Source organism: Macaca fascicularis, chromosome 4 (assembly GCF_037993035.2).
Source record: "Macaca fascicularis isolate 582-1 chromosome 4, T2T-MFA8v1.1".
NCBI classification, from domain to species: domain Eukaryota; kingdom Metazoa; phylum Chordata; class Mammalia; order Primates; family Cercopithecidae; genus Macaca; species Macaca fascicularis.
Genome location: NC_088378.1, coordinates 145,357,744 through 145,501,492, shown reverse-complemented (window position 1 = coordinate 145,501,492; position 143,749 = coordinate 145,357,744). Strand labels below are relative to the sequence as shown.

Sequence of the window (143,749 nt, the reverse complement as noted above, 5' to 3'; positions counted from 1 at the left end):
ATACAAAGGTCCTATCTAGTTCAAATGGAGACTCTCAGGAACAAAACGTAAGAAAGGGGACCACTTGTTTCCGCCTGGTTTCGAACCAGGGACCTTTCGCGTGTTAGGCGAACGTGATAACCACTACACTACGGAAACAACCCTGCCGGGAGATACTGCAATTGAGGCACCTAGGGCGAGACAATCCAGGTTTGGCTTTAGAAAATCTCTATGTTCTACTCAGATTTTTTTTTCCTGGTAGTTTTTTCCATATATTTCAGACTTTCTACTTATTAAAATCAAAGATATCACATCCTGACCGTTGTTATTTGCCTACCACAAATTGGTACATATATTCACCAAATATATTTACCAGAATGCCCAGTAAACTATTCAGAATAATAAAAACTACTGGAAACTTCGCAAGTGCCCTTCAGCAGATGCATGAATTAATTCACATGAAATAATCTATTGCAACAATAATGAACAATCTACAACTATGTGGATGAATCTCACGGAGATGTTGACTAAAATAAACCAGACAGAAAAGGACAGTACTCTGTGGCTCCACTGATTTAAATTATAAAGCAGGTAACATTCCGCTGTCCAGCCAGAAGTCACAATAGTGCTTCCCTCTGGGAAGAGTGGGTAGTAACTGAAAAGGAACTGGAAATGCTCTGGTTTCCCAGGTGTGTTCATTTTATGTGTACTCATCAAGGGGTGTGTGTGTGTGTGTGTGTGTGCGTGTGTAAGAGGTGGGGAAGGTGGGAGAGAGAGGCGGAGAAGGAGGCAGGGAGAGGGAGAGAGAGGGAGAGATTGGGAGAGAGGTGCACAGGGAGAGACTGATAAATTGAAGAAGTAATAGGGTTATGCAGTTGAGTTGTAGAGACTGGTTAGAAAGTGTTAAATCCATAGGGCAGGCTGTAATAAAAGACAGGCCATCAGAAAAGGCAAGCTGAAAACAATACAGACAATTCAATAAAACCAGAAGTTCTTGGAAAAGTTGTCTACATTGTCAGCAAACTTGACATTTAGCTAGATTGACTAAGTAAAAACAAAAAAAAAGAAAAGAAAAGAAAAGAGACTCAAAGTATTAAAATTGGAAGTGAAAGCAGGGATATTATTACTAAATTTACAAAAATAAAAAGAGTTATAAGAGTACACTATGAAAATTGTATGCCAGCAAATTGGATGACCTAGATTAAATGAGCAAACTCCTAGAAACACACAATCTACAAAGATTGAATCATAAAGAATTAGAAATCTGAAAAGACCTATAACTAGTAAGGATATTGAAACAGTAATCAAAAACCTACCATGAAAAAAAGCCCTGGACCAGCTGGCTTAACTGATGAATTCTATCAAACATTTAAATAATTAAGCGGTCCTTCTCACACTTTTCCACAAAACTGAAGAGTAGGAAACACTTCCTAATTCATTTTTTTAAGCTAGCATTACTCTGGTACCAAAGGCAGACAAAGCGATTACAAAAAGAAAGCTACAGGCTAATATTTTTTTATCAATGCTAAATTCCTCAACAAAATACTGGCAAACTGAATTCAACAATATATTAAAAGGATTTTACACCATAGCAAAGTAGGATTTATTCCTGAAATGGAAAGATTCAGCATACAAAACAAGTAATTAACATAATGTATACATAAACAGAATGAAAGAAAAAAGTCTTTTGAATTAATACAAAAAAAAAAGCATTTGACAAACTTTAAACACTTTCATGATAAGAAAAAAAATTCAATAAAGTACACATGGAAGGAAATTCCCTCAATATGATAAAGGCTTTTTATGAACATTATTCTCAATAATGAAAGACTGAAAGTTTTCTTCTGTAAGATCAGGAACAAGACAGGAATGCCTACTTTTACTACTGTATTTAGCTGGTATCGGCAGTTCTAGATAGAGGGGAAAAAAAAAAAACCAAACAAGAAAAAGAAATAAAAGGCATCCAAACTGGAAAAAAAGGTAAAAGTATTTCTGTCACAGATGATGATTTTATATATAAAAAACTTCGATGTTTTTTATATATATAAACACAAAAAAGTTACAGCCAGTAAACAAATTCGATAAAATTGAAGGATATAAAACTCAGTTGCATTTTTATACACTATTAATGAACAATCTGAAAAGACAATTAAGAAAACATTTCCCCACTGGGCACGGTGGCTCACTCCTGTAATCCTTCCAGCACTTTGGGAGGCCGAGACGGGCGGATCACGAGGTCAGGAGTTCAAGACCAACTTGGCCAATATGGTCAAACCCCGTCTCTACTAAAAATACAAACAAAACGAAACAATTAGCCAGGCATGGTGGCGCGCGCCTGTAGTCCCAGCTACTCAGGAGGCTGAGGCAGGAGAAGCAGAGGCTGCAGTGAGCTGAGATTGCACCACTGCACTCCATCCTGGGCAATAGAAGGAGACTCCATCTCCAAAAAAGAAAAGAAAAACATTTCCAATTACAATAGGATCAACAAGAATAAAATACTTAGGATTAAAATTAATCAAGGAGGAAGAAGACTTGTATGCTGGAGACTACAAAACATAGCTGAAAGGAATGAAAGAAGACAGCAATGAAAGGAAGGACATTGTTGTTCAATTAGTTAACACTAAGAGCTATCTATGATTCAACATAAACTCTATCAAAATCCCAATAATGTTTTTTTACAGAAATAAGCAAATCCATTCTAAAGCTCGTATTGAATCTCAAGGGATCCTAAATAGCCAAATTAATCTTGAAAAAGAAGAACAGCTCTTTCGGCCACGCTCATGACCAGGACCCGTCGCCATGGGCCGCGTGATCAAAGGGCAGAGGAAGGGCGCCGGGTCTGTGTTCCCCGCGCAAGTGAAGCACCTTTAGGGCTCCGCGTGCCTGCACGCCGTAGATTTCGCGGAGCGGCACGGCTACATCAAGGGCATTCTGAAGTATGTCATCCACTACCCGGGCCGCAGCGCGCCCCTCGCCAAGGTAGTTTTCCGAGATCCGTACCGGTTTAAGAAGCAAACGGAGCTATTCATTGCCGCCGAGGGCATTCACACAGGCCAGTTTGTGTATTGCGGCAAGACGGCTCAGCTCAACATTGACAATATGCTCCCTGTGGGCCCCATGACCGAGGGTACAATCGTGTGCTGCCTGAAGGAGAAACCTGGAGACCGTGGCAAGCTGGCCCGGGCATCAGGGAACTATGTCACCGTTATCTCCTACAACCCTGAGACCAAGAAGACCCGTGTGAAGCTGCCCTCTGGTTCCAAGAAGGTTATCTCCTCAGCCAACAGAGCTGTGGTTGGTGTGGTGGCTGGAGGTGGCCGAACTGACAAACCCATCTTGAAGGCTGGTGGGGCCTACTACAAATATAAGGCAAAGAGGAATTGCTGGCCACGAGTAGTGGAACCCTGTGGAGCATCCTTTTGAAGGTGGTAACCCCCAGCACATTGGCAAGCCCTCCATCATCCACAGAGATGCCCCTGCTGGCTGCAAAGTGGGTCTCACTGCTGCCCACCGGACTGGACTTCTCCGAGGAACAAAGACTGTGCAGGAGAAAGAGAGCTAGTGCTCAATAAAGAGAGCTAGGGGCTCAATAAAGTTTGTCTTTATGCAAAAAGAAAAAAAAGAAAAAGAAAAAGAACAAAATTGGAGGCTTTATACTTCCTGATCTCAACATTTACTTTAAAGCTACAGTAATCAAAACAGTATGGTACTGGCATAAGGAGAGACATACAGACACAAGCGAATAGAGGGCCCAGAAATAAACTGTGGCTTGTATGGGCAACTGAATTGTGACAAGGGTGCCAGGACCATTTAATGGAGAAAGAACAGACTTTTCGACAAATGGTGCTAGGAAAACTGAATATCTACATGCAAAAGAATGAAGTTGGATGTTCACCTTATAATACATGTAAAAACTAACTTAAAACAGATCAAAGACCTAAACATAGGTGCTAAAACTTTAAAATTCTTAGATGAAAACCTTGGGGAAAATCTTCATGACATTTGGCAATGATTTCTTGGATATCATACCAAAAGCACAGAGAACAATAACAAAAATAGATAAATTAGACTTCATCGAATTAGTTACATTTGTAGGCTGGGCATGGTGGCTCACGTCTGTAATCCCAGCACTTTGGGAGGCCGAAGCGGGTGGATCACCTGAGGTCAGGCATTCGAGACCAGCCTGACCAATATGGTGAAACCCCATCTCTACTAAAATTACAAAAATTAGCTGGGCGTGGTGTCCTGCGCCTGTAGTCTCAGCTACTTGGGAGGCCGAGGCAGGAGAATCACTTGAACTTGAGAGGTGGAAATTCAAGTGAGCCAAGATTGTGCCACTACACTCTAGCCTGGGCAACAGAGCGAGACTCTGTCTCAAACAATAAATAAATAAATATTTAAAAATAAAAATAAAATAAAATAAAAACATTTATAGTCTGGGCACTGTTTAATCAGATTTTATTGAATTATTTATTGAATTAGTCAGGACACAATCAAAAGAGTGAAAAGACAATTCATGGAATGGAAGAAAATATTTGCGCAGCATATGTCTGACAAAGGATTAATATCCAGAATATGTAAAGAACTACTACAACTCAACAGTAACAACAACAACACAACCCAGTTCAAATTGGGCAAAGGACTTGGATCATTTCTCCAAAGACGATAGAAGCACAAATAGCCAATAAGCACATCAAGAAATGTTCAACTTCACTAACCATTAGGAAAATGCAAATCAAAACCACAGTGAGATAGCATCTGAGCTCCCTTAGGATGGCTATTAGAAAAAGAGAAAAAGAAAACAAAAAGCAAAATAAATACCAGGAAGGATATAGAAAATTATTATTCTGGTGCATTGCTGGTGGGAATGTAAAATAGTATAGCCACTGTAGAAAACAGTATGGTGGTTTCTAAAAAAATTAAACATATTATTACTATATGGTCCAGCAATTCCACTTCTAGGTGTTTATCTAAACGAATTGAAAGCAGAAGCTCGGCTGGGCGCGGTGGCTCACGCCTGTAATCCCAGCACTTTGGGAGGCTGAGGCAGGGAGATCACGAGGTCAGGAGATTGAGACCATCCTGGCTAACACAGTGAAACCCTGTCTCTACTAAAAATACAAGTCGGGCATGGTGGTGGGTGCCGGCAGTCCCAGTTACTAGGGAGGCTGAGGCAGGAGAATGACTTGAACCCGGGAGGCAGAGCTTGCAGTGAGCCAAGGTCGAGTCACTGCATTCCAGCCTGGGCGACAGAGCGAGACTCCGTCTCAAAAAAAAAAAAAAAAAAAACAGAAAGCAGAAGCTCAGATACTTGCACACCAATTGTTCCCAGCAGCATTATTCACAACAGTCAAAAGATGGGGCTGGGCATGGTGGGTCACATCTGCTGGGTCACACCCAGCAGTTTGGGAGGCTGAGGCTGAAGGACCCCTTGAGGCAAGGAGTTCAAGACTGGACTGAGCAAAATGCAACCACTACTTCTACAAAAAAATTTTAAAATTAGCTGCCACTGCACTCCAGCCTCACTGCACTCCAGCCTGGTGACAGTGTGAGACCTTGTCATCCTCTTCCCCCCAAAAAAGATATATTTAACCCAATGTCCACTGACAGATAAATAATGTGCGATATATACAAGCAATGGGATATACTTTAGCCTTAGAAAAAATGAAATTCTCATAAATACCATGACGTGAATGAACTTTGAGGACATTAAGCTAAGTGAAAAAAGCCAAACAGGACAAATATTGTGTAATCTACTTCTATTAGATACATAAAAACACAAGCAAAATGTATAGAGACAGACAATGGGTACCAAGGGCTGAAGGGGAGCAGATGGGGAGTTTTTGTTTAATGGTTATAGAGTTTCAGTTTGGGATGCTAAAAAAGTTCTGGAGATGGATGATGGTGATGGTTCCACCACACTGAATGTATTTAATTTTACCAAAATGTACTCTTAAAATGATAAAAATGGCAAATTTTATATTATGTATGTTTTACCACAATTTAAAAAATGCCATGGGGGAAAGTATGCATAAGGATATAAAGTAAGGGATCTAGAAGAGAAATGTTAAAAATATACAAAACAAAAGCTAACTCTATTTTTAGTTGGTTTTTTTTTTTACCTGGCATGGCTATATTAACTTTATTTATGTATGTATTTATTTATTTTTTTGAGATGGAGTCTCACACTCTCACTCAGGCTGGAGTGCAGTTGCGTGATCTCAGCTCACTATAACTTCCATCTCCCGGGTTCAAGCGATTCTCCTGCCTCAGCCTCCAAAGTAGCTGGGATTCCAGGTGTGCACCACCATGCCCAGCTAATTTTTGTATTTTTAGTAGAGACAGAGTTTCACCATATTGGCCAGCTTGGTTTCAAATTCCTGACCTCCTGTGGTCCTCTCGCCCCAACCTCCCAAAGTGCTGGGATTATAGTGTGAGCCACCACATCCGGCCAATATTTTTTAAAATGTAGAATTTAAGACAAGAAGCATTACCACAAGATATTTCATAACAATAAGAGATGCATTTTATAGTAATGGAAGAGACATTTTATAAAAGAGAAACATAAACATTCTAAATGTGTATGCATTCAATAACATAGTTTCAAAATATATAGACCAAAAATGATGTGAAAACTTATATCCACACAAAAATTTGTATAAAATGGTTCATAGCAGCTTTATTTGTAATAGCAAAACACTAGAAAGCATCAAAATGTCTTTCAATATATGAATGGTTAAATAAACGGTTGTCCATCCATACCATGGAATACTCAACAATAACAAGTCAGGAGCTATTGATATCACGAGTTGGATGGATCTTGAGGAAACTAGGCTGTGGAAAAGGCCAATCTTTAAAGGTCATCTATTATATGATTCTATATCTATAACATTCTCAAAATGAAAAAGAATTGTAGAATTTTTGTCAAGGCTGGGCACAGTGGCTCATGCCTGTAATCCAAGCACTGTGGGAGGCCAAGGCAAGAGGAGCACTTGAAGTCAGGAGTTTGAGACCAGCCTAGCCAACATGGTGAAACTTCATCTCTACTGAGAATAGAAAAAGTAGCCAGGCCTGGCAGCTGACACCTGTAATCCCAGCTACTTGGGAGGCAGAGGCAGAGGCAGGAGAATCACTTGAATGGGGAAGCAGAGGTTGCAGTGAGCCAAGATTGGCCTGGGCAACAGAGCGAGACTCTATCTCAAAAAAAGATAATAAATAAATAAAGAATTTTTGTCAAGAGGAGAGGTAAGTGGGTATGACTAATTAAGGGGTGGCATTCACAGTGAGATCTTTGTGGTGCTGGAATTGTTTCGTGTCTGGTTTCCAGTGTTAGCTACACAAATCTACACGTGATAAAAATTATCTAGAACCATACACACATGTCATACCAATGTCAAATTCCTGTGTTTGATATTGTGTTATATAAGAAGTAACCATTGGGCCAGCACATTGGGTGACTCACCCCTGTAATCCCAGCACTTTGGGAGGCTGAGATGGGTGGATCATCTGAGGTCAGGAATTCAAGACTAGCTAGGCTGACATGGTGAAACCTTGTCTCTACTAAAAATACAAAAATTAGCCGCGCATGGTGGTGGGTGACCATAATCCCAGCTACTCTGGATCCTGAGGCAGGAGAATCGTTTGAACTCAAGAGGCGGAGGTTGCAGTGAGCCAAGATCACGCCACTGGACTCCCTCCTGGGCGACAGAGCGAGACTTCATCTCAAAAAAAAAAAAAAAAAAAAAAGAAGTAATCTTTGTAGGAAACTGGGTTAAGGGTACAGGGGAGTTCTCTACTTTCTTTGTAACTTCTTGTTAACCTATTATAATTTCAAAATTACAGCTTAAGAAGACCTGATGGTTCACAGGAACTAAATAGTGAAAGAAAAACAACAACAAAACCACACTGGAACTAAAAACAGGAAAATCCACACTCACGGCTTAAGGTTTTCCATACGTCGTGTGAGGTCACAGGGCAAACCACTGCCCCAAAACTGGAGAGACAGAAAGGCAAATACAGAGTACCACAACTTACCAGACCAGAAACCCAAAGAGCAAAATCCTCCATGTGAATCAGTGCTGGAGCAGGGACACCTGAGCTGTAATTAAGAAACTGCTCGAGGCTTTCTGTGGACAAATCTCAAGGAAAAATCTCCAGCTATAAATCTGTGAACTTTATGTCAGGAGCTCAACCAGGTTCTCACAATGAGAGAGAAAAATCCCCTCTGGTAGCGGGTGGGGCAAGAACCAGTTTGCAACAGGCCAGAGCATTCTGTTCTTTTTTTTTTTTGAGACGGAGTCTCGCTCTATCACCCAGGCTGGTGTGCAGCGGCACGATCTCAGCTCACTGCAACCTCCACCTCCTGGGTTTTAAGCAGTTCTTTCTGCATCAGCCTCCTGAGCAGCTGGGATGACAGGCACCTGCCACCACGCCCGGATAATTTTTGTATTTTTAGTAGAGACGGGGTTCCGCCATGTTGGCCAAGCTGGTCTTGAACTCCTAATCTCAGGTGATCCACCTGCCTGGCCTCCCAAAGTGCTGGGATTACAGGCATGAGCCACTGCGCTGGGCCCATTCTGTTATTCTTAACAAGGTCTGCCCTCAGGAGAAACCATTTAATCTCAATCTAACCTGCTGGGGTTTTATCAAGAGCCCGATGGATCTATGGGAAGGGAAATAACTCCAGCCCACTCTAGCCATCCAGTACCACCGAAAGTGGGGAAAAACCTAAAAAGCATGTTTAAAGCTCACAGTCCAGAGACACAGGCTCACTAATAGACTGAGACCTACTTGTGAGACTACAGAATGCTTTTCTCCCTCCACACTTTGTCACCACATTACTAAAGGCCTGCGTGCAGCAGCTCATTTTACCCAGTACAGCATGTCCTGCTATCAAGAAAAAAATAACAAGACATTAAAAAAAAAAAAAAAAGACAAAATACACAGTTTAAAGAGAGAGAGCAAGCGTCAGAACCAGACTCAAATATGACAGGGATGTTGGAATTCTCAGACCAGGAATTTGAAACAACTGATTAAGATACTAAGAATAAGATGACAGCATACAAGAACACATGGGCAATGTAAGCGGAGAGATGGAAATTCTTAGAAAGAACCAAAAAGACCTGCTAGTGATCAAAAACACTATAACACCAAGACAATGAAAATACAAGCCGCAGACTGGGAGAAAATACATGCAAAAGACATATCAGATAAAGTACTGTTATTCAAAATACACAAAGAGATCTTAAAACTCATCAGTAAGAACACAATCCCATGAAAATATGGCCAAAGACCTTAACAGTCACTTCACCAAAGAAGATATATAGGTGATTAATATACATATGAAAAGATGCTCCACAGTATATGTTCAGGGAGATTCAAGTTTTAAAAAATGAGATAACACAACATACCTATTAAAATGGCCAAAATCCAGAACACTGACAACACCAAATGCTGGTGAGGATGTGGAGCGACACCAGCTCTCATTCATTGCTGGTGGAAATGCAAAATGGTACCACCTCTTTGAAAGACAATTTGGCAGTTTCTTAAAAAGCTAAATATACTTTTACCATAAAATTCAGCAATTGCACTCCTTAATACTTACCCAAAGAATTAAAGAACTTAAGTCCACAAAAAACCTGCACATGAGTGTTTATAACAACTTTATTCATAATTTTCAAAACTTGGAAGCAACCAAGCTGTCCTTCAATAGGTGAATAGATGAACAAGCTGTGGTATATCTATACAATGAAATATTGTTCAGTGACAAAAAGAAATCAGCTATAAAGTCATTAAAAGACATAGAGGAACTTTACATGCATATTTTGTTTGTTTGTTTTTTGTCTTTTAGTTTCAAGACAGAGTCTTGCTCTGTTGCCCAGGCTGGAGTGCAGTGGCATGATCTCAGCTCACTGCAACCTCTGCCTCCCAGGTCGAAGCAATTCTCCTGCCTCAGCCTCCTGAGTAGCTGGGATTATAGGCACCGGCCACCACACCCAGCTAATTTTTGTATTTTTAATAGAGACAGGGTTCCTCCATGTTGGCCAGGCTGGTCTCAAACTCGTCCACCTAGGCCTCCCAATGTGCTGGGATTATAGGAATGAGCCACTGCGCCTGGTTGATATTGTATTAATGTTGATTCATTAATTGCAACCAACGTACCACATTAATGCAAGATGTTAATGTTAATAACACATCTGTAGTCCCAGCCACTCAAGAGATTGAGGTGGGAGGATTCCTTGACCCAAGAGTTCAAAGTTGCAGTGAGCTACACTTCAGCTCGGGCAACAGAGAGACACCCTGTCTCAAGAAAGGAAAAGAATAATAAGAATAATAAAGTAAACACAATTTCTTTTTTTTCTTTTTTTTTTTTTGAGACGGAGTCTCACTCTGTCACCCAGGCTGGAGTGCAGTGGCCAGATCTCAGCTCACTGCAAGCTCCGCCTCCCGGGTTTACGCCATTCTCCTGCCTCAGCCTCCCGAGTAGCTGGGACTACAGGCGCCTGCCACCTTGCCCGGCTAAGTTTTTGTATTTTTAGTAGAGACGGGGTTTCACTGTGTTAGCCAGGATGGTCTCGATCTCCTGACCTCGTGATCCGCCCGTCTCGGCCTCCCAAAGTGCTGGGATTACAGGCTTGAGCCACCGCGCCCGGCCTACATGTGAACTTCGAAGGTCTATAAACACCAGTCGGAATGTGCAAGAGGGATCCTCGAAAGCCAGAATGTAATTCTTTGGGACGGGTGAAGAGGATGTGTGACTGCAGGAACTGTATCAGAGAGTTTCCTTTCAGGTTATTTTTGAGCAAGTAGAAGCCTCAGTTCTTGACACCTAGGATAAAAGCTCTTGAGGACTAGAAGAATAAAACATCGAAGCTCCTGGTGGTACTTCGGTCTGTAACCGTTGAATACATTAAGAGTAACACTAGAATTCCAACACTTCTTCCTCGCGCCAGCGTCAGTTTTAGAATCAACAAAATCGTTACTTATTGATTCATTTAACTGCTAATATATTCGTTAAAAGTTTGTTAGGAGTCAGTGATCTTGAAAGTTCCAAAAACACAAAGGAAACTCCAGGACATGCAGAGAGAGAGTTCCTGACGCTGCAAGAGGTTTCTTTCAACTTGTATCCAGGTGGTAAAACCAGTAGCGTGACCAAGGATGAAAGAGCGCATGTCACTTATTCTGGCCTCTCCAACTCCGGCTGAAATCCTTCGGTTCCCAAGTTGGAATTTGAGTGACACACAAGTGCTGTTAAATGAGACTTAATACCTAGCGGAGTGCCACCACAATCTTGCCCTTCTGCAAACCTCTGTAGCCCTTTTCTACCACCCTCAAAAAACGTACCAGGTTTACTATGGGATTCCGGTACTGCTGGGCTACCTCAGTTTCCACCCCTGGATATCTTCGCCAATGACATCAATGCTTACGTTTGTGACTTCAGAGACACCGAGAAGGCGCGGCTCCTTCCCTCAACCCCATTCACCTTCCTTTCAGCGGCGTTTTCTTGAACCAACTTGAAAATAATAGGTCCTTAAGTTACAAGTCACTAAAGGAAAGTTTGCAACTTGCGATCCAGTACGCTGACGTGCCTCTGAAAAGAGACAGCTGCCTACTCTGGGCGTACTGCCTTTGAATTAGCCATACCCCGCAAGGAGAAGCGCTGTTTAAAAAAAAAAAAAATTGCTGCCTAACAACAACAAAAATAAAATAAAAAGAGGAGGTTACCTTCACTCACCATTGAAAATCCTATTATAGTGCTTTTTCCACATCGTCTGTCAAAAATTTCTCCGTGGATTCTCCGCAGATTTTCTGGTCTGGCTCAGAGTTAAAATAGTTTGGACTTCCTTGCTAAAGTCTGTGAATATAGTCTTAAAGGTCTCTTTTGAAAGGAGTAAGAAAGAAAAAAGAAAGAAAAAAGAAGCTGTTTTATTTAGAAAAACAAAAATGTCAATCAAGTTATATGTCTTCCCTCAAAACCCACCAATATCCGTGTGGCCGGTTAGCTCAGTTGGTTAGAGCGTGGTGCTAATAACGCCAAGGTCGCGGGTTCGATCCCCGTACGGGCCACTGGATTACCGTAATGACGACCTTTTAACTCAAGCCTGTCGAATAACCGCTTCCCTGAATCCAAAATTAAGACGCTGCGTTATTCATCCAGCGAGAAGGCTATTTTTCGTTTCCCTTTATTGTAAAAAGTAAAAAGAACAGGCCCGTCGCAGGGGCTGGTACCTATAATCCCAGTACTTTGGGAGACCGAGGCGGGGGGATCATTTGAGGTTAGGAGTTGGAGACCAGCCTGACCAACATGGTCTCTATTAAAAATACAAAATAAGCTGGGCTCATGCCTGTAATCCCAGCTACTCGGGAGGCTGAGGCAGGAGAATCACTTGAGCCCGGGAGGCGTAGGTTGCGGTGAGATGAGACCGCGCCATAGTTCTCCAGCCTGGGCAACAGGAGCGAAACTCCGTCCCAAAACAAAGAACAACAGAAAAGATGCAAGCATTAGGAAGAATGTATTGAAGAAAATAGTGGAGTAGTGTGGCAGCTAGATGGGTGTGTTTTAGGGAATGGGAAATTAAGAAGAGGTATGACAATTGCCTGCTTAGTTTTTAGTGAAACGTTAGGAAGCAATATACACTTTTTTCAATTTTTTTTCATTCTCAATATTCAAAGGGAGACGATATTATTTTGACGCTTTAAATGAGTTTCGGTAGGGAAAGGGAAGCAGGTTCGGAGTGGCCAGTGACTTGGTGAGAGTGTGGTACTAATAGTATAGCAAGATGCGAGGTTTTGTTTCCCGTAACAGCTGTGCTTCATTCTTTTTTTCTGACCCCAGGCAGTTTCCAAGGCAAATAAATGTCCACTCCACGTGAGGCTGCCACTGGCTTTCACGAAAAATTTCCCCCCTTTAGCTTAAAGAGCATGGAAGTGAATGCGGTGTTTTAAGAATCGCCAATTCTCCGTTCGACCCGTCCACAGCCCAACACACCTGGACTACCAGGTTTGTGGTTTCATTTGTTTACCCGCAATGCCGCTGACAGTGCACACTGGTAAGTAACTTTAGTAAACTCACCTGAGATGCAGAGCGAAGATCCAAGCTATACGTTCGGAAACCGAGCCACATATTAAGATGCTCTTTTGGTTTAGTTTGAGGAATTTTCCCCCGCTTGACTCTGGTTGCCTCCCAGCCTCTCTCTCCTCCACCATCTTCCTCGTCGCTGAGAAAGGAGGTCCATCTGTTCAGACACCGCCCCAAAGCTGCCACCTTCCACACTCATCTTCTTCTGGGATGTCTGTCTGTCTATCTATCTATCTATCTATCTATCTATCTATCTATCTATCTATCTATTTATTTATCTATCAATCAATCATCTGTCTGTCTATCTATCTTTGTCCCTGCCGATTCTCCTGTCTTCTATTTCTTGAGGATCTCAGGGCGGAGGAAAAGTGGTGGGGACCTGGAAGGCGGGTTAGAGGCCCGTGGCGGGAGTGGTGGATGCGGGCCATGTTGAGGCTGAGTTGGGTCCACCGACTTCACAGTTGAGCTCTGTGTAGGGGGCCCAACTGACGCAAGGAGCAGCTTGCATCCCGCATCCGCCACAGCCCTGCCTTTATGATTCAACGTTTCTTCAGATGTCCCCTTTCTTTTTGACAACAGTCATGCCCAGGGAAAGAGCTGTGCCTCAGAGACGCCAGGAGTGTGGACCTCTCCCAATGGAAAAAAAAAAACACTGATGAAGAAGATTTACGTGGAAAAAAAATTTTTTTAAGTTTCTTTGATTTTTAAGCTTTCTAATGGTCTTTTTCTCCTTTCTCCCTTCTCAAGTTGAGAAAGAGATGAAAGGTAGCAACAAAATCTTGTAGGTTGGCTTCTTCGACTCTTGTCTCTTTCACATTCAAGTAACAGCACCACTCTGGACAAGGACATTCACGGGATTGTTAATACGGCTTTGAAGAAGGAAAATGGTGAGCACAAGCGAGCCAGCCAGGAGTCGAACCTAGAATCTTCTGATCCGTAGTCAGACGCGTTATCCATTGCGCCACTGGCCCGTGCCCGTAAGTCATTTTTACTGTTACTCTTTTCATAATTATGTTGTATTATACTATTGGGGCCATGGAAAAAAAAAAAAAGATTGTATCTTTATTTAGGTAGCGATTAAAACCCCAAAACCGCACTGATTCTAGGAAACCATGTTTTCTTTTGTAGTTTGTTGGCATAATAGACATTCACATAAAGTGTCTTTATTGAAAATAATGACCAATTTTCATATTTGAAACACTATATATGTGCTAAGATGAATGTCTTCAAAGCAATATTAGTGTTTCTATCTTCCCTTTTATGTGTGTGCCTACTTTTGAGCTTTTTGTAACTTATTTTTCAGGCCAATCAGCTGCTTTTACCTGAATTTTTTTTTTTTTTTTTTTTTTTTTTTTTTTTTTTTGAGTCGGAGTTTGGCTCTTGTTGCCCAGGCTGGAGTGCAGTGGCGCGATCTCGGCTCACCGCAACCTCTGCCTCCTGGGTTCAAGCGATTCCCCTGCCTCAGCCTCCCAGGTAGCTGGGATTACAGGCATGTGCCGCCATGCCCGGCTAATTTTGTATTTTTTGTAGAGACGGGGTTTCTCCATGTTGGTCAGGCTGATCTTGAACTTCCTACCTCAGGTGATCCGCCCGCCTCGGCCTCCCAAAGTGCTGGGATTACAGGCGTGAGCCCCTGCGCCTGGCCTGAACTTCATTTTTAATATACTTACATAGGGCACTAACGATGTATGTGGATCAGTAATGAGCAATCTGTATTATTTTAAATTTAGATATTGCAAAAAGTAAAGTGCTTTGTAATACATTTCTGGAGGCATTAGTCATAGTTTTTTCCTCTTATCCAAAAGGAAAAAACAAGTACTCACTCACTAGGGAGAAGTTTATTGTAAAACGGTATTACAACTCAAAGTAGCAGATGAAGACACTCAAATTTAACAAGGAGGCAAGAATTCAGGAAAGTACACTTTTTTCAGAATCACATTTGACATGGAAACTTAGAAACAAGGAACTTTACTTGCATAGCTGTTCAAAGTAGGCAAAGTAGGCAAAGTAGTGGAAAATGACGAAGCGCTTTTATAAGGAGACGAAGTTTCGTATGGGTTTAAGAAGGTAGTCAGAAACCAAAATGTATCCTCTTTGTGCCTCCGTTTCCTCGTTGATACAAAACGCTTTGAAGAGCAGCTAATACATATGATGGATTGTTATCATCCTAAATTTTTTGGCTCCCACCAGCTGTGAGATCAGGACAAATACGAAGTAAAGATTGCTGCCTGAGAGTGCTTTAAGAAAGCTGTCATACTATTAATCTAAAAGGGAAATTGTATTCCTTATATTTTCAACATTGCACCTGTCTCGTCTGTGCCATTATGATTAGACGTAAGATAACCAATATTTTATTTTTCTTTGAGACAGTCTCACTCTGTCGCCCAGGCTGGAGTGCAGTGGCGCGACCTCAGCTCACTACAACCTTCGCCTCCCAGGTTCAAGCGATTCTCTTGCCTCAGGCTTCCGAGTAACGTTACTTCTTGATGTACATTTTCACGAGTGTGCGCGCTGTAAAAGCCACAGCGATAGCACTCACAGCTTTCCGTCCTCAGGAACGCTAACTCCTGGGGGGCGGGGAATGATGAAAGCAAATTGGAAACCCAACCAGAAAACAGCAACGCTGTGAGCAGGATTTGAACCTGCGCGGGGAATCCCCATTGGATTTCGAGTCCAACGCCTTAACCACTCGGCCATCACAGCCTCGGGAACCCGCCTTGTCTCTTAGTAAGTCGTGTTAGGCTCTTTGACTCTCTCACGCTTTAAGGTTCCCACAGCAGGTTAAGGCCTCCATGTTTGTGTTTGTCACTTTTTATATATTTGTCTCTCTCTTTCAACAAGAAGCTCCTGGGAGACATAATAGTGTCTTAATCTTTACCTATTATCTGACTCTCTATGCATCGAAAATTTGTTTGGTGTTTAGTGGCTGCTTTTGTTGCTGGAACAAATCCCCAGAGACTCAATTGTCTGTTCCCTGTTCCTCCCTCCGGTTCATGCTTTTTCTTCTCTCCTTACCCAGCACATATTAAAGTCACTCACATTGTTTCAATAAAATTTTCTGAGTAATAAAATAAAATATCATTGCCATATCCATTTTCATCTAGGCTTTCTCCTGTTATATTTTAGTTTAGCAGTTTTGCATTTTACATTTAGGGCTATGATCCATTTTGAGTTAATACTTGTGAAGGGTGTAAAGTCTGTGTCTAGGTTCACTGTTTTGCATGTGGAAGTTCAGTTGTTGGATTGCTACACTGTCAATTTCCCTGCCTCTCCCACTTTGTACTCCTTTGGCAAAGCCACAACCAGGGCAGCTAAACATGGCGGAAGAAAAACATAAAATCAGTTGACAGATTTCACTTTAAATTCATGACAATAAATCTCAAGTAGGTCCTCAAGGCTACCAGGCAAATTGTACCATACGCAATTGGATTAGTCCACTCCCAATCCTCTTGTTCTAAGTCACTATTTCAGCCAGATGCAGTGGCCCAAGCCTGTAATCCCAGCATTTTGGAGGCCGAGCCGGGGGCGGTGGGGGGGGGGGGGGGGGATCACCTGAGGTCAGGAGTTCGAGACCAGCCTGGCCAACATGTCGAAACCCCGTGTCTACTAAAAATACAAAAAAATTAGCTAGGTGTGATGGTGCGTGCCTGTAATCCCAGCTACTCGGGAGGCTGAGGCAGGAGAATCACTTGAACCCGGGAGATGGAGGTTGCAGTGAGCTGAGATGGTGCCACTACCCTCCAGCCTGGGCGACAGACAGTGAGACTCCATCTAAAAAAAAAAAAAAATTGTCACTATTTCATATCTCTCATCCCAGTGCTCCAGCACCTCCTCTCCCATCCTTGTGGTCAACTGATGACTTTACTTCCTACTTCACAATCAGGAGAGACCTTCCACGCACATCTATCACCACATTCATCCACCTACCAGCCTCTGAAGGACTGTCAGTGATCCTATTATCCCTTGACAAGGTCGCCAATTATCTCCACATGGCTAAAATAATTTCCCAGTCCTCACCTTACTTGGGATAGCTGCAGCTTTTAATACATTCTCCTTCTTACAACACTTTTTTCAATTGACTTTAGGGTAACAATTTTCCTGTTTGTCTTCCACTTAGTAATAAGCATTCCTCCACGTCTTTTCATGCTTTAATAACTCATTTATTTTTAGGGCTGAATAATATTCCATTATCTAATGTACCATAGTATATTTATTCATTTACCTACTGAAAGACATATTGGTTACTTCCAACTTTTGGCAATTATGAATAAAACTTCTATAAACATTTATGTGCAGGTTTTTGTGTAGACATGTTTTCAGCTCCTTTGGATAGTTGCCAAGGAGTATGATTGCTGGATCATATAATAAAAATATGTCTAGTGTTGTAAGAAACCACCAAACTGTCTTCCAAAGTAGCTGTACAATTTTGCATTCCCACCAGCGATGAATGAGAGTTCCTGTTGCTCCATATCCTCACCAGCATAGGTGTGGTCAGTGTTCCAGATTTTGGCCATTCTAATAGGTGGGTAGTAAATGGTATAATATGATTAAAACAATATTGCATTTCTCTGTTTACATATAATGTGGAGCATCTTTTCTTATGCTCATTGGCCATCTGCATATCTTCTTTAGCAAAGTATATGTTAGGGTCTTTAGCCCATTTTTTGATTGGGTTGTGTTCCTGCTGTTTAGTTTTAAGAGTCCTTTGCATATTTTGAATAAGTTGTTCATTACATATGCTTTTTGCAAATATTTTCTTTAATCTGTGGTTTGTCTTCTTACTCTTTTGATATTGTCTCTAGCAGAGTAGAATTTTAAATTTTAATGAAGTTTATTACTTCTTTCATGGGATATACCTTTGCTGTTTTATCTAAAAAGTGATTGCTTAGCCATGTGTGGTGGAACACACCTGTAGCCCCAGCTACTTGGGAGGCTGATGTGGAAGGATGGCTAGAGCCTGGGAGGCAGAGGTTTCAGTGAGCCCTAATCACACCACTGCACTAGGATGACAGAATGAAACCTTGTCTTTAAACAAAACAAAAAACCAGAGCTGACAATGACACTCTCTGGAACATTGCATACCTTCTGTACATTCTGGAGCACATAGATTTCTATCGAATTGTATGATATGCATTTGTAGTAAATTTCTATCGGGTTGGATAATATGCATTTGTAGTAAACTATGAACTATAACTGTCTTTTCCTCCAAAACTGTGTATGTGTGCATGTTTGTATGCACACAAGAAAAAGGTTAATAAAGTAAAAATATCAATTATTCTCTAGAATAATATCACATCATAATTATTATAGTTCTTTTCTGAAAGATTGCATATAAAAATAAGAATTATTCGAGTCACCCAGCAGAACATCTGTTTATATTGTTCTGCCAACTGGGACCCAAGCTAGGTTCCATGGGAGTCCTCCTTTTGGCCTGCCCCCAACGAGAGGACTACTGCCCACTCTCTGAGTGGGAGTCTTAGCTTTGTTGCTTTCTTTATGAGCAACTGTCTTAGGTTTTGTTTTTTGTTTTGTTTTGTTTTTTTGAGACGGAGTCTCGCTCTGTCTCCCAGGCTGGAGTGCAGTGGCGAGATCTCAGCTCACTGCAACATCCACCCCCCCCAGATAAAGCAATTCTCCTGCCTCAGCCTCCCGAGTAGCTGAGACTACAGGCATATGCCACCACGACCGGCTAATTCTTCGTATTTTTAGTAGAGACGGGGTTTCACCGTGTTAGCCAGGATGGTCTTGATCTCCTGAACTCGTGATCCGCCTGCCTCAGCCTCCCAAGTGCTGAGATTACAGGCGTGAACCACCACGCCCGGCCTTTTGTAGGTCTTTTGTCTTATTTCTTCCTCCATATATTACTTCTGACAATTGTAAGATTATTAGAATCGTAAGAATCCTTTCATGGGTGCCCATGAAGTTAATAACAAAAACAAAATAGATATGCGTCACTTTAATTATTTCTGATTTTAAAAATATATTTTATTGATACTGAGGTAGTTTATGCTCACTAAACTACCTCATAAAATGAATGCCTGACCCTTCATTTTATGTTTAAAAAATGGGTTGGTCTCTAATGACAAACCCATTCATTAGTGATCAACCCATTTTCATAATCATATCTTAATAGTTGTAAACTTGCAGCAAAATTTATTAGTTGTAAATAGTTGTAAACTTGCAGCAAAAATTATTCACTCACATTGTTTCAATAAAATTTCCTAATTGAGTAATAAAATAACATAAAATATCATTGCCATACCCATTTTCATCTAGGCTTTCTCCTGTTACATTTTAGTTTAACAGTTTTGCATTTTACATTTAGGGCTATGATCCATTTTGAGTTAATATTTGTGAAGGGTGTAAAGTCTGTGTCTAGGTTCACTGTTTTGCATGTGGAAGTTCAGTTGTTCGATTGTTTCCATTTGTTGAAAAGACTATCTTTGCTCTATTGTGTTGACTTTGCTTCTTTGTCAAAGATTGACTACTTGACTACTATATTTGTGCGGGTCTATTTCTGGTCTCTCTAGATCTATTTGTCATTATTATTTGTCATTGATCTATTTGTCTATTTTTTCACCACTTATTGTCTCCTTCAACTTCTCTTTTGCTGGTTCTTCCTGCTCTCCTTCATCGTTCTATGAGGATATCTCAGGGTTCAGTTTTTGTTGTTGTTTTTTTTGGTTTTTTGGGGTTTTTTTTGACAGTCTTGCTCTGTCTGCCAGGCTGGAATGCAGTGGCATGATCTCGGCTCACTGCAACCTCTGTCTCCTGAGCTCAAGCAAGCATCCTGCCTCAGCCTCCTGCGTTGCTGAGATTACAGGCGTTTGCCACCACGCCCTGTTAATTTTTGTATTTTTAGTAGAGACAGGGTTTCAACATGTTGGGCCAGGCTCATCTTGAACTCCTGATCTCAGATGATCCACCCACCTCCGCTTCCCAAAGTACTGGGATTACAGGCATGAGCCACTATGCCCAGCCCACTTATGATCATTTTAAAAACACACTATATAACTTATTTATTTTGTGTATTGTCTGTCTTCCCTATGAGAATGCAAACTCCATGAGGGCAAGATATTTGTTTACTGTCAGATTACTAATACCTAGAAGAGATATGGGTGACATTCAATAAATATTTGCTGAAAATACATTAGAATACAGATTTCATTATCCCATTTCACAGATTAGAAAATAAAATTCGGAGAGGTCATTGAGTTTCCCAGGGACACAACACAATAAACACCAAGAGTGAAGCTCAGATATTCAGATTTCCTGCCTAGATCTTCCAGGGAGACTTAGAGGAAGACAGTGTAGTTGAGGAGGGCAAGGAGGCAAATTAGGCTGAAATGTGTAAAGGGAAAGGACTCTAAGTGAAGTGGAATGGTTCTTGCTACCAAAACAAACAGCTTTCACCAAAAGAACCATGTATCTGACTAGAATTTCTTTCTTTTTTTCTTTTTTCTTTTTTCTTTTTTGAGACAGCGTCTCACCCTGTTGCCCAGGCTGGAGTGCAGTGGTGTGATCTCCGTTCATTTCAACCTCTGCCTCTTGGGTTCAAGCAATTCTCCTGCCTCAGCCTCCTGAGTAGCTGGAATTAGTGCCACCAAGCCCGGCTAAATTTTTTTGTATTTTTAATAGAGACCCGGTTTTGCCATGTTTGCCAGGTTGATCGCAAACTCCTGACCTCAGATGATCTGCCCAACTCAGCCTCCCAAATTGCTGGGATTATAGGTGTGAGCCACTGCGCCTGGCAGACTAGAATTTCTCTAATACCCACATCCAAGGGTAGCAATACATTTAATTTGCATTAGGGAATATTTCCTGGGCATTGGTACCATTGTTCATACAAATTCTTTTAAATGAAAAACATCCTCCTTTTACTCTGAAATATGCACTTCCCATTTTCTCCAGGAAGTAGTACCAATTACAAGCATAATATTTGTAACAGTTATCTCTGGCAACTCCCCATGTCCTCAGAGTATCTCTATACTGAGTTTTTTCTGCCTCTCCCTATACTGTAAAACTCACTTTCATATTATATGCTCAGTTTCACCCTATTAATACCCATGTATTTTCATAGACCCTTCCTTTTTCCAGAAAACTGAAATAATGAGGAATACTTTTTTTTTTTTTTTTTTGAGATGGAGTCTCACTCTGTCATCCAAGCTGGAGTGCAGTGGCATGATCTTGGCTCACTGCAACCTCCGCCTCCCGGGTTCAAGCTACTCTCCTGCCTCAGCCTCCCGAGTAGCTGGAATAACAGGCGCCCGCCACTACGCGCAGTTAATTTTTTGTATTTTTAGTAGAGACGGGGTTTCATCATGTTGGCCAGGCGGGTCTCGAACTCCTGACCTCGTGATTCACCAGCCTTGGCCTCCCAAAGTGCTGGGATTACAGGTGTGAGCCAGAGCGACCGACCGTGAGGAATACTTTGACCTCAGACACACATGGATAGAAATACTGGTTCCAAGTTCTATAACTTGTGTGAGCTTGAGGAAGTTATTTATATTATTTAACCTCCCCACTCCTCAACCTCTGCATCTATAAGAAAGGCAAATGATTGTAAGTAACAATTACACCTACACCTGAGGCTTGCTTTGTTCGTTTACGTAGGAAAAATCATTAAATACTTGATTTAATGGCTGGTAATAAATTGTAGATATTACTATTGTTCTAGTGATTTCCATTATTAGTTTCTAGGGAATTACAAAGATCAGAACTTTGGAGATTTGTTGAAAATATACCCACATCCAATGGTACATTAAGGAATGTACCATCGTACATTGTCTTGCCTTCACTCTTAGGCAAGACAGATGGTCGCTGCAAGCCTCGGTGCTTCAACTTAAAATTAGGAAAAGAATACTCAGAGAATCGTGGTAAGGGCTCAGGCTTACATTTAAAGGTATTCATTGAGGGCAAAGCAGTATGGATTCACTGACGAGCAAGAACAGACACTGTTCCTGTCCAAATGTAACTTACATTCCAGGGAGACCGACATCAATTTAGTTATTACACTTACAAATGTAAAATTGGCAAGGGAAGAAAGCTCATGGTACTATGAGGAATATAGGACTTTCATTAATGCAGTTTAAGGAAGTCTTTCCTAAAGAAAAAATAGTTTCCCTGAGATCCAATCACCAGCTAAAGATAACTAACTAGGCAAAGCCAAGCGCAAAGCTTTTCAGCTAGAGGGAACCTCAGGAGCAAAGTCCAGTAGTGAGAGAGACTGATTGCATGGAGTTCACGGAGTATGAGGCATAGACTGCAGGAGACAGCAAACCATGATTTGCAGATGAAGAAGCATTTAAAAGTTAGACACGCAGGGCATTTCAGGAATTTATATATAAGAAGTGTTATAGAAGATAACACCTGTAAAATGTGTAGTATATATATCAGGTTCTTTTTTTTTTTTTTTTTTTTTTTTTTTGAGACAGAGTTTTGCTCTTGTTGCCTAGGCTGGAGTGCAATGGCGTGATCTCGGCTCACTGCAAACCGCCTCCCGGGTTCAAGCAATTCTCCTGCCTTAGCCCCCCCAAGTAGCTGGAACTGCAGGAGTGTGCCACCACGCCCCGCTATTTTTTATATTTTTAGTAGAGATGGCGTTTCGCCATGCTGGCCAGGCTGGTCTTAAACTCCTGACCTCAGGTGATCAGCCTGCCTCGGCCTCCCAAAGTGCTGGGATTACAGACGTGAGCCACCACGCCCGGCTAATTTTTGTATTTTTAGTAGAGACAGGGTTTCGCCCTGTTCGAACTTCTGACCTCAGATGATCTGTCTACCTCGGTCTTCCAAAGTGCTGGGATTACAGGTGTAAGCCACCACGCCTTGCCCAGATTCTTAAAATGTTAGTTTCTGCTTCCTCTTTCCTTTATCTTGTCAAAATAACCAGAATCTGGGCGCGGTGGTTCGCGCCTGTAATACCAGCATTTTGGGAGGCTGAGGCGGGTGGATCACCTGAGGTCAGGAGTTCGAGACCAGCCTAACATAGTGAAACCTCGTCTCTACTAAAAATTAGTAGGGCGTGGTGGCACATTCCTGTAATCCCAGGATTACTTGGGATTACTTGGGAGGCTAAGCCAGAAGAATCGCTTGAACCTGAGAGGCGGACCGAGAGGCAGAAGTTGCAATGAGCCAAGAACGTGCCATTGCACACCAGCATGGGCAACAAGAGTGAAATTCCGACTCAAAATATAAAATAACCAGAATCTGAGATCTGGTGTGAGTTAACCTCTAAGGAAGTCAATTAAATTTCCTTCAATAAGTTTGAAATAATTCATGTATCAGCATGATCATGAGAGTTCTCTTAGTGCACTGGGGGTAGGGGGTTGGCGATCGACCATCAGGAGAGCCCAGTCTTTGCCACTTGCGGGGACTCACTTATTGCAGGCAGGGTGTTAACTGAGTTTAACACTAGAAGACAAAATGAGGACATAATCTCTCTGAACGTAGGTTAGGAAAGTAGAAACGCCCTTCGAGTGTATGTCTTTCCCAGAAGAAAAACTGTCCTAAAGTTCGCGAATTTTACTAAAATAGGCGACGAAACACACAAAGTCGCTAAACTTTTTAACCCTTTCGTTTTTCTTTCTTATTTCAGAGAAATCTCGCAAACGGCGTGAACACTAAGCTGATTCCAGAAACGGTCGGGTTCTCTTCCTTCACTCACGATGGTTGCCTGCTGGGAGCTCGCTTCGAACCCAGCTGAACGCTCATTGCTGAGTCCTCGAAGAAGGTCGCGTTTGTACAGAAGGCTCCTGGCAGCGAGCCGGGCCGGGAGTCCCCCCAGTGCGCACGAAGCCGGGCCCCGAATTCCCACTGGGAGGAACGCACTGGAATTGAAATGTGTAAGGTCAAGCCTCGCTGAGAATCAAGTCCCAGAGGATCTTCTCGGGTGGTGGAAACTTGAGGGGAAAAGGCGGTCACGAAAATTCAAGTCTGTTAGTCCAATACAGATTATCCAGGCCGCTGAGGGCAGGAATATCTTCTTATTTATTCCTTTACCCTTCTCTCCTCACAAGTCTTCCTCCTGTGCACACTTGATGGGTTTTAGAAATACTGTGTGGCACTGACAGTACCGATAGTACTACTACTACTAATTGCCCGATACGTCTGTTATCCGTTAACAGACACTCGGTGGCGGCCGCTGCGGAATTTCGAATTACGGGAACCCCCGAAATTTAGTGAGGTAAGCACTAACTAACGCCGGGTTCCCGTAGTGTAGTGGTTATCACGTTCGCCTAACACGCGAAAGGTCCCCGGTTCGAAACCGGGCGGGAACACGTGGACTGGGATTAACTTTTGTTGCTGCTTGGTTTCTATTCCCTCTTACACGTACAAACCCGTTTGGGCTTCTGGACTTTAAAAATACACAATTCTGAGTTCGATTTGTTTGTGGTCCAGAGGTCTAAAATGGGATTCCAAGGAAGCCAATCTTACCTAAGTGGCGTGGGCCAAGTCCTGGACTGTGGGCGTCTCCTGGCATTGACACCTCCTAGGGTTCTGAAGCCCAGAAGAGGAAGGAAAGGGACGGGAAACCTACTGGGGCGAGAGGAGGTGGGGAGACACGGGCTTCAGTGCCCGTGGCTTTCATTTTAGACTTCTGGACCACAAATCGAGCTCAGAATTGTGTATTTTTAAAGTCCAGAACCGCAAACGGGTTCGTGGGTAGAAGGCATCCACGGAACCCTATTCTAGCCCACGTGTTTCTGCCCGGTTTTGAATAGTTGACCTTTGAACCGTTGACCTCTCGCGCGTTAGGCGAACGTGATAACCACTACACTACGGAAACCTCGTATAACTGCCATCTTACCTTGAAACGTAAAAGTATATAATTCCCTGATTGCCCCAAGTTGAGAAATTTTGGATTTGTTCTTTCTTTGTAGAAAAGTTTTCGATTGTAGTATTGCTCTCACTCTCACTTTTCTCATTAATTGGAATCACCAATGTCACATACCGATGACAGATACGAGCAGAAATGCGTTCGCCAAATATGTCGACTATATTGTTTGGAGTGTTCAGCGCAGCGTGTTGTCAAAAAACTGCGGGCCGGGCACTGTGGCTCACGCCGGCAATCCCAGCACTTTGGGAGGCCAAGGCGGGCGGATTAGCTGAGGTCAGGAGTTCGAGATCAGCCTGACCAACATGGAGAAACCTCGTCTCTACCTTAAAAAAAAAAAAAAAAAAAAAATTAACCAGGCGTGGTGGCGCATGCCTGTAATCCCAGCTGCTCGGGAGTCTGAGACAGGAGAATCGCTTGAACCCGGGAGGCGGAGGCGGAGGTTGCGGTGAGCCTAGATCGCGCCATTGCACTCCAGCCTGGGCAACAAGGAACCAAACTCCGTCTCAAAAAAACAAACAAACAAAAAACTAAAAACTGCACCAGTGCCCATCAAGGAAGACCTCCTAGAGAAAACGACGCCAGATCCGAGACTTGATAGATAAAAAGAAGAATGATGGTTGTAGATAGGTTGGAAATGAGCTTTTTTTTTTTTTTTTTCCTCCCTCTGTAGCTCTTAGACGAAGAACGCGATTTTTTGTCATTAGGAACTGAATGGAGTGGTCATAATCTTAGGGAGGAAATCCAAGGATTTGAAGCAGGGCTTGGAAAGAAATTAGACTAAATGGGAATATATGGGCTGGATCAGGGAAGAAGGGAGGTGGCTCCAAAAGAGGAAGATATGTTTTAATCTGAAAATGATGAGAGAAATTGGAGAGGCTGGGAACTAATCTTTAATTCTTGGCTTGTAGATGTCGTCCAGTGAAGAGTTTTGGTTTCTTGGTTTTCTAAAAAATTTATTAAGGTGTACTAGTCAATGAACACATTTGACATCAACTCACAAATTTAATTCCATCAACAAATGCCAAGAAAGATAAACATAAAGAAAACTATAACTGCTCAAATTATATAAAAATGATTGAAACCAAAGATTTAAAAAATCTTAGGGAGGCAGAGGCAGGCGGAACACTCCAGGTCAGGAGTTGGAGACCAGCCTGGCCAGCAGGGTGAAATCCTGTCTCTACTAAATTAAAATGACTGACTCCACAATCCAGTCAAGATGTCAATGTCAGTCCTGAAAAGTGGCAAGATTCTTGAGATTTTTTCATGTGTGATCATGGTTTAGATTTTAGTCAAGGTTCAGAAAACTTAAAACAATCTGTGAGTGTTGGACATTCCTAAGTGGTGTGCTGCTTATGTGGAATTGTGGACACAGCGTTAGCATTAAACAGTCTTAACAAAGAGAAGAAAGTACTATAGAAGGTAATAAGAACAGTGGACTCTAGAAAAATCTCTGCCGAGTCTGTCGAATAACAATGTTAGGAAGTTGTTTTCTGTATGTAGTTGTTAACACGTTCGCCTTACACGCTGAAAGTTCTCTGGATGGATACCAGATGGAAATGCCTCCTAAGACTATTTCTCCTTCCCAACATTTTCCATTATCGCCATGCCATACCTTTCACCTTTTCAGGAATATTCAAATGAATTTATTAAAGTTTATTCAGTGCCCCGCCGGGCGCAGTGATTCACGCCTGTAATCCCAGCACTTTGGGAGGCTGAGGAGGGCGGATCACATGAGGACAGGAGTTTGAGACCAGCCTGGCCAACGTGGTGAAACCCCTTCCCTACTGAAAAATACAAAAATTAGCCTGGCGTGGTGGCGGGCGCCTGTAATCCCAGCTATTGAGGAGGCTGAGGCAGGAGAACCGGGGAGGTGGATTTTGCAGTGAGCCGAGACCGCCACTGCATTCCAGCCTGGGCGACAGAGAGACTCCGTCTCAAAACACACACACACACACACACACACACACATAAAATAAAGTAAAGTTTATTTAGTGCTCAATATCAGGATTTAGCACCTGGATATGAAGAAGAAAGAACCACATAGTTAGCTTAAGGCAACACAAGGCTTACGTTAAGAGAGAGCGCGCGCACATACACACACACACACACACACACACACACACACACACACACACACACACAGAGCTGTCCATTTGAGGATCCTAGGAAAAGTGGCATTTTGCCCCTGAAGAAGGAAAGTCTTTTTGAGTAAAGAATATGTACCTATGTGAGTAAAGATAGACATATAATTAATATGTCTTAGAATACCCAAAGAAACAGAGCAGATAAGACAGAAACACCTTACTCTTTAGGGTTTGGTGTTTTTCTCAGATCTTTTATGTGAAAATCTGCCTAGAAAAGACTTCAGATATTAAAATGCATTTTTCATTCGCCTCTAGTCTATTATTAATAGTTTATCAGTTTTGTCATTAATAATTATTTAAGATGATATCACAGTCTCTTCAGAAACTTTGGTGTTATCCTAAGTCCAGAATCATTCAAAGAGGAATAGCTATTATGGTAATCAATTTAAAGTCTAAGGCCGGGCGCAGCGGCTCATGCCTGTAATCCCAGCACTTTGGGAGGCCGAGGTGGGCGGATCACCCGACGTCGGGAGTTCGAGACTAGCCATGACCAACATGGAGAAACCCCACCAAATTAGCCGGGCGTGGTGGTGCATGCGTGTAATCTCAGTTACTCAGGAGGCTGAGGCAGGAGAATCGCCTTAACCCGGGAGGCAGAAGTTGTGATGAGCCGAGATGGCGCCATTGCACTCCAGCCTGGGCAACCAGAGCTAAATTCCGTCTCAAAAAAAAAATTAGAAAAGTCATTAGTGGTCTATTGTAAAAACGTTTTGAGTGCCATCTCTATTCCAATAGCGTTGAGGATTTTTGTTTTTTGTTTTGTTTTGTTTTGTTTTTTGAGACGGGGGTCTCTCTGTCGCCCAAGCTGGAGTGCAGTGGCGCCATCTCGTCACCCTGCAAGCTTCGCCTCCCGGATTCAAGCGATTCTCCTGCGTCAATCTCCGGAGTAGCTGGGATTACAGCTACGGCTGGGATTACGCCCGGCTAACTGTTGTGTTTTGGGTAGAGGCGGGGTTTCGCCATATTGGCCAGGCTGGTCTCGAACTTCTGACCTCAGGTAATTCGCCCTCCTCGGCCTCCCAAAGTGCTGGGATTACAAACGAGAGCCACCTCGCCCGGCCAAAAGTGCCTATTTCTAAAGCTGTTGAATCTGCATCATTTGATCTCAAACGGTAGGGCAAAGGAGCTAACCTCAGATATGTTAGGCTACCTAGCCTTACAATAGGACAAATACTGTATCTTAAAGATAACATGAAAGCTTGTCATGAAACTGTTGCACTTTACACTTCTCGCCTAATGTATCTCCACTGTTTTCTGGCAAAGTTTTTAAAAGCCTGAATATTACAAGATTTATTGGTGGTAAATTCAGTTGCACCAGGTGAAATTACAAAACGTGGAACGTACAGAAAGCCAGGCCCCGCTGGGATTCGAACCCAGGATCTCCTGTTTACTAGACAGGCGCTTTAACCAGCTAAGCCACGGAGCCGCAGCTGAACAAAACCTGAATTATATATTATTTGAAAACTATTTCACACTTCTATAATTAGAAAAAACCCCAGCAACTCGTTGGTTAGACGGCTTCAAAACAAAAATAGACATCCAGGTCTCAATGAAAACCAAATAACTTTATTTTGAAAGGATTAACAAGTGGGCTGGATTGAAATGACTATTTCCCCTTGAAAAGTCGTCCCGGCCGGGCGCGGTGGCTCACACCTGTAATCCCAGCACTTTGGGAGGTCGAGGCGGGCGGATCACCTGAGGTCCGGAGTTCCAGAACAGACTGGCCAACATGGCGAAACCCCGTCTCTACTAAAAGTACAAAAATTCGCCGGCGTGGTGGCGGGTGCCTGTAATCCCAGCTACTCAGGAGGCTGAGGCAGGAGAAACGCTTGAACCCGGGAGGCGGAGGTTGCAGTGAACCGAGATCTTGCCACTGCACTCCAGGCTGGGCGACAAGAGCGAGACTCCGTCTCAAAGAAAGAAAGAAAAGGAAGGAAGGAAAGGAAGGAAAGGAAGAAAGGGAGGAAGGGAGGGAGGGAGGGAGGGAGGGAGGGAGGGAAGGGAAGGGAAGGGAAGGGAGGGGAAGGGAAGGGAAGGGAAGGGAAGGGAAGGGAGGAAGGAAGGAAGGAAGGAAGGAAGGAAGGAAGGAAGGAAGGAAGGAAGGAAGGAAGGAAGGAAGGAAGGAAGGAAGGAAGGAAGGAAGGAAGGAAGGAAGGAAGGAAGGAAGGAAGGAAGGGGAAGGAAGGAAGGAAGGAAGGAAGGAAGGAAGGAAGGAAGGAAGGAAGGAAGGAAGGAAGGAAGGAAGGAAGGAAGGAAAAAGTTGTCCCAACATGGAGACCGCTAGACTCACTATAGGCTCTGGTGGCCAGGTAGGGAATTTTGCTGAATCTCAAAGGAAAAATGAATTGGCTTTTTATTAACCATCATTTTGTTTTAACCACACCTGTTCTCTTCTCTGTTAGTGTGGAGAAGCAGAGGTTATTGGTGGAAGGTTAACACATATCTGACACATGGTTGCTGTAGGAAAAGAACTATGAGGATATGTGCTGCATCTATCAGATCCCCCCCTCCTATCGCTTCTCGGCCTTTTGACTAAGATCAAGTGTAGATTCCCCCCTCCCCCGGGTGGTGGCACTCATTCCTCGACGACAGGAATATTAACTACTGATGGCTCATATCTGGGTCCGACTCTGGGACCTACCTTCAGTGGAAGGGAAGTCACTTGCTCCAAGTCACACTCCACCACTGGAGCAGCTCAAATCCAATGACTGTTGATGGAGGAATTCATAGGTCTGCCCTTCCCGCCTCCCCACTATAATTAAGGACATTTGTGAAGAACCATTCCAGATTTATACACACTTGTGAGATGGGCCGGACGTATGTTGCACCTGTATTGAATTCAGCTTCTGCCTTTTCTCAATCCTGCTCACCTCACCCTCTCACAGATGCTGATTTTGAGAGCGTTTCCAATAAACTTCCCGCACACAAATCTCCATCTCAGTGTCTGTTTCCTAGGGAACTGACCGATGACAAAAAGCAAGCGACTGATGCCTACGGTGGTCTCTTGAGGTCAAAGTAAGTCTAAATGTGGCCCAGTCTTTCAGGAATCATTTACCATAACAAGTGTCCTAGTAAAACAATAATGATAATAATAATCTGTGCCACAAACTTTGAGCATTTCACTACAGAACAAAACAAAGGAAGACACCTGCTAGTTGATTAAAATGATGTACAGGCCGGGCACGGTGGCTCACGCCTGTAATCGCGGCACTTCGAGAGGCCGAGGCGGGCGGGTCATTTGAGGACAAGAGTTCAAGACCAGTCTGGCCAATATGAAACCCCGTCTCTACTAAAAATACAAAAATCAGCCGGGCGTGGTGGCGTGCACTTGTAATCCTAGCTACTCGGGAGGCTGAGTAACGAGAATCGCTTGACCCGGGAGGCGGAGGTTGCAGTGAGCCAAGATCACGCCACTGCACTCTCGCCTGGGCAACAGAGCGACACCCTGTCAAAAAAAAAAAAAAAAAAAAAAAAAGTACAAAGTTAGTGAAAGGAGCTGAAGGACAGGAAGGTGATTTATTATTGATGATGTTAAACTAATTTTAATTTTTCCTAATCAAAGAGTTGAAATGTAAAGTTAGAAAATAAATGGCAAATTTGGCTAGTCAAAGGATATGATTCTCATTTCCAAGGCAAAGACATGAATATAAAGCATTAAACGCATTATATACTAATAGTGCATATCCAAGATAAGACTTTACAATTTACATATATATAAATACGTATATGCATATACGTGTAAATAGAGGGGGAGGGCATAAGGAGAGCATTAAAATGTACATAGGCCAATTAACTTTTGAAAATATTATTACCCTTAACTAACAGAAACAGTCATGGTAGGAAGAGGGTAAAAGTAGAATCTTGTCAAGAAAACAGACAGTAAATCATGATTAGCTCCCTCCCTGGGTTGTCACCTGCCAGCAGGAGGATCAGGCTCCGTCTGGAAGCGGGGCACCTCGCAGGGGGCAAATGTTTCACGCCTGCTTCCTCTGAGTTGTCGAATCCCGGCCTCGCCTCCTTCTCCCTTTTCAGATCGCAGGATTTCTCTCCCCTGCAGATAACGGCCCTTACTCCGGAAACGCCCTGGCTCCGTAATCCCTATTATTGTTTGGGGGGTTTGGTTCTGCCAGGGACGAGGCCAGGTCAGATGCTCAAGAGAAGCTGTCTCCACCGTCCTTTTGCCTCAGGGGATCCCAGTTCGCTCTCGAGCGCCACTAGCTGTCCTGTAACGGGAACTGCAACGGCAAATGTGTGACTTTCTTGAGCGCAGCGTCACAGGCCTGGGAAGCGCCGCTGAGACCTCAGGGTCGTAGTGACAGAGGAACCACCCAAGGCTAGGAGGGGAGAGGGTGCAGTTCCCGGATCCCTAAACCTTCGGGAAGAGCCGACCTGTCCTGAAGGGTCTCCAAGAACAGAGAGGACACTGCGCCACTCACTCGGGAGCCGCGTCCTTTCAACCATGAGACGGCTCCGTGGGCCAACGGTTCCCTGATCCGCTGGCCGAGATATCAAGCTTGGATGCAACTTCGGATTCACCCCAGGCAAAAGGAAGGAAGCCCGGATTGGGAACCTTGTCCTGAATCTTCTCGGATCAGAATTAGCAGGATAAGAAAAGCTGTTTCCCCGTAAGAAACAGGGTTCTTCGGTGTTCAATGTGGAGCTCCGCCACTCCCAGCCCGGGTGAAGGAAAAGTGGAAAACAAAATGAATGTAATTATCTATTCGAAGATAAATTTCAATAAAACAGGCCGTTTGATAGTAATTTATAATGTGGAAGTACGGTATCCTGTCATCTGGCCGGTTAGCTCAGTTGGTTAGAGCGTGGTGCTAATAACGCCAAGGTCGCGGGTTCGATCCCCGTACGGGCCAATTATTCACTGTGGTTTTACCGCTGGTATCCCAGACGTCTAACAAACGTATAACTGTGTGTTCCTCCAGGCTTAACTTTGTGCCAGCAAAACGAGTTTGTGAATTTGGTGCGCCCTCCCTTACTCAAGAGCAGGTAATTTGGTCTGGGAAGCTTCTCTCCCTCCCCTCCAAGGCATACCTACAAAACAAAAGGGCTTACAAGGCACCTTACAGTGGCAGAGGTACGATTGGAGGCTCTTGTGATTCTTGTCCTCCTCTGCCGGGGGAAGTTGAATTATTTGATTACCTAAAAAAAAAAAAAAACACACACATGTAAAACCACCTACCATTTATATCATTCATGCTGGGTCATTCCGTTTTCTTCTTTTCAGTCTAAGAGAAAACAAGATTATAAAGTGAGATAGAAAAAATTTCCAAAACTTCAATAATAACAATGACAAAGATCTTTGTTTTATATACTCTGAACACTTATTCCAACAAGAACAGGATACACACCTTTAAAAATATTTTTCTAATTTAAGAGTTTTGTAAAAAATAAAAACACCTTATTATTATACAAAGCAGAAACATTTTAAAAAAAACTTTAAAAAGACATATTAAAAAGTTATCTTTTTTTTTTTTTTTTTGAAACAGAGTCTTGTTCTGTAGGCCAGGCTGGAGTGCAGTGGCCCAATCTCGGCTCACTGCAATCCCTGTCTTCCAGGTTCAAGCGATTCTCCTGCCTCAGCCTCCCGAGTAGCTGGGATTATAGGCGTGCAGCACCACGCCTGGCTAATTTTTGTATTTTTAGTAGAGACGGGGTTTGGCCATGTTGGCCAGACTGGTCTCGAACTCCCAACCTCAGGAGATCCACCCGCCTAGGCCTCACAAAGTGCTGGGATTACAGGCGTGAGCTACGGAGCCCAGCCTTTCCTTCCATTTTTATTCTTCATCAGCTCAATTCTTACCACCACCTTCTATAGGTAAATTCTGTCCTTAATTTTTCGTATATCCGTACTGGGTTTCTTTATTTAAATACTGCATTTATATTGATTATTTGTTCCTCTTTTTCACACAAAAGAGAGCTTAGTTATTTACTCATTGTTTTGCGTTTATGCTTTTTCTTAATGTATTTCAGATGTGTTAAATTGCACTTTTCAACTTTGTACACTGTTAAAATCAGAGCTTGTTTGGGAGGACGAGGTGGGCAGATCACGAGATCAGGAGATCAAGACCATCCTAGCCAACATGGTGAAACACTGTCTCTACTAAAAACACAAAAATTAGCCGGTGTGGCGGCAGGTGCCTGTAGTCCCAGCTACTTGGGAGGCTGAGGCAGGAGAATTGCTTGAACCCAGGAGGCCGAGGCTCCAGTGAGCCAAGATCGTGCCACTGCATTCCAGCCTAGGTGACAGAGCAAGACTCTGTCTGAAAAAAAAAAAAAAAAAAATTAGAGCTTATTTTCAAATGAGTTGATCCTACTAGCCAGGAGTTGAATCTAGATTCTTCTTGTACACTGTACAAAATGCAGGCTTTTTCATCCTAGGAAAGAGAATGGTGAAGATGCTATCCTTAATTTTATCTCGTAACGTAAACAAAGCACTTTCTTTCCTAGACCATATGATCATCAAAGAGGTTTGAATATGGGCTCCCAAGCTGTACAATGATCAAAGGACATTACATATAATTTCAATAAATATTTATTCATCTCTCACTCTTCACTATGGCAATCTGCTGTCTCTGGTGAAAAAATATGAAGGAAATAATACTAAGTAACAGAGTACAAAAAGATGTGCATGCATGAATATTATATATATGTATATATGTGTGTGTGCTAGCTAGCAGTCTAGCTCTATTGCCCAGGCTGGAGTGCAGTGTCATGATCTTGGCCAACCGCAACCATGCCCGGCTGAAAGCCACTCCATCTTGGATGTTAATCCACCATGTTGACTTCTGATTAACCCCAGTTCTGGGAATGCCTCTAAGAGTTCTACTTTGAGATAAAATAAATCCTGCAATTAGGTGAAAACCTTGATGTTACTGTAATCACATACTTACTATACGTAAATCCTGCCCTTAGGCTGGACGAGGTATGTCACACCTGTAATCTCAACCCTTTGGGAGGCTGAGGTGGGCGGATCAGTTGAGGTCCGGAGTTTGAGACCTGCCTGGCCAACACGGTGAAACCCCCATCTCTACCCAAAACACAAAAATTGGTTTTGGCATGGTGGGGCGCGCCTGTAGTCTCAGCTACTCCAGAGGCTGAGGAATGACAATCGCTTGACCTGGGAGGGCAGAGGTTGCAGTGAGCCAAGATCTGGCCACTCCAGCCTGGGTGACAGAAAGAGATCCTGTCTCAAAAAAAAAACAAAACAAAACAAAACAAAAATCCTGCCCTTAGGCAAATCCCCATGTGGTTCATAAGCCCTGGGTTTGGCCCGTGACAATGTGGAGATCCATCATCTTGTCTAGCTGCCACTCAAGACATGGCTTCTGTTATTAAATGTTTCTTTCTGACAAACTGAGTTGTCAGCCTCTTTCTTTGGCCTCTCACTTTCCTCAGTCTTCAAGAGTAGACTTTTATAGACCTGCTCACGGTGGCATAAGACTGATAGCAAACTACATCAGATTATAACAGCTTTCAGAGGTAGTGGTGGTGGGCAAGTTATTAGTCTACAAGAGAAAGATACTCTTTCTGCATCAGACGTCTCATCAGCAACCTTGAATGAATGTTAGGAGAAAACAAAATAATGTCTCAAAATCTGGAGGAAAAATGTTTTAACACAGAATTCCATAGCTATGCATAACATCAAATGTGAAGTTGGAATAAAGACATTTATAAACCTATGACGACTCAAAAAGCTGACCTACATTTTAAGAAGCAAACTGAATATCTATACTACAGGGAGAATAGGGAGGAAGAAAGAGAAAGACATGGAACTCAGGAAATGATGGATCCAATCTAGGAGCTCAAAAATGAAAAACCACAGGATGACAGCTATTCAAGAAACCTAGAATGCAACTAATCCATACGGGAGCAGGAAGCTAAAGGACTCAGAGAAGGAGATTTATTAGAGAGGAGGGGATCATGCAGAATAGATTTGAGAACTTGGTAAGTGGTAAGACTGTTAATCATTCTGGAAGAAATGTGGCTTGACATATCTGCATGCATGGTAAAGGAGGATTAATATTCCTTCAACATGGAAATAAGTGAGGAGCTGTAGTTAAGAATGTTAAGTTAGAATGCATTATTCAGCTGCAAAATAAAAAATAAAAATGGGAAAAAGGAAGAATAATCCAATTGGCTTAGGACAGAAATACATCTCATGTGACAGGGAGTACAGAGGTTGGTACTCTGTTTCTCTATGATTAGCACTGTTCTACCACATGCACTGTACTATTCTGTATACCTTTGTATATATACTTTGAAACTTTTTCCGCACAATTTCTCTGGGAAACCTGGACCTTTCTTCTCCCCCTGTTTAGAAGGGAAGCTGAGCAGAGTCAAAGACACATGGATCATTAACAGTCGGAATAAACCACAGAGACGCGGAAACTTCCGAGGTTTCTAGAGCGGACCCGGAAATGACGCCAGGGGATGCAAACCCTTCTTCCCCTTTTTGCTGCCCATGAAGCTTACCGTTAGTGGTCAGGTTTTTCTGGAAGTGGGCTTTCGCGATCGCGGGGACCAACGCCCTGAGCTTTTGTGCCCAAACGGGATCGCCAGGTTCTTTGATGCGGATCGAAAGGGGCCGGGCCCCGGAGCCTACAACCTGACCCAGGTAGGACTTGGAGAAATGTCGAGAAACCTAGGTCTGGGACTTGAGTTGGCTTCCAGGGCACACAATCTTGTTCAGAAGAAACACATTGCAAAAATCGGGAGGTGACGGGCAGATGAAGGCACCCATGTGTCGGCGCTTCGCCTCCGGACTCCAATGCAACCTACGGGGCTTTTGGAAAGGAGGAAGTCGATGACTCTGCAGGGACTCCTCTGGTCCAGGAGCAGATGCCTTTTGTCTGGGCACTCCCCAGCAGAAAAGGTGCATCGGGAAGCAGCCTGGCTTGTGGATGGTAGTAAGTCACTGTTGATGGGTTGGGTACAGGGAGGGATTTAAGTTCTTGAGCGACAGGTGCTAGGGAGTTTACCTGCTCTGGATAACACTATCTTGTGGAAGACAGTCACCTGGAAAACAGAAATGGCGGGACTGTGTTGAATACACTGATGATTCTGGGCTTCAGGTGAATAGGAAATGTATAAGGTTATAGATGAGTGTGTGCTCATCGGACAGTAGCAGTGCATCTCAACAGTCGGCCTCTCAGTCCTCCTCTTCCTTAGAATCACCTATAGAGCTTTAAAATTTCCTGGATAATGTTAATGTGCAGCCAGGGATGATGACCATTGGGCTACAGTCAAATCTAAGAGGCGCATCTCACCCTTTGTTCTGATGGACAGAAACCATTATTCTGACACCGTGCCTGTTGGAGGCATTGTACCTTAAGTAGCACTTAATTCATGTATGCTGGATTCGCTGACTGAAACTTACCAGCAGAGTACTGAATCTTGAATAATACAAGGAACGAGTAGAGTAAGGTAGTTCTCATTTTATCCTTATCTAATATAAGAAATCCAGCACTGGCCCGGCACGGTGGCTCACGCCTGTAATCCCAGCACTTTGGGAGGCCGAGGCGGGCGGATCACGAGATCAGAAGATCGAGACCATCCTGCCTAACACGGTGAAACCCCCTCTCTACTAAAAATACAAAAAATTAGCCGGGCGTGGTGGTGGGCCCCTGTAGTACCAGCTACTCCGGAGGCTGAGGCAGGAGAATGGCGTGAACCCGGGAGGCGGAGCTTGCAGTGAGCCGAGATGGCGCCACTGCAATCCAGCCTGGGCGACAGAGCGAGACTCCGCCTCAAAATAAATAAATAAATAAATACATACATACATACATAAATACATAAAAAAGAAAGAAATCCAGCACTATTTCTCTGTTTAAGAAGTTTTTTCTTCAACAAAAAACAAAATCCATATAAAAGGATTTTCTGACACTGCTGGGGGCTCATAGAATTCCAATGTCTGTGTCTTTTCTGTCAGGAGTTAATGTTACAAAGTTCAGTGCTGCTCTTTTTTTGAGATGGTATCTAGCTCTGTCACTCAGGCTGGAGTGCAGTGGTGCCAGCTCGGCTCACTGCATCCTCTGCTTCCCCGGTTCAAGAGATTTCCCTGCCTCGGCCTCCCAAGTAGTTGGGATTACAGGTTTGTGCCTCCACACCCAGCTACTTAGTAGAACCGAGGTTTCACCATGTTGGCCAGGCTGATCTTGAACTCCTGACCTCAAGTGATCCGCCCACCTCAGCCTCCCATATGCTGGGATTACAGTTGTGATCTTAAAACCTCTAATGATTTGGAAATATCCCTCCAGTGATCTTTGTTCTGTCACAGTGATTGTAATAACATTTATTGAGGAGTTATATGCCCAGTACTATTAAATGGTTTACAGATTTTGTTATTGAATCCTCACAACTCTGTTAGAGAGATTGGATATTGTTATATCCATTTTACCACAGTAAAGCTGAGGCTCAGAGGGTTTAACCTGGTAATAAGTCCAGTATCCCACAACTAGTAAGTGGCAGAACCAAGGATTTGCATTCATGTCTGTATAACATCAAAGCCTGTTTTTCACTTTTTTTTTTTTTTTGAGACAAAGTCTTACTCTTGTCCCCCAGTCTGGAGTACAACGACGTGATCTCGGTTCACTGCAACCTCTACCTCCCGGGTTCCAGCAATTATCCAGCCTCAGCCTCCCTAGTAGCTGGGATTACAGGTGTGTACCACTATGCCCAGCTAATTTTTTGTATTTTAAGTAGAGATGGGGTTTCACCATGTTGGCCAGGCTGGTCTCAAACTCCTGACTTCAGGTGATCCACCCACCTCAGCCTCCCAAAGTGCTGGGATTACAGGCATGAGCCACTGCACCCAGCCACGTGTTTTTTACTTTTAAGTCAGTGGGACACTTCAGATTACAAGATCTGTGACCCCACACAACCATTCCATGAATTATTGATTCACCATATAAGAGGACCCATTTTCTGCCATTTCCTGCATGATGCCTCTAGCAAGCATTGCAATCACAAAGACCTGGGTTTTTTTTTTTTTTTTTTTGAGACGGAGTCTCGCTCTGTTGCCCAGGCTGGAGTGCAGTGGCCAGATCTCAGCTCACTGCAAGCTCCGCCTCCCGGGTTCACACCATTCTCCTGCCTCAGCCTCCGGAGTAGCTGGGACTACAGGCGCCCGCCACCTCGCCCGGCTAGTTTTTTGTATTTTTTAGTAGAGCCAGGGTTTCACTGTGTTAGCCAGGATAGTCTCGATCTCCTGACCTCGTGATCCACCCGTCTCGGCCTCCCAAAGTGCTGGGATTACAGGCTTGAGCCACCGCGCCCGGCCTAAGACCTGGGTTTTTTAAATTATTACAAAGAAAAGGAAAGCTTCCGTAGTATGTTGATTAAAGAAATGTCTCGAAAAGGGGAATGGGATATGAGAACCAGATTGCACCAAATTGACAGTTTATGAAAAAATAGTAACTAAGAATATGATACTAATTTTGACTAATTGGTTTTGAATAGACATGGCTTTATTCATTTAAGACAAACATCTCCATCTTTGTGGAGTTTATTCTAGAGGAAAATACAGTTTCTCAGGTGGTGGTATTGTGGAGAAAAAGAAATCAGAGAAGGGCAATATAGTGTAGGGTAGAGTGAGGGATGGGTGTTAGTTTTAAATAGGATGAATGTGGAAGGCTTTACCATTATTTAAGCAAAGACTAAGGAATGAGGAGTGAATCACGAGGATTCTGGGGAAGGAACATTCTAGGCAGGAAATATGCCTCGTTTTGGAAGCTATCAAGAGCCCTATACTGTTGACCAGAAATTTGTATTTTGGTATGTGACAAATACACCAGGATGATCGGAATCTAGCCAGGAAGGGGTAGAGTTCATGACAGGAAGGAAGTTGTCATTGGCTGGTAAAAACAGACTCTTAAAAGAAACCTCTTTCAGGTGGTGGCTCATGCTTGTAATCCCAGCACTTTGGGAGGCCAAGGAGGGTAGATCGTCAGGAGTTCAAGACCATCCTGGTTAACATGGTGAAACCCCATCTCTACTAAAAACAAAAATTAGCCAGGCATGGTGGCCCGTACCCTCCACTGCACTCCAGCCTGGGTGACAGAGACCCTGTCTCAGAGAAAAAAAAAGAAAAAAGAAAAAAAGAAACCTCTTTCAAAGTAGGCTTTTAAAAGAATATTTTTAGTGACATTGAAAGTAATCTTGTATGTATGTGCTCATGGTAGAGGGAAGGAGAAGAGAAAAGCTAGTGAAAGGAGAAGAAAGCTGACTTCCGGGAATCTGCTGCAAAAAAAAGAATGATAGAATAATTTTTTTTTTTTTTTTTTTTTTGAGAGGGAGTCTGGCTCTGTCACTCAGTCTGGAGTGCAGTTGTGTGATCTCGGCTCACTGCAACCTCTATCTCCAGAGATCAAACAATTCTCCTGCCTCAGCCTCTTGAGTAGCTGGGATTACAGGCGTGTGCCACTGGGCCTGGCTAATTTTTTATTTTTAGTAGAGACTGGGTTTCGCCATGTTGGCCAGGCTGGTCTTGAACTCCTGACCTCAGGTGATCTGCCCACCTTGGCCTCCCAAAGTGCTGGGATTACAGGTGTGAGCCACCACGCCCGGCTATTTTCACTCTTACTTATTTGTTAGGTGGCATACTTTCCATCTTTTTTTCACTTAACACTATATCTTAAGAGATTTCTATATTAATAGACGGTGTCTTCATTTGTATATGGATATACCATAATATATTTAAGCCATTTCCTGGTGATGAACACTTGGGCTTTACTCATTTCCTGGTGATAGACATTAGGTTGTTTCTAATCTTTCGCCATTACAAACAATGCTATGAATAACTGTGTGTATGTATCTCATATATATATACCCATATATACAATTATATATGTATATATGTACAGTTAACTATATATAGCTTTATATATAAATATATACACACATAATTATATATATATACAGTTAAACATGTAACTGAAGAAACATATTTTTCCTTCATTCCCTGTATATAACACTATTACACAGAAAAATTTTGTTTTATTAAATAGCTAATGTCTGTTTTTTCCTAAAGTGTCACATTTCTTTAGGACAGACGAACATAGATTAACAATCTATGTTCCCATTTTAGCTGGGCGCCATGGCTTACACTTGTAATCCGAATGCTGGAAGGCCAAGGCAGGTGGATTACTTGAGCTCAGGAATTTGATACCAGCCTGGGCAATGGGGCGAAACCCTGTCTCTACAAAAGAATTTAAAAATTAGCTGGGCATGGTGGTGTGTGCCTGTAGTCTCAGCTACACAGGAGGCTGAAGTGGGAGGATTGCTAGAGCCCAGGAGGTTGAGGCTGCAGTGAGCTGTGACTGCAACAGAGCCTAGACTGGGTGACAGAGCAAGGCCTTGTCTCAGAAAAAAAAAAAAAAATTGTATTGTATGATGAGCTAACATATTGTAAACATATCTGCTCTTCCATTCATGTTTAAATTTATATTGGTCCTGCCACCTTGTTGAGCATTTTGCATTTACTTTGTATTGGGTGGTGGATTTGGATGGTGCTAATATATTGAGAGAAGGTTTATTTGCAGCTGAATTGTGCAGAAAGGACTTTTATGGGAGTTGGCCTGGGTGAGCAGAACTAGCACTAGGTTATTCCTGACAACTTCTTTCTCTTTTTATAGACCTGCTTTGCTCAGAAAGGGAGATCAGGAGACCAGGTGATGCTGCAGCAAATGTCAGAGTTGAGTCCTAGGTAATGTCCTGCCTTTCGAAGATCTGCGTGCTTCATGGCAGCTGCCCCAATCTCCTTCACTTGGGCTAGAGCCTGCCTAGCACACCACTAGTCACATGCATCCACTCAGGAATTGCAAGACCCTTCTATAAATGAATGAGATGTTTCTTGCCCAGCAGATTTTTCTCTTAACTGCCACTTTACACTTACCCTTCTTTCCATTCCTCTCCAACCTTATTTAAACAAGCGTAACCATCTTTTTATGAATCTTCTCACGCTTTTGTTTGTTTGTTTGTTTGTTTGAGACAAAGTCTTGCTCTGTCACCGAGGCTGGAGTGCAGTGTTGCTCACTACAACCTCTGCCTCCTGGGTTTAAGTGATTCTCTTGCCTCAGCCTGGTGAGTAGCTGGGACTATAGGCGCATGCCACCAGACTCAGCTAATTTTTGTATTTTTAGTAGGGATGGAGTTTTGCCATGTTGTCCAGGCTGGTCATACATTCCTTGTATGCATTTTTGTGCATGTGTGCTCTTCTCTTTGGAAAAGCAGGATCATGGGGTATGTTTTAAGAATATGGGATAGGTCAGGCTTGGTGGCTTATGCCTGTAATTCCAGCACTTCGGTGGAGGTTGAGGTGGGAGGATCACTTGAAGCCAGGAGTTGAAGACCAGCCAGGGCAACAAAGCAAGAATACCCAGCCCATCCCTCTTTCCCCCAACTACAAAAAATAAAAAAAATTAGTGGAGTGTGATGGCCTGCACCTCCATAGTCCTAGCTACTCCAGAGGCTGAGGTGGAAGGTTGCTTGAGCCCAGGAGTTTGAGGTTACAGTGAGCTATGATTGTGCCACTATGCTCCAGCCGGAGTGACAGAGCAAGACTCTGTCTCTTAAAAAAAAAAAAAAAAAAGAGAATGTGGGATGTTTGAAGATATGGTTGTGAACTGGGTAGAGTCAGGGCTTGCTCAAAACTTACCTTTTTAGGAATGAGATTTAAATATGGATATTTTTAAAACAATTGTAATAAAATACACATAAAATTTAGCATCTTAATGGTTTTTGTTTGTTTGTTTGTTTGTTTGTGTTTTTGAGACGGAGTCTTGCTGTGTTGCCAGACTGGAGTACAGTGGCACAATCTAGGCTCACTGCAACCTCTGCCTCCTGGGTTCAATCGATTCTCCTGCCTCGGCCTCCCGAGTAGCTGGGATTACAGGCACGCCCAGCTAATTTTTTTTGTATTTTTAGTAGAGACAGGCTTTCACCATGTTGGCCAGGATGGTCTCAATCTCTTGACCTTGGGATCCGCCCCCCTCGGCCTCCCAAAGTGTTGGGGTGTTGGGATTACAGGTGTGAGCCACCGCGCCCAGCCTATCTTTTTTTCTTTTTTGAGAGGGAGTCTTGCTCTGTCGCCCAGGCTGGAGTGCAGTGGCATCACCTCGGCTCACTACAAGCTCTGCCTCCTGGGTTCACGCCATTCTTCTGCCTCAGCCTCCTGAGTAACTGGGACTACAGGCGCCCGCCACCACGTCTGGCTAATTTTTTGTATTTTTAGTCGAGACGGGGTTTCACCATGTTAGCCAGGATGGTCTCGATCTCCTGATCTCATGATCCACCCACCTCGGCCTCCCAAAGTGCTGGGATTACAGGCATGAGCCACCGCACCCGGCCCTATCTTAATTGTTTTTAAGTGTTCAGTTCAGTGGTATTAGGTACATTCACATTGTTGTGCGACCATCGCTACCATCTATCTGCAAAACTCTTTTCATCTTATAAAATGGAAACTGTACCTATTAAGCAATAACTCCCCATTCCCCTCTCCCTTCAGCCCCTGGACATCACCATTCTGCTTTTTGTCTCTATGAATTTGACTACTCTAGGTACCTCAGATAAATGGAATCATACAGTATTCGTCTTTTTGTGACAGGCTTGTTTCACTTAGCATAATGCTGTCAAGTTTCATTCATGTTGTAGCATGTCAGTTCCCTTACTTTTTAGAGTTGAACAATATTTCACTATATGTATATACCACATTTTTTTTATCCATTCATCTGTCAATAGTCACTTGGTTTGCTTTCACCTTCTGGCTATTGTGAATAATGCTGCTACGGACATGGGGTTTATAAATATCTCTTTGAGATCCTGCCTTTAATTCTTCAGAGTATACCCAAAAAAGGAATTACTGGGTTATATGGTAATTCTATTTTTCATTTTTTGAAGAATTGCCATACTGTTTTCCATAGCAGCTATATTATTTTACATTCTCACCAACAGTGTGCAAGGATTCCAATTCTCTTCATCCTTGCCAACATTCATTATTTTCTGCTTGTTTTTTTTTTTTTTTTTTTTAAGGTAGGTGGCCTAGTGAGTGTGAAGTGGTATCTCTTTGTGGTTTTTATTTACATTTCCCTAGTGATTAGTGATGTTGTGCATCTCTTTGCATTTGCATATCTTCGGAGAAATGCCTATTCAAGTTTTTTGTCTAGTTTTTAATTGGATTATGTTTTTTTGTTAAGTTATAAATCTGTTATTTTTAAAATGAAGACCCTTCTCTGGATCTGCTAATCTTTGTAGGGATAGTAGATAAAAGGGAAGATGTATTCAAATTTAATTCTTGAACTACTCAATGCTTCTGGGGTTTTTTGGGTGTGTGTGTAAATAAGGTAATACTTAAAAAAAAATTGTTTTCTAGGTGGACAAGGTGGAGGAGAGAGAATTCCTTGGCAGCAGCATTACGAACAAGTGCAAGGCTAAGAAATAGCATGGTGGCCTTGACTAAGTGTAAAGTGACAGCAGGTAAGTCTGGAGAGAAAGTTTTACAGGACGTGTGGGGGACTTGGACATGCATCTCCTAGCCCAATACTGTCCAACCAATAGAACTTTATCCTGTATCTGTGTTGTCCAACACAGTAATCGCTAGCTACATGTGACTATTAAACTCTTGAGGCTGGGCACGGTGGCTCATGCCTGTAATTCCAGCACTTTTGGAGGCTGAGGTGGGCATATCCCTTGAGCTTAGGAGTTTGAGACCAGCTTGGGCAAAATGATGAAACCCTGTCTTCACAAAAAATACAAAAACTTGTCAGGCATGGTGGTATGCCCCTATAGTCCCAGCTACTTGGGAGGCTAAGGTGGGAGGATCACTTGAGCCTGGGAAGTCGAGGCATCAGTGAGCTATATTTGCACCACTGCACTCCAGTCTGGGTGACAGAGAGAGACCCTGCCTCAAAAAAAAAAAAACAAGCAAGCAAACAAAAAACAACAACAAAAACACTTGAAATGTGGCTAGTACTACTGAATTTTTATTGAATTTTAGTGGCTACTGTATAAGACAATACTAATCAACTCTAGGCAGTGGTTTCTTAACAAGCAGGTAGCATAACCAGATTATGTCTTAGATTATAGTTATAATGTGGAGAATGCATTGAACAGGGACAAGACCAAAAACAGTAAAATCAGTCAAGAGACTCTCGGAATAATCTAGGTAGGTGTGTGTAAACTTTGGTCCCTCTTTAGTTATCAGTCCTTAATTCTATTCTATTTTCTTTCAGTTAGGATGTTTATTTGATTAGTACCATAAAGACCAAGTAACAACGATTTAAGCAAGATAAAAAATTTTCTATGTCATATAAATGTGCTGTTGAAGGGCAAACCGGAGACTTCTAGAAGCCTTTCTTCACAAAGTTCTCCAGGGGTCTGTGTTCTTCTTGCTGCTTTTGGACCTCCTGGGGATTGCCTTGTTCACGTGGGTGAAAGAGAATCACAGCCTGCAGGAAGGGGAAAGAAAATATTGTGACCCGGCAGCTTCCTTTTAAGCAATGACAGAATGAAAGTTGCATGCAACACTTTGGCTCACATTCTATGTTAAGCTAAAACTTGGGAGATTCTGACATCAAAGATGCCACATATTTAGGAAAGAGTTTATAAGCATTAAGAGTGGGAAATTTTTCAGCTAAAGCTCAGCCTTTCCTGTACATCAGTGTCCTTCCATGGGGAAGGAAGAGAGCGGTGTTTGAATGGGAGGAGTGAAAGAAAACTTGTACGACATCAGAGAATCCCTGCTGTACTAGTTTGTTAATGCTGCCATAACAAAATATCATAACCGAGTGACTTAAACAACAAAAATTTGTCTCACAGTTCTGGAGGCTAGAAATCCAAAATCAAGGTTTCAGTAGAGTTGATTCCTTCTGAAGGCAATGAGGGAAAGATCTGTTCCAGCCTCTCTCCTTGGCTTGTAGATAGCCATTCTTTCCTATGTCCCTTCACATTGTCTTCTCTCTGTGTATGTCTGTATCCAAATTTTCCCTTTTTAAAAGGACACTGGCCATATTAGGATGGGTTCGATCACATCCTAATGACCTACTTTCAGTTGGCCTCGCAGTAACTCTCTAAAGGCACTGTCTCCAAATAAGGGTCACATTCTGAGGTGCCAAGTTTTAGGACTGCAACATATGAATTTTGGTGGAACACAGTTCAACCCATGATATCTGCTAATAAGGGAGCTTGCAAATATGACTAATTTCTAACCAGTTTCTAACATCCCATTTGACACCAGGGAAGTTTTTTCCATATTTAAGGAAACCATTCATATTAACATTTAACATGGTTTTATGGCCGCCCAAAATCAATTTGTCACTCTTCTCTTTTTTGATGTTTAAAGAGCAGAGACACCAAAAGCTGAGACTCTGAACTGGATCAGTGTATTTTCAAATTTCAGGAATTCTTCTCATCAGAGAGCCTAACTTGGAAATGACCATTTACCTTTTCCAAATTTTCTTAACCCATAAATAGGTTAAGGCCAACATAAGGGAGCTAATACATCTACTGATTGAAAGTCAGGTTATCTGAACTGCAAAAAAAATTGGGGCTTGAGTTAGATGTAAAAAAAAATAAAAATGATTCACTGTGAAAAGTGGTACAAAATTACGTTAAATATAACATTGTTGGGACAAAACAAAAATTAATTTTATTGAAATACTGACTTTCATAAGGTTTTTAGCTTGTTATTTTATTTTTTTGTTGTTGTTTCTTTGAGACAGTGTCTCGGTCTGTCCCACAGGCTGGAGTGCAGTGGAACGATCTTGGCTTACTGCAACCTCTACTTCCTGGGTTCAAGTGATTCTTGTACCTCAGCCTCCCAAGGAGCTGGGATTACAGATGTGCACTACCACACCCTGCTCCTTTTTTTTTTTTTTTTTCCTTTTTTTGTATTTTTAGTAGAGATGGAGTTTTACCATGTTGCCCAGGCTGGTCTTGAACTCCTGGGCTCAAGCGATCCTCCCGCCTCAGCCTCCCAAAGTGCTGGGATTACAGGCTTAAGCCACTGCGCCCAGCCTGGCTTGTTCTTTTAAAAAGTATTCCCCATTTCTTGTAAATCGCTTCTTCTCTGCACAGTGGAACATTCTCTTGGCTGGTTTGTAAATGGGAAGGCTCTTTCTACCAAACTCAGACCCATTACTGTCAGGAGTAGCAAATGTTAACTTTCTAAATGCATTTTACCCAGGATATAAACCTATGTGCTATTCTTAAATATATTTAAACTTTCTCAATTCTACCATTTTAATAATTTTAGAACTTATTTCCAACCTGTTTTATACACTGTTCAGCTGATACTTCACAATTAGTACTTTTGATCTCAGTGTTTTCAGGGTGAGATTCCAGATGATCCCAGTAAAGATTTTTGTTGATAAGTCTTCCCATTATGTGAAAGTCATATGTTGAAGAATGCAAATCCTTCAGTGTTTAGGTTTTACTCCTGAATTAGGCAGTCTTTCAGACACCCCAGAAATAAATCCGGTTACTGCCTCTCATCTTTAAAAACCCTTCTGCTTTCTTCAGTCAGAGAACACAAATCTCCAAGTATTATTACCAGGCTGAAATTCAGGACACAGTAACTTATTTCGGATGTTAATGCTCCTTGCTTCCCAACTTTATGCAAACAACAAAGGAAGAAAATATACAAGGACATGCTTTGGAAGTCCAAGGTGGGAGGATCGCTTGAGCCCAGGAGTTCAAGACCAGCCTGGTCAACATAGTGAAACCTCATCTCTACAAAAAAATTGAACTTAGCTATGCATAGTGGCACATGCCTGTCGTCCCAGCTACTCAGGTTACTGAGGTGGGAGATTGGCTCGAGCCTAGGAGTTTGAGGCTGCAGCGATCCATTATGGTGCAACTGCATTCCAGCCTGGGTTGACAGAGCAAGAGTCTGTCTCACAAAAAAAAAAAAAAAAAAAAGTATATTATCTATTTGGGAAATCACATTAAGAACATACACACACCAAAGAATATACTTAAGGACAAATTATAGACAAATATGTAATAGTATAAGCAGCATTTACAACGATTTCAGAAACTTTTTTTAGAAAAAAGGAAAGGATACAGCAATTAAGAGAGTTCCATGCCCTCAGGTTTTATGATTTAATGTGATGGCAGACAGAGGGGATGAAGAGGAATGGACATCCTTTTTGTGAAAATACTTAGGCCTTCAAGTCAAGAAACTAGGGCTTGAAAGCCCTTGTTTTTGGACTCTTAAGAATCTCATGAAAGCTGTGGACTGACTCTTCAGAAAAATATACATACACTTGATATTTTGCATGAGTTTCTTGGTGTTCATGGGTACCCTTCAGGCAAGTGAAATATATTGTCTGTCTCAAACTGCATTCTCCTTTGATTTCCTCCACCATAGTGGCTGGAGAACTAAAAATTCTTTCTTTCTCTGATTTCTTTGTAGTTGGGGTAGCATGTGACCTGGATCTGATCATTGTGATTCAAGTCAGTGTCACTGTGGGGGCTTCGGGAAACATTTTTTAAAAGGGAGCAGCTTGGCTGGAACACTCCATCAATTCTTTGCCCTGTGCATTTTTGCCCTTTTTTCTGCCTCCCAGGAATGCAGACAGAATTCCTGGAGGAACAGCAGCTATCATACATTTGTGATGATAAAAGCCATGGAACAAAGGCAACTGAGCAAGAAGACAGAAGGAACTGGGGACGTTCTTGACAGTAGTGCCACCACTGGATGATTTACCTTGGGACCTCTTATTAAATGAGATAGTACTCTTTCCTGTTTAATCCACTGGAGTAGAATTTTCTGTTACAGTGAATCCAGTCCTAATTGATGATATTGGCTAATAAATATCAGCACCTGCTATGTCCCAGTACAGTTTAAGCATTTTATCTACTAATGTTTTAAATTTTCTCAATGACCTTATGAGATAGGCCATAGGTTCTCAGAGTGTGGTCCCTGGACCAGCAGCATGAGCATCACCTGGAAACTTGTTAGAAATATAAATTTTAGGGCCCGGCCCTAGACATACTGAATCAGAAACTCTAGGGGTGAGGACCTAGCAGTCTGTTTAAAAAGCCCTCCATGCTATTTTGATGAATACTAAAGTTGGACAGCTACTGAGATAGGGTATTGTTACTATCCCCATTTTACAGATAAGGAGACAGCTGAATTTATGTCACTTGCCAGTGTCACACAGCTAGCAAAACTGACTCCTTGAAGCCCATCACATGTAAGAACTACTTTAGAGCAGTGGTCTTCAAACTTTGAAAGCATATCCTGTTGAAAAATTTTGTATCCACTTCTACATTTTTAAGTTGACATCTAAAAATTTCACATCATAAGTTTAAACAGTTGTAAAGAATGTGATTTCCAGTATATTGTGAATTATGACATTTTAAAATGTGTTCCATCACTCCTCTAGATATATCCAGTGGTTTCTAAAGTGTTTAGGTTTTACTCCTGAACTAGGCAGTCTTTCAGACACCCCAGAAATAAATCCAGTTACTGCCTCTCATCTTTAAAAACCCTTCTGGTTTCTTCGGTCACAGAACACAAATCTCCAAGTATTATTGCTAGGCTGAAATTCAGGACACAGCAACTTGTGTGTCCTGAATTTGATATGATGATAGTGATTTAAACCTATCATCAAAAAAAAAAAAATTTAAAAAAAGCTTTTTTAAAAAAAATTTTTTTTAACATTAGATATTTTACATCTTTTTCTCTTTTTTTTTTTTTTTGAGACAGAGTCTCGCTCTGTCACCCAGTCTGGAGCACAGTGGCACGATCTCAGCTCATTGCAACTTCCACATCCCAGGTTCAAGCGATTCTCCTGCTTCAGCTTCCTGAGTAGCTGGGATTACAGGCATACACCACCATGCCCAGTTAATTTTTGTATTTTTAGTAGAGACAGGGTTTCATCATGTTGGCTAGGCTGGTCTTGAACTCCTGACCTCAAGTGATCTGCCCACCTTGGCATTCCAAAGTACAAGGATTACAGGCATGAGACACTGAGCCCGGCCATCTTTCTCTTTTTTACTTGAACTCAGATTTTTATTCCTCCGTTCCTTTCTCTCTCTCTCTTTTTCTTTTTTTGAGACAGTCTCACTCTGTCACCCAGGCTGGAGTGCAGTGGCGCGATCTTGGCTCACTGCAGCCTCCACCTCCCAGATTCCAGCGATTCTCCTACCTCAGCCTCCTGAGCAGCTGGGACTACAGGCGCGTGCCACCATTCCCTGCTAATTTTTTTGTATTTTTAGTAGAGATGGGGTTTCACCATGTTGGCCAGGATGGTCTCGATCTCCTGACCTAGTGATCCGCCCACCTTTGCCTCCCAAAGTGCTGGGATTACAGGCATGAACCACCGCTCCTAGCCTCTTTCTTTTCTATTCTTTTCCATCTGCCCTCCCCAAACATCTCCCTCCTTCCTTCCCTCCCTCCTTTCCTTCCTTCGTCTCTTTCTCTCTCTCTCTTTTTCTTTTTTCCTTCTTTTTTGAGACCATCTCACTCTGTTGCCCAGGATGGAATGCAGTGGCACAATCTTAGCTCACTACAACCTCTGCCTCCCAGGTTCAAGCAATTCTCCTGCCTCAGCCTCCCAAGTAACTGGGACCACAGGCAGATGCCACCACACCCAGCTAAAGTTTTTTTTTAAATTTTTTGTAGACAGGGGATCTCACTATGTTGCCCAAACTGGTCGTAAACTCCTGGGCTCAAGCGCTCTGCCTGCCTCGGCCTCCCAAAGTGTTGGCATTACAGGCGTGAGCTACTGGGCACGTTGGGACTAATATTTTCTTTTTCTTTTTTTTCTTTTTTTTTTTTTTCTGAGACGGAGTCTCGCTCTGTAGCCCAGGCTGGAGTGCAGTGGCCGGATCTCAGCTCACTGCAAGCTCCGCCTCCCGGGTTCACGCCATTCTCCGGCCTCAGCCTCCCGAGTAGCTGGGACTACAGGCGCCCGCCACCTCGCCCGGCTAGTTTTTTGTATTTCTTAGTAGAGACGGGGTTTCACCGTGTTATCCAGGATGGTCTCGATCTCCTGACCTCGTGATCCACCCGTCTCGGCCTCCCAAAGTGCTGGGATTACAGGCTTGAGCCACCGCGCCCGGCCGGGACTAATATTTTCTAAGTCATGTTTCCATGGCAGAATATTCCTCACTGCTAGAATGAGACCAGAGGTCAAAATCAGCTCTATGTCTGTTTGTCATTCTTATGGATATGAGAAATTGTGTTCACACAAGTAGATAGGGATGAAAGGAATTTTGAAATAGAAATGCAGTTCTAATTTTTCTAGCTTCCATATTGTGTGCCAAAAATCATAAGATTCTCTAGTCTTCTCTCATCTGGTGATCTTCTTTTCCACGCTTTCTTTGCAACCCCTTCATGTGACCAACATTTAGAGCAATGTTTTCCAACTTCTTTTTCTTCAGCTCACAGTAATAAATACAGTTTACATCTTGACTCCTGACTGTATACGAATTTATAACTGAAGGTTTCATAATCCACTCCTTTCCCTTGCTACTTATAAGTACAAGTATAAAGTTAGTATTAAATATGCATTTAATCATATTTAAATAGTCATGCATTGTTTAATGACAGGGATACATTCTGAGCAATGTGTTGTTAGGTGATTTCATCCTTGTGCAGACTCACAGAGTGCACTTATACAAACCTAGATGGTACAGCCTACTACACACCTAGGCTGTTTGCTATAGCATATTGCTCCTAGGCTATAAACCTGTGCAGCCTGTTACTGTGCTGAGTGGTATAGGCAATTGTAACACAATGATAAGTATTTGTGTACCTAAACATATCTAAACATAGAAAAGGCACAGTAAAAATACGATATAAAAGATTTTTAAAAATGGTACACCTGGCCGGGTGCAGTGGCTCACACCTGTAATACTAACACTTTGAGGCCAAGGCAGGTGGATCACTTGAGGTCAGGAGTTTGAAACCAGCCTGGCCAACATGGTGAAACTCCGTCTCTACTAAAATACAAAAAAATTAGCCACTGTGGTGGTGGGTGCCTGTAATCCCAGATACTTGGGAGATTGAGGCAGGAGAATCACTTGAACCTGGGAGGTGGAGGTTGCAGTGAGCCAAGATCATGCCACTGCACTCCAGCCTGGGCAATAGAGCGAGACTCCATCTCCAAACAAACAAACAAAAAAGTACACTTGTATAGGACACTTACCATGAATGGAGCTTGCAGGACTGGAAGTTGCTCTGGGTGAGTCAGTGAGTGGTGAATGAATGTGAAAGCCTAGGACAATACTGTACACTACTGTAGACTTTATAAACACTATACTTAGGCTACAGTAAATTTGTAAAAAATGTTTTTCTTCAATAGTAAATTAACTTTAGCTTACTATAACTTTTATTTTACAAACTTTTTCATTATTTATTTATTTTATTTTTATTTATTTATTTTTTTGAGATGGAGTCTTGCTCTGTCGCCCAGGCTAGAGTGCAGTGGCACGATCTCAGCTCACTGCAACCTCTGCCTCCTGGATTCAAGTGATTGTCCTGCCTCCGCCACGTGAGTAGCTGAGATTACAGGCATGTACCACCATGCTCAGTTAATTTTTGTATTTTTGGTTTCACCATGTTGGCCAGGCTGGTCTCGAACTCCTAACATCAAGTGATCCGCCTATGTTGGCCTCCCAAAGTGCTGGGATTACAGGCATGAGCCACCAAGCCTGGCAATTTTTTAAAACTTTCTGACTTTTTTGTAATCCCAGCACTTTGGGAGGCTGAGGTAGGCAGATCAAGAGGTCAGGAGATCGAGACCATACTGGCTAACACATGAAACCCTGTCTCTACTAAAAATACAAAAAAAAAAAAAAATTAGCTGGGTGTGGTGGCAGGCACCTGTAGTCCCAGCTACTCGGGAGGCTGAGGCAGGAGAATGGCGTGAACCCGGTAGTCGGAGCTTGCAGTGAGCCGAGATTGCACCGCTGCACTCCAGCCTGGGCGACCTAGTGAGACTCTGTCTCAAAAAAAAAAAAACACACAAACTTTTTGACTTTTTTTGGAATAACAGCTTAAAACACAAACAATGGATAGCTGTACAAAACTATATTCATTCTGTGTATCCTTATTCTATAAGTGATATGGTTTGGCTGTGTCCCCACCCAAATCTCATCTTGAACTGTAGCTCCCATAATCCCCCACATGTCATGGGAGGGACCGGGTGTGAGGTAACTGAATCATGGGGGTGAGTTTTTCCCATGCTGTTCTCACGACAGTGAATAAGTCTCAGGAGATTTGATGGTTTTACAAAAGGGCAGTTCCCCTGCACATGCTCTCTTGCCTGCCGCCATGTAAGATATGCCTTTGCTCCTCCTTTGCCTTCTGCGACGATTGTGAGGCCTCCCCAACCATGTGTAACTGTGAGTCCATCAAACCTCTTTTTCTTTATAAATTACCCAGTCTTGGGCATTTCTTCCTAGCGGTATGAAAATGGACTAATAAAATAAGCTTTTTTCTATTTTTAAAATATTTTGTTTTTCAAAACTTTTTTGTTAAAGACTAAGATTCACTGGGCGGGGTGACCCATGCCTGCAATCCCAGCACTTTAAGAAGCCAAGACAGATGGATTGCTTAACTCAGGAGTTGGAGACAAGACTAGGCAACATGATGAAACCCCATCTGTACCAAAAATACAAAAAAATTACCTGGACGTGGTGGTGTGCACCTGTGGTCTCAGTCACTCAGGAGCCTGAAGCGGGAGGATCATTTGAGCCCTAGAGGCAGAGGTTGTGGTGAACTGTGATCACACCACTGCCCTCCAGCCTAGATGACAGAGTGAGACACAATCTCAAACAAATAAAAAAAATAAATAAAGATTAAGACACACACATTAGCCTAGGCCTACACAGCGTCATCAATATCACTGTGTGCCACCTCAACATCTTATCCCACTGAAACATCTTCATGGGCAATAACACATGGAGCTGTCATCTCTTCTTCTGGTATACCTTCTGAAGGACCTGTCTGAGACTGTTTTATAGCTAACTCTTTTTATAAGTAGGAGTATACTCTAACAATAATAAGTATATAATGAATGTTAGGCAATAGGAATAATCAGCTTCATTATAATCTTATGGGACCACCGTCATAAATGTGGTCCATTGTTGATTGAAATGTCATCATATGGCACATGATAGTACTTTTTTTTTTTTTTTGAGACCAAGTTTTGCTCTTGTTGCACAGGCTGGAGTGCGATGGTGTGATCTCGGCTCACCACAACCTCCGCTTCCCAGGTTCAAGCCATTCACGTGCCTCAGCCTCCTGAGTAGCTGGAATTACAGGCATGCACCACCATGCCCGGCTAATTTTGCATTTTCAGTAGAGACCGGGTTTCACTGTGTTGGTCAGGCTGGTCTTGAACTCCTGACCTCAGGTGATATACCCGCCTTGGCCTCCCCAAATGCTGAGATTACAGGCGTGAGCCACCACGCCCAGCCATGACTATATTTTTTAAAAACCTAAAATAGGCCAGGCGCGGTGGCTCACACCTGTAACCCCAGCACTTTGGGAGGCTGAGATGAGTGAATCACAAGGTCAAGAGTTCAAGACCAGCCTGGCCCACATGGTGAAAACCCGTCTCTACTAAAAATACAAAAAATTAGCCGGGCCTGGTGTCAGGCATCTGTAATCCCAGCTCCTCGGGAGCCTGAGGCAGGAGAATCACTTCAACCCAGGAGGCAGAGGTTGCAGTGAGCAGAGATTGCGCCATAGCACTCCAGCCTGTGCAACAAAGTGAGACTCCGTCTCAAAACAAAAACAAAAGCACCTAAAAGAATAGAAAAACAACAAAAATAAATTGGTTCTTATCTCCAAAGCTGATTTCTCAATCCACTAATGTTTTTCTGCTCTGAGAATTGCAGGTTTAAAAACTGCCTTAGACTTTATCAGACCCACTCCGCAATTCAACCTTAAGCATCTTGCTCTGCCTCTTACCTCCTGTCCCTCAGCTTACTCCCTGTAGGGCCTCAGCTCCAACACTTTGACCCCACCGTGTTTACAGTCTATTACACCTGTGTCTTGTCCACCACCCTTCTCATGTCTTCACTTTCCTCCTTTCCCAAACTGGATTCCATGGTCTGTGACTACAGTCATTCTTGCTTACATTGTCATCCCACTTGCTTCATCATACTTGTCTTATGAAATTCTAATCCTGACTGGGCACAGTGGCTCACGCCTGTAATCCTAACACTTTGGGAGGCCGAGGCAGGCAGATCACCTGAGGTCAGGAGTTTGAGACCAGCCTGGCCAACATGGTGAAACCCCATCTCTACTAAAAATACCAAAAAATAGCTAGGCATGGTGGCGCACACCTGTAATTCCAGCTGCTTGGGAGGCTGAGGCAGGAGAATGGCTTGAACCTGGGAGGCAGAGGTTGCAGTGAGCCAAGATTGCACCACTCCAGCCTAAGCAAAAGAGCGAGACTCCATCTCAAAAAAAAAAAAAGAAAAAGAAAAAGAAATTCTAATCCTTGTAAAAATCCACATTTCAGGCCTGGCACGGTGGTCACGCCTGTAATCCCAGCACTTTGGGAGGCTGAGGCAGGTGGATCACAAGATCAGGAGATTGAGACCATCTTGGCCAACATGGTGAAACCTTGTCTCTACTGAAAATACAACAAAAATTAACTGGGCATGTTGGCATGTGCCTATAATCCCAGCTACTAGGGAGGCTGAGGCAGGAGAATCACTTGAACCAGGGAGTCGAGGTTGCAGTGAGCTGAGATTGTGCCAGTGTCCTCCAGCCTGGCGACAAAGTGAGACTCCGTCTCAAAAAAATAAATAAATAAATCCACATGTCTATTTATTCATTGGTCATACCTATCTAGGTGAACATAATTGGAGAAAAACACCACACTGATGCAACTGTAATTTCATGACCACTAACCTTGAGTGAGTCCTTAGTGTTCACTGTAATCCCATACAGTGACCTAGCCCCTTCACTTCTCCACTCTGGTAGATAACATTTTCTCACTTATCTTTTCACAAACTTCCAATACCTCCTCTCCTATGCTCACCTCAGCTATGACCTTGCTTTCTTTCTTCCTTTTTTTTTTTTTTTTTTTTTTGAGATGGAGTCTTGCTCTGTCGCCCAGGCTGGAGTGCAGTTGCGCGATCTTGGCTCACTGCAGCCTCCCTCCTGGGTTCAAGCAAATCTTCTGCCTCAGCCTCCTGAGTAGCTAGGGTTACAAGCATGCGCCACCACACCCGGCTAATTTTTGTTTTTTGCTTTCTTTTTTTTTGAGACGGAGTCTCACTCTGTCGCCCAGGCTGGAGTTCAGTGGCCGGATCTCAGCTCACTGCAAGCTCTGCCTCCCTGGTTTACGCCATTCTCCTGCCTAAGCCTCCCGAGTAGCTGGGATTACAGGTGCCCGCCACCTCGTCCGGCTAGTTTTTTGTAATTTTTAGTAGAGACAGGGTTTCACCGTGTTAGCCAGGATGGTCTCGATCTCCTGACCTCGTGATCCACCCGTCTCGGCCTCCCACAGTGCTGGGATTACAGGCTTGAGCCACCGCGCCCGGCCTAATTTTTGTATTTTTAGTAGAGACGGGGTTTCACCATGTTGGTCAGGCTGGTCTCGAACTCCTGACCTCGTGATCTGCCTGCCTTAGCCTCCCAAAGTGCTGGGATTACAGGCATGACCCACTGTGCCCAGCCAAACTTGCTTTCTATTTGAGGAAATAGAAGCAATCAGAAGACATTTTTCACACATTCTCAATACCTCATCCATGTACTTAAACATGCATATATTCTGCTTTGCTTTGCTTTTCTTTTTTGAGATGGAATTTTGCTCCTGTTGCCCAGGCTGGAGTGCAATAGCATGATCTCCGCTCACTGCAACCTTCGCCTCCCAGATTCTCCTGCCTCAGCCTCCTGAGTAGCTGGGATTACAGGGATGCGCTACCATGCCCAGCTAATTTTTTTTGTATTATTAGTGGAGACAGGGTTTCATCACGTTGACCAGGCTGGTCTTGAACTTTTGACCTCAGGTGATCTGCCTGCCTCAAACTCCCAAAGTGCAGGGATTACAGGCATGAGCCACTGCGCCTGGGCTTCCATCCATTCTTTCTTGAACCTTCCTCTCCAGTCAGGCTTTTTGTCCCTAGCACTCCTCTAAAAAAGATTTTATCAAGGTCATAGTGACCTTCGCTTTGCTGAACCAGTGATAGATTTTCACGTCTCACCTTTTTTTATTATTATTTTTATTATGTAGAGATGGAGTCTTATATTGCTCAGGTTTCGAACTCCTAACCTCAAGCCATCCTCTCACCTTGGCCTCTCAAAGTGCTGGGATCACAGGTGTGAACCACAACACCTGGTCATGTCTTATCTTAACCTGCCCGATTGATAACCTTTGACACAGTTAGACATTTTCTCCTTGAAATATTTTCTTCTCTTGGCTTCTGCTATACCACTCTCTTTAAAAAAAAATTCTTTTCTTGTATCTTCAAGAAAATCAGAGAAACCAAGGTACACCACTCTCATTTGAGCTCTTCCTGCTTCACTGGCTAATCCTTCCTAGTCCTCTTTGCTGGGTACTTTTCATCTCTGGACCTCTAAATAATGGAAAGCCTTAGAGTTAAGTCCTAGAATCACTTCTCTCCTTGGTTTACACTTATGCCCTGGGTGATCCCATTCACTCTTATGGTTTTAATTCTCATGTATTATGGATATTTCCCAAATTTTTACTCCTTTTACTCGTAGCCTGGACCTCTTCCCTGATGACCATGCTATTTTGTATAGTTACTAACATCTTTAGATATCTGATCAGCATGTCAGATGTAATATGTGTAAAATCAAACTTCTCTAACTCCCTTCTTGTACATTCTATTTGCCTCTCTTATGGTCTTACCCGTATTAGTAAACAGCAACTCAGTCTTTACAGATTTGGATCCAAAATCCTTGAGGCCATTCTTGACTCTTGTCTCTCATATCCCATGTCTAATCCATCATTAAGTCCAATAGCTCTCCCTGCAAAGTAAACCCACAGGGTGAGACTCCTCTTGCCTTTCACTGTTAAGAACATATTCCAGGCCAGGTGCGGTGGCTTACACCTGTAATCCCAGCACTGTAGGAGGGTGAGGCAGGAGGATCACTTGGGCTAACAGGGTGAAACCCCGTCTCTACTAAGTATAAAAATTAGCTGGGCATAATGGCACATTCCTGTGATCCCAGTTACTTGGGAGTCTGAGGCAGGAGAATTGCTCGAACCCGTGAGGCAGAGGTTGCAGTGAGCCAAGATCACGCCACTGTACTCCAGCCTGGGCAACAGAGCCAGACTCTGTCTCAAGGGGGAAAAAAAAAAAAAAAAAAAAGGCATGTTCCAAACCACCATTGTCTCATATTACAGCATTATGGTAAAATTTTACTGAGTTTCCTGCTTAAATTAATCCTAGGTTCGTAGTCCAATCCTAACATGGCAACTGAGTGAATCCATAAAAATGTAAATTAGATAATGTCATTCCTCTGCTCAAACCCTCCAAAGTCTTTTCAAAATAAAATATTCCTTAGCGCAGGCTGGGCGTGGTGGCTTATGCCTGTAATCCCAGCACTTTGGGAGGCCAAGGCAGGCAGATCACAAGGTCAGGAGATCGAGACCATCCTGGCTAACATGGTGAAACCCTGTCTCTACTAAAAATACAAAAAAAATTAGCCAGGCGTGGTGGCAGGTGCTTGTTGTCCCAGCTACTCAGGAGGCTGAGGCAGGAGAATGGCGTGAACCCGGGAGGTGGAGCTTGCAGTGAGCCCAGATTACGCCACTGCACTCCAGCCTGGGCAACACCGCGAGACTCCGTCTAAAAAAAAAAATTAAATAGATAAATAAAATAAATAAATAAGTAAATAAAATATTCCTTAGCGCTGCTTACAGGGTCCTACACAATCTGGTTCCTGCCAGCTTCTTTACTCTAGCACCCTCCTTCAGTCCACTCCAGCTGTAATGCAGGCCTTCCTGCTTGCTTCTGCCTCTAGGTCTTTGGATGAGGTTTTCCCAGATATCTGCTCAGTTCAGTCTCCTACTTTCTTAGGTCTCTGCTCAAATGTGGCATTATAAGATCATTCCTGACCATCTTATATTAAATAGTTAACACTATGGCTACTTTCTGGTCCCACCTCCAGCCTGTTCCATTGTTCTCTATTTGTCTGTTTACTGTCTACATCCATAAGAATGCAAGTACTACGAGAATGGGGACTGTCTCTGATTTAGTTAGGAAGTCAAAACATTCACAGAGGAAAAGATAAATATATGAAGTGATACATGATTGACTGTGAAATTGGGCAGTCAATCACGGTCATATGTGTTCACACAAAGTGAACTGTTTGGACACTGTGGTTGAGTAAGCTTCTAGTCCAAGCTTGGGCCTTGAAGGGTAAATTTATACTGGCCATTGGAGAGACTGAAGAGGAAGGAGCTAGTAGATGGACATGTGCTCTGGCAAAGGTTTGTGCCACTCTGGGGATGTGTCTAAATGGTAACCATATTTCTTTTGCAAACCAGCATCAGGTACTTAGAACAATGTAAGCACTGTGGACACATAGTAGGTGCTCAAAACATGTTCATTTACTGTATGAATGAAGGATATTTGGATGGTACTTAGTGGGCAGTGGAATAGAAGGTTTAAAATGGAGCCCATTCCAGAAAATCTTGCCTATATGGATTTGGGAAGCAATGTGATGACCTTTTTTGGCAAAGAGGTTGAATTATAGGAAGGAAGTAGACAAATAAAATTGGAAAGATAGACTGAGGCTAGAATAAGGAAGGGCTTGGATATTACCCCAAGGATTATATTTAGAGGTAATCAAAAGGAGTTAGGGGAGTTTCAAGCTGGGGAAGGGCCTGATAAACTTATTTGGGGGAGGTGCTGTTAATCTGGAGTCTAGAATTGTGGGGATAATTACTAGGGTCAGTTAAAAGACAATATAACAGAACTTAAGGCGTGACACATTATCGGCATGCAGTAAGTATTTGTTAAATGGGTAAGGAGTTAAACTGTAGAGAGGATATTGGGGCTTGAATGGAAGACTTAAGAGAGTTTTAGAAATGAGGGATCATTAGGAATTGTTTTTGAAGGGTGAGAAGTAAATGTGGAGAATTTAAAGAAACTCCTCCCTTTTCCCCAACTTTCTTCTTAGGCGATGCTTCTTCATGAGTGGTGTAGGATGAAGAAACTGAACAGTGCCATGATCCTTATCTGTAATTTCCTGGCTGCCACTCTGCTTTGGTGGTCTTCCTTCATCTCTTCCTGGGTAGAAACAGAACTGCCTGGAGATCCCAATGTTCTTGTCAGTGCACTTTTCATGGACTGCAGTGGTAAGATGATGTGTTGGATGCCCAAACACAAGTCAAGTAAGTCCTGGATTAAAAAAGGGAGGGCTAAATGTCATTACTAACCTTAGCCTCGTTACTCCTTCCCCTCATTTCCCTCACAACTACTTCTTCCTGCTGACATCCACCAAACTTCACTATGTGACCTTTAGAACTGGGGAACTCCGAAAACCAGAGATAGCCCTGAAAAGAACTTACACCCCTCTCTCTCTGTCTTTAGCCAACTTCATACTGGGTGGAATTTCTATGATTAGTGCCCTTCTCCTCTCATTCTGCTTGAAATTTTTGTTGCTGACCTTCCCTCAGTTATTCCCTGAGACCCAGAAAGGGTATATTTTCTGTGCATCCATCTGCATTGTCACAGGTAAACAGAGGCAGGAATAATTCCGAATGTCTTAGCCTTGGGGTGAGGGTGGAAGAGGCTTAATTAGCCTCTTAAAAAATTTTCAGGAGGGTACAAGGGAAAAGGAAAAGCTAGGAGAAAAAATGGTCTGAAAGGAGGGAGAAGAAGAATGAGGGGAGGTGATGAAATAATTTGGTTCTCTGATCATAATACTACAGTTAAATCTTTTAAGTATTGATAAGCTAATTAGCAGATTGATCTCTCCCTCCTTTTTTTGGGTTGACAGGTACTTTTGTGTTCTTCTCCTTACTTATGCACTATATACAAATTTTGGAAGTAAGTTGGGGACCTGACCCAACAAAAGTCACTTCTAAGTTTCCTTACTTCATAAATTCATTCAGCTATGCTCTATTTCTGCTATCTGGTGAGTGATCATTGGATTCTGTGAGGCCGAAGAGGGAGAGTTAACCTCCCAGGAAGTGGATAAAGCTACTTTCTCTGGTTTTTTTTTTCTTTTTCTGTAAAGTTCTCAAATATGTGGAAGCTATAGCAACACCCAGTCATGCAACCTACCCCTTTTTGTCTTTGATTTCTGATCATGAATGCTCATTCATGACTTCTTTGTTTGTGTTGTTTTGTTTTGTTTTGAGACAGGGTGTTGCTCTGTTGCCCAAGCTGGGAGCTGGGATGCAGTGGCACTGTCTCAGCTCACTGCAAACTTTGCCTCCTGGGTTCAAGTGATTCTCCTGCCTCAGCCTCCTGAGTAGCTAGAATTACAGGCAGCGCCAACAAGCCTGGCTAATTTTTTTTGTATTTTTAGTAGAGACGAGGTTTCAGCATATTGGTCAGGCTGGTCTTGAACTCCTGACCTCAGGTGATCTGCCCACCTTGGCCTCTCAGAGTGTTGGGATTACAGGGGTGAGCCACCATGTCCAGCCATACATGACTTCTTATTGTTCAGTGATCTATTTTTAAAAATATATCCTTCTCCAAAAAAAAAAAGGCAAAAAAAAAAAAAAATCCTTTCTTGATTTTTTTCCCTGCACTTCACTTTTACCACCTAAACACCAGAAGAGGGATTGGAAAGCAATCCCTGTGCACCAAACATACCTTGAACAAGGGATAGAATCCAGAGTATGGGAAAGAATTGTTTCCTTTTCTTGACTACAGAAAAAGTCTGAAGACATTCTATCAGACCAACTGCATGATGCGTGAGGCCAGTGCAAAATGAAAATACAGAGTCTCTTGTTCAAAAATTATTAACAATCTCCAGATGGTGATAGCAGAGCATTGAACCAAGTGTGGGGCTCTTCTGGGTGCAGGGCCATTTGCAACTGTAGAAGTTAACATGCCCATGAAGCCAGTTTGGACAACATCTTTAGATTGGTGGTAAGAATTTACATGAGTAACTCACACTTTAGTGCCTGAACTCTTAAGCTATTTGAAAATTAGCGATTGCCATCATGAATCATCAATATAATTACTGTTTTCTAGGAGCCCTCTGCCTTTGCAATTACTGGTGCTGTGGAGCTCTCAGAGTTTTAACATCTCAACCAAGCCACATGGATACTATTTCCTCAGAAAAGACAAAATTGATTCAAGCAGAAGAGTGAACTCACTGAAGAGGACTCTCCACCCATAACTGGGGATGCCTCAGCCACTCACACTTACTCCAAGATTAGTGTCATTGATTATGGAAAGAATTGACTTCTTCCCCTGGTCCTGCTCATTTTTCTAGAGCCAGGACCATAAATGTGTTTTATGGCAGAGAAAAGTGAAGAGGGGTGGGATAGTGTGTGTTGAGAGAGAAGCAGATAGGCAATCTTATGCTTTGGCTCCTAGATTATGCAGGTGCCTATTTTCTATCATCTCCATAAATCTACCCTTACTGCACTTCCTATTTGGCAGGGATATTTTGTTGTCTATAACAGAACTCCTCCTCTGTCTGTAAAGTTTAGGTTTTGATAAAAATCCTTTTCCCTCCAGAAATGTTGTGATTGGTAGTTTTTTTCCCCAGTGTTACTGCAGCAAGTGGTGGTGGTGGGCGCAGAATCTCTCTTTGGTGAAGAGGTCTTCCTTACTGTGGTATCTGGTCATCTGATGTTAGCAGAAGGGCAATAATCATTTGGTTCTACTACATATGGACACCATTGCTGTGGAAAAGTACAGCATGGGAATCCTAGAGACCAAATTTAAACAGCTTGTCTGGAAGTTTTATGCTCAAGACTAGAATGAAATATTGCCTGTACCACTGAGAATAGCTAACAGGTGTTTGATTGATTAAAGTGTTGATCAGATGATGTGGTTTCTTAGATACTTGAGAAATGAATGCTGGCTGGGTGCGGTGGCTTATGCCTGTAATCCCAGCACTTTGGGAGGCAAAGGTGGGCGGATCACCTGAGGTTAGGAGTTCAAGGTTATCCTGGGCAACATGGTGAAATCTCATCTCTACTAAAAATACAAAAAAATTAGCCAGGCATGGTGGCATGCACCTGTAGTCCCAGCTACTCAGGAGGCTGAGGCAGGAGAATAGCTTGAACCTGGGAGGTAGAGATTGCAGTGAGCCGAGATCATGCCACTCTGCACTCCAGCCAGGGCAACAGAGTGATATCCATCTCAAAAAACAAACGAACAATAAAAAACAAACAAAAAAGAAATGAATGTCTAGGGTTAGGTGCTATGGCTCATGCCTGTAATCCCAGCACTTAAGGAGACATCGCTGGGCAGATCACTTGAGGTTAGGAGTTGGAGACCAGCTGGACAACATGGCGAAACCCTGTCTCTACTAAAAATACAAAAATTAGCCAGGTTTGGTGGCCCACACCCATTGGGAGGTTGAGGCATGAGAGTCACTTGAACCTGTTGAACCTGGGAGGTGGAGGTTGCAGTGAGCCAAGATCATGCCACTATAGGTGAGCCTGGGTGACAGAGCAAGACTCTGTCTCAATAAAAAAGAGAGAGCGAGAGAGAAAGAAATAAGTGTCTAGAATATTTTAAAGGCTATGGAAATAAAGCAGGAACATTTTCATGGAAGGCAGCTTATAAAGGATGAGGATGGTTTTCTCTTTAGGGGTAAAGGAACTAATATTTATTAAGCACTTACTATTTATCAGGCACTATGTGACATACAGTGTGTGTGTGTGTGTGTGTGTGTGTGCGCGCGCGTGTGTATGTATGTCTTTCCTCACAATTCTTTTATAGGGTGAGGGTTAGTACAATGAAGATGTTGTAGCTTAGAGAGAGGAAATGGCAAAACCAGAATTGGAAGACAAGACTGTTGGGCTCCAAGGTCCATGCACTTTTCCCTTTTGAAGGTCTTAGGTAAGGAGTAGACCCATTTGGATAGGCCCAAACTAACAGTCTATCTCCAGAGTCCTTGTCCTAAATTCTTTACCCCATTGCCTTCTAAGAGCAAGTTCATCTTTTTACCAGGGAGTAGCCACCTTCAGAAGAATTCTCCTGGCTACATAACCAAATTAATAGAATCCTGGTAAATCAACTGGAATGTTAACTGTTCTGATTTTCATCTGTTTTTACCTTCATCATTAATACTGAATATGGACTGTATGTTGGATAACTGCTGTTCTGGGTAAAGAACTCTGAGCAGCAGCCTTGAGCTACCAAGGCAAGAAATTTGTTCTAAAGGTTTACTTTAAGTATGTTAACTATTTCATAATTTATTCATTTTTCTACCAATTGTGCCAAATATATCTTTGGCATAAATATCTGAAGGATTAATTGTTTTTCTTTTCACTAGTTATGAATTTACTTTTTTGTTTTACAAGCATTATATAGGATTTTTGCTTAATAATATTAAAAATATGACTGAGTATATGTATATATTCCCCCCCACATTCCAAAGATAAACACTGTTAAGCATGTTAAGCACATTTTACTGTATATATATATGGGTGGCATATGTGTGTGTGTATACATACATGTATACACATACACTTCTAGACATTTATATACATGTGTTGTGTGTATGTGTTGTGTATGTTTTTAAAAAGGGATTGTCTTTGGCTGGGCACAGTGGCTCATGCCTATAATCCCAGCACTCTGGGAGGCTGAGGTAGGAGGATTCCTTGAACTCAGGAGTTCTAGAGCAGCCTGGCCAACATGGCAAAAACCCATCTCTACTAAAAATACAAAAATTTAAAAACAAAATTTATCAGGACTTGGTGGCGCCGCCTGTAATCTCAGCTACTTGGGAGGTTGAGGCAGGAGAATTGCTTGAACCCAGGAGGCAGAGGTTGCAGTGAGCTGAGATTGTTCCATTGCACTCCAGCCTGGGTGACAGAGTGAGAATCCATCTCAAAAAAAAAAAAAGTTGGGCGGTGGGTGGGGGGGAATTGTTATCCTATTAAAACTATTTTGTATCTTTTTTTAAAAAAAAAAAAACAATGCTATATCTTGAACATCTTTACTTAAAAAAAATAAATAGCTAAATATTACATTATGAAGAAAAAGGTCAATAAATATTTGTTGAATTAATGTAACGTTTCCTTTGATCACCAGCTGCTTCTAATTCCCTACTTCAGGTATTGTTGAATACTACATCACTTTAGGCAAAAAGTGTTTTATTTCTCATTGCATCAAAAACAATTAAGGATGTCATTTTCTCTTCTTCCATTGAGTTCCAATAAATCTACATTTGTTCTCATTCCCTTCTTTAAAGGTGCAATGGAAAAGAAGTTTGCAGATTCCACTCCTTCCTGGTTGGATAAACTCATTTGAAAATAAGCTCCTATTTTGTGCAGATGCAAATTTAAATGTGCTATTTGTAACTAAGCACTGATAAAATAGAGATTTCTAAAATATATTAAGTGAGAAAAGGAGCTGCAGAATAATAAGTAAATATTTTTACCTTTTATGTAAAAAGTTAGATAAAATAAGAGTGTGTTCATATTTGCAAGTATCATAAAATCAGGAGGAATGCATTTAAAAACTAAAGTAAGCCAGGAGGGATGGCTCATGCCAGTAAATCCTAGTACTTTTGGAGACTGAGATGGGAGGATCACTTGAGTCCAGGAGTTTAAGGCCAGCCTATGCAACATAGACCTCATCTCTACAAAAAAATTTAAAAATTAGCTAGATGTGATGGCATACACCTATAGTTCCAGCTACTCAGGACGCTGAGATGGGAGGATCACTTGAGCCCAGGAGGCTGAGCCTGCAGTGAGTCATGATTGTACCACTGAATTCTGGCTTGGGCGACACAGTGAGACCCTGTCTCAAAATAAACAAAACACAACAAAAAAGAAAAGAAAAACTATGGTAGAGGTGGTAGGGGGAATTGAGGAAATGGGGGAAAGGAGAGGCCAAAGACTTTTTCTATGCCTTTTAATACTTTCTCATTTTTGAACCATCTGAATATATGACTTGTGCAAAAAAATTTGTAACAAAAAATATTGCATCTGTTTCTTTCATCGTAACTATGCTGTTTGGTGCAAATTGTTCTTTATTTTTAAATTTTGTTTTCTCTTACACTAAACTGTTGTGATGGTTAATTTTATGTGTCAATTTGACTGGGCCATGATATGCCCAGATATTTGGTCAATCATTATTCTGGGTGTTCTGTGAGTGTATTTTGGGATGAGTTTAACTTATTATTATTATTATTATTATTATTATTATTATTATCATTATTATTGTTGTTGTTGTTGAGACAGGGTCTCTCTCTCTCTATCACCCAGGCTGGAGTGCAGTGGCACAGTCTTGGCTCACTGCAGCCTCGACCTCCTGGGCTCAAGTGATCCTCTCACCTCAGCCTCCTGAGTAGCTGGGACTACATGCATGTGCCACCACACTGCCAATTTTTCTATCTTTTGTAGAGACAGGGTTTCACCACGTTGCCCAAGCAGGTCTTGAACTCCTGGTCTCAAGAAATCCCCCTACCTCTACCTCCCAAAGTGCTGGAATTACAGGTGTGAGCCACCATGCCTGGCTGAGTTTAACGTTTTTTAATTTTAATTTTAATTTTAATTTTTTTGAGATGGAGTTTCACTCTTTTCACCCTGGCTGGAGTACAATGGTGCAATCTCGGCTCACCACAACCTCTGCCTCCTGGGTTCAAGCGATTCTCCTGCCTCAGCCTCCCAAGTAGCTGAGATTACAGGCACCTGCCACCAAGCCCAGTTAATTTTTGTATTTTTAGTGGAGATTGGGTTTCACCATGTTGGCTAGGCGGGTCTCGAACTCCTGACCTCAGGTGATCTGCCTACCTCGGCCTCCCAAGGTGTTGGGATTACAGACATGAGCCACCACGCCTGGCCTTAAATTTTTATTTATGTTTTGAGGGGGTCTCATTGTGTTGCCCAGACCGGAGTGCAATGGCACAATCGTGGCTCACTGCAATTGCCACCTCCTAAGCTCGATTCTCCTGCCTTAGCCTCCCAAGTAGCTGGAACCACAAGTCTGCACCACCATACCAGGCTAATTTTTTGTATTTTTGGTAGAGATGAGGTTTCACCATGGTGCTCAGGCTGGTTTCAAACTTGTGAGCTCAAGTGATCCACCCACCTCGGCCTCCCAAAGTGCTGAGATTACGGGTATGACCCATGGCACCCAGCCGAGTTTAACTCTTAAATAAATAAACTGTGCCAGGCATGGTGGCTTGCACCTGTAATCCCAGCAATTCAGGACATAGAGGTGGGAGGATTGCTTGAACCCAGGAGTTTGAGACCAGCATGGACAACATAGTGAGACCTTGTCTCTAAAACTATAAAATTAAAAAAAAAAAACCAAACAAAAAACAAATAAAGTAGATTACCCCCCGCAATGTGGGTGGGCCTCATCCCATCAGTTGCAAGCCTGACTAGAACAAAAGACTGGCCTCCCAGGAAGAAGAGGGAATTCCTCCTGCCCGACTGCCTTTTAGGTGGGACATTGGTTTTATTTCTGCCTTTGAACTCAACCTGAAACATTGGCTGTTTCTGGATTTTGAGCCTGCTGGCCTTCAAACTGGAGCTATATCACTGGCTTTCCTGGGTCTCCAGTTTCCTAACTGCAGATCTTGGGATTTGTTGGTGTCATAAATATTATATATGCATATGTAAAATATTGATTCCGTTTCTCTTTAAAAAGAAAAGACACCTGGCCAGGCACAGTGGCTCACGCCTGTAATCCCAGCACTTTGGGAGGCTGAGGTGGGTGGATCACTTGAGCTCACAAGTTTGACTTGAGGTCAGGAGTTCGAGACCAGACGGACCAACATGGCGAAACCCCATCTCCACTAAAAATACAAAATTAGCCAAGTATGGTGGCACACACCTGTAATCCCAGCAATTGGAGAGGCTGAGGCAGGAGAATGGCTTGAACCCAGGAGGTGGAGCTTACAGTGATGGCGCCATTGTACTCCAGCCTGGGCAACAAGAGCAAATCTCCATCTCAAAGAACACCTTTGAGGTCCCCTTCTGGTCCTCTGCACCAGAAAGCTTGGGAGAGTGGGGACTTATTTTTCCGCCATTGCTGCATTCCTAGTAACTAGATGTGTGCTCCAAAAAAAAAAAAATTGTTTAAGGAATGAATTGGTAGCTATTGTTATATTATGTGTTAAATGTGAAATTAATATCTACAAATACACATCTGTATTTATAAATTGTACTTATATAAAGAAACAAAAAAATCATACTTACATACTTAGGTAATATATGCTTCTATTAATCTAAAATTTAATTATTAGCTTCTTTTTTTTTTTGAGACAGAGTTTCGCTCTTGTTGCCCAGGCTGGAGTGCAATGGCGTGATTTCAGCTTACCACAACCTCCACTTCCTGGATTCAAGCGATTCTCCTGCCTCAGCCTCCCGAGTAGCTAGGATTACAGGCATGTGCCACCATGCCCAGCTAATTTTGTATTTTTAGTAGAAACAGGGTTTCTCCGTGTTGGTCAGGCTGGTCTCGAACTCCTGACCTCAGGTGATCCGTCCGCCTTGGCCTCCCAAAGTGCTGGGAATACAGGCGTGAGCCACTGCGCCCAGCCCAATTATTAGCTTCTAAGTATCCATTGAAAGGAAATGTGTAAGGGTCCCTCAGAGAGTCAGTTTCAGGACCCCAAGAAAGGGACAGAGAGAGCAAGGTGCTTAGATGGAGAGTGGCTCCTAGAGGCACTTGACACCCTATCCTATACAACCCAATTTTCTGCTGTAACATTTCCATCTTAGCATTCTGTTATTTGCTTTAACAAACAACCAAATAGGAATCTATTAGTTTTATGTTGCTGTGTAACACATTATCACACTTAGCAGCTTATAACAATGCCCATTTATCCACTCACAGTTCTGTAGGTAAGAAGTCTGGGCACTGGGTATCTGGGTTCTCTGCTCAGGATCTAACAAGACTAACTTCATTGGCTGGCTGGATTTTTTTTTTTTTCTTTGTGACGGAGTTTCACTCTTGTTGCCCAGGCTGGAGTGCAATGGTGTGATCTTCGCTCACCACAACCTCCAACTCCCGGTTCAAGTGATTCTCCTGCTTCAGCCTCCCGAGTAGCTGGGATTATAGGCATGCACCACCGTGCCCGGCTAATTTTGTAGTTTAGTAGAGACAGGGTTTCTCCATGTTGATCAGGCTGGTCTCGAACTCCCAACCTCAGGTGATCTGCCTGCCTTGGCCTCCCAAAGTGCTGGGATTACAGGCATGAGCCACAGCACCCAGCCGGCCAGATACTTATTTGGATCTTGCGATCCTCTTCCAAGCTCTCATGGTTATACGAGAATCCCTATTTCCTTGCTGTCAGCTGGGTGCCCTCAGCAGCTAGAGGCCATCTTCACGCGGGTGGCCCTTTCATCTTCAAAGCCAGCCCCACTTCAAACTCTTCAATTTCTCTCAAATTTCTAATCTCTGACTCTGGGAAGAGCCCATTCTTTTTTTTTTTTTTTCCCCAAGAGGTAGAGTCTCACTCTCACCTAGACTGGACTGCAGTGGTACAGTCATAGCTCACTATGATCTCAAGCCTCTGGGCTCAAGCAATCCTCCCATCTCGACAAGCTGGGACTACAGGATGCCCAGTTTATTTTAAGGACTTACCTGATTAAGCCAGGCTCATCCCTGATGATTTCCCTTGCTTAAAGTCAACTGTGCTACATAACATACCGTAATCATATTCACAGTTCAGCGTATTATGCAGGTTTGTAATATCCAGGTGGAGGGGGAGTTCTTGGGGGCCATCTTAGAATTCTGCCTATCTCAAGAAACAACAACTGGCCAGGCAGGGTGGCTCATGCCTGTAATCCCAGCACTTTGGGAGGCCATGGTGGGTGAATCACTTGACGCCAGGAGTTCCAGACCAGCCTGGCCAACGTGGCGAAACCTTATATCTACTACAAATACAAAAATTAGCTGGGCGTGGTAACAGATGCCTGTAGTCCTAGCTACTCAGGAGACTCAGGCACGAGAGTGGCTTGAACCCAGGAGGTAGAGGTTGTAGTGAGCTGAGATTGCATCACCCACTGCCAGCCTGGGCGACTGAGCAAGACTGTCTAAAGACAACAACAACAAAAACCAACAGAAATTAGAGTTGAGTAGAAAGTTTCAGCATCGCTAATGATCAGGCAAATATAAAACCAAGTGACAGATACAACAGTTTCAAATCTGTTGTGGCAGAGGTATGCATTGGGTGGTGACTTTAGGTTGCAGTTGGCCCTCCTATTAGGAAAAGTTACATAAATTAACTTCTGTAGGGATCTTTCCCTAATATTAATGTCATCAACGCTACACTCTAAACAACTGAGCTAAGTGACCACACAGAAAACAGACTACTGCATTTTCAGAAAGATCTGATTCAGGTAAAATCTATGTCATCTGGTTTATTAGTCCATTTTCATGCTGCTGATAAAGACATACCCAAGACTGGGTAATTCATAAAGAAAAAGAGGTTTAATGGACTCACAGTTCCACGTGGCTGGGGAGGCCTCACAATCACAGTGGAAAGCAAAAGGCACGTCTTACTTGGTAGCAGACAAGAGAGCATGAGAGCCAAGTGAAAGGGAAAACCCCTTATGAAATCATCAGATCTCATGAGACTTATTCACTACCACAAGAATAGATTGGGGGAAACTGCCCCCGTGATTCAATTATCTCCCACAACACATGGGAATTACGGGAGCTACAATTCAAGATGAGATTGAGGTGGGGACACAGCCAAACCGTATCATCTGCAGTTTCACTTCGAAACATAACGAAACCACTCACTCATCATCTTTCTTCCTACCCTACCCACGTGACAAAACAAAAGAAAGAAAACCGACCTTTGTTAGGGATGATTTATTCTCCTCTATGAGAACTCAGTCTTGGCCGGGTGCGGTGGCTCAAGCCTGTAATCCCAGCACTTTGGGAGGCCAAGACGGGTGGATCACGAGGTCAGGAGATCGAGACCATACTGGCTAACACAGTGAAACCCCGTCTCTACTAAAAAATACAAAAAACTACCCGGGCGAGGTGGCGGGCGCCTGTAGTCCCAGCTACTTGGGAGGCTGAGCCAGGAGAATGGCGTGAACCCGGGAGGCGGAGCTTGCAGTGAGCTGAGATCTGGCCACTGCACTCCAGCCTGGGCGACAGAGCGAGACTCCGTCTCAAAAAAAAAAAAGAGAACTCGGTCTTTCTCAAACCTGAGTATTCTGGCTGTGAGGTTGCAAATAAACATTCTCAGAAGGTGCTTCCTTCCCTGCACCCTCACAACCCCAACCCTCTCAAGGCCAGGAACAAATTCAAAGCACTAAGGCAGCTCATGAAAATAACCCACTTTGTGCTACCACCTGGATCAGAGAAATTTCAAGTGTGGAATCTTGGTGTTTGATTTCAACATAGAAGCATAACTATCAGGACAATACTTATCCAACATAGAAACAAATTAACTACCAGAACAATATCTAATTTCTGGGTTTCTCTGAAGGATGGCTCTAAAAGAAAGTGTGAGTTTCTTCTAAGGGAAAAGGGTACTAACCTATATAGTGGAAAAGGGCACTTTTAAATTTGCCAGACACTTTCTTAGATACTATATATATACAATATATTAATTATATATATTATATATTAATTATATATATTATATAATATATTAATTATATATATTATATGATATATTAATTATATATTATATATAATATATTAATTATATATTATATATTAATTATATATATTATATATATATATTTTAATCCTTACAACTGCCTTCCATGAATTAGAATCTCTATTTAACAAATGAGGAAATCGAGATTCAGAGATTCAATGGGAAAGCCAGAATTAGGACATCTGATTGCTGAGTTCCAAAGTCCACTCTTTCAAATTCTCTCAGAGACACAAGGTCCTATGAATTCTAAAGGGAACCGAATTTAGCATGCTGTCATTTCAATCACTCTGGGAAATACGAGTATTCAGTAATGGTGTTGGGATTAGTGGTAGTCTGATGGAACTAATGCAGAATTGGATCTATACCTCACATATTACACCAAGGGGAAAATGAGGTCAAATAATTAAATATAAAAAAGAATATTCTAGAAGATATAGTTATTTTGTGAAGTGACCTCGTAATGGGGAAAGGCATATCTAAGTTAAACATAAAACTTGAAGAAAAGACTGATAACTTTGGTGGTTGCAAAGATACCCATTTTCACACATCCCAAGCCACCCCAAAGTTCAAAGACAACAAACTAGACTACTTGTGATTCATGTCAAAACAAAGTTTAATCAAGCCGTATTTAAAGAGTTCCTACAAATCATAAGAAAAAGACCTAACAACTAAGTAGAAAAATTAACACAGAATGGTATGCATGTAACAGAAAAGGAAATACAGATGGCTTTTAAACACATAAAAAGGTGCTCAAGGACAATATAACCAGTTAAATGCAAAATAAAACTCCCTGAGGGATCATTTTCACATTTCAAACTGGAAAAAACAAGATAAACTCTGTTGAGAAGGACTCAACCATGCTCTCCAGAGTGTATGAGAGACAGCCCTAGCTAAGAATTACGCTTTTCTTGTACAATCATTTGGAAACTATGAGAATCCTGGGGAGTGGCTCTTATTTCCTGGGAGGTACTGAGAACCTAGAGTTTCTTACCTGTGGCCTTAGGGTCAAATAGCCTCAGAGGTTCAATTCCTGGTGGAATTGAAAGTCCTGGAGCAGACCATGGATGTGAGTGGTGGATATGAGTGGTTTTTCCTTCTATTGGCAATCCCATAGGTTGTGGTAGAAAATCATTCACACACTACTGCCTATTCAGGCGATTTCTTTAGATTTGAAGACAAAAAGGGTTAGTGTTAACGCAAAGGGGTAGAAAAACAATGAAGTCACCTTCACATACTTTTTAAATGCCGGTATTGAAAGAAGTCTGGAGATGAAAACTTAACCTACCGAGAGTGGGGTTCGAACCCACGCGGGCACTAGCCCATTGGATCTTAAGTCCAACGCCTTAACCACTCGGCCATCCCGGTGATTGGGGCTGGACGTAAGGCAATCATTTTTTATAACAACAAAGGCATTTGTTCTGAACGTTAAGGAAGTACTGAATTATTCCTGTTTTTACTGAATTGTATTAAAATATGAGGATATAATAGGAAAATAAGGCATTTGTTCATCAAGCACTTCTCCTGAGTCTCCTCACTTGGTCAAAATTTTCCAGAGAAATTTTTTTTTTTTTTTTTTTTTTTGAGACGGAGTCTCGCTCTGTCGCCCAGGCTGGAGTGCAGTGGCCAGATCTCAGCTCACTGCAAGCTCCGCCTCCCGGGTTCCCGCCATTCTCCTGCCTCAGCCTCCCAAGTAGCTGGGACCACAGGCGCCGCCACCTCGCCCGGCTAATTTTTTGTGTGTTTTTAGTAGAGACGGGGTTTCGCCGTGTTAGCCAGGATGGTCTCGATCTCCTGACCTTGTGATCCGCCCGTCTCGGCCTCCCAAAGTGCTGGGATTACAGGCTTGAGCCACCGCGCCCGGCCCCAGAGAAATTTTTGTTTTTAGTTTGTTTGAAAAGAAAAACAAAGGAGCAGGGGGAGGGATGGAGAGATGAGGGGAGGGAGTGCCCTATGGAAACCACAGCATTAACACCACCTACTACTTCTACTTCACTAAAGGCACTGTCCCGATTTTTTCTCCAGAGATCACCGTTTTGCCTGCTGAATTCAAACTTCTACTCCAGACACACTGATGTCATTGGAGGCATCAGGATTGGGGGCCCAAGGTTTATTATTAAAACGAGTTCATCTTGGGGTAAATTTTAAGATGTTTAGTGGACACAAAGGCAGTTCAAATTCTTTGATTTTAATGACAAAATGCTTTAAACTGACAATGCAACCTATCTACAAAAGGAACATATTGAGCTGTGTGTGGGCTGCACAGAAATACACCACGCCAGAACTCAAAGTGTTCCCAGAAAAGCTCGCAATCGTTACAGCAGAGAATCCAATCCTTGTGGCTAAAGTATCTCCTGGGAGACTTATTACAAATGTGGATTCTAGAACCCCTCGTGCAATTGTCCTGACTAAAGCGATTTACGATGGGTCCCAAGAATCTCAGTCTTACCAAGCACCCTCAAGTAACTGTAACTTCAAAAGTCTGCTAAACGGGACTCAGTGAAGGGTGCTAAAGCTGTCATGGGGAATTTAAGAACTCATTAAAGAAGCTCGTAGAATGGAAGTTTAGGGTCTGGAGGACACAGAGCTGAAATGAAATCCTGAAGTAGGGTTGGAATATAATTAATTTATGTAACAATACTGAACACCTAGTGTGTGGCATGCCCCTTTGTTTTTCAGGTAATCAGAGGAAGGCACCACAATATGCAAAGGTTGTGTGGTCTGCAGCAGACAAGCAAAGAGAGTCAGAGGACATCTCCTCAGAATCTCGTCAGCTGAGGAAACAGGAGTCCAGGCCTTATTTGTGATCCTCAGGACTGCCCGGGTCCACATCAGGATCTTTCTCTGGCTTATGAAGTCATGGAAAAGGAATGGACTCCTGAAGGCCTTTGGTTGTTGGGCTCTGGGTTCTGTCTCTGGCCAGATCAAGGTTCCATTCCTTGAAGAGGAGATATGACCTAAGAGATTCCCACTTCTACCAAACACTGAAGGAAATTCAGGTCTCCCGCTGCTGGGGAAAGAACTGACTTGAGGATGGGAATGGAGGTGACTGGAAGGTTCCATGAAAAGCATATCAGAGAAAGAAACCATCATATATAGATAGACATAAAAATGTTTAGAATATTCTATTACTGTTAGCTCTTAACACGAACTACAGAGCAGACTCAATCAGCTGTGAAGTTTTTAAAAGTACACTTATCGAGAGTGTTTAAATATCTACATGTGAAAGTAAAAAATAAAACTTTTCAAAGTATATGAAGGATGGTCGGCCACGGTGGCTTCAACTGTAATCCCAGCACTTTGGCGGGCTGAGGCGGGCAGATCACCTGAGGTCAGAAGTTGGAGACCAGTCTGGCCAACATGGCGAAACCCCGTCTATCGTAAAAATACAAAATTAGCTGGGCATGGTGGCGCATGCCTGTAATCCCAGCTACTCGGAAGGGTGAGGCAGGAGAGTCTCGAAGTTCTGACCTCAGGTGATCCACCCGCCTTGGCCTCCCAGTGTGCTGGGATTACAGGTGTGAGCCACCGCACCCGGCTAAAAAAATCTTAAATTAAAAAATCAAGAATATGTAAGATAAAAGACACAGTAGAAATATAAATATGTAGATAGGTGCACTAATGGGAGAATATGTTTGAATTGTCTCCAAAAATGGCAAGGCTTAATATATATATCAAGAAGTCATGAAAATCTTCAAGAGAAGGACAGCAAGATCAAAAGGAAGTGAACAAAAGATAGGACAGGTAATTAGAGGAGAGAAATATGTCAAGACTAACAAATATTGTACAAAATCTTTAGCAATCACAGAAATAAAAAGTAAAAAGATTTATCGCATTTACTGTCATTACATTGGCAAAACTAGAAGCTGAATAAAATTAATTTTTGCAGGACTAGTGATAAAAGAACCCTCCTGTCCTGCTAGTCGAAGTTTAAATTAGTGAAGCCATTCTGGAGTACTTCTTATTCAAATTAAGGATATTCACGTTCTACGATGTAACTGCTCTGCTCCTAGGCATAAGTCTTCCCCAACCCTATCCACTGCCTCAAATCTTACACAACTACGGAGAGTACACATGTGATAAAGTTAATCACAGCCTTATTTTTGTCTTTTGAATTTGAAAGAAAATTTAATATTTATTATTGGAAAGTGGACAGGTAAACTGTTGTAAATGCACACCATAGGCTATTAAGCAATATAAAAAGTAACAGAGTAGATATACATGCAACAATGTGGATGGAACTTGAAAAAGAACACCAACAAAAGAGACATGGGTTTCTGCTTCTACCTGTGAAGAATTCACTGTTAGGAAAATTGCAAACAACAAGAAAAATATACTGGACACAAGTATGTGAAATAACTGTTTTCAGGCATCACCTGCTGTCAGTGCGGGACTGTAATACCTGAGAGAAGAGAAATAAATGAGGCGAGTCTTACAAATGTTTTAGCTTATTGTCTAGGGATTTAGGCCTTAGCACAGTAAGAGAGAATTCAAAAAGAGCTAGGTTGTGTCACTGAATTGAGAACGCAAAGGATTTCACAGAGGTCAAAGCAATTAGAATTTGGGGACAGAATACAAGACAGGAGACAGCTGCACAGAGAGAGCTCCAGAGGTCTGCAGAGGGATCTTCTGTGTCTTCGGTGGAATATTGATCTGTGCATGAGTGGGGTTAAAACTCCAAAAGGCCAAGGAAAGAACCACTGGAAAGCTGTAAGCATATCAATTCATGCCATTCATGAATCCATTCAACAACTGCGAATAGCCTGTGTTCTCATCAGCTGTAGTGAAAATAATTTACAGGGCATAGGTGGAGTCTCACAGAGGTATAATCTTTGTATTGGAGCTAAATTAGCTCAATTGAGGCTGCTTTTGGACTCACCCTAACAAAATTTAGAAGCAAGCCATGGATGGAATAAAATTTTATTTGAACTTGCAAGAAAAGGGATACTTGATATGAAATTGTAGAAAGTTTAGAAATGCTATTGCCTGTAGTATTATGGAATGTAGAAACAAATCTATGAACTGAATAATTTAATTAGATTCTCAGACAGAATTATAAAGATGTTTCCTAGCATTTTCTTTTAAAAAATATTTACTTATTTATTTTTATTTTTATTTTTGAGAGAGGGTCTCACTTTATCACCCAGACTGCAGTACAGTGGCACCATCTTGGCTCACTGAAGCCTCCTCGACCTCCTAGGTTCAAGCAATCCTCTGCCTCGGTCCCTCAAGTAGCTAGGACTACAGGTGCATGCCACCACAGCCAGCTAATTTTTGTATTTTTTGTCAAGACAGGGTTTCGCCATACTGTCCAGGCTTGTCTGGAACTGTTGGGCTCAAGCGATCCACCTGCCTTGGCTTCCCAAAGTGCTGGGATTACAGGTGAGACACAGCACCCAGCCTAAAAAAAAATTTTTTTTTTAAACTTTGTCTCCAAATTACTTCTCACCTAAGAATTTCCTAGCATTTTCTTGCTATTTATTGTAAAATACGGCATGAGAGAGATAAGTTAAAGGGAGAACTTCTAAATGTAAATGAGCCACAATTTACTGAGTTAGAAAGGAAAGCTATTTGCTATTCCCAGGTGTTCCCGATTAGACAATGATGCTAAAATTAAGAAAAGACTTCCAGGCAAAATCAAATCCAGAGCACGATCAGAAAATGCAGTCTAAAGATGAAGTCAAGGGTGTTATTGTAAGTCCTTTATTAATACCATAGAGAGACTTAAGGTGGTATCTAAACAAACTGCTAAGGTTCTTAAGGACATACGTTAAGGATCCTATAGTTTAAACAATAATTCTACAACTCTTAAGAATGTGGCCCTACTGCCATTTTATGGGAAGCCAAAGAGAGACAAGGCATTATTTTTATGAATATGGCTTTTGTTTTAAAAGAGATTGGCGAACTTTAAAAAAAATTTTTTTTTTTGAGACAGAGTCCCGCTCTGTTGCCCAGGCTGGAGTGCAGCAAGTGGCCGGATCTTGGCTCACTGCATCCTCTGCCTCCCAGGTTCAAGTGATTCTTCTGCCTCAGCCTCCCAAGTAGCTAGGACTACCAGCGTGTGCCACCATGCCTGGCAAATTCTTTTTATATTTTTAGTAGAGAGGGGGTTTCAGCAGGTTGGCCAGGCTGGTCTCAAACTCCTGGGCTCAAGTGATCCTCCCGCCTCGGCCTCCCAAAGTGCTGGGATTATGGGGGTGAACCACCGCTCCTGGCTTGGCAAACTTCTTCTTTAAAGACACAGATAGTAAATATTTTAGGCTCTGTGGGCCATTCGGTTGATGTGGCAATTACACAAATCAGCTGTTGCAGGAAAGCAGCCACAGATAATCCTAAATGAATGAATGTGGTTGTGTTCCAATAAAGCTTTATAAAAACAGATATAAGGCCAGATCTGGCCTGTGGGCTATAGTTTGTGAACCCCTGGTCTAAAGGAATAAACTTCAGTAACTTTCATAATGTCACATTTTTTTAAGAAAATTATAGTATTTGAACATTGACAGTCTGAACTAAAAGGAATAAAGGACAGCATAAAATGAAAAGACTTTGGACCTCACCCCTCTTCCCCCCAGACTACTATGGGAAGGAAGTAGGCTAAGAAAACCATTCAGCTGCAAGTAAATGATATTTCTTATTAAAAGAATGGATGAATCCGAGTGTGGAATAAGAACCCAGGAGATGGACCCAAGAGCCTAGGGAGTCATTCTCAGACGTCATTACTGAGTTCCAATCAACGCACTAGCATCATGTGCCCACTGAATTCTACAATTGCTACAGACCAGTGTACCTCTTTTTTTTTTTCTTTTTCCTCTTGTTTTTGTTCTTTTTGAATAGGATTGTGTATCGAGATTATCCTATGTCTCCTCTGCCTATAGTTGGGTGACAGGTAACTTGTATCTTAAGTACATAGATGTTCAAACTAAGTAGAACCTTATTTGAAAAAATTTACCCAAGGAATTTAATCTGCACCTTTACCTGATTTTGATAACGCCATCCTAGAGGTCGAGTTCATGTTGCAAAGGAGTCAGACATGGCCAGGGTGACTATATTTTGCATGCTGGACAGGCAGAATCATTGGGGGTCAAGTTAGAGAAAAATGTAGAGAGAGTGTTTTTCCTGATACCACTTACCCACTGCATGAACAAATGAAATGAGAGTTCATCAGAAGGCAAATTCACCGCTAAGCATATGAGATATAATTGTTCTCAGAAACCAAGCAAGTTCTCTACCTGGCCACCAGAGCTTATAGTCTGGAGGTGTTCTTGACATTTAGAGCAGTTTCCTAAAGGAAAACGGTCTTCTTAATTTAGGACCTATTCTTATTCTATAGCAAGAACATTATTCTCTGGTTTTGACTGAGATCCAGAAATGTCATATTGTGTTACTACAAAATAATCAGTGAGGTAGAAACATTGACAGGCTGAGGTGTAAATTTTTATAAAATAATAAATTACCCCCACACAATACAGGTGAGGCTTCGTGGCTTAGCTGGTTAAAGCGCCTGTCTAGTAAACAGGAGATCCTGGGTTCAAATCCCAGCGAGGCCTCTTATTTCTTCCCCTAAACTTAGGTAAATTCTTGTCACTAGTTAAACCTGACTTGGATTTATACCTAATAAAGCGGCAGACTTTGAATCTCGATGTCTGATGCACTTTGTAGAGAAACATGGTGATGGGTTGGAAATATTTACTATGAATTAGCTAAATTTATGCCAGAGACCAACCATCTAGAATTGAGATGCAATTTTCTACGTTTAAATTTTTGTAGCTACTTTTCGTATTTCTAAGGAACTTACAGCTTCACATAACAGTTTTGCTTTTAATACAATTCAAAAGGAAGGTAAGGAAGGAAATAAGACATATATATTGTATAAATTGAGTGTTGTGATAACTTCCTCCTTGCATGATTCTGAACTCTAGAATTTCACTGAATATATTGAAAAGTGGAGTAACATGACAACGTCGTGAGAGGATAAAAAGAACAATTAGTGAAACACCAAAAGAAAACACAAACAAAAACAAAAAACCTAACAAGAGACTGGAAGCAAATGAGACCTGAAATTGTGGATCATTTATTAGACAGATAAAAATAAAAGGATGGAAAAAATTAATCAAACCCTGGATACAGTGTTATGTTTTAGCTGCTCTTTAAAGAAAAAAAAATTATCAGTTATATCTTCAAGTTATCACATTCTACAAATGCCTTCCCTCATAACACTTTTTTTTTTGTTTTTATTTTTTGAGACGGAGTCTCGCTCTGTCGCCCAGGCCGGAGTGCAGTGGCCAGATCTCAGCTCACTGCAAGCTCCGCCTCCCGGGTTCACGCCATTCTCCTGCCTCAGCCTCCCAAGTAGCTGGGACTGCAGGCGCCCGCCACCTCGCCCGGCTAGTTTTTTGTACTTTTCAGTAGAGACGAGGTTTCACCGTATTAACCAGGATGGTCTCGATCTCCTGACCTCGTGATTCGCCCGTCTCGGCCTCCCAAAGTGCTGGGATTACAGGCTTGAGCCACCGCGCCCGGCCCCTCATAACATTCTTTGTTGCAGTATCGTGCTCAGCTTTTTGCTTCTCCCCGTAAGGAATGATTACATTGGATGATTACTCCTTTTGTGAGCATTTAGGAGAAAAACCAGTTACCTAATTGATGAGTGCAGTGCGAAATGGAAATATTCCTTGTTTAAGAAAATTAGGAATTTCAAACTAGCAATAGCAGAGCATTAAATCAAGTGCCTGGCCTTGTGCAAATGCATAGGTCGCATGCCCATGAAGACAGTCCTTACTGGGAAGACGGTCCCGATTGGGAATGAGGTTATTTGTCAAAAGACTGGATTTTAGAGACACCTTAAAATGGGGTGAAATCTAAAGTGATAGTCAATGATATCAAGTACAGCTAGAAGGCTTGACAACTTAAAAGTACTAAATAGGGGCAAGGCACGGTGGCACTTTGGAAGGCTGAGGCGGCCAGATCACAAGGTCAGGAGTGTGAGACCAGCCTGGCCAATATGGTGAAACTGCGTCTCTACTAAAAATACAAAAAGTAGCTGGGCGTGGTGGCACATGCCTATAGTCTCAGCTACTTGGGAGGCTGAGGCAAGAGAATCGCTTGAACCCGGGAGGCGGAGGACAGCCACTGCACCCCAGCCTGGGCAACAGAGCGAGACTCTGTCTCAAAAAAAAAAAAAAAAGAAACAAGGAAATGTTACAATATAAAAAGAATTCTTAAAGTCATCATTTTGTTAGTCTTCTCTAACAAAGTAACATTTATTATACAATTCAAGTTACTCTTCTCAGACAACTCGACCTCCTTCCAAATCCCATCAAATAGCACCAGGCCGGGATCTTTCAACATAGATATATGCTCCTTCTTCCTTTAGCTTCCTGTTGTCTTTGGGCTCCCATGGGGCTCCCTCCTCTCTAAATCTGGTGTAGGAAGAGAGCAAGTCGCATTGGTAGTACTGAGTTACACAGTGTAAACAACTTACAGGCGGGTAGTAATTGATTCGAATGGACGGGGTTCCTAGAGGGGTCGCTGTAAATTTTAGGAAGACAAGCGTTCGCTATAAGTTTTAGGAACACAAAATTTAGTACAGGATAATGTTCCCGCCCGGTTTCGAACCGGGGACCTTTCGCGTGTGAGGCAAATGTGATAACCACTACACTACGGAAACCCCTATTAAGGAAAGACAGCATCCTGCTGGATCTCATCAGGAATTCTCTGTTGATCATCCTTCCTAGAAATTTGTTTTCTTTCTATTCAAGTCAGTGTCTACCATCGCATTTTAAAACTGCTACAAAATAAGCACCACGCCGAGATTAGGAAATATCCAAAACCCAGAAATTGCTGAGTATTTGAGTTCTATGAGTCTTATACTAAAACTATAACCTCAGTAAGATAAATCTCAAACATCTTGGCGCTGACCAGATTTGACTTTATTTACTTGACGTGATGACTGGAATTTGTCCTTCTGCTTACCTCAGAATTCCTTCTCACTCTCACCCAGCGTCAAAATCGTTACAAAATTCTACTGAGCTTACATTCAGACATTATTACATTTTATAATGTCCTTCTCCTCTGTTGTTGATAGGTCCCTCGTTCAGGCCCTTTATATCTGTTCTTCACGACTCTCCGTAGTTATTCGAGGGTTGACTCTCTGAATCAATTCTCCACCGAGCTTAAAGTCCCAAGCTTCATTTCCCTTCATAAAGTTCCACAAACATAAACCTTTCTTCTTTCTTACATACACATTTTATAGACTTCTTTTTTTAAAGAGAGGTTCTAGATTCACAGCAAAACTTTGAGCAGAAGGTACAGAGATTTCCCATATACCCCCTGCTCCCGCACATGCATAGCTTCACCAAAATTTGCTGTTGTCAGTGTTCTGGACTTTAGCTCTTCTGATAGGTGTGTAGTGATATCACAGTGTTGTTTTAATGTGCATTTCCCTGATAACATATGATGCGGAACACCTTTTCTTTTCTTTTTCTTTTTTTTTTTTGAGACGGAGTCTCGCTCTGTCGCCCAGGCTGGAGTGCAGTGGCCGGATCTCAGCTCACTGCAAGCTCCGCCTCCCGGGTTTACGCCATTCTCCTGCCTCAGCCTCCCGAGTAGCTGGGACTACAGGCGCCCGCCACCTCGCCTGGCTGGTTTTTTGTATTTTTTAGTAGAGACGGGGTTTCACCGTGTTAGCCAGGATAGTCTCGATCTCCTGACCTCGTAATCCGCCCGTCTCGGCCTCCCAAAGTGCTGGGATTACAGGCTTGAGCCACCGCGCCCGGCCAACGGAACACCTTTTCATATACTTATTTTTCATCTGTATATCTTGGTTGTTGACATGATTGTTAAGGTCTTTGGCTGTTTTTTTTTTTTTTCATGAGGTTGTTTGTGTTCTTACTGTTGAATTTTAAGAGTTCTTTGTAGATTTCGAATAAGAGTACTTTATCTGGTATATCTTTAGCAAATATTTTCTCCTAGTGTGTGGCTTGTCTTTTCATTGTCTTGATGTTATAGTGTTTTTGAGCACTAGCATGTCTTTTTGGCTCTTTCTTAGAATTTCCATCTCTCTGCTTACATTGCCCATCTGTTCTTGCATGTCATCTTCTTTATACATTAGAGCCTTTCCCATCTTTCTTTTTTGAGACAGAGCCTCGCTTTCTCACCCAAGCTGCAGTGCAATGGCTCACTGCAATCTCTGCTTCACGGGTTCAATCAATTCTCATGCCTTAGCCTCCCGAGTAGCTGAGATTACAGACATGTACCACCAGGCCCCGCTAATTTTTTTTTTTTTTTTTTGTATTTTTAGTAGAGACGGGGTTTCAACATGTTGGTCAGACTGGTCTGGAAGTCCTGGCCTTACGTGATCTGCCCACCTGAGCCTCCCAAAGTGCTGGGATTACAGGTGTGAGCCACCTCGCCTGGCCAAAGCCCCTAGCATCTTAATCAGTTGTTTCAAATTTCTGGTCTGAGAATTCCAACATCCCTGTCATATCTGAGTCTGATTCTGATGCTTGCTCTGTCTCTTCTGTGCATTTTGCTTTTTATTGTGCCTTGTTATTTTTTCTTGATAGCAGGATATGTTCCACTGGGTAAAGTGAGGTGCTATAAGCAGGCCTTTAGTAATGTGGTGGAAAGGTGTTGGGGGAATAAAGCATTCTGTAGTCCCACAAGTAGGTCTCAGTCTGTTAGTGATCCTGTGTCTCTGGACTGTCAACTTTAAACATGCTTCCTAGTTTTCCCCCACTTTAGGTGGGACTAGATGGCTAGAGTGGGCTGGAGTTCGTTATTTCCCTTCCCGCAGAGCAGTTGGGATCTGATAAAACCCCGGCAGGTTAGGCTGAGGTTAAATGGTTTCTCCTGAGGGCAGACCCTGTTAAGAGAACAAAATGCTTTGGCCTATTGCAAACTGGTTCTTGCCCACCTGCTACCAGAAGTAGAGGGGATTTTTCACCCATATTCACTGTGACAATCTGGTCAAGCTCCTGAGGTAAAATTAACAAAATTGTGAGGTGAAGATGACTGAGTTCTGAGATTTTATTTCCTAGACTTGGCAATGTTGAGCCACCAACAACTTGCTAATTAGAGTTCAGATTTCCCTGCTCCAGCACTAGTTCACATGGTGTCTGTTCTGTGGGTTTCTGCTCTGGTAAGTTGTGATTCTCTGTATTTGTCTTTTCAATTTTGGAAGCAGTGGCTTGCCCTGTGACCTCATTTTTTTCTGACAGACATAGGAAGAGCTGGGTTTTCAGTTTGTTCAGGTTTTACTTGTTTTTAGGACTTAGTGATGACTTGTAGCTTCTTACATGCCCAACTGGATACTATATGTATATAAATCTATAGCTTTCTCTCCAAGAACAGTGTTAGCAACTATCAATAAGTTTGGATATGTTGTACTTTATTATTTTTAGTTCAAACTATTTTCTAATTTCTCTTGTAATTTGTCTTTAACGCATAGGTTGTTTAGGAGTGTGATGTTATTTTCCCAAGCATTTGGGGATATTTTCGTTTGTTTCTGTTACTGACTTCTAGTTTAATTCTATATTGATTAGAGAACATTCTTATTACTTTTTTTTTTTAGATGGAATCTCACTCTATTGCAGAGGCTAAAGTACAGTGGTGTGATCTCAACTCACTGTAGCCTCTGCCTTCCAGGTTCAAGTGATTATCCTGCCTCAGCCTCCTGAGTAGCTGGGACTACTGGTGCGGGCCACCATGCCCCATTACCATCAGGTTTTAAAATTTTAAATTTTGAAATAATTATAGATTTACAGGCAATTACAAAGAAAGCAAAGAGAAGTTCCCTGTACCCGTAACTTAGTTCCCCCAATGGCTACATCTTATATAACTATAGTACAATATTAAACCCAAGAATCTGACGTTGGTACAATGTTTGTATGTAGTTCTAGGTCATTTTATCATGTGTAGATTTGTGTAACTATCACTGGAAATCAGAAAAAAAGTTTCATCACCACAAAGATTTCCCTGTGGGTGCCACCACTTAATTAGTTACACTCACTTCCCATGCCAACCACCCCTGCACAACTAATATGTTCTCTTTTTTTCTTTTTTTTTGAGACAGTCTCACTCTGTTGCCCAGGCTGGAGTGCAGGGGCACAACCTCGGGTCACTGCAACCTCTGCCTCCCGGGTTCAAGCCATTCTCCTGCCTCAGCCTCCCAAGTAGCTGGGATTACAGGCACATTCCACCACACCTGACTATTTTTTGTATTTTCAGGAGGCACAGGGTTTTACCATGTTGGCCAGGCTGTTCTTGAACTCCTGACTTCAGGTGATCCACCTACCTTGGCCTCCCAAAGTGCTGGGATTACAGGCATGAACCACTGTGCCAGGCCTAATGTGTTCTTAATCTCTGTTTTTTATTTTGTTTTTAGAATGTTATAGAAATAGGCCAGGTGTGGTGGCTCACACCTGTAATCCCTGCACTCTGGAAGGCTGAGGCAGGTGGATCACATGAGGCCAGGAGTGCAAGACCGGCCTGACCAACATGGTGAAACCCTATCTCTACTAAAAATACCAAAATTAGCTAGCTGGTCGTGGTGGCTCACACCTGTAGTCCCAGCTTCTCGGGAGGGTGAGGCATGAGAACTGCTTGAACCCGGGAGGCAGAGGTTGCAGTGAGTGGAGATGGTGCCACTGCACTCCAGCCTGGGTGACAAAGCAAGACTCTGTCTTAAAAAAAAAAAAGGTTGGCCTTTTTCACAGCCTAATGCTCTTGAGATCCATCCAATTTGTTGTATCAACAGTTCCTGCCTTTTAATAGCTGAGTAGTTGTTTATTGTATGGATGTACCACAGTTTCTTTAACCATCTACCTATTGAGGTACATTTTAGTAGTGTGTTTTGCTATTATAAATAAAGGTGTTACAAATAATTGTGATAGATTTTTGTGTAGACATAAGTTTTCATATCATTTTGTGTTGTTATATATTATTGAATATATACAATATATATTGAATGCTACACATGTAGCATTCACATATTTCTGTTTTATAAAATGTCTCTGTTTTATCAGTATGAAATGCCTCCTTTTTTTTATTATGTCATGTCTCTATGGTAATACTCCTTGTCTTAAAATCTACACTTTATGTTAATACATATGTTTTACGTTAATTTTTTTGTGGTTAGCCTTTGTGGTTTTTTTTGGGGGGGGGCGTTGTTATTGTTTTTAACTTTATTTTATTTAATTTATTTAATTTATTTTTGAGACTGACTCTCATAAATGGAATGTAGTGGCGCGATTTTGGCTCACAGCAACCTCTGCCTCCTGGGTTCAAACAATTGTCATGCCTCAGCCTCCTGAGTAACTGGGACTATAGGGGTGGGCCACCACACCTGGCTAATTTTTGTATTTTTAGTAGAGACAGGGTTTCACCATTTTGGCCAAGCCGGTCTTGAACTCCTGGTCGCAAGTGTTCCACCTGCCTCAGCCTTGCAATGTTCTGGAATTACAGGTATGAGCCACCACACCCAGCCTAACCTTTGCTTTATCCCTTTACTTTTCTTTTTTCTTTTTTTTTGAGACAGAGTCTCCCTCTGTCACCCAAGCTGGAGTGCAGTTGTGTGATCTCAGCTCACTGCAACCTTTGCCTCTTGGGTTCAAGCGATTCTTCTGCCTCAGCCTCCCAGGCAGCTGGGACTAAAGGCGTGCGCCACCACACCTGACTAATTTTTGTATTTTGAGTAGAGACGTGGTTTCACCATATTGGCCAGGCTGGTCTCTAACTCCTGACCTCGTGATCCGCCTCCCAAAGTGCTGGGATTACAGGCGTGAACCACTGCGCCCAGCCTATCCCTTTACTTTTCTAAACCATTTAATTTACATCCTTACATATTTTTAGGGCCTTTTAAAAATTGTGGTAAGATATACATAACATAAAATGTGTTATTTGAATTAGTTTTAAGTATACATTTCAGTAGAATTAAGTACATTCACATCATCGTGCAACCATCCCCATTATCCATCTCCAGAACTTTTTATCATCCAAAATTGAAACTCTGTATCCTTTCAATAATAACTCCCCATTTCTCTCCACTTTCCTAGCTCTTGGTAACTACTCTTTCTGTCTCTATGAATTTTACTATTGTGGAAATCATATATTTGTCCTTTATGTTTGGCTTATTTCACTTTGAATAATGTTCTCACTCTTTATTGATATATCATGTATCAGCTTGTATCAAAATTTTACTCCTTTTTAGGCTTTCTGAATAGTCAACAGGTAGAATCAACCAAAATCAATAATGCTGCTGTGAAACACTGGCATGCAAGTTTCTTTTTAAAATTTTAATATTTTAAATTTATTTTATTTATTTTTTGAGACAGGCAATTACCCATGCTGGAGTGCAGTGGCACAATCATGGCTCCCCGCAGCCTTGACTTCCTGGGCTCCAGTGATCCTCCCACCCACACCCAGCTAATTTTTGTATTCTTGGTAGAGACGGGGTTTGGCCATATTGCCTGGGCTGGTCTCAAACTACTTGGCTCAAGTGATCCTCCTGTCTCAGCCTCCCAGAGTGTCGGGATTACAGGCATGAGCTACAGGGCCAGCTGGTATGCTTTTAATTTCACTTTCTTGCCTACTTTCTGTGGCTAGAACTGACAACACTATGCTGAATAGTGTGGTGAATATGGGCATTTTTGTCTTTTGCTGATCTTGGAAAAAAAGCTTTAGTCTTGCACTACTTTTTTTTTTTCTTTTTTTTTTTTTAATTAAGAGGGTGTCTCACTCTGTCGCCCAGGCTCGAGTACAGTGGTGAGATCTCAGCTCACTGCAACCTCTGCTTCCCAGGTTCAAGTGATTCTTGTGCCTCAGCCTCCTGAGTAGCTGGGACTACAGGCACACGCCATGCCCGGCTAATTTTTTTGTATTTTCAGTAGTGATGGGGTTTTGCCATGTTGGCCAGGCTGGTTTCAACTCCTGACCTCAGGTGACCCGCCTGCCTCCGACTCCCAAAGTGCTGGGATTACAGGCATGAGCCACTGTGCTCGGCCAGCCCTTCACTATTGAATATGATGTTAGTTGAAAGTTAATCATAAGTAGCCTTTATGATGCTAAGGAAGTTTTCTTCTATTTCTAGTTCATTGGGTGGGTTTTTTTTGTTTGTTTGTTTTTCACGAAAGGGTGTGGGATTTTGTCAAATGCTTTTTCAGTATCAGTGGAGGTGATTATGTAATTTTTTTCCGTTCTGTTAATGGGGTATATATTACATTGACTGATACTTATATGTTGAATTATCCTCACATTCCAGGAATAAATCCTACTTTTTCATAGTGTATAATCTTCTTAACGTATTGCTAGCCAGGCATGGTGGCTCACGCCTGTAATCCTAGCACTTTGGGAGGCCAAGTCAGCAGATTGCCTGAGCTCAGGAGTTCACAACCAGCTTGGGCAACACAGTGAAACCCCGTTTTTACTAAAATACAAAAAATTAGCCGGATGTGGCAGTGTGTGCCTTTAGTCCCAGCTACTCGGGAGGCTGAGACAGGAGAATTGCTTGAATCTGGGAGGTGGAGGTTGCAGTGAGCCGAGATTGCGCCACTACACTCCAGCCTGGGCGGTAGAGCGAGACTCCCTCTCAAAAAACAAAAACAAACCCAAAAACATTGCTAACTTTAGTTTGCTAGTAATTTGTGGAGAAATTTTGTATCGTACTGCTTCAGTATCCTTACTAGTTATAGGTCTATTCAGATTTTTTATTTCTTTGTAATTACATTTTAATAGATTGTTTCTAGGAGCTTATCCACTTCATCTAGATTATCCAATTTGCTGGCATACAATTGCTCACAATATTCTCTTATAATCCTTTTGATTTCTGTAAATTTGTAATGTCTCTTCTTTCTTTTCTTTTCCTTCCTTCCTTCCTTCCCTTTCTTTCTCTTTATTTTTTTCATTACAATCTCTGATTTTAATGACAGTCAATCTCAAGGGAAAGCTATGACCACCTCCAAGTGAAACTTAAAATGGATATCCTATGTGTTTGGCCCAGCTACCATAGACATCTCTTGCCCCAGAGTTCCAGTGTATTTTTTCCTTCTAGTTTTTTGGTTCCTCTCTGCCATTGCACCAGCCTCAGGTCCACATAGGATGCTTTCTGCTGAGTATTGCCTTGAGTTACTTCTCCCTCTCATGTTCTAGCTGATGCTACTCATGATCACAGTATCACCTGAGTAGGAAAGAGGATGCTAGAGGTAAAAAATGCTACCACAGCATTTTGTTTGTTTATAAAATGTTAGACCCTTGTCCCCTCCATTTTTTCCTCTCTCATATCTAAATTTTGAGACCACTGGCCTCTAACAGTCTGTAGTAGGCCTAAGTTCAAGGTGTCATATGCTTCTCTGGTGCCTGTTTGTGAGCCAAATAGAGAAACACTATGCTAGAGAGAGTGCTGATCAGGAAGATCACATCAAACCAATGGGGACAGAAATTGAACTGCAGTTCTCCAAGGACTTCAGTAATTATGGTACAGTATTCTAGAGGCATATTCATTCGGATCAGCAGCGCAGAGGAGACAAAGTACATGCCCATTATCTGTGCTAATAGCAGGACATTGACACTGGAGGACTTACTGCTAGAAATGGCATAAAATAACTTGATATGAGTGATCAGCAGTCCTCTGATGGATGTGGCGATGATTATTCCAACAACAATGGAGGAAATGTGTTGGGACCAAAACTTCACATCACATTGGATTCCCAGATAATTCACAGTGATCTCAATGACTCTTGTGACAGGATCCATTTTCCCAACTCGATCAAAAACAATATTGATTGTTGCCATGAAAAATTTCCAAACACAGTAAACAGAGAAAAAGTAACCCAGAAAATTAAAATATTTCCCTTTGAAGGTTTTGGAGTATTCTGTTCTCTCCTTGGTAGCATACAGATCAGCTGTTTCCAGAAAAAGCTGCCTGCTTAGTTCTTCCAAAGCATTCACTTCCTATTGAATAAGTGGTAATACTTTTTATCATTCCCCAGAACCCTGATGATTTGTTATGTACCTCCCCCTTCTGGAACATTGTTCTCTGTGCCATTGCCATCCTTTTCTTTTTGGTTATGATCATATCCATGGTTTGGAGCAGTCACTATTCTAGGGCTAGAATATCTGTGTCAGTCACATTCCTGAGGAAGTAAGACATGAAAGTGTATGGGCAGTAGACAGCACCAAATCCAGCAAGGAGAGCCGTGAGAGTAACTCCAATCACACCAACCCAGCTGATGAACTGTTCTATGGGTAAGATCCCATGTTTTGGGCTGAGAATGGGAAAGGAATCTCCTAGTTTCCAGAAGAAATAGCTAAAGGTCAACCACAAGACACAGGAAAAAAGCAGTTGTTGTTTATGCACTAAGACAGAGGAGACAAAAGTAGTCGGATGTTGCCCACAACAAAATAGCCAGTGTAAAAACGCACCATGAAAACCAGGATCAGTAGAATTACACACAGGTTCATTTTCCAGTGAAAATAACGAGAGCTGCTACTCAATACTCCTAAGATTTCAAACATGATGAGCTCAAACATAGTGCAAGAAAATGCAAACATCACAGAGAAGGTCACCCGTGCAACATACTGACACACCTCATAGTTCTTAAACAATTGGCCCATGAAGAAAAGCCACCCAAATTAAAAAAAAAAAAAAAGTATCTGGGAGGTAATCATGATGCTGGAATCTACTAGGAAGCCTATGGTGAAGTGTAGGGAGGGCTCCTGCCTCCATTTCCCACTTCCAAGGCCGCGGCACCCTGGGGCCACCGGCCTCTCACACAGCCGGCATTCGCCCAGGTGCCGCCTGCAGCTCGTCAACCCGACGCCATCAAGCTGCGCCTCAGCCAGCCAATCAACGGCTATGTCCTGAGCTTCCCGCCTCGGGTTCAGCGTAGGTAGAGCAGACACCTCCACTTTCATTTCTGATTTTAGTCTTTTGAGTCTTCTCTCTTTTTTTTTTTTTTTTTTTGAGACAGAGTCTCACTCTGTTTCCCAGACTTCAGTGGCGCGATTTCGGCTCACTGCAACCTCCGCCTCCTGGGTTCAGACGATTCTCCTGCCTCAGTATCCTGAGTAGCTGGGATTACAGGCGCCGCCACTATGCTCCGCCAACTTTTGTATTTTTAGTAGAGACGGGGAGCTCGCCATGTTGGCCAGGCTGGTCTCGAACTCCTGACCTCAGGTGATCGCCCACCTTGGCCTCCCAAAGTGGTACGATTACAGGCGTGAGCCACTGCGCCCGGCCCTCTCTTCTTCTTCTTTTTTTTTTTTTTTTTTGGTTTATTTAGCTAAATATTTGTCAATTTTGGTGAACTTTTCAAATAACCAACTTTTGGTTTCATTGATTTTCTATATTGTTTCCAGCCTGTCCTTTCCAATGGCCTGCTTTTCCTGACAGCCTGCCCTATGGATTTAGCACTTACTAGCCAGGTCCACAGTTGCATAAGCCAATTCCTTAAAAAAAAAAAAAACAAAAACAAACAAACAAACAAAAAAACCTCTCATATATAAATATTCACCTGGATGATTCTCCACAAACCGAATAAACCCCGCCTACCACCACGCAACTCAAGAGCACTCCAAGTTCCTTTCCACTACTGTGACTCACCCCCTTCAACCAGTGCAAAGGCAAGGTCTTGCTTTGTAGTCCAGGCTGCAGGGCAGTGGCGTAATCAGCTCACTTGAACTCCTGGGCTAAAGTAATCCTCCCGCCTCAGCATAAGCCACTAAAGGCCAGCTAATTTTTAATTTTTTTTTTTTTTTTTTTTTTTTTTTTTTTTGTAGAGATGGGGTCTTACTGTGTTGCCAGGGCTGGCTTCTAACTCCAGGACTGGCTTCTAACTCCTTGGCTCAAGTGATCCTTCCGCCTCAACTAACTAAAGTGTTGGGATTGCAGGCGTGAGCCACTGCGCATCAGATCGCTGAAGCTGGATTGTATAGACATAGCTCCCTTTTTTTTTTTTTTTTTTTTTTTTTTTTTTATCTTGAGACGGAGTTTCCCTCTTTGTTACCCAGACTGGAGTGCAGTGACGCGATCACGGCTCACTGCAGCCTCCGCCTCCCGGGCTCAAGCGATTCTCCTGTCTCAGCCTCCCGAATAGCTGGGATTACAGGAGCCCGCCACCACGCCTGGCTAATTTTTGTATTTTTAGTAGAGACGGAGTTTTACCATGTTGATCAGGTTGTTCTTGAACTCCTGATCTCAAGTGATCCACCTGCCTCGGCCTCCCAAAGTGCTGGGATTACAGGCGTGAGCCAACGCGCCCCGCCAGCTCCTTCTATTCTGAGATCTTCCAGAGTATTTTTTTCTGTCGTATAGAGGTTACTATTTTGCCTAACAAGCAAAAGGTTTTTGGATCAAAAATATGATGCCTTTTCTTTTAGTCGTGTTGCTTCTGTGAGTCTCTGTTTGAACCGATAGAATCTTTGCATATTATTAAGCATAAACACGGAAAGACTTTTTGTATTCTTTCCTTGATCTTGAGCTATCTCAGGAACTTTTGTCCCTTCTTTGTCCTGAGCTATGTTGTTGAACCCTGAATCCATTACCCTCTTAACTTTTTTTTTTAGATAGAGTCTCACCTTGTTGCCAAGGTTGGAGTGCAGTGGAGCGATCTCGGCCCACTGCACCCTTCTCCTCCCGGGTTCAAGCGATTTTCCTGCCTCAGCCTCCTGGGATTACAGGCGCGTGCCACCACGCCCAGATAATTAGTAGAGACCTGTTTTCGCCATGTTGGCCAGGCTCGTCTTGAACTCCTGACCTCAGATGATTCGTCTGCCTCAGCCTCCCAAAGTGCTGGGATTACAGGCACGAGCCACCGCGCCCGGCCGCTCCCTTTCTTTTTACTCTGTGTTTGTCTGCATGCTTTGAGAGGCCCAGGTGGTGCCTACCGGAGTAGGTGCCAATGTGCAGGATCCCATCTGTGCAATGCAGGTGAGTCTGGCTTCCTTGGAGTCCCGAGAGCAGACCTTTGTCAACAGTTTTCTGCAGAGTTTCCTTGGGGATCTCGAAAAAGGAACAGGGCTCCATTTTGAGCAAAGTGGGGAACTGGACATTCTTTACCCTGAATGACAGAAAGGAGTTTTCAAGAAATAGATACGTGGCAACCTCATGTGGATGTGTGAATTGATACTTAGAAACTGTCAAGGCTTTAAAGAAATTATATCCCGGCCGGGTGGAGTGGCTCATGCCTATAATCCCAGCACTTTGGGAGGCCAAGACAGGCGGATCACAAGGTCAGGAGTTCAAGACCAGCTTGGTCAACATGGTGAAACCCCGTCTGTAGTAAAAATACAAAAAACAGTTAGCTGGACGTGGTGGTAGTCTCCTGTAGTCCCAGCTACTCGGGAGGCTGAGGCAGGAGACTGCTTTAACCCGGGAGGTGGAGATAACAGTGAACCAAGATCGTTCTGGGGAGACAGAGTGAGACTGTCTCAGAAAAAAAAAAAAAAAAGAAAAGAAAAGAAAAAAAAAATTATATATTGGCCCGGCCTCTATGGGACCCCTAATATTGGCATTATTAGCACGATGCTCTAATCAAGTAAGCTGATCAGTTTTAACTAAGAAAGTTTTCTTTTCTTTTTTTTTTTTTTTTTTTTTTTTTTTTTTGAGAAAGAGTCTCGCTCTGTCGCCCAGGCTGGAGTGAAGTGGCCTGATCTCGGCTCACTGAAAGCTCCGCCTCCCGAGAGCACGCCATTCTCCTGCCTCGATCACGCCATTCTCCTGCCTCGGCCTCCCGAGTAGCTGGGACTACAGGCACCAGCCACCACGCCCGGCTAATTTTTTGTATTTTTTTAGTAGAGACGGGGTTTCACCGTGTGAGCCAGGATGGTCTTGATCTCCTGACCTCGTGATCCGCCCGCCTCGGCCTCCCAAAGTGCTGGGATTACAGGCGTGAGCCACCGCACCCGGCCTCCTTACGCTCTTTTAAATGTACATACTGTACCAAGGTGGAAGAGAATATGTATTTGTATTAGACTGTATTTGCACTTCTAAAAACCTCTGAAAAGAGAGCAGGAAATTCATGACAATGGTAGCCTGTTTAAAATGCTAGGAACTGTACTTTGACGTGATAGCACGTAAGAAAAATAAATAAATAAAATTACAAAGCTGGGAACTGGGCGGATGAGAAAGAGGAAGGTGAGAGTATCTGCATTTTTTTTTCTATACTCAGGATGTTTGAACCAAGTGAATGTGTTACTTATTATAAAAATTAAGCCAGGCAGGGTGTTATGTACCTATAATTCTAGCTACTTGGGAGCCTGAGATAGGAGTATAGCTTGAGCCTACGAGATCGAGACCGCTTGGGCAACCTAGCAAGACCTTGTCTCAAAAAAACTTTTTTTAATTAATAAAATAAATAATTTAACAAACACTGTAAGCATATAGTAAAGTGGCGAAATAATAGTCTCTGGAGTGGTGAATGAAGCCAAGTTATTTATTCAAAAAATAATCTAAGAAAAAACTGTAGACATATAATAAGCAAGGCAGTAAACCACAGGCATCCTCCCTAAGGGTGTTTGCAATAGTGACAAGGAGCCACTATTCTCCAACTAGGAAGGAGACTCCACTTGAAAAGCTAGAGAACAGTGATTCACAGAAGTACTTTGATGTGCAAGAAAGGTAAGGCAAAAAGGATAGGAGTCTTCCCTAATGGCGTCCAAGACTGGCTTTGGACATCCTATTAAGTGAGACCTGGGAATTTTAGGAGAATCACTGGATTGAACAAAAATTAGACCTAGGCTGGGTGTGGTGGCTCATGCTGTAATCCCACTACTTTGGGAGGTTGAGGCAGGCAGACCACTTGAGCCCAGGAGTTTGAGACCAGCTTGGGCAACATGGTGAAACCCTGTCTCTACAAAAAATAGCAAAATACTATCCAGGAGTGGTGGCCTGTGCCTATAGTCCCAGAATCTTGGGAGGCAGAGGGTAGGATTGCCTGAGCCCAGGAGGTTGGGAGGTCAAGGCTGCATTGAGCCATGATTGTGCCACTGCACTCTTGGCTGGCCACGCCTGTAATTCCAGCACTTTAGGAGGCCAAGGAGGGTGGATCATGAGGTGAGGAGTTCAAGACCAGCCTGGCCAAGATGGTAAAACCCCATCTCTACTACAAATACAAAAATTACCTGGGTGTGGTGGCAGGTGCCTGTAATCCCAGCTACTCAGGAGGCTGAGGCAGAGAATTGCTTGAACCTGGGAGGCTGAGGTTGTAATGAGCCGCGATTGTGCCACTGGACAGCCTGGGTGACAGAGTGAGACTCTGTCTCAAAAAAAAAAAAAAAAAAAAAAAGAATAGACCCACATGGAATGTCTTTCCATGTTAATTGGATCTATCAGTAGTGACCTGGACCTGTGAATCCAGGGTGCATACATGACTCAGGGAGTCAGATCCACAAGACACTCATGCTCTGATTCCAGCTTTTGGAATCCAGCCCTTGGAATCAAGAGTAGTGGCCTTGATTAGCTCCAGGACTTCACAAGGATGCAGAAGAAATTCTGTCACCCCAGCTAGCACCTTCTCTAAGAATTTTCTGGGCCAAATTCAAACAAGTGAAACAACAGAAACTTGCTCCTTCAAATCTGTGAGTTTTGGATTTAGAGATTGGATTTTCTGTGAGGGAGCTGCAAACAAAATAGGTTTTTGTCTTTGTATTTCCTTATTAAAACAAGTAACTTACAATCATTTGGATAGACTTTACTGACACAGGTGAGGTGTGACCTGGGGATTATGGAAGGTGGATATGGAAAGAGAGAATTGCTTCCTTTATTATAGTGAAACTTTACATGACAATGATGGTTTAATGCAGTCTTAAAAGAAAATGGAGCCGAGTGTGGTGACTTATGCATATAATCTCAGCAGTCTGGAAGGATGAAGCAGGCGGATCACCTGAGGTCAGGAGTTCGAGACCAGCCTGGCCAACATGGTGAAACCCCGGCTCTACTAAAAATGCAAACATTAGCCTGGCGTGGTAGCAGGCACCTGTAATCCTGGCTACTGAGGAGGCTGAGGCAGGAGAAGAGCTTGAACCCGGGAGGCGGAGGTTGCAGTGAGCCCAGATCGCGCCATTGCACTCCAGCCTGGGGGACAAGAGCGAGACTTCGTATGAAAAAAAAAAAGGAAAAAGAAAATGAAAACTTTCAGCCGGGTGCGGTGGCTCACGCCTGTAATCCCAGCACTTTGGGAGGCCGAGGCGGGCGGATCACGAGGTCAGGAGATCAAAACCATCCTGGCTAACACGGTGAAACGTCGTCTCTACTAAAAAATATTAAAAAAATAGCCCGGCATGGTGGCGGGCGCCTGTAGTCCCAGCTACCCAGGAGGCTGAGGCAGGAGAATGGCGTGAACCCAGGAGGCGGAGCTTGCAGCGAGCGGAGATGGAGATCTCCCCACTACATTCCAGCCTGGGCGACAGAGCCAGAATCCGTCTCAAAAAAAAAAAAAAAAAAAAAAAAAAAAGCATAAGTGAAGGGGGCAAGCCCCTCCACAACTGTGGGCGTTTCTTGTCAGGTGGAATGAGAGACTTGAGAAAAGAAATGAGACACAGAGACAAAGTATAGAGAAAGAAAGGTGGGCCCAGGGGACCGGCGCTCAGCATAAGGAGGACCTGCGCCGGCACCGGCACCTGTCTCTGAGTTCCCTCAGTATTTATTAATCATTATCTTTACCATCTCGGAGGGGGGATGTGGCAGGACAATAGGGTAATAATGGGGAGAGGGTCAGCAGGAGAACATGTGAACAAAGATCTCTGTGTCATAAATAAGTTTAAGGAAAGGTGCTGTGCCTTGATGTGCATGTGTACAAATATCTCCACAAATATTTCCGTGCATTAAAGAGCAGCATTACCGCTAGCACGTCTCACCTCCAGCCCTAAGATGGGTTTCTCCTATCTCAGTAAATAGAACATACAATCGGGTTTTACACTGAGACATTCCATTGCCCAGGGACTAGCATGAGACAGATGTCGTCCTCTATCTCAACTGCAAAGAGGCCTTCCTCTTTTACTAATCCTCCTCAACACAGACCCTTTACGGGTGGGCTCGGGGGACGGTCAGGTCTTTCCCTTCCCACGAGGCCATATTTCAGACTATCACTTGGGGAGAAACCTTGGACAATACCTGGCTTTCCTAGGCAGAGGTCCCTGCAGCCTTCCGCAGTGTATTGTGTCCCTGGGTACTTGAGATTAGAGAATGGTGATGACTTTTAACAAGCATACTGCCTTCAAGCACTTTTTTAACAAAGCACATCTGGCACAGCCCCAAATCCATTAAACCTTGAGTAAACACAGCACAGGTCTCTGCAAGCACAGGGTTGGGGGTGGGGTTACAGATTAACAGCATCTCAAGGCAGAAGAATTTTTCTTAGTACAGAACAAAATGGAGTCTCTTATGTCTACTTCTCTCTACATAGACACAGTAACAGTCTGATCTCTCTTTTCCCCACACATAAGGAGGGGCCAGGCCCAGTGGCTCACGCCTATAATCTCAGCACTTTGAGATTATAGGCGGGCAGATCACTTGAGGTCAGGAGGTTGAGAGCAGCCTGATCAACATGGTGAAACCCTGTCTCTACTAAAAATACAAAAATTAGTCAGGCATAGTGGCAGGCTCCTGTAGTCCCAGCTACTCAGGAGGCTGAGGCAGGAGAATCTCTTGAACCAGGGAGGCAGAGGTTGCTGTGAGCCGAGATTGTGCAACTTCTAAATAAACAAATAAAAACTGTTCTATTTTGTATATATGGCATAATTTATTTAACTGATTACTTAAGATAAATAGCTTTTTCTTAATCTTTCCATTACAAATAATATCAAGTGAATAATTTGAACATAATGGTTATGCCTGCAAGCATCCTTTGTACACACGTGAAATGCACATCAAGGGACATATGATATATGCATTTGAAATGTTGATGGATTCTGCCAAATTGCCCTCTGCAGGGGGCTGAGCGTGATTTATTTCTCTGTGGTGAGCACAATAAAACAGGATCCTGGCCATACTCAATATCACACTTGCACAATATTAGATTATCTGTTGCAACTATGAAGCAAAATCAGGCAATCCATGAAGACTGTAGAAGGATAAAAAGTGGCTGGGTGTGGTGGCTCATGCTTGTAATCCCAGCACTTTGGGAGGCTGAGGCTGGTGGATCACCTGAGGTCAGGAGTTTGAGACCAGCCAGGTCAACAGGGTGAAACCCCATCTCTACTAAAAATACAAAAATTAGCCCGGCGTGGTGGCAGGCACTTGTAATCCCAGCTGTTTGGGAGGCTGAGACAGGAGAATTGCTTGAACCCTGGAGGCGGAGGTTGCAGTGAGCCAAGACTGCACCAATGAACTCCAGCCTGGCCAACAACAGCGAAACTCCATCTCAAAAATAAATAAATAAATAAATAAATAAATAAATAAATAAATAGTAAGGTATTCTAGCCATGAATAATGCTTGAAAGATCATGCTATACAAATAAAAAACTCTGATCTCGGATTGACCTAGATGAGGTTGTAGGCCAAGGCAAAACTTACGCTTCTACTGCAGAGATTGAACCCTGCTTCATACAAAACAAAGGATACTTGAAACTGTACTAACGCTAGGAAGAAAGACATGATGACAAGCTAAGAGTGTCAATTGTCAGGACAGGCATAGTTGGAGTTCTGGGGTTTTTCTGGGGACAGAATTACTGGGAAATTCACTGATCTCCCCCACATGCAGAATAATCTGCCATCAGATTCTATAAAACAAGTTTTTCTACTTTACTTTGAAACTCTGAAAAAGACAGCCCCACAAAATATTATCACATTGCAGAAAATTTTGCTAAATCATTAAAGTAAAAGAAATGTTAATTAACAGTAAATAACTTGTTAAACTTAAATTTTCCGTCTGCTCAAAATACCTTCCCTTCTTCTTCACCACAAGTTTACTCAAATTTTAGATATACCTCAAGAATCTTCCCTGGGAGGTTTCCTCAGAGCATTGTGAGTTAGATGTCCTTCCTCTGATTTATCACGAGAAAAATATTATATGTATGAATTTCTACATGGAATAAAAGTAGGATTTAATTCTTAAAAATATAGATCTTAGATTTTGCTGTGCAGGTATTAAGTGAGTTTTTATTTTTGCATAGCTTTTTGTCTAGAACCCAGTAATCCCACTTCTAGGAATGTCCCTCAATGACATTTCAGCTTATCATTCTAGTGGATTAAATGAGACTAATCATTGTAGTGATATGGGGTAACAAAGTTGAAGCAACCTGCATGTCTGTCATCAGAATAGGTGGGTATACACTTCAATGCTGTGCAGTAGTCACAACTAACGAAGCAGCTGCGTATACACCAAGATGGGTAGATTTTTCAATGTGAGGTAAAATCTAAGAAATGAAAACCAAAAGATCAAAACAAACAAACAAACCAAAACAAAAAGCCCAATACCAAGGTTAAAATTATAGCAATACGTAAAAAGCAGATTGAGTGAGACGATCACTGAATGGGAATGGCAGGGAACTGTGTGAGAATCGGAAGAAGCTGAGTCAAGTGGTCCTAATTTTACCTGTTGTAAGACAGTTGCGTAGCACTGTCCCCTGCCCTCTTGCTGACCTGGAAGATAACCAGTCACAGGCAGGCCCCTGGCCCCATCTCACTCCACAGTCTCTCCCTGTGAGCATTTCTCTGCAGAAAAATGCTGGAGGTCTCCTGGGCACCTTCCTTATAAAGTGGGTTTTAAAAGTCATTCTCTGTAATCAAGAAGTGAATGTCTGCGTGCGTTGAAAGGACACAGAAACAGTCATAGGACTGTATAACAGTTTTGAAATTGAAATCACATTTCTGTGTGTTCTGCCCGAGGTTTATTGGCCTGGCGTTTGTGAGATTTTGTGTTCCTGGGGAAAGCCTTCCTGGATCTTGAGTCTAGAGTTTTGGTATTTTCAGTTTTGATAACGTGGAATGTATAAGGAAAGGGGAAAAGCGCCGCAAATATGACAATGGTTGTTATAGGAGTTTCTCTAGAGTAGTGGTTCTTAAGTTCACTTCACCCTGGAAGGACCCTCCGTCTGAAACTGGGCGGAAATACCTCCCGGATTCTTCCCACTCCCCTCTCTATTTCAGCTTGGGTAACTTGTTTCATTGAACTCCACCTCAGCTGAAGGAGCCAATGTTCCAAGAGAAGGATCGCTGTGGGGCCCTAACTAATCTCAGTCTCTATGCTGATGTGACGCAGGTTAGTAGCCTAAGGCACCACCACGTTACAGGCCCCACTTGCTGGTGAGCCTGGTCACCTTCTCAATTAGGAAAGAGTGAGGCTCTCAAGGTTTTTGTTGTTTGTTTGTTTTTATTGGGAGTGTGGCGGTTAGACAAAGTCTCTCTCTGTCCCCAGGCTGGAGTGCAATGGCAGGATCTTGGATCACTGCAGCCTCTGCCTCCCGGGCTCAAATGATTCTCCCATCTCAGCTTTCCCAGTAACTGGGACTACCTGCGTCCGCCAATTTTTGTATTTTTAGTAGAGACGGGGGTTTCGCCATATTGCCCAGGCTGCTCTCGAACTCCTGAGCTCAAGGGATCCTGCTGTCTCGGCTTCTCAAAGTGCAGGGATTACAGGTGTGAGCCACTGTGCCCAGCCTCTCAAGGTTTATAAAATGGAACAGAGCTCCCTTTTGAATCACAACAGCATATTTTGTTGGGGTTTTTATTATTGATTTTGTGTATGTCACGTAAGAGTTTTTTGCTGGATATTTGTAGTGTGAATATCTTCTTCCTACCTGTGTCTGAGAAACAGCTTAATGGTGTCTTGTGATAAAATTGTTAATTTTCACAAAGTTAAATTTATTTCAATTTTGTTTACTTATTTTTTATCTCCCTATGAAATATTTGTTTCCCCAAGGTCATGGAAATAGGCTATGCTCCACACCCCCCCACCCACTTACATAATCATTTACCTTTTATTTATTTATTTTTATTTTATTTATTTACTTTTTTGAGCCATCATGGCTGACCACAACCTCCATCTCTCAGGTTCAAGCGATTCTCCTACCTCAGCCTCCTGAGTAGCTGGGAATACAGGCTCCGGCCACCACACCCCGCTAATTTTGTATTTTTATTAGAGAAGGGGTTTCTCCATGTTGGTCAGGTTGGTCTCGAACTCCCGACCTCAGGTGATCCCCCTGCCTCGGCCTCCCAAAATGCTGGGATTACAGGCGTGAGCCACCGTGCCTGGCCACATCATTTACCTTTTATTTTTAGGAATATGATCAAAAGACCTGAACAGGCACTTCCAAAATAGAGTATGTCAATGGCCAGTAAGCACATAAGCAGATGTTGTGATATCAATAAAAATTTGCTTATTTATTTTAACCAGTGGCGACCAGACAAAAGACCTCAATTGTCTCTGGAAACTTTATTTTCTTGCCAGAAATCTTTTCAAAACTCTTCTGTGAAGGTTGTGTTTGTCTGGGGGAGGGGTGAAGTTGTGGTTTGGGATGAGTGCAGATGAAGGAGTTAAGACAAGGTTTCTGTCTTCAGGATCTTCAGGAATATCTGTCCTTTAATCAGACTGCTTAACCTGATTTGGCTGATCCCCCTTTCTTTTTCAGTTCCCTCCATCCCTCTAATCCCCATCACCTAAAAAGACCTCCAGAGACTTAGTTCATAGCTGGGCTTGATCTACATCTCTTTGCTCCAGACATTTCTGCTCTGTGTCAATGCCAGCCTGCATCTGTCTGGGATGTTGGGTGGGGTGGTAGAGTGGGATCAGTCACTCTAGCCATAAGGTCTCCTAGGTTGGGCACTCAGCAGTTGCCATCAGTGTCCAATGATTATGGGGAGACTATTCTTAAGTGGGTTAAATGGGCAGTCACACAGTTCTGTACGTGAGGTGGTCTTCAGAAATTCAAGACAGTCAGGAGCTGGGGGAGAGAGCTCAGCCTTTTCTGGGGTTGCAGTGGTGTAGGTATGTACTAGATTTGTGGCACCCTAGATTTGCTGGGACAGTGGCAGGATTTATCAGAATTGAGGAATGAGAGAAAGAAAATATTTTAAATTTTAGTTATTTGATGTGGGTTTATTTTTGTTTTTTGTATTTTGTTTTTGAGATGGAGTCTTGCTCTGTCACCCAGGCTGGAGTGCAGTGGCAGGATCTTGGCTCACTACAAGCTCTGCCTCCCGGATTCACGCCATTCTCCTGCCTCAGCCTCCCGAGTAGCTGGGACTACAGGCGCCTGCCACCACGCCTGGCTAATTTTTTGTATTTTTAGTAGAGACGAGGTTTCACCTTATTAGCCAGGATGGTCTCGATCTTCTGACCTTGTGATCCGCCCACCTCGGCCTCCCAAAGTGTTGGGATTACAGGCGTGAGCCACTGGGCCCGGCCTGATGTGGGTTTTATTATACATTTTGCTAGAAAGAGTAAAGGTCAATTTTTCTTTTGATTTAAGAAATGTATTTTATTGTAGTAAGAGCACTTTACATGAGATTTCTGTTCTTAACAAATTTAAATGTATGCTATACAGTTGTCCCTTGCTTTGTGGGGGAGATTGATTCCAGAACCTCAGGCATATTCCAAAATCCCTTCATAGTCAAGTCCTGCGATTGGCCCTCTGAAACCTGCCCCACCTACATGAAAAGTCAGCTCTCCCTTTGTGCAGGTTTTGCATCTTGCCAATACTGCATTTTTGATCTGCAAGTTTGGATGAAAAAAATCCATGTATAAGTGGACCAAGTGCCCAGCCTGGGTAATATAGCGAAACCCTGTCTCTACAAAAATAAAATTTTTTAAAAAAAATATGAAACAAACTGAATGTCCACCATCAGATGAGTGGATGAAGAAAATGAACCTTGACTGGGAGTGGTGGTTCATGCCTGTAATCCCAGCACTTTGGGAGGCCGAGGCAGGCAGATCACCTGAAATCAGGAGTTTGAGACCACCCTGGCCAACACGGTGAAACCCTGTCTCTACTAAAAATACAGAATTAGCTGCATGTGGTGGTGCACGTCTGTAGTCCCAACTACTTGGGAGGCTGAGGCAGGAGAATCCCTTGAACCAGGGAGGCAGATGTTGCAGTGAGCCGAGATTGCGCCATTGCATTCCAGCCTGGATGACAAGAGTGAAACTCCATCTCAAAATAAAATAAAATAATAATAAAAAAGAAAATGAACCTCAAGGATAGTATGTGAAGTGAAATAAGCCATCAAAAGAACAAATTAATTCTATTTTAGATTAACCTTTATTAATCTTAATTTGTTAACTACTTAATTCTACTTGAGATATCTAAAATGATCAAACTCAGAATTAGAAAGAATGGTGGTTGCCAGGGGCTTGGAAGAAGGGGAAATAGGAAGTTGCTAATCAACAAAGTTGCAGTTATACATTGTGTTAGTCTGTTTTCACACTGCTAATAAAGACATACGGGAGACTGGGTAATTTACAAAGGAAAGAGGTGTTATGGACTCACAGTATCATGTGTCTGGGGAGGCCTCACAATCATGGCAGAAGGCAAAGAAGAAGCAAAGACATGTCTTACACAGCCGCAGGCAAGAGAGCTTATGCAGGGGAACTCCGTTTATAAAACCATCAGATCTCCTAAGACTTACTCACTACCACAAGAACAGTATGGGGGATACTGCCCCCATGATTCAATATATCCACCTGGCCCCATGCTTTACACGTGGGGATTATTACAATTCAAGGTGCAATTTGGGTGGGGACACAATCAAACCATATCATACATGACGGAAAAGTTCTAGAAATCTCTGTACAATGTTGTGCCTATAGTTAACAATACTACAGTTGACTCTTGAACAACACAGGTTTGAACTGCATTGGTCCACTTATATGTGGATTTTTTTCCAACCAAACTAGCAGATTAAAAATGCAGTATGGCAAGATGTGAAACCTGCACAAAGAGAGAGCTGACTTTTCATGTAGGCAGGGCGGGTTTCAGAGGGCCAACTGCAGGACTTGATTATGCAGGGATTTTGGTATGTGCCTGAGGTCCTGGAATCAATCTCTGCCACAAAGCAAGGGACAACTCTATATTATACATTTAAATTTGTTAAGAACATAAATCTCATGTCAAGTGTTCTTACTATAATAAAATACGTATTTTAAATCAAAAGAAAAATTGACCTTTACTCTTCCTAGCAAAATGTATAATAAAACCCACTTCAAATAACTAAAACTTAAAATTTTTTCTTTCTCTTGTTCCTCAAACTCCTGATCTCCTACCTCAGCCTTTGAAAAACCTGGGATTATAGGTGTGAGCCACTGTGCCAGGCCTGTTTCCACTTTTTCCTCCCTCCCTCCCTCCCTTCCTTCCTTCCTTCCTTCTTTTTTTTTTTTTTGACAGATTTGCTCTGTCGGCCAGGCTGGAGTGCAGTGGCACTATCTTGGCTAATTGCAACCTCCACCTCCTGGGTTCAAGCGATTCGTCCCCAGCCTCCCGAGTATCTGGGATTACAGGCATGCGCCACTATGTCCGGCTAATTTTTATATTTTTAGTAGAGATGGGGTTTTATCATGTTGGCCAGTCTGGTCTCAAATGGCTGGCCTCAAGAAATCCACCCGACTCAGCCTCCCAAAGTGCTGGGATTACAGGCATGCGCAACCGTGAACCCAGCCTCCATGTCTTGACAGTTGTGAATTCATTGGTTGCAGTGAATACAGAAGTGGATGTGTCTTCCAGATTCTTATTCCAGTTCTTTTGGATAAATAGCCAGGATGATCAAAAGGTAGTTACATTTTAAATTTTTTTGAGGATCCGCCATACTGTTTTCTACAGTGACTGTATCATTTTGCATTCCCACCTACAGTGTAGAAAAAAGGGTTCCAATTTTCCACATGTTGCCTTTTGTTTTTGTTATTTGTTTTTTTTGATAATAGCTATCCTAACAGGTGTGATGTGAATCTCATTGACAGGTTGATTTGCATTTCTCTGATGACTAGTGACATTGAACTTTGTTGCTCATTTGCACATCTTCTTTAGAGAAATGTCTACTAGCCCTTCTTAAATCAGATTAATAGAGGTTTATTTGTTTGTTTGTTTGTTTTGCTACTGAGTTGTAGCAGTTCCTTCTGTATTTTGGAAATTAACTCCTTAACAGGTATATGGTTTGCAAATACTTTCTCCCATTCTATAGGCTGCCTTTTCACTCGATTGTTTCCTTTGCTGTGTGGAGGCTCCTTCATTTGGAATAGTCCAATTTTTCTATTTTTGCCTGTGTTTTTGGTGTCTTACCCATGAAGTAATTGCCAATACCAATGTTCTGAAGCTTTTCCCTTATGTTTGCCCTGTTGCCCAACCTGGAATGCAGCTGCACAATCTCTGCTCACTGCAACCTCCGCCTCCTGGGCTCAAACAAGCCTCCCACCTGAGCCTCCCGAGTAGCTGAGACTACAGGTGTGGGCCACCAGGCCTGGCTAATTTTCTGTAATTTTTGTAGAGATGGGGTTTTACCATGTTGCCCAGTCTAGTCTCAAACTCCTGGGCTCAAACAATTCACCTGCTTCAGCATCCCAAAGTGCTGGAATTACAGGTGTGAGCCACTGAGCCCTGCCTAAGACCTTGTCTTAAACAACAATAGCAGCAGCAGCAGCAACAACAACAACAAAAACAACAAACCAAACAACAACAAAGAAAACCCCAGTATGATACTGGTACAAAGACAAACATAGAGACCAATGGAACAGAAGAGAGGGCAGGAGAAGTGTAATGCCTCCTGCTTTATTTATTTTTTTCTCAAGATCATTTAGTGATTCAGGGTCCTTTGTAGTTTCATATAATTTTACAATTGTTTTCTCTATATCTGTGCAAATGCCAGTGGGATTTTGATAGAGATTGTATTAAATCTGTAAATCACTTTGGGTAGTATGGAAACTTTAAGTCTTCCAATCTACGCCCATGGGATGTCTTTCCATTTGTTTGTGTCTTTTTGATGGATGCTTTATAGTTTTCAGTGCACAAGTGTTTCACTTTCTTAGTTAAGTTTAACTAAGTATTTTATCATTTTTGGTGCCACTGTATTAGATTATCTTCCTAATTTTCTCTTCAGCTAGTTTGTTAGTGCATAGAAACACAATTGCTTTTTAATGCTGATTTCATATCCTGCAACTTAACTGACAGTTTAAAAAATGGAGTCTTTAGGGTGTTCTCTATATAAGGCCATGCCATCAATTAATTGATTTTTGTATGTGAAGCATCTTTGCATCCAAAGGATAAATCCCACTTGTTCATGGTGTATGATTCTTTTAATGTGCTGTTGAATACAGTAATACAGTTTGTTAATATTCTGTTGAAGATTTTTGCATCTATGTTCACCAGGGATACTGCCTTGTAGTTTTCTTGGTAATGTATCTGTCTTTGGTATCAGGGTATTTCTAGCCTCATAAAATGAGTGCAAGGCCAGGCGCGGTGGCTCACACCTGTAATCCCAGCAATTTGGGAGGCCTAGGTGGGTGGATCACCTGAGGTCAGGAGTTGGAGACCAGCCTGACTAATATGGTGAAACCCCGTCTCTACTAAAGATACAAAAATTAGCCAGGCGTGGTGGCAGGCGCCTGTAGTCCCAGCTACTTAGGAGGCTGAGACAGGAGAATTGCTTGAATCCGGGAGGCAGAGATTGCAGTGAGCCGAGATCGTGTCACTGCACTCCAGCCTGGTGACAGAACATGACTCTGTCTCAAAAAACAAAACAAAACAAAACAAAACAAAAAACCTTTATTATTTCCTCCCTTCTGCTAACTTTGGACTTAATTTTTTCTTCTACTTTTTTGAGGTTTAAAAATTAGATTGTTTAGCCAGGCGCAGTGGCTCATGCCTGTAATCCCAGCACTTTGGGAGGCCGAGGCAGGCAAATCACCTGAGGTCGGGAGTTCCAGACCAGCCTGACCAACATAGAGAAACCCTGTCTCTACTAAAAACACAGTATTAGCTGGGTGTGGTGGCGGGTGCCTGTAATCCCAGCAACTTGGGAGGCTAAGGCAGGAGAATTGCTTGAACCTGGGAGGCAGAGGTTGCAGTGAGCTGAGATTGTGCCATTGTACTCCAGCCTGGGCAACAAGAGTAAAACTCCATCTCAAAAAAACAAACAAAAAAAGCCCAAAATTGGCCGGGTGTGGTGGTACACACCTGTAATCCCAACTACTGGAGAGGCTGAAGCATGAGAATTGTTTGAACCTGGGAGGTTGCAGTGAGCCGAGACTGCCACTGCACTCCAGCCTGGGTGACAGAGCTAGATCCTGTATGCAAAAAAAAAAAAAAAAGGAAAGAAGACAAAGAAACTTGGTATAACTTTGATCTTCTTAATTTTTTAAAGACATGCTTTGTAACCTAATGTAATCTACCCTGGAAAATGTTCTGTGTACACTTGAGAAGAATGTATGTTCTGCTGCTGTTGGGTGGAATGTTCTGAATAGGTCTGTTAAGGACATTTGATTTTCTTCTGATTTTTAACATATGGCTAGAATATGGGGACTATGACCTCCCTAGACAGGTAATTCAGGGAATTTTTTTCTACTTTTAATTATCATGACCTCTAGTGTTTACTTCACTTAACATCTATAACTTTAGGTAAAAAGGACAAAACTCAAAACACCACGGGGGCAACAGAGACTTGAAATTCCAGTAGGACTGTAGTTTTTGTTCCTAGTGGACCAAGAGGACTTAGATGATTGTTCTGATTTTATGAATTCTCTCAGACTCTTGGAAGTAAATGTAATAGACCGTCCCTTAGATAAAATCAGACCATATTTCAGATTCTGTATATTCTGAGATGACCAAGGGTAGAGTAGGCCATTATTAAAATGGCCTGAAATGTCATGCATGCTAGACCTTTAACTACTTCTCTAGTCTTATTTAAAATCATACCTTTTTTTGCTCTATGTACTCTAGCTATACTGGCCCTAGTGTATTAATTCCTCTGATTTATAAGGTTATCTCCTACCACAGGGCCTTTTTACATGCCATTTCCTATTCTTGGAAAACTCTTTTTCTCCAATGCATTCTCTAGACTCCAAATCAATAAATAATTTTCTAGGGACTTTCCTAAACATTTAAGTGTGTGACACCTGCATTACTCATAGCAAAATGTATCTCTCCTCATAGCAAGTTTTACATTAGTTTGTAAGGCCACTTGATTAATGTTTTTCTTCCTCAATGGAATGTAAGTTCTATTAAGGCAGGTACAATGTCTGTTCTTGTTCACCAATGAAGCCCTACTGTCTAACACATAGCCTAGTTTATAATAGGCACTCAATAAATATTAGTGAAAGAAATGTGTCACCTTCACTGTGGTACTACTAGGTAGGTATTATTATATCAATTTCAAGAGGGAGCCTTCAGGCTCAAATGGGTTCATTTACTTGCCCAAGCTGCAAAGCTTGTAAATAAGAGAATTACAATTCAAGTATATGAAAAGAAATTATATTTAAATTATATTAGGAAATCCTACAAATCATTAGGAAAAAGATAGTCTAATAAAACAATTGGCAAATACTTGAATTGACACTGCATAAAATAAGACATCTAAATGGCAATTAGAATTCAAAAAGCATCTCAACTTTATTAGTCATCAAAGAAATGCAAATTGAAACCATACTGGCATACCAGTAGAATGACCAAAATTAAAAAGACAGAAAAAAAAAATCATTTGCAAAGATGAGAAACACAAAAACTCTCATAAATAAGGGACTTCAAAAAGTTCATAGAAAATGAGTATTAAGAAAAACTATGCGTATTTCAAATTTTTTTTGCACCAAAATAAACTTGTATTAACTTCTTATAACATATCTGAGCCAGGTGTGGTGGCTCACGCCTGTCATCTCAGCACTTTGGAAGGCCAAGTCAGGCAGATCACCTGAGGTCAGGAGTTTGAGACCAGCCTGGCCTGACCAACATGGTGAAACCCCGTCCCTACTAAAAATACAAAATTAGCCGGGTGAGTTGGCACATGCCTGTAATCCCACCTACTTGGGAGGCTGAGGCAGGAGAATTGCTTGAACCGGGGAGATGGAGGATGCAGTGAGCTGAGATTGCACCCTTGCACTCCAGCATGGGCAACAAGAATGAAACTCCATCTCAAAAATAAAAATAAATAAATAAATAAATATTAAAAAAATATATATATATATCTGAACAGGATCTAGTTTGAGTTGCTAAGAAGCCTAAGACATCAATTTGAAAAGAGCTCCTATCAGAGCAACATAAATTCTGCTAAAATTGAGGCAAGAACAAACATAAAATTTACAGTAAAGCTTGGGTGGAAAAATGGTGAAATTATTGATGCTTTATAAAAAGTTTATGGGCACAATGCCCCAAAGAAATCAGCAGTTTACAAATGAATAGCTAATTTTAAGAAGGGACAAGACAACATTGAAGATGAAACCCACAGCTGGAGACTATCTGCATCAATTTGCAAGGAATAAATTCATCTTGTTTATACCCTAATTGAAAAAGAATGACAATTAACAGCAGAAATGATAGCCAACATCATAGACATCTCAATTGATTCAGCTTACACAATTCTGACTTAAGAATTAAAGTTGAGCAGACATTCCACTTGACGGGTATCCAAACCATTGCATCCAGGTTGGTTGTAAACAAGACGATAGCATTCAATGGAAAATTTAAACAAGTGGGATCAGGATCCTGAAGCGTTTCTTCAAACAACTGTCACAGCGGTTGGAACATGGCTTTACCAGTACAATCCTGAAGACAAAGAAAATTAAAGCAATGGCTACCAAGAGACGGAAATAGTCCAGTCAAAGCAAAAGTGAACCAGTCAAGAGCACAGGTCATGGTAATAGTTTTTTGGGATGCTGAAGGCATTTTGCTTGTGGACTCTCTGGAGGGCCAAAGAACAATAATATCTGCTTACTATTAGAGTTTTTTGAGAAAGTCAAAGCTGTAGCAGAAAAATTCCTAGTAACGCTGCACCAGAGAGTTTTCCACCATGACAACGCTCCTGCTCATTCCTTTCATTAAACAAAGGCAATTTTGCAGGAGTTTCAAAGGGAAATCATTAGGCATCCATCTTACAGTCCTGATTTGGCTCCTTCTGGCTTTTGTTTCCTAATCTTAACAAATCAATAAGGGACACCCATTTCTCTTTAGCTAATAATGTAAAAAACACTGCATTGACATGTTTAAATTCCCAGGACCCTCAATTCTTTAGGGATAGACTAAGTGGCTTATATCATTGCTTACAAAAGTGTCTTGAACTTGATGATGATTATATTGAGAAATAAAGTTTATAATTTTTTTATCTTTTAATTCCATTTTTCCACAAACATTTTAAATTCCCCTCATATACTATTAGAGGGAACTTCAGATAGTACAACCTTTTTGAAAAATTATTTGGCAATATCTAATAAACTAAACATATGCAAACTCTGTCACCTAAAATTTCACTCATATTTATATTCTCTACAGGAATGTATTAATATATTTGCCTAAAGAGAATGTTGTAAGTAGCACAATTTGTAATTAAAACATGAAATTTGTAACAAAAATATGAAAATGCCCAAATGTTAAACTTAAGAAGCCAAACTAAAAAGTGCACATATTATATGATTCTCTTTGTATAAATTTAAATAACACGCAAAACTAATCTATGCTCTTGCCAGTCAGAATGGTGGTTAGACTAAGAAGCAGCAGAAAACAGTTAAAGGGAGCCACATAAGGGAGGTATATCAATCTGGGTCCACTCCAGAGAGAGAGTAATTTGAGCAGGAAAGTTTATTACAGGGAATTAGTAATTACATCAGAGGATTAGAACAAGGAGGGATTGGCTAGTAAGAAGTGCAGAGAAGTCTAAAGAATATAGGACTTGGCCGGGCGCTGTGGCTCATGCCTGTAATCCCAGCACTTTGGGAGGCTGAGGTGGGCGGATCAGCTCAGGTCAGGAGTTCCAGACCAGCCTGGCCAACATGGTGAAACCACAAAAAATTAGCCAGGCGTGGTGGCGGGCACCTGTAATCCCAGCTACTTGGGAGCCTGAGGGAGGAGAATCACTTGAATCCGGAAGGCAAAGTTTGCAGTGAGCTGAGATCGTGCCACTGCCCTCCAGCCTGGCGACAGAGGGAGACTGTCTAAAAAAAAAGGAAAAAGAAGAAAAAAAGGAGGAGGAGGAAGAGGAAGAAGAGGAAGAAGAAGAAGAGTAATAATAATAATAATAATAATAATAATAATAAAGGACTAGCCCGTATAAGAAGCAGCTACCACCCCTAGGGCTGAGGGCTGAGCTAGAGCACACAAAGAAGTATTCTCTTCCCACCAGGGCTGAGATCCAGACCTGCATCCAGGTGGGAAGGGTAGGAAAAAAGTGCTCCAGCGGAAGGTGCAGGACATGTGCCATCTAGATTACCAAGGAAAACTGTTCATGGGGAAGTCTGTTACCAGAGATGCTCTAAAGGAGGTTCCCCAAATACTGCTGGCCACCGTGCACTGCAGGAGGTTCCTACTAGAGAAACTGCTCAGGCTGCGAGAGCCCGGCCATTGTGCACACTAACGCGAGATTGTTTCCTCCAGCAATGTCTCTCCATCGCCCTCTATTGACAAAACGTAACATTGAGCTAACTGCGAAAGAAAATATTTAAAGGGCCCCCCTCCATTCCATTGTTACCGCGCAAGGAAAAGTGATTTTGCAGCTAAGAGGTAATAAATAGATAACCGGACAGAAGAGAAAATGCTGAACTTATTTTGATTGGTTCGAATTCAAACACACTCTTATATCCTTGTTCAAGTGCACAATCCATGGTGAAAGTTTAAGAGACGTCAAAAATTTTGTTTCGGCCAGGCGAGGTGCCTCACGCCTGTAATCCCAGCACTTTGGGATGCCGAGGCGGGTAGATCACCTGAGCTCAGGAATTCAAGACAAGCCTTGCCAGCATGGCGAAACCCCATTTCTACTAAAAATACAAAAATTAGCCGAGCGTGGTGGTGGGCGCTTGTAATTCCAGCTACTTGGGAGGCTGAGGCAGGAGAATCGCTTGAACCCGGGAGGCGGGGGTTGCAGTGAGCCTAGATGGCACCACTGCACTCCAGCCTGGGCAACAAGAGGGAAACTCCGCCTCAAAAAAAAAAAAAAAAAAAAAAAAAAAAAAAAGTGTTTCCTCTCTGTGCTTCAGCAAAAAAAGAGCAAGTCCAATAATTCCCCGACGGGCTCAAAGCGAAACCCTGTTCCTTAGAAATCCCCGAGGAAACTTCCTCCGCGAAAAACCCGCAAGTGCTGCTCTCTGGATTCCAAGAAAGCCAGTCTCACCTGCGAGGTGCAGGCAAGTGGGGTTCTGGGGCTCCGGTGCCTATTGGGGTTGCCACCACCGGGGCACTCAGATGGAGATCAGAAAAGGAAGATGAAAGTGAGGGTTCGGCTTGGGGTAGGGAACGGTGTGACGCGGGATTCAGCGCCACGTTGCTGGGTGACAGAAGGAGCACAGAAGTTGAGGGTTCACGTGCTCGGCAAAAGCAAAGATTCTATTGGTTTAAATGAAAATACTCAAAAGTAGAATTAGCGGTGAAAGAAAATACCAGTGCTTGTTTCCGACCGGTTTCGAACCGGGGACCTTTCGCGTGTTAGGCGAACGTGATAACCACTACACTACGGAAACTTACTGAGAACAGTGGTCTTCTTTCTCACTTAAAAGACTAGTCCTGAATTCTCCCTCTTTCCCTCCACACCCCCAGATAATTTTTTTTTTTTTATTATGGTGAATTGCACACTTTCACAGTTGCTATTTATAATATAAAAACTCGATGACCTAATTTAAGTTGGGGAACACTTGATAAATAATTGGTCTGTACTTTTTTGTATAACAAAATATATTTCCTAGTAGTTACTTATATAAAGAAGAGGCATAGAATTAATTTTGGAAAGGTAATTTGTTAAGATTTATGCATCTATGAATCTATGAACTAATTTTTAAACCTATTTTTAGTATTTAGATGTTCTTCCCATTGTTTTATACTTTAAAAAATACTGATTAGTTTTCAAATTTGTACCTGTTTTAATGTTTAGTTGTAACCAACTAGTAGCTTCAATGATAACTCAATTGGAAGGAATTCTATAAAAATAGAGCATTATGCTTCCCATAACAAAAATAATAAATGACTGGCTAATGGCTTAACCTAGTATAGTGTAGTATTCAGTGATCTAATTAGAAAAGAAGCTCTTTTCCTTCTAGAAATACTTGCCCACCTCCTTGCGGAAAACCCTCCCTTTCCGCTGTCTGCACTGGGATGAGAACCAGATCCATCAGGGAGATGCAGACCAGGGAGACCCTTCCTCCTGTTAACACTAGCGGGGCTGGTGGAACCCAGCCGACCATGCAGGAGGGAGGAGCTGGCAACGCCCTGAACAGTGGCAGGGGAAAGCATGCGGGTGTCAGCCTCTCTAGGGTTTGGATAAGCCGATTTCAAGTCCAGGACAGCAGAGAAAACAAAAGAGCTCTGCTCAAATTAAAAAAAAAAAAAATCTTACTGAGTTTCAAACCAAGGGTCTTTACTGTATTGGGCAAATGTGATAACCACAATACCAGTAAAACTTGCCTTTGGTCCAATGTCTCTTCCACAGGAAAAAAATAGAGGTTTTCCAGATGCCCCAGGTTCTGTAATCTCAAAGCTGCCCTTTCTTTCCAGAAACTGTCACAGTGGTGGTATATTTCTTGCCCTTGTACCTTTAGTGAACTGAAATCAACAGCCAAACTTTATCATTTTAGCAATCAAAGTATTCACCCATGAGCTCAATTTCTTTGCAAACGCCAGGCAAGAAAACCTCAATTAGATAGAGGAGTAGGGAGCAGATGATTTGGCTTTTTTAAAAAATTCTACTACAGTGTCCTAATCTTATCTATGCAACTTGTTCTGATCTTCACCTTTCTAGTGCCAGAAAATGAGCCTTTTAGGAACCAGGACCTGTAAGACTGAGCTCTTGGGACTATTAGCATTTGCTGCAGAGCAGGGAAGCTTCAGGATGAGATATACTGGGGAACAGGCACAAGGTTACAAGATTGTACCCTATGTCACAAATAATTATTTCTCTGGAATGTGACAGTTCAATGTTATTTGATTTAGAAAAGGAGGATAAAATGCTAGTATATTTTTTCTTTTCTTTGTTCTTCTCTCCCTTTTCACTGTCTTCCTCAATCTACTTTCACTGCACACTTAGAAGCAAGCTGCCTTCCCCCAGACTGCATATAAACACCACAAACTCTCTGTGCTTAGAGATGGTGGTTGGGCTGCCAGACCAGTCTGGAGAAAGTCTGTGCTTACTTTTTCCCCTACTTAGTATTCTTTCTTCCATGGGTGCCAGGAACAGAAAGCCCCTTCTCACCTTGAGATCATGTGAGCTGGTAGCAGCTGGATCATGAATAATTGGAATGCTGTGGGTAACAACTGAAAGAAAGACTGTAATTCCCAATTAACAAATTAGACTGTATTTCCCAATTAACAAATCAAGACCAGATTAGCAGCAACAATGATCTTTAAAAATATTGTTAAAGGAAAAAAGAAAGAAAAAGATAAAAAATATTGTTAAACTGGACATAGTGGTGTACCTGTAGTTCTAGCTACTCTGAAGACTAAGTAAATCAGGAAGATCCTTGAGCCCAGGAATTTGAGGCTGCATGTGCAATGATTGTGTCTGTGAAAAGCCACTGCCCTCCAGCCTGGGCAATATAGGGAAACACCATCTCTAATTTAAAAAAAAATTGTTGTAAACACATTTATTTCTTATTAATTAAAATAAATTATTGGCTGGGCGCAGTGGTTCACGCCTGTAATCCCAGCACTTTGGGAGGCTTAGGCGGGATGATCACTTGAGCCATAAGTTTGAGACAGCCTGGGCAACATCGCCAGACCCCCATTTCAATTTTTTTTAAAAAAGAAAAATAAATTATTGAGCTACAAACAATGTGCCAGACAATTGTGACCCTATGTTGTCACTAGGAGTGCCAGAGACATGCAGGACAAGATTACACAATCCTAACTCTCAAGGAGAAGAAAGAGGCACACAAGCAGTCAATATGCCATAAGCAAAAACTGGAGCAACAGACGTACAGATTGCGGAGAATTTGGATGGGAGTATAGAGAGGAGGCATCTCCCCAGTCCTTATGAACTGGCAGGGCAGATGTGGCAGGGATCTTTGGAGCCAAAATATCGGGGTACAATTCCTTCCTCTGCCACTTTCTCATCATATGTAGGATTTTAGGCAAGCTCTTTGGCTTCTTCATGACTCTATCCGAGTTGGTAAAATGGATACGGAAACAGTGTCTACCTCATAGAATTATAAACTCAATTAAGAAAAACTCCCTGAAATGTTTCAGACAGTGCTTAACTTACAAAAGTAGTTACTGCTTTTATTTTTAGAATTACTTTTAGCCTTGTCAAGCCTCTTTAGTCAAGATCTATCCTTGTCATTTCCGGTTTACATTTGAGCAAGTTAAGGCTTAGAACAATGTATTGAGGTTATGCTAGCTAGGAAGGGACACTACCAGGTGTGTTTGTCTCCAGAACTGGTGTTTTTGACCACCATGCTATACTAGGTAGTTTTATAAACCTCTGTTTATGGCACACACACAAAAAAATGATTATAGAGAATATTATGGACCTCCTTATTTCCATGATCCTACTTCAACAGTTAGGCTCTCCTCCCTCTGCCAACCCCCATGATAATTTAAAGCAAATTTAGACATTTTCATCTAGCAACAGCTTTTTTTGTGGCATTTTCGTAGCATATGCTTCCATCTGACTTTGTAGTTAATGAGGAAATTTGTTGAGCTCTTCTCCACTGGGCGGGAGAGATGCCATGCAGGGAGTCCTAAGCTTCCTATTGTCCCTCAGATCAGTAAAGAAGACCAGCCCTAAGCTGCTGACCACAGGTTCATGGGACTCTTCTGAGGGAATGTGAAGCCCAGAACTTATGCTAGTGATTCTCCAGGTGGACTATCCCTAAGATTCCCTGCCATACCCTCTTCTAGTGCAGAGGGTCTCTGGTACGGTTAAGGCTTGTGGAAGTCTTAATTTTTAGAGCTTCCAGGTGATTCTGAAGCTCAGGATCTTTGAGAAGTAAGATTTTGACAATGCTTTCATTAATGACAAATTTGTTTCATCTTAAAAAAGAAAACTTCACCCTTATATGTGTGGAGGAGGACACTATAGTGAAATTAAGGAAAACAAAAATCAAATTATCTGCTCCCTCCATCTACCTGAGGTTTTCCTGCTTGGTATTTGCAAAGAAATTGGGCGCATGGGTGAATACTTCGATTGCTATAAATAGTAGAGTTTGGCCGTTGATTTTAGTACACTAAAAGTGCAAGGGCAAGAAACATACCACCACCTTGACAGTTTCTGGGAAGAAACTTAACTGCACCTTCTGGACCCAATTCGCGTGGCGCAGTGGCGGAAAGAGGCGAACGAATCTGCAGCCCCAGCTCCGCCTTCCCGGTCCCTGCACACCCCGGCAGCCTCTGCGCGGTTTTTCCCGCCCCCACCACCCGCCGCCACACAAAGACGCTGCGTCCTGGCGGTTAGCCGGGGCTTAGTCTAGGCGGGGCAGGGTTGTCTGGGAGACCAGACGGCCACCAGGTCACCCAGGTGGGAAGGGAAGAGAGGTTCGCCGCTGCCTCGGGCCTGGGCCTGGCCGGTGGGAGACACAGCAAGGACTCTGGGAGCCTGCAGAGCAGAAGCCGCCGCGGGACCGGGCCTCCGCCTCTTCCTTAGGTCCAAGACCAGAGGGTCTGCAGGGCCCCAGAGCAGCTGGCCGCGCTCCGCTTCCCACCGCGCTCTCTGCTGAAACTCATGTGGATTGTTTATCCTTGTTTTGCTAAATTTCTTTATTTGCTGTAACAGTTTGGGGGGGGTGTGTGTGTGTAATTTTCAGGGTTTTCTATATATAAAAATCACGTCACGGCCGGGCTTAGTGGCTCACACCTGTAATCCCAGCACTTTGGGAGGCCGAGGCAGGAAGATCGCTTGAGCCCAGGAGTTCGAGACCAGCCTGGGCAACATAGCGAGACCCCAGTCTCTAAAATTTTTTTTTAATTTTATTTTTTATTAGCCGAGCGTGGTGGCACGCGCCTGTGGTCCCAGCTACTCCGGATGATGAGGCAGGGTAATCGCTTGAGCCAGGGAAGTCGAGGCTGCAGTGAGGCATAATTGCTCCACTGCACTCCAGCCTGGGTGACAAAGAGAGATCCCATCTCTCAAAAAAAAGTCATGTTATCTGTGAACATAGATAATTTTACTTTTTCCTGGCCAATGCTGTGCTGAATGACATGGTGAAAGTGGGCATCCATTATTCCTGATTGTAGGAGAAAAATTTTCAGTCTTTCGCTGTTGAGAATGATATTAGTTGTATGTTTTTCATAATTGGGCATTATGTTGAGGAAGTTTCCTTCTGTTCCTGGTTTAAATTGTGTGTGTGTGTGTGTATGTGTTTGTGTGTTTTGACAGGGTCTTGCTCTGCCACCCAAGCTGGAGTGTGTGTATGTGTGTGTGTGTGTTTTGACAGGGTCTTGCTCTGCCACCAAGCTGGAGTGTGTGTATGTGTGTGTGTGTGTTTTGACAGGGTCTTGCTCTGCCACCCAAGCTGGAGTGTGTGTATGTGTGTGTGTGTGTTTTGACAGGGTCTTGCTCTGCCACCCAAGCTGGAGTGTGTGTATGTGTGTGTGTGTGTTTTGACAGGGTCTTGCTCTGCCACCCAAGCTGGAGTGTGTGTATGTGTGTGTTTTGACAGGGTCTTGCTCTGCCACCCAAGCTGGAGTGTGTGTGTGTGTGTGTGTGTTTTGACAGGGTCTTGCTCTGCCACCCAAGCTGGAGTGCAGTGGCCGTGATCTTGGCTCACTACAGCTTGGACCTCCAGGGCTCAAGCAATCCTTCGACTTCATCCTGCCAAGTAGCGAGGACCACAGGTGTACACCACCACATTTAGAAGTCCCTGAGAAAATTGTCTTGGAGGAAAACTCCTTTTCCAAGGAAGCCAGTCTCACCTGTGAGGAGGGATCCTGCTCGCCCCAGGCGCCTACTCAGACACCATGGGAAATGGGGAGTGGGGCTCAGAGCGGGCAGGCTTTTTTTTTTCCCCTCCGAACTCCTGAGTTCCAGTTATTTGCCTGACTCAGCCTCCCACAGTGCCGGGATTACAGGTGTGAGCCACCGCACCTGGCAAAAAGGTGCTGAATTTTGTCAAATACTTTTTCTGTATCAGTTAAGATGATTATAGTTTTTTTTCTCTTCATTCAGTTAATGTGGTATATATTGCATTGACTTTTGTATGCTGAATCATCCTCACATTCCAGGAACAAATCCTACTTGGTTATGGTATATAAACCTTTCAATACTTCGCTAAATTCAGTTTGCCAGTATTTTTTTGAGGAATTTTGCGTGAATATTCATAAGGGATATTGCTCAGTAATTTTCATTTTCTGTAATGTCTCTGCCTAGCTTTGGTATCAGGATAATGCTAGCCTCATAAAATGAGTCGTAAATATTCCCTCCTCTTTGATTTTGTGGAAGAATGTAAGAAAGATTGGTGTTAATTCTTTAAATTTGGTAGAATTCGATAGTGAAGCCATCTGGTTCTGGACTTTTCTTTGCTGGGATATTACTGATTACTTCTTGGATATTTTTACTAGTTATAGATCTATTCAGATTTCTGTTTATGATTAAATTTTGGTAGATTGTGTGCTTTTAGGAGGTTGTCCACTTCATCTAGGTTATCCGATTTGCTGGCATGTAATTGTCCATAGTGTTCTTTAATAATCCTTTCTTCTGCAAAATTGGTAGTAATGCCTCCACTTAAATTGCTGAGTTTAGTAATCTGAATCTTCTTTTTCCCTTGGTCAATCTTGCTAAATGTTTGTCAATTTCAGTGAACTTTTCAAACAGCCAACTTTTCGTTTCATTAGTTTTCTTCATTGTTTCTGGTCTGCCCTTACTGATGGCTTGCCTTTTCTAACAGCCTGTCCTATGGATTTAGCACTTACTAGATAGCCCACAGTTGCATCAGCCAATTCCTTGTTCAAAAAATCAATCTCTCCCTCATGTAAATGTCTATGTTGATGATTCTACTTAAACTGAACATACCCACCTAACCAGCACATGGCTCAACAGCATCTCTGGTCCTTTTCTAGTCACTATCCACTCTTCCCAGAGGGAATCACTATTCTGACTTCTAACAGCTGAAGGGAGTCTTGCTAGCTTTGTAATTTAAATCAGTGGAACCACAGAATGCATCCTGTTTTGTGTCTGGTTTATTTTGGTCAAGTTTGTAAGGTTCATACATGCAGTTGTAGATTGTTCTTTCTTACTGGAACTGATTATTCTATGCAAACTTATTCATGTGATGGCTGGCACTTGGGATGTCTCTAGTTCTTTTGGGTATTATGAATAGGTTGCTGGGCAATCTAGCAAATATATTTAGTGAACACAGCTACTCATTTGTGGTAGGCAAATATCAATCAGGATGTGATATTGTTGATTTTATAAGTGAAAAGTCTGAGAGATATGAAAGGATTACAGACAAAAAAAACAAACAAAAAAAACCATCATGTGAACAGGAAATGTTTCCAAACCTGAATTGTCCAGACATACACATACCATCCTCCACTTGGAGGGAATTCTACCGACATGTTTCATGGTATAATGGTTATCACACACTTGCCTAACACACAAAAGACCGCTAGTTCAGAACTGGGTGGAAACATTGTACCTTTTCCTCACTCCTAGATTATCAAACGCATAAAACAACTTACATTCTCCCTCCTTCATCCAGAGCCATCTCAAGAACCTCTGTTCTCCTTCCTTTATCCTGAGCAAGCTGAAGCTCACATCACCAGCGCCCTCCTCTCCCGCCATGCTCTGCAATTGCCTGCCTGCTCTGAGCCCCACCCCACTTTCCCATGGTGTCTATCTGAGTAGGCACCTGGGGCGTGCTCACCAATGAGACTGGCTTCCTTAAAACAGCAAGAGTTGGACTTGTGAGTTTCCATCCAAGATAATTTTTTCAGGGATTTCTAAGAAGGAAGAGGGTTCTCCTTTCAGCAAAGCAGAGAATTGGACAATCCGCTCTTTACCCCTAAGCACAGAGAGGATTTTTCATAAAATAGGTGAGTGGACACTTAGAAACAAATCAATTTCTCTTCTCTTTTATAATTTAAGATTGTGTCACTTAAAGTTTGCCATTTAAAGTTTCATTGTAGTAAAGAAGACAATTCCATAACTTTCTTTTTCCTCTATAATCAACATGTAACTCCTTACCCAATTGTTTCAATAAACTCTCCATCCAAATTATTGTAGTTTCTGTATGTACTTATGAATGAATGAATGAGAAAGAACCTTGCTTTGTCACCCAGGTTGGAGTGCAGTAGCACGATCTTAGCTCATCGCAGCCTCGAACTCCTGGACTCAAACAATCTTCTTGCCTCAGCTTCCCAAGTAGCTGGGGCTTCAGGCATGCACAACCATGAGTACCACCATGCTGGTCTCTACTTTTTTTGTAGTAGAGATGAGGTCTCACTATGTTGTCCAGGCTCTGATTACCTTTTTTTTTTTTTTTTGAGATGATGTCTTGCTCTGTTGCCCAGGCTGGAGTACAGTGGCATGATCTTGGCTCACTGCAACCTCCGCCTCCTGGGTTCAAGCAGTTCTTCTGCCTCAGCCTCCCAAGTAGCTGGGATTACAGGTGCCCACTACCATGCCTGGCTACTTTTTTTGTGTTTTTAGTGGTGACGGAGTTTCACCATGTTGGCTAGGCTGGTTTCAAACTCCTGACCTCAGGCGATCCGCCCGCCTTAGCCTCCCAAAGTGCTAGGATTACAGGTGTGAGCCACTGCACCTGGCCTATTACTTGTTTTGATAACAACAAAAAACAGCAAAATCTTGTGGGAGGTTGGAATGTAACCAAACAGCTTAGCTCCAAACCATGTTTTAAAAACTTTGTTTCTTTCCTTCTTTCTCCCCAGTTTCTAGACATAGCTTTGAGACAAACTGCAGATGTGTTTTCTTTTGTCTTGAATTACTGCCTTGGAATGGGCATTAAAACTGCCTTCCCTTTCCCATATTATGCTCCCATGCCTTATGCTCATTTATTTACCTGGATGCTTGTTAAACTCATACCATGCCCTCTTATCTGGTCATATATTTCCTTAGAAGCTTCAGGGGCTGAATCCTGATGCAGACCAGGCATCTCCAGAATTATCTCTCCAGTAGGAGATTAATTCAAGGACAATATTCACTGTTGGCTAGAGATTATCTGCTAGATTGACCATCATTAATTTGTAACTTGATTGGGCCTACGTGTCACTGGCCCCTTCACCAGTTGAAACAATAATTCAAGATAAGCCATCAGAATGAGACACCCACTGGGCACCTCCTGCCTCTTGCCCCTCTGCATTACAAGCTCCTCTTCTTAAAATGTTTGGCCTCTCTCTAGAAATTGAAGAGTGGCAACTTTTGGCCGGCCACACTCCCTGTTGCTAGCATGGATAATAAAACTCACTCTGTTTTTAATTATACCTCATTCTTGTTCTTTTGGCTTTTTTCTACAAGTGACAATCAGCCAGACCCTCTTTTGGCTACAGGAAGACTTTGATAAAGAGAACGCCTGAGCTCAATCTTGTGTGTTTTAAGGAAACAGAAAAAAAAGGAAAAGAAAAAGTCTTTTCCTGCCTTGTACCTCTGTCTAAATAAAAAGAGAGGCAGCTTCCTCACAGAAAAATATCGCTGATCTTAAAACCAAATTCAAAGAACTGAAAAAGGAAGTTTCTAGTGTTCCACTTCTGTGAATTTGGCCCAGAAAAATCCACAGAGAAGGTGTTAAAGTCAGAGAATTTATCCTGCATCCCTCAGGAAGCCCTAGAACCAAACAAAGCTCTCCCTAAAGGGCTGAAATCAGGCCATGAGGGTTGTGGGGGTGACAGAGCCGTGTAAGCTCTCTGGTTTCACAGGTTTAGGTCACTGCTGACAGATTCAATTACTATGGGAGGACATTTCATTCATGTCTAATTTTCATTCAGTTGGATGATTCTCCCAAATCCGTCATTCTTTACCATAAGTTTACTCATTGTTTTAGATTTACCGCAAGGCACTTTCCCCTGGGAATTTTTCTGAGACCACAGTGAGTTAGGTATACTTCCTGTGTTTTGATTTGTCATACTAAAAATCTTAAAAGTATGAATTTCTACATGAAATGAAGGTAAGATCGTTTATTTTATTTATTTATTTATTTATTTATTTATTTATTTATTTATTTTGAGACGGAGTCTTGCTCTGTTGCCCAGGCTGGAGTGCAGTGGCGTGATCTCGGGTCATTGCAAGCTCTGCCTCACGGGTTCATGCCATTCTCCTGTCTCAGCCTCCCTAGTAGCTGGGACTACAGGCGCCCATTACCACACCTGGCTAAGGTAAGATCTTTATCTTAACAATCTAGGTCTTAGATTTCACTGTATGGGCATTAAACAAGTGTTTATTTCTGTATAGCCTTTTTGACGACTACCCAGCAATTCCACTTCTACGAATGTCTCTCAGTGAAATTCCAGCTTAGCTCTGTAGTGGCTTCATAGAATCTAGTCACTGCAGCAACTTCAGGCAGCAGAGAGTTGGGGTAACCTGCATGTCCATCACCAGAATGAGTAAATATTGCAGTGAATACAAGTTTGTATGAAGTTTCATGTTCTGCGGGAGTCACAGCTAATGAAGCAGATGTATATATACCACAACAGGTGGAGTTTTCAGTGCAAAGTAAAATCTAAGAAACAAAATATATTATCAGGATGTACAGTACAATACCAAAATTAAAATTACAGAGTTACACAAAATACAGTGGGTGAGGCAGTAGCTGAATGACTAATGCCAGAGGGAATGGTGGCAAATTGTGTGAGGAGGGGAAGAAACTAAGTTAAATTATCTGACTGGCATGCTTGCCACCTCTTGGAAGACACCTGATTACACTCAGTCCCCTGCCGTCTTGCTGGCCAGGAAGATAACTGGTCACAGGTGGTCCCCTCACCCCACCTCATTCCACAGTCTCTTATGGCAAAGCGTTTCCTTGACAGAAAATGCTAAAGGTCTCCAAAGCCCCTCCCTTTGCATCCTGGTTTCTAAAAAGTCTTTTTTTTTTTTTTGTAATCAAGAGGTTAATGTTTGGGTGTATTGGAAGGATACAGAAAAAGGCATAGGACAGTATGGACAATGGTATTGAAATAAAATTCCTCCTTATTCTGCCTGAAGTTTCCTGACATGATGACATGGTATTTGTGAGGATTTGGGTCACTGGGCGAAAGCCTTCCTTTGTCTTGAATCATGGATTTTGGGTATTGTTGGTTTTGATAAATGGAATACAGAAGGAAAGAAAAAAAGGGCCACAAATATGAAAATGCTCTAAAAGAAAAAATAGTTTCACAATACTGAATGCAAGCCATTCAGGAAATGTCCATTTCAAATTTTAAAGATAGCTCCTAGGTGTATGGTGGTTTTTGTAATGTAGTGGTTGTCACGTGTGCCACCCACGCGAAATGGAAACTGGGCAGAAATATTCCCTTATGGGTCTCTCTCTCTCCCTCTCTCTCTCTCTCTACTTCAGCTTGGATAATTTCTTGTTTCACTAAACTCAACTCGAGTTAAGGGTGTGAATACAGAGTTGTTCTAAAAGGAGTATCATGTAGGTCCCTATCTTTGCCCTGCCCCGGGGGTTGTAGGTGGCTTGACTATGCAGCTTCTAACTTGGCGTTAAGAGACTAAGGTCTCTTAAACTCAGGTCTGGTGCCTAAAAAATATGTCTTTATTCCCTTACAGGTCTAGGGGTCAGAAATCTGCAATCAGTTTCAGTGGACCAAAATGAAAATGTCAGATAGGGTTTCTAACACCCTCCAGAAGTGCCAGAGGTGAAGCAGCTTTCCTTGGTCTTTCCAGGTTCTACAAGGACATTCCTTGGCTCATACCTCCTCCTCTCATTTTCAAAGTCAGCAGCGTAGTATCCTGATTCAAGATCACATTGTCTTCCTTTTCTTTGTAGCCAAATCTCCCTCTGCCTCTCTCCTCTGGTGACAATGGCTGGGGTCTTGACTTGCCAAGGTAACTGTCGTTGGGGAGCAGAGAGTGGGATCCGCAGTGTTCTGGTGACTGTTGGGATCTGGGCGCGAGGAAGGAGAGTGGCTCTCATGATTCTCTGCATTCTCAGTGCCCCGTGGCCCATACTGGTCATTTGGGTATAGTTTTACTGAATTTTGCAGATCTGGAAACATAGAAGGGACTGGGTCTCCAAACTTGGACTGCCCCTGGCCTGAAAGGTCTGGGCTCAGGACTCCGAGCTCAAGTCAGTCTGTTCACCCAACCCCTAAGCCACTGCATCCAGGTGAGGAGTTGGGCCCGAGCACCACAGCGCAGGTAGGGTTGGTAAGAGCCAAAGACTGGAGTCCCAGGGACTGTGGGGCTGGGCTGGTGGGGCCACTGCTACCACCTAAGCAATACAGGCCGCCTGGAAGACCGAAGGCGGAGTTCGCTGATGCGGAAGCCAAGACACAGGGCAGTAGGAATCCGCGCCATTTCTTGTGATGTCACCTGAACCCTTGGCCGGTAGGTGCCTCTCATCCATTCGGAAGACAGGGCTCCAGCCACCGGCAGCTCTGAAAGAGTTTGAAGAATTTATTGTTCACAGATGGTATTTAAATGGACTTATTTCTAAAAGTCACATTCCTTTATTACCTATTTGTTATTAGAAGTACCCATTTTCATATGTGTTTAAAACTATTTGTGTCTCAAATTCTCAGGAGATTGATGCACTCCAGTTTATTCTTTTTGGCATATGTTTTTACTCATAAATTAGGTTAAACTTCATACTTGTTTAATAAAATTTAGTTATTTGGTTACATTAAAATATTTGTATCCAGATAAGAAGTCTCTTCCTTCTCCTATGCTTTTTTGGAATTTAGAGCATATCTGAAATAAAATTAATTTACATTTTATTACTAATTGATTATATGCCATCAATTAATATTATTTCAACTGTCCCTTACTGTAAGCCAATTAGATTATACCTTTTTTCTTTAGTGTTTTTGGATTTATTAGTATTGATCTGTGCTATTCTGTTATGTTTTTTAGTTAAAGAAAAATTATTCATGACACTAGCTAAACATGGTAAGGCAGATTTTATTCAAGGGACTACTATAATGGAGTTTTGCAGTAGGGGAGATCAGGCTTAACTCCAAATACAAAAGAACAAGTGAAGGTTTATAGCAAAGGTTCAGGGTGGGGGTTAATGGCTGAAAAATTACTGAGAAGTAGGGTAATTCTTTGCTAAACTGATCTAACAGATTTTTTTTTTTTTTTTTTTTTTCTAAAGACAGGCCAGGAAGGCCAGGCACCGTGGCTTACCCCTGTAATCCCAGCACTTTGGGAGGCTGAGGTGGGTGGATCACCTGAGGTCGTGAGTTCAAAACCAGCCTGACCAACATGGAGAAACCCTGTCTCTACTAAAAATACAAAATTAGCCAGGTGTGGTGGCGCATGCCTGTAATCCCAGCTTCTCGAGAGGCTGAGGCAGGAGAGTCGCTTGAACCTGGGAGGCAGAGGTTGCAGTGAACTGAGATTGCGCCATTGCACTCCAGCCTGGGCAACAAGAGCAAAACTCTGTCTCAAAAACAAACAAATAAGCAAACAACAACAACAACAAAAAGCCAGGAGGCCAGGGTATTAGATATCAAGGTGAGACATAAGGAATTTGATAAAATATCTAGGGTGATCAGACCAAGGGTGAAGATTTTTCACTAAACTTAGCAGGATTCTTGCTAAAACTAGAATAAGTGAACCAAAGAGAAAAACCCATGGTCTGGGCTTTCAGTACTTACAAAGGAGGCTGACTAGAGTTGGGTCAAGAAGGTCTTTGCCACTTTATGCAAGTAACTGAGTTTCCTTTAATGGTGGCAATCTCAACATTCCCTTGGAAAATAAATCCACATCTGAAATGTGAGTGAATTTGGATAAATCATATTCAGAAATCAGACACCCATCAACTCGCAGCTGCTCCAGCATATGAGAGCTGTTCAACAGGGACATGTGCAAGTGGTGGTATCCCCTCCTCTTAGGCCTAATCTGCCAGTGAGGTTGGGGATGAACAGGGGCCCAGTCATCTGTTTGCAGAAATGAAACCCTAGGGTGCAGTCAGAGAGACTTTTCCTCCGCTCTTTTGTGGTACTTTGCGCCATCATCATTCTGTGGGTTCGGTCCTCCAGGACATGCCTGAATATAAGGTTCTCACATACCTGGCCCTCATCTGATTAAGGACAGAAGTACAGGGTCCTTCTTCCTGATCCACCCAGGTCTATTAAAGTTCAAGCTAAAAACCCTTTCCCAGAGAAAGCCTCCAAGTGCCCCCCAGCACGGGGGCAAGGAGGAGTTTAATGTACAAGGGGTGAGAAAGAGGGTGGGGAGAGGAGAAATTGCCTCCCCCAATCTCTCCTTCCCCATGGGGTCCCTTCTGCATCCTCACTCCTGGCATTAGAGACCAAGGGGACAGAAGCTGGGATAGGGCCCTGGATTGCCTTCCCTAAAAAGATGTCCTTCAAAGCTTTGCCCAGTGCATCCTGTTGCCCCTGAGGTATATAACCCAGGGTGGGTTACCTTTCAGGGTCCCTTAGGTGTGGTGCAAATGGGGAGCATGCAGTGGAGACTGCATCCACCCTGGCAGTTTTCTTGAACCTTGGGGGACTGGCTTGCTGTGCATCTTAGGCTTCTGTTGTCTCTTACTGCCTATCTGTGAATAATAAACCTGATTCATATAACTTGTGGCATGTGAATGTAGTCTGTCTCATCTGACTGAGGCAATTAGTAAAACTGCAGCCCAGGATGCTGTGGGTGGAAATGTTCTGATTCCCGGTGGTTAGCACAGTGATGATTTTTGCTATTCTTCATGCAGTGAGAGTTCTTCTTTGGGACGGGTAATTAGTGAACCTGCTTCATAAAATTGGTATAGCAGTAGGGTCTGGTCTGACAGAACCATGACTTATGGGCTAAGAGGGAGGGGCAATGCCCTTTAGTACTCAGTCCAGGGCAGAGGGCTGCAGGAGCCAGACATGCTTCAGGATGTTTTATGGGGAAGGAGGAATGATAAGTGGGACATATGTCACCTCCCCACAGATGTGAATGAGCTGGCTGCATGAATTGAGGCAGAGAGAAAGGAATATGGAAACAGAGGAATATGCAACTCTGTCCTCTAGCTTTGGGACACATATGCGATTGCTCATTCTCCAGGATGGAGATCTTGGGAAATGGATACTCAGACCCTAAGACACCCAAGAGGCTATAAGAAGAGTCTCTGAGGCACTTAAGAAGGAATGAATGTGCATGACGCAGCCCATCTTTACCCAGCAGTGCAAGAATGTTGGGGTAGCTCAGCAAGAAATCATCAAAATGCTCTCCTTCACAGAAAGACAAATTAGTGATCTCAAGGACAGCTATGGGCAAAAACCAAGAGAAGACATGTTTTCTTGGCTATCTCAGGTAGTTGATGAGGAGTGGCAGAACATTCTGCTGTCATGAAAAGAATGGCACAGCCTGGGTAGATTGGCTCACAACCCAGTGTTGCAGCAGATGTTCAGGGTGATCCAACGAGCCATGGCTATAGATCACCATGCCCACAACCTGGAATCTTTTCTTATTTGGTTGGTGTCTAGCATTCTAGGCTCTTTTCCCATCCAGGGTGGTTTGCCTAACCTTCCATTGTGCCCTTGGCAGTCAGGACATGAGGCTGTCACAGCCTTGTGCAGGGTGGCCCCAGGCTGATGGCTATCCAACCTCCAGAAGGGAGAATTGGATGATACAATATTATCTAGTTGCAATATTGATGATTTAATAGACCAGAGCCCTTGGCCCGGCATAACCAATTGATTTTACTTCTTCCCCTTGGAATAGCCTTTGGCAAGGCCATTGAAAAACTTTATCATACTTTGCTAGCCTGGCAGCAGAATGGGGATCAAATTTGACAAATTTAATCTGTCAATTAAATACAAAAGGCTAACTTGGGAGGAGGCAATCCAAGGGCTGGTAGTGGGGCTGCCTCCAAGTGCCCCTACTCCACAGACTTATTTAGGTTCCTAAATAAGAGGTTGATGGCCTCCCCACATCTGATACATGCTACTGGAACCAATCAGAGGGAGGCCCTTGCAGTTTACAGAATCAACAGGTGCCAGTCATGCAGGAGGACTAGCTTGTTATGAATCTTAGGCTTCTGTTGTCTCTTGCTGCCTATCTGTAAGTAATAAACTGCTTTATATAACTTGTGGTGTGTGAGTATGTGCTGTCTCACCTGACTCAAGCAATTGGTAAGACTGTAGCCCAGGAGGCAATGGGTGGAAGCATTCTGACTCCTATTCCTGATGGTCCACATAGTGATAATTTTTGCTAATGACCTCATTTTTGAATCCATTTGATATCCTTTGGTCTTCATTTTACTTGCCTTCTTGATATTTACACTTCCTAAAACATTTCCCATGGCATCAATGACACCAAATCCTTTTTTCCTTACAAATTCTCTCCTGTAAGGCCAACCGCAAGCTTTAAAAGATGACATTTTTCGGCGGGGCGCGGTAGCTCACGCCTGTAATCCCAGCACTTTGGGAGGCTGAGGCGGGCGGATCACGAGGTCAGGAGATGGAGACCATCCTGGCACACACGGTGAAACCCCGTCTCTACTAAAAGTACAAAAAAAAAAAAAAAAAAAAAAAAAAAGCCAGGCGTAGTGGCGGGCACCTGTAGTCCCAGCTTCTCCAGAGGCTGAGGCAGGAGAATGGCGTGAACCCGGGAGGCGGCAGAGCTTGCAGCGAGCGGAGATCGAGCCACTGCACTCCAGCCTGGGCGATAGAGCAAGACTCCGTCTCAAAAAAAAAAAAAAAAAAAGACATTTTTCAGGGCTGGGCGTGGTGGCTCATGCCTGTAATCCCAGCTTTGGGAGGCCAAGGCGGGCAGATCACGAGATCAGGAGTTTGAGACAGGCCTGGCCAATGTAGCGAAACCCTGTTTGTATTAAAAATACAAAAATTAGCCCCATTGCACTCCAGCCTGGGCAACAGAGTGAGACTCTGTCTCGAGAAAAAAAAAAAAAAAGCAATTTTTCAAGTGTTAGTCTTGGCCCTTTTTCCCCTCTCAGTTTCCTATATAATACCTCACTATAATTCCTTGTTGGCCCTTCAGTTTTATACTATCTCCTCTCATATCTGCAGTCCAGAACTTGCCTGAGGCTATTCCTTATATCCTATTATCCTACTCAAGCATCTCTACTTGAGTTACCCTGTACCTTAAATTCAACATATTTGAAACTGAGTACTTCATTCCCCTACCCCCAAAAAGGATGGAAAAAAATGTTACCCTCTCACTATTGTTTTTTATTTCTCCGTTTATATATTGCTGCATTACAAACCACCAAGACCATAGTGGCTTAAAACAATAATAACATCATTTTGCTCCCTGATTTGCAGTTTGGGCAGGGTCAGCTTGTCTTTTCTCCACATGGTGTCAGCTGGGGAATCCACTTTTGAGTTGGCTCACTTGTGTGGTTGGCAAAGTGGAAGTGGCTTTTGCATGGGAGCTCAGCCAGTGCCATGTACAAAGGGCTTTGGTTCTTCTCTGTGAATGTGGAAAACCTGATGGTACACAACCTAGGCTGCTGCACTGGTGTTTATTACCGTCATTCACTGTGCATGAACAGTGGGAGGCGTGCATATCTTTCAGAACTGCACATTGATTCCTGGAGAGCGATCTTGGGTTGTAGGACTTTCAGCTGCATGATTAGGGAAACACAAGCCACAGTGTAATGGGGCATGGGAAAAGGAATATTATGCTAACATTAGTCAAAAGAAAGCTTGGAGTAATTTTAATTTCAGACAATGTAGACTTCAGAGCAAAGAAAATTACCAGGAATAAAGAGTGGCATTATATAATAATAAAAGGGTCAATTCTTCAGGAAGATATAACAATCCTTAAAGTGTATACGTTTGTAATGGGCTAAACCGTGTGTCCCCCTGCCCGGCCCCCCACAAATTCGTATGTTGAAGTTCTAACCCCCAATATATCAGAATATGACCATGTTTGGTGACAGTCTTTATAGGAGTGATTAAAATGAGGTCATTAGAGTAGGCCCCTTCCTCCGTCTCCCCCTCTCCCATCCTTTTGGATTGGGGTCTCACCATTTTGACCTCATTTAACCTTAATTACCTCCTTAAATGCCCTATCTCCAAATACAGTCACATTGAGATTAGGGGTTTGGCACAGGAATTTTGATGGACACAGTTCAGTCCACAACAACCCCCATCCCTAAGTTTCCTTAGCTTTAAAACAGATAACAACCGGCAAGACAACATAACATGAAGTGACTGGCAGACAATGTGGTGCAGCCTCCGGATGCTTAAGGCGATGAAAATATAATTACGTCTGTCTGCATAGGTTCGAACCTGCCGGCTACAATGCTGTCCTACGTTTTGACAGTTGTGAACCGCCCGCGGTGCATTTTCAGACGAGATCGGGCGCGTTCAGGGTGGTATGACCCTAGACGCGCGGTGCATTTTCAGCCTCCCTCCTGGCCTATACCCGTCGTGCACACACAAAGCAATCCTTAACCAACCTCATCCTGGCCTCTTGATTTGTAGAATCTTCGCTGAGGGGAGGAGGGCCTTACTCGTGATGTGTAGGAAGAGCAGCAACCAAAGGCTTACGTGAGAGTCACTTTTCAAAGCCATTTCCAAACACCTTTTCAGCAAACGAGAACCTGCTGGCGAGTTACCTGCTCGTGTCGCTCCTTCCCCGCAGTTTCCACCAGGCGGCGCGCCCCAGGAAGCCGGACGCCTGCTCCCGCAGGCCGCGTGCGTTTGTGCAAACTCAGCAAGGCCTGGCAGCCTTGGAAAGCAGGCCTTTAGCAAGCCGCGAAAACGCAATTGGGTGCCAGGGTTACTCGTTGCATTTGTGGTAGGCAGAGCTTTCCTTCAAGCAGCCAGAGGAAAGCTCTCTGAGGGTGTGTAATTAGGGTACGGTAATTAGCATATAATTAGGTCTTGGGTAGGGCGTGGGTCAAATCCACCGCCATGTTGGACCCAGACGGTTTCAGACAGCTTAGCCCCCATCCTGTTTGTTAGGGTGTTATCAGCGCAAGCTCTTCCTTGTTCTTGTAGCTAATTTTAACAGCTCCTTTAGGAGGTGTTAGGAGCTTAGGAAAGCTCTCTGAATGCTTAGAGGAAAGCTCTGCCACCACTACAGCGCTAAGGATATCGCCCAAGCTCATTGCTAAATGTCTCTTGGGAAAAAGCTCCTCATGATTTGTAAATTAATGACCTGCAGGTCCCCACATGAACACGAGGAAAGGGACTTGCAAGGTAGTGGTGAAGAAACATCAGCAGGTCCATTTGGGGTTCTCATCGGGTATCTTTCCTGATGGTGGGATGGGAACTTGGGGCCCTGTTGTAATTCCAGATCTGGGAAACTGCTGATTCCTCCCTTCCCCCAACTCTCCACACCATCTCCTCACCACTGTCTTTATGATAATTGTCCCATGGTGCATTAATTCTTTCCCAGTCTTGTCATTCAAACATTTATGTTTCCTGTAAGTACCATTAACAGCTTCTTCTGAACTGGTTTCTCTAAAAATTCTTCCTTTACCTTTCTTCTGAAGTGTCGGATCCTTTACCTTTTAAAAACGAAAGCTAGGTCTGGTGGCTCATGCCTAGCAAGACCTAATCTCTACAAAAAAAAAAAAAAAAAAAAAAAAAAAAATTAACCAGGTGTGATGGTGTGGGCCTGTAGTTCTAGTTACTGGGGAGGCTGAGGTGGGAGGATCACTTAAGCCCAGGAGGTCAAGGTTATAGTGAGTTACAATCGTGCCACTGCACTGCAGCCTGGGTGACAGGGCAAGACCCTTCCCCCCCCCCCAAAAAAAAGCATCCTGATAAACATAGACATGAAATTGAAACGTACGGGTGAAGGATGACAGATCTATGCCTCAGTCTTCTCATCTGTAAGACAAAGACAGCCTCATCACTTTTAACGGAGGTGAGCAATAAGTGAGGTACACCACTGCATATTACATGGCAGATGCTCAGTCTCCTCCTTCCACTTCCTCACTGGTTTTCCTGTGAAGAAAGGAGGTCCATGCAACACAGACCTAAACCCCTTTGAGAGGAAAAGAGGGCATTTGGTAGAGGGGAGGGGAGGAGTCCTGGCTTGTGGGTATAAAAATGTTTTTCCACTCAGATTATTTTCTGAAAGAGGCTGAGATCAGGCACCTAGTTTGCAGCCTCCTGAGTCTCTGGAGGGTTCATGCTAGTGGAATGAGAGGGCGGGGGGAACAAGGAAAGTGATAAATCTCATCCCTATTTGATAGGAATGCTGGGTGGTCATAAGAGAAACATCAAGCAGTAATTTCACATATCAGCAAAAAAGGAGCTGTTAAAATTAGTTACAAGGACAAGGAAGAGCTTGGGCTGATAAGACCCTAACAAACAGGATGGGGGCTAAGCTGTCTGAAACCATCTGGGTCCAACATGGCACTGGATTTGACCCATGCCCTACCCAAGACCTAATTATATGCTAATTACCATATGAAATTACACACCCGCCAAGGCCCTGACAGATTGAACCTGCTCATATTTAATATAAAAATGGGTGGCATCTCAATTTTATGAAATCTTCGCCTTTCCCCCAGAAAACCTCATGATTAGTCCACCCTCTAATTACAAGAGCCCATAAAAATAGAAAACTCAAACTCTGTTGGTCATGACTCGTTCTCACGAGCTCACCTGCACTTCCCTAAGTGTGTACTTTTGCTTAGCAATAAAAGCTTCTTGCCTTTGGCTTCATTCTGACTCCCCCCTGAATTCTTTCTTACGAAGGTGTCAAGAACCTGGAAACTGGCTGGGGCTGGGGCTGGGGTCTCACTGGCTTCTGGAAACCCTTCTGGGCCCTCCGGCAACACCTGTAGTGTAAGCAGCAATTCAGTGCTGTGATGCCTCAGTCCCAGACCTTTTCCACACCAGGGACTGGTTTCATGGAAGACAATTTTTCCATAGACAGGGGTAGGGGGGAGTGGGGAATCATTTCAGGATGATTCAAATGCATTACATTTATTGTGCACTTTATTTCTATTATGACATTGTGATATATAATAATTATACAACTCACCATAATGTAGAATCAGAGGGAGCCCTGAACTTGTTTTCCTGCATAGATGGTCCCATCTGGGGGTTATGGGAAACAGTGACAGATCATCAGGCATTAGATTCTCATAAGGAGTGGGAAACCTAGATCCCTCAAATGGACAGTTTACAATTGGGTTAGAACTCCTATGAGAATCTAATGCCTCAGATGATCTGACAGGAGGTGGAGGTCAGGTTGTAATGAGAGTGATTGGGAGTAGCTGTAAATACAGATGAAGCTTCACTGGCTCTCCTGCTGCTCACCTTCTGCTGTGTGGTCCGGTTTCTAACAGGCTACCAGGAGGAGGAATACCGGGTCAGTGGCCCAGGGGTTGGGGATCCCTGCTGTGATAGTTAGTACCCATGGCTCCAAATCTAGTGGCCCCAGGTCAGGTCCTAGTGGGACCTGGTTCATTTTTGCTAGTACCCATCTTGTCCACATGAACCATTCCAGCCAGTTTTCTCATGCTCTTATTCTGGAACATCTTCCTAACCCCAGTATATCTGCCTCAGTGTCTCAGCCTGTTTTTTTTTTTTTTAGAGAAGGAAAAAACAAACAAACAAACGTAAATGAAATTGCTGGAGAGTAGTGGCCACTAATCCTATGCCTGACCTGGAACTGGAAACACAAGGCTTTCCTGAAGACAGAGAAACTCTGAATAAACGGGAAAAGCAAGTCGGTGAAAAGAGCAAAAGAAAAGTTTCAGAAGGGACTTTGTTGACATAGCACAGGATGAAAGAGTATCAAAGGTCTCTGTTTGGGCCCTTGTCTGGGAAAGCCCACATTCGCTGAGTGAGAGAAAGCTGTTCACAGACATAACACCAAAGGGTTAGAGTAGGAAGCCACTTTTCATGAATTCAACAGCGGGGATAGGGGTGGGGGTAAGGTGGAGCTGCTTGGGTACACCAGGTGCCCGGAAAGCTGCAAAGGGCATTAGGTCAATATGCAAAAATACTTCTAGGTCAATATGCAAAAATACTTGTGATAGTTAATACCCATGTTGGGAAAGAAATTTTCTTGGGGACAGGAAACAAAGCCAACTGACTAATATACTCTCTCTCTAAGGAGAGTAAGTCTGACTTAATGCCTTCCTCGATTCTCTCTAAGTAAGGGTTTGTGAGGGCTTTGCTCGACTTTCCCCTGTTTCTGCTCCTGAGCTCAAAGCAGCTCTTGAAGAAAGAAATGTCATGTTTTGAAGCATATTTGGTAGATTGGGAAAGGGCAACTCACCATTTGAAGGGGATTGTTAGAGTCAACTGGTTCTAGAGTGAGCTGATCTTAAGAGGCCAAGAGGAGAAAGGAAAAACCGGGAAAGAAAGGGTGAAAGAAAAATAGAAAGATGTAAAGCAGTGTGACAAAAATGGCTGATCACTTACATGATAAATAAGAAGAGTAAAAGTGACATTTCACCAGCAGAGTGGCGCAGCGGAAGCGTGCTGGGCCCATAACCCAGAGGTCGATGGATCGAAACCATCCTCTGCTAAGGTGGTGGCTTTTTTTTTTTTTTCCTTCTTGAGGAATTATCTTCCGCGGTTGTGGGGAGAAGATGGCCTCTGTCTCTCTCTCTCTATATATATACATACGCTTGATCTCTTAAAAGTCCTTTCAGAGGCTGTATCTCACTTTTAGATATGTGTTCAGCATTTTCCTTCTCCTTTCTCCAAATGTTTGCATAATTCCTTTCTCACTCATTTCAGAGGAAAGGCATATCTTACTTGGGAAGAAGAGGTGACAATTCCCATGTTAACTTCCAACAAACTACCTATCTTCCAGTGAATAGAAAATACACTGAGGTTGAATATAATTTTATATTTTCTCGCACTCCAAGGCAAAACACTGTTACAGACTTTTGCCTGAGACCATTGGTTATTGTAAATCATTATTGTCTTTTTGCTTCTATGGGAACCTCCTGCTTCTTTTCCTCTTTTGTTCATTTCTATGCATTATTTATTAATTTCATTTCATGTACTGTGAATTCTTCTCTAAAGCAATCTGTTACAATGGCCAAAAGACATCTTTTATACTCTCCTCCTTCCATACTTATGGAAACTAGACACATGGAATGTTATGAGAAAGAGAAGCAACAATGAAGTTAAATGTAAAATGGTTGATTCTACTTTGATAGATTAAAAAAAAAATGTAAATGGTAGAAAACATTGGGGTACATTTAAAGCATTATGTGAATCAGAATTCCATGGGCAAACTCAGAAGACCAATAATCTTTATTTTGTCTGCTTACCTTCTAGAAGCATTTTAACTAACTTTAAATGTCCAGGAAAGAGATTGGTTGAATAAACTGTAACATGAACTGAAAGAAGAAGCTCTATGGGGCTACAAAAGAGATATAATTTCTAGCAGATAGTGTTAAGTAAAGAAAGTGCAGATGAATATTATAGTAGGCTACCTTTTCTTCAAGAAGGAAGGGGAATTAGGAAAACATACACATACCTGTTTTTCTTTATGAAAAGAAAACATAGTGAAGATAAACCAGAAAACAGAGAATCTGGTTACCTAAAATGGCGGTAAGAGACTTGGGGGAAATAGAGTGCAAGGGATATGGGATGCCACTTCTCTGAGTTTACCTTTGTTATACCTTTAACTTTTGAAAGCGTGTGAATGTTTTACTTTTTTTTTTTACAGAAGAGGTTCTCTGTGTGAACATGTTGACTAAATTCAAAAGGGTTATAAAAGGTTTTTTGCTGCTTTAAAATTTCTGAGTCATCATTTTGGCAAAATAAATAACTTATGGTAATCTGAATTCCCAAAATCAAACATCAATTTCAAAAATCTCTACCCTGGCATCTGGCTTTTTGAATGCTTCAGCAGGCCTCTAAAGTGTCCAGAAAAGAGAGGTAAACAGGATTATTTGACATGTTTAGGTACATGGGATTGCCAAAATGATGCTCAATCTTCTTTAAGCTATATTTTTGTAACACTAATATATATTTCAAAATTGTATAGGATTTCTAAAATAGTATAAGCTATTAATTATAGTTATGTTAAGTTATTGTAAACTGCAGAAACAACGAAATTTTCTCGTATAAAGCTACTAACCCAAGTAAACAAAAAATTAATTAAATATCAAGAAAATAATTTCATGTTAAACCAACTAATACGGAAGTTGTTTAAAATAGTTTATAACCAATGCTTGATGCCATATTCCTGGGAAAACAAAGTTCAGGTATATTTGGTCACATGGTTGGCCATTTAAACATTTTATAAAGGAATTTTATTCATTTGTTATTTTCTTTTTCTGTTTTTTTTTTCTTTTTAAATGGTTTTATTTTATGTGCAAATAATGAACAGATGTTATACCCATAAATTTTACTTTCCAAAAACAGGAGCTTTTTAAAATAAAATCATGTAATAACTTGTAAAAGACACTAGGATTCCTCTGCTTCTAGATCATTGCTACGTTAGAAAAATAAAGTGTATTCCACCAGGAATCACAGGTTAGAACTGAGTATTCTCCAAACCGGAAATTCTAGAGTGCAGTGTCACTCCAGGCAAAGATTATTCAGTTCTCATCCCCAACATCCACAACTACCTATCAGAAGGGTTAAACCAGGTCAAAACAGTCCAGCATAATTAGGTGTCATTAAACAATGTCATTATGCTCTTCTAAGATGCAACTAAACCAAAACAGGAAATACTAAAATCAAAGTAACATTTGACACTGTCATACAAATTGTTAGTTCCTTGTTGTAGCCCCCCTTCTATAACATTAATAAAGGGAATATTTTACTGCAAAGAATATTTTATTTTATACATCACTAGCCATGAATTGTTGCCATTAGTTATTATGCAAATGCTGCCTCGTGTCATTATCCAAATGGCATAACCATTTTGCATCCACAATTCACTTCTATAGTTAGAAGTAGAATTTTCCTGATTTACATATGTACATCTGTCAGTGAAGATTTAACACTGAGATGCAATCTAACATTCGTAATATCTGGTGTTTTGCAGATGGCAATGTAGGAAAGATATGTTTTAATCACTTTTCATTTAAGTGACCTTATGTAAAAAATAAACTAATAATTTAGCAGTTCCAAGTCTGTAAAGGACATTTTCAAATGTACATAAAAGAAATGGTTACAGAGATTTTAAGAAGCATCTTCCGTGTCTACATCCTCTTGTAACTGCTGTACCATTTTCTCTTCCAACTGCTTCCCTTTGCCTGCAAGAGGGGCTTGAATAAGATGGATGTTTGCTTGACTTCTTCGATATCCTAAACTTTCTGTAGCTCTTTATTTTTATTCAATCTGTTCATTATAAATTTAGCTGAGCATTTCTGTTTGATCTCTTCAACTCTCTTCATTGCATCAATAGTTTTATTCCATAGCTCTTGCTGGTATTTGATAGGTTCATTTCTATGTTTTTCAAATTCAAATGAATTATCCACTGTAAGCTCTTTACCAGCTGCTTTCTGGAATGCTTTGATTCACCTAACTTGGCGAGATTGCACTTCTTTTTAAGGTGTTTATGACATTTAGATTTACAAAATCTGAACACCTTGCAATCATTGTGGATGAACATCATGCCGTGACCAGGGTAGATGGGCCCTGAACAGAAATAACACTTCTCGATACACATGTTGAACCTGCATGGGTCCCCACCAACCAAACACCAAGCTTGAGAGCTCATTTGTTATTTTCAGTGCATGCTTTCTGGTTGTATAAAAGGTTTCCTATGCAAGAGGGCTGATGCTGTAACAGTAGATTATTATGCTACAGTGTATTTTCAACAGGTAAAGAAAGCTTTTTATGGTTTGAATCTTCTAGAAGCATCAGAGAAAGACTGTTCTTGCCATTCACACTACAACAAAACTTTGGGACCTTGAACTTTGAGTTCATAATCTCACAACTGAGAAGGGTCCCTCCAAGCTCTTGGAGCTGTGTACCCACTGGAAACCTTAAGATAAAACTAACCAGAGAAATTTCTCCCAAGAAGAGGATGACATCCTTAATATGAACAGTTTTTCTCAAGGTCACAGATTTAGATTTCTACTGTCATGAAACTTATCTTTGAATATTTTTTTCTTGCTCATGCCTCTACAAAAAATAGAAGTGGAAAAGGTGTCTGTTATGGGCACTTATGGTGTATACTCTTATTTGTGAAGGAGTTTATAGCCAGCTTTTTACATGGATAAACTTATACTTTGATAGATAAAAGATGAAGGCCCAATGTAGGTAAGAAACTTTCAAGGTACATGCTTTGCCTCATAATCAAAAACAAAACATTGGTTCACACCTCTTAACCCACATCATGGGTTAAAGAGAACATTGCTGGAAGGCCTTCACTCTTCTAAAAAGACATCATTTGTTAGGTCCTTTTTCCATGGTTTAAAGTAAAAGAAGCAAGCAATGATTAGAAATATATCCCTCACAATAGGTCTTATAGCAAATTCTACTGTAAAGGCTATAGTTACACAATAGACTCTAAATTCTCTTGTGAAAGTTATGACAGAATTGGCTAAACAGAGAAGTATCTATGCAGCTGCCGGCACTTGTGGCCTATGGAGAAATACATCAAATGAAGATTACGTGGAAATTCAGTGGTAGAAGATTGACAAAGAAATTGCTCAGTCAAGTGGGTAAACTGTTTATCTAGCTGATCCTTTGATCTATTTGATTTTAGGAGGTTTGGTTTATGGGGACCTTGGGTGAGCAGCACACTCCAAACTCTTGGTATCATCCTCCCAATAGTCATAATAATACTCTCCCTGGTGCACTGTATTCCCTCAAAGGTTTTAAATGCTTGTATGCAGCCATCTCTAGAATGTCAAATGGTCTTTCTTCAACTGGAATAATAAGAGCTGAAGGAAATGTGCAACTATGAGGCCCCTTAACCTATGAATGATATACTGAGACCGGAAGCCCAAAATGATGGTAACTGAGAGTGGCGCTAAGGCCCCAAGTTTTGGTTACACTGTCACCTAACTGAGAACCTGACCAAAAAGGGGAAATTTTTTAAACAAAATTCTGGGAGGCCATTGTTTCGGACTAGGCTTATACACTAGGCCCCAACAAACCAAACCAAACCAAAATGGAGTCACTTCTGCTAAGACTTTAAGGAAACACATAGATTCTAGAACAAACCGGGTTTTGTTTTTTCTCCTGCAAATCTCTATAACAAACATTACTGAGAGCATAGATATCCACCCCTGAAGTTCCCATTAAATATTTTAACCAAATTCATTTCCTCTTGCTTAGAAACCACCAAGCTTCAGATGATCATGAAACAAAGGTTCCAGCCAGCTCCATGTGAAGACACCACCCCGGCCATCAAGAAGCTACCCTCCACTAGACAGAACAGGGAGAGAGTTCCATGATCCCCAATAGGTAGGGGCTACACTCCAAGGTAGCATGAAGCAGTTACAGAAAAAAGACCATCAGTCCCTCTGCCTCCCATAAAGATTTATGGGGATCACATCTCTCAGGGAGGAGATGAGACAGGAAAATAAGGTCTGGAGGAGGGAACATAAGGCCAGTTCATACTTCAGCTATAACAGGAAATATCCTCTCCATAGGGCACATGCTGTAAATGACTTTGTAACTTTACCTCATCTTCTCTGTTTACATAGGACTTCCAAAATAACAAATAGAATTCTCCAGGGGGTAAACTCCCAAAAATTCTGTAACTGGGGCCTTTGAGCCGCTGTTCAGGCCCGCTCCCACACTGTGGAGTATACTTTCATTTTCAATAAAACCCTTTATTTCTTCATTGCTTTGTTTGTGCATTTTTGTCCAATTCTTCATTTGAGATGCCAGAACCTGGACACCCTCCACCATTACCAGTTACCTAAAATGGTGTTAAGAGACTTGGGGGAAATGGAGTGCAAGGAATATGGGAGGCCACTTCTCTGAGTTCACCTTTTGTTAGACCTTTAACTTTTGAAAGCGTATGAATATTTTACCTTTTTTTTTTTTTTTTGAGACAGAGTCTGACTCTGCCACCCAGGCTGGAGTGCAGTGGAGCGATATGGGCTCACTGCAACCTCCCCCTCTCAGGTTCAAATGATTCTCCTGCCTCAACCTCCAGAACAGCTGGGATTACAGGCACGTGCCACGTTACCCGGCTAGTTTTTGTATTTTTAATACAGATGAGGTTTCACCATACTGGCCAGGTTGGTCTCAAACTCCTGACCTCAGGCGATCCACCCACCTCAGCCTCCCAAAGTGCTGGGATTACAGGCATGAGCCATCGCACCCGGCCAACCTACATTTTCAAAAACTAATATTAAGGATGGGGAGTGGAGAAAACTAAGGTTGAAAGCAAGTTAAAGCAAATGAACTCAATTTTATTCCATATTATGACTACATGGAAAGGAAAAGAACATAATTTGTGGACAGGGCATTTGACAGTACACCTTCACTCTTTGGCCAAGAGAGTGAGGATGGTAGGGGGACAGGGGTGTGTGTATGGAGAAATGCAAACAAATCTTTAACTCTATTTATTTGTTTGGTTAGTTGTTACAACTACCTACTGAATCTCTTTTAATGGATAATTTTTGTTAGTAGATGGGCAAAGCAATTCCAAAACTATCGTACATGTATTATATGATAGAGCAAGTGAGTAAATATGCTAATCTTGTTGGAATTAGGGGTTTCAAAAGGGACACATAAAAATATAGAATGGGAGAATGTAAGAAAGAATCCTGAAGAGACTAATGGATAGAAATGGGAGGTATGGAAGTGAGCTCATGATTTTTTTTTTTTTTTTTTCCTGGAGACGGAGTATCTGTCACCTAGGCTGGAGTGCAGTGGCACAATCTCGGCTCACTGCAACCCCCGCCTCCCAGGTTCAAGCGATTCTCCTGCCTCAGCCTCCCCAGTAGCTGGAATTACAGGTGCATGCCGCCACGCTCACCTAATTTTTTGTATTTTAGTAGAGACGAGGTTTCACCGTGTTGCCCAGGCTGGTCTCGTGCTCCTGAGCTGAGGTGATCCATCTGCCTTGGCGTCCCAAAGTGCTGAGATTAAAGGCGTAAGCCACCTCACCCAGCCGAGCTCATGATTTTTAAAATATGTGTATGTACTTGTATGGGCATGAATACATGCAAATATGTGTGTATATGCACATACACATGTGTAAGTACATATGATTATATGTGTATACATACACATGTATTTCCTAGGTTTTTCCATTAAAAGGACCAAGAAGCAGATGTCATAGAAGCAGTTAATACACTAAGCCCCCAGGTATTCCTCTCTAATACTCTTACCCACTGAAAGAAATCAGGAAATTACTGAGAAATGACTGAATTTTGGGCTGGGGCAGGGTAGATGCAAATTAAGTCTGGAACAACTTGTTATGCAGAAAATAAGAACATGTTCAAAAGAATGATTGTGGCACTTTGGGGGGCCGAGGCAGGCGGATCACGAGGTCAGGAGATCGTGACCATACTGGTCAACATGGTGAAACCCCGTCTCAACTAAAAATACAAAAAAAAAAAAAAAAAAAAAAAAAAAATTAGCCGGGCCTGGTGGCGTGAGCCTGTAATCCCAGCTACTCGGGAGGCGTGAACCAGGGAGGCGGAGATTGTAGTGAGCCAGGATCACACCACTGCACTCCAACCTTGCGACAGAGTGAGACTCCGTCTCATTCCAAAAAAAAAAAAAAAGAATGATGGTAGCAAGCTACAAGGATCCAGAAGCCACTCGAAGGGTTTTCCACTATGAGCAGGTATAGGCAAAGCGACCTCCAAAGGCCCAGGGAGCTGGGAGGCCAAACAAAGGTTGACAAATCCAGTTTCTCAGAAAGAAACATTTAATAAGGACTTACAAACAGAAGGCACATCTTGGGCTGCAGCCCCAGAGGGTGGATCCTACACTTGCCCTGCAGAAAGTATCCTTTCTATTGCAATCTTTTAGGGTAAAACATGAACAACTGATCACACCTCAGACTGTCTTGCAAAACCCATGGCCACTAGGGAAGTTAAATAAGCATCTTTATGAGGGGTTATTCATGCTACGTACATTGTTTTTGACCTTGCCGCAGAATGCCTTGGTATGCAGGAGTCAAATATTGGTCGTTATGACTGTTTTGCTTCAAGATGGCTTTACTCTTGCAAGGCAAAGGCTATTTTCCCAAAAAGGGGCTCTCCCTAATTAAATATGGGTAAAGTTGAACACCATTATAATTAAGGACAATAATGAGTTATAAACCACTGGGGGAAAAAGATGTTGTGAGTCCATATCAAGGATAGGCATTTAAGAGAAATAGAGAAAAGGGAGGACTCTTACTTAAAACAGAATGTTGTGTGCAGACTAGCAAATAAGTAGGGAAGGCTCCAGGGAGCACTTTAAACTTTGATGATGCTCCCCTAACCTGCTGCATCTCTACCCTCAGTCCTCACACTTGACTTCCAAGCATGAGCTACGGTGAATTTTTTTTTCTGCCCAAACTCCATGTTCTCCTCCTTTTCATTTTCTACCCACAACACTCTTTAGCCCTCTCCTCTGCCCTCACTTTACTTGCTTTACTTCAGTGCTTATTCCTCTGATCTCAACTTAGACTTTAGTGAGACTTCTCTGGCTTCCATGATCTCAGCTTAGCTGCCTCCATCTATGATTCCTCAGCACCCAAATTGCTGTCATCATAATACCACATGTTTTAGTTTATTTTTGATATCTCCCTCTTACCCTCTAGCAAGTTCCCCCAGTGCAGGGACCAGTCTTGAGATCTTGTTCCCTTTAGAGTCCCCATTGCTTAACACAGTGCCTGGTTCAGGATAACAGTTCATCAACACTTTGCTGGGGATAAGACTTTCACCTAGTTATGGTCTTCACCAGAACCCAGGATGGCTCAGTTTTACCTTTTGCCCCAAGGCTGTCTGCACTGGTTGTTCCCAAATTTCTTCTGCCCATTCTTCCTTCTTCACTAATCCCAACCCTGCTTGCTTTTAAAGAGCTCATGTTTAACCATGATTAAAATAGAAGAACTTGTGGAGTCACTGAACCTTTCTTTTGCATGGTGGGGATTGAATTCATGATGGAAAAGTTTCTAGTTCACATCATCTTTGGCCAGTGGCCTCTGGAGAAAGAGATCCACAAGTGTGATTATATATATATATATATATATATATATATTTTTTTTTTTTTTTTTTTTTTTTTCTGATACGGAGTCTGGCTCTGTCGCCCAGGCTGGAGCGCAGTGGCTGGATCTCAGCTCACTGCAAGCTCCGCCTCCCGGGTTTACGCAATTCTCCTGCCTCAGCCTCCCGAGTAGCTGGGACTACAGGCTCCCACCACCTTGCCTGGCTAGTTTTTTGTATTTTTTTAGTAGAGAGGGGGTTTCACCGTGTTAGCCAGGATGGTCTCGATCTCCTGACCTCGTGATCTGCCCATCTCGGCCTCCCAAAGTGCTGGGATTACAGACTTGAGCCATAGCGCCCGGCTGAGATTCTATATTTAGTTGTATACATTTAGTCATTAATTGCAGAGGCCTCATCTTCTGCTTCAGTGACCAGCACCTGGAGGAGTTATCAAAAGTTTGTGGAAATGAATGGAACATTTTGAGGCCTCACCCACTATCCAGCCATTTCATTCCCAAGGCTTCACAAAGGAGAGCTTGTCCTCTCAGTAATCCTGACTCCTTTCCACTTCTCAGAAAGACTAGGTTCTGCTACCCTCATCGCTGCTTTGCTCAAGGGAAAGTCTGGTCAGGGCCTGGGAGGTGCAAGGCCCTGGTAGTGCAAGTAGACATCTTTCTGAAAAGCTGTCTTTGTCACATTGCAGGTCATGCATTGTCGCATGCGCTGCATTTGGGAAACTGACCTTTACTTCCCCAGGCCACACCAGCTGGGATGATTTTCACCTTTGGTGTTGGAAAAGATTTTTCATGTCTTGTTAGTTTTAGACGAGAAACAGAATGAGGTCTCCCCATGAAAGTCTGAAATCTTCCCATTTGTTAGGATCATTCCCTTGCCACCTCCAGGGTTTTACAGTTTGGAATTCCAGGAGGAGAATTTTCACTGTCTACTGCTTCCGTGCTTGCAAGTCATGAACAATTCTTAGCCAGCCTCGTTCTGGGTTTGGTTTGCTTAGAAACTCAATGACGGAAGCACGTTCTCACCTGTGCTATTCAGATGAGCTAAAATCCAAGACTTTCTCAAGTGTGTGTTTCTATTTGGGGCAAACTTCATGCAGAAAGTCTACATTCTGCAGGGAGTGTTTTTTTGTTTGTTTGTTCGTTTTGTTTCGGTTTTGTTTTTGCCCGCTAACCATCTGAGTTCACAAGGCGGTGAGCCTTCTTACAAATGAACTACATTCCCCAGCATCCAGGTTTTCGTTTTAGTTTTTAATGATAAATCAGAGGCAATATAAAATCAGAAAAAGCTCTCTCTTTAGGAAATAAATCAGCTTATAATTACATGTAAACTATGATGCTTCCTCAAAAGACCTAAATGCTTTTGAAAACCAGTTATGGTGGTGTCAATTTCATTTGAATGTTTATAAGCAAAAGGAATTTAGGAACTAGAAAACTGATTAGCAAATTACCAATCCTGTTGAAACAGCAGTCCCAAGTAAAGTTACTTTGAGCTCTGTCCTTTCATCAGTGATAATTTTTTTTCTGCTGCATTTTCTTGGCATTCATTGTAAAGTTACAGGAATTATCTTGTCAAATTGTTTTCTGTGAGATTGTATTATCAATCAGAATCGGATAGGTTTCCGTTTTTTTTTTTTTTTTTTTTTCCAGACAGATTCTCACCCTGTTGCCCAGGCTGGAGTGCAGTGGCACGATCTCCGCTCACTGCAACCTCTGCCTCCCGGGCTCAAGCTATCCTCTTGTCTCGATTACAGGTGTCTGCCACCACGCCTGGCTAATTTTTGTATTTTGGCAGAGA

The 143,749-nt window shown here is 42.5% G+C and overlaps 3 long non-coding RNA genes, 12 other non-coding genes and 3 pseudogenes across 19 annotated transcripts; 7 read left to right on the top strand and 11 right to left on the bottom strand.

Annotated features, from left to right (window-relative positions):
• Window positions 1-65: 65 nt before the first annotated feature.
• TRNAV-AAC (transfer RNA valine (anticodon AAC)) lies at window positions 66-138 on the bottom strand. The gene has a single exon. It is a non-coding gene; the product is annotated as a tRNA-Val (tRNA).
• A 2,603-nt stretch (window positions 139-2,741) lies between these two features.
• On the top strand, window positions 2,742-3,541 carry LOC102115364 (large ribosomal subunit protein uL2-like; annotated as a pseudogene).
• Window positions 3,542-11,971: 8,430 nt separating this feature from the next.
• Window positions 11,972-12,045, top strand: TRNAI-AAU (transfer RNA isoleucine (anticodon AAU)). The gene has a single exon. It is a non-coding gene; the product is annotated as a tRNA-Ile (tRNA).
• Window positions 12,046-13,955: 1,910 nt separating this feature from the next.
• TRNAR-ACG (transfer RNA arginine (anticodon ACG)) lies at window positions 13,956-14,028 on the bottom strand. Its single transcript has one exon. It is a non-coding gene; the product is annotated as a tRNA-Arg (tRNA).
• Window positions 14,029-15,678: 1,650 nt separating this feature from the next.
• Window positions 15,679-15,760, bottom strand: TRNAS-CGA (transfer RNA serine (anticodon CGA)). Its single transcript has one exon. It is a non-coding gene; the product is annotated as a tRNA-Ser (tRNA).
• An 8,500-nt stretch (window positions 15,761-24,260) lies between these two features.
• Window positions 24,261-24,333, top strand: TRNAV-AAC (transfer RNA valine (anticodon AAC)). The gene has a single exon. It is a non-coding gene; the product is annotated as a tRNA-Val (tRNA).
• A 4,056-nt stretch (window positions 24,334-28,389) lies between these two features.
• Window positions 28,390-28,463, bottom strand: TRNAT-AGU (transfer RNA threonine (anticodon AGU)). Its single transcript has one exon. It is a non-coding gene; the product is annotated as a tRNA-Thr (tRNA).
• Window positions 28,464-31,831: 3,368 nt separating this feature from the next.
• Window positions 31,832-31,905, top strand: TRNAI-AAU (transfer RNA isoleucine (anticodon AAU)). Its single transcript has one exon. It is a non-coding gene; the product is annotated as a tRNA-Ile (tRNA).
• Window positions 31,906-36,727: 4,822 nt separating this feature from the next.
• LOC141410152 (uncharacterized) lies at window positions 36,728-39,155 on the bottom strand. The gene is made up of 2 exons (XR_012434118.1): window positions 38,337-39,155; window positions 36,728-38,024 (listed from the first exon to the last, which is right to left on the bottom strand). It is a non-coding gene; the product is annotated as an uncharacterized lncRNA (long non-coding RNA).
• A 32,902-nt stretch (window positions 39,156-72,057) lies between these two features.
• Window positions 72,058-72,140, bottom strand: TRNAL-UAA (transfer RNA leucine (anticodon UAA)). Its single transcript has one exon. It is a non-coding gene; the product is annotated as a tRNA-Leu (tRNA).
• A 6,105-nt stretch (window positions 72,141-78,245) lies between these two features.
• TRNAT-AGU (transfer RNA threonine (anticodon AGU)) lies at window positions 78,246-78,319 on the top strand. Its single transcript has one exon. It is a non-coding gene; the product is annotated as a tRNA-Thr (tRNA).
• Window positions 78,320-80,366: 2,047 nt separating this feature from the next.
• On the bottom strand, window positions 80,367-80,439 carry TRNAV-CAC (transfer RNA valine (anticodon CAC)). Its single transcript has one exon. It is a non-coding gene; the product is annotated as a tRNA-Val (tRNA).
• A 7,032-nt stretch (window positions 80,440-87,471) lies between these two features.
• LOC102116387 (Golgi pH regulator pseudogene) lies at window positions 87,472-89,569 on the bottom strand (annotated as a pseudogene).
• A 17,700-nt stretch (window positions 89,570-107,269) lies between these two features.
• On the bottom strand, window positions 107,270-110,239 carry LOC135970682 (uncharacterized). Its single transcript, XR_010586479.1, has 2 exons — window positions 110,130-110,239; window positions 107,270-108,440 (listed from the first exon to the last, which is right to left on the bottom strand). It is a non-coding gene; the product is annotated as an uncharacterized lncRNA (long non-coding RNA).
• Window positions 110,240-111,267: 1,028 nt separating this feature from the next.
• On the bottom strand, window positions 111,268-111,340 carry TRNAV-AAC (transfer RNA valine (anticodon AAC)). Its single transcript has one exon. It is a non-coding gene; the product is annotated as a tRNA-Val (tRNA).
• Window positions 111,341-115,212: 3,872 nt separating this feature from the next.
• LOC135970681 (uncharacterized) lies at window positions 115,213-125,502 on the top strand. 5 transcript variants are annotated; one of them, XR_012434117.1, is made up of 3 exons: window positions 115,213-118,835; window positions 120,984-123,300; window positions 124,067-125,502. It is a non-coding gene; the product is annotated as an uncharacterized lncRNA (long non-coding RNA). The 5 variants fall into 5 exon arrangements; XR_012434116.1 differs by lacking the exon at window positions 124,067-125,502 and having other exon boundaries at window positions 121,008-121,130; window positions 122,521-123,684; XR_010586478.2 differs by lacking the exon at window positions 124,067-125,502 and having other exon boundaries at window positions 120,984-121,130; window positions 122,521-123,684.
• Window positions 125,503-133,309: 7,807 nt separating this feature from the next.
• Window positions 133,310-133,381, top strand: TRNAM-CAU (transfer RNA methionine (anticodon CAU)). Its single transcript has one exon. It is a non-coding gene; the product is annotated as a tRNA-Met (tRNA).
• Window positions 133,382-135,995: 2,614 nt separating this feature from the next.
• Window positions 135,996-136,494, bottom strand: LOC102116767 (probable ribosome biogenesis protein RLP24 pseudogene; annotated as a pseudogene).
• Window positions 136,495-143,749: the final 7,255 nt, after the last annotated feature.